General features: G+C 35.0%; 2 protein-coding genes across 3 annotated transcripts; one reads left to right on the top strand and one right to left on the bottom strand.

Annotated features, from left to right (window-relative positions):
• Positions 1-16,793: 16,793 nt before the first annotated feature.
• LOC149803375 (NHP2-like protein 1) lies at positions 16,794-31,775 on the bottom strand. The gene is made up of 5 exons (XM_089953093.1): positions 31,616-31,775; positions 28,125-28,242; positions 24,866-24,969; positions 23,916-23,949; positions 16,794-17,462 (listed from the first exon to the last, which is right to left on the bottom strand). The coding sequence occupies exons 1-5, from the start codon at positions 31,616-31,618 to the stop codon at positions 17,338-17,340; spliced, it is 384 nt and encodes a 127-aa protein (XP_089809219.1). The 5' UTR covers positions 31,619-31,775; the 3' UTR covers positions 16,794-17,337.
• Positions 31,776-35,635: 3,860 nt separating this feature from the next.
• LOC149803374 (meiotic recombination protein DMC1 homolog) lies at positions 35,636-114,527 on the top strand. 2 transcript variants are annotated; one of them, XM_089953090.1, is made up of 13 exons: positions 35,636-35,718; positions 40,716-40,793; positions 49,136-49,180; positions 49,711-49,761; positions 53,830-54,008; positions 56,676-56,770; positions 72,616-72,688; positions 78,941-79,032; positions 83,000-83,073; positions 89,677-89,791; positions 90,360-90,420; positions 111,999-112,115; positions 112,684-114,527. In XM_089953090.1, the coding sequence occupies exons 2-13, from the start codon at positions 40,737-40,739 to the stop codon at positions 112,751-112,753; spliced, it is 1,029 nt and encodes a 342-aa protein (XP_089809216.1). In that variant the 5' UTR covers positions 35,636-35,718; positions 40,716-40,736; the 3' UTR covers positions 112,754-114,527. The 2 variants fall into 2 exon arrangements, with proteins under 2 accessions (XP_089809216.1, XP_089809217.1); XM_089953091.1 differs by having other exon boundaries at positions 35,656-35,751.
• Positions 114,528-115,787: the final 1,260 nt, after the last annotated feature.

Genomic DNA, 115,787 nt, shown 5'->3' with positions numbered 1-115,787 from the left:
ATGTTTAGAAGTTCAGATATGAAATATATATTGTAACACCAACGTCTTCGTGACCCATGCTCTCTGGTCTAGCACTGGAGTGTAAATGAGCCTCTTATAAGGTTTGCTGACAGATAAACCATGAATGTGCATACAATTATTAAAAGAGGCTCCCATGAAACGCGAGTTGATATTTTAAGAAATATTTAGAAGTTCAGATATGAAATATATATTGTAACACCAACGTCTTCGTGACCCATGCTCTCTGGTCTAGCACTGGAGTGTAAATGAGCCTCTTATAAGGTTTGCTGACAGATAAACCATGAATGTGCATACAATTATTAAAAGAGGCTCCCATGAAACGCGAGTTGATATTTTAAGAAATGTTTAGAAGTTCAGATATGAAATATATATTGTAACACCAACGTCTTCGTGACCCATGCTCTCTGGTCTAGCACTGGAGTGTAAATGAGCCTCTTATAAGGTTTGCTGACAGATAAACCATGAATGTGCATACAATTATTAAAAGAGGCTCCCATGAAACGCGAGTTGATATTTTAAGAAATGTTTAGAAGTTCAGATATGAAATATATATTGTAACACCAACGTCTTCGTGACCCATGCTCTCTGGTCTAGCACTGGAGTGTAAATGAGCCTCTTATAAGGTTTGCTGACAGATAAACCATGAATGTGTAATCTCCTCGGAACAAATGTATTACATGAGGTTAAAAACATTGACTTAAAGAGAAGGGTCATGAGTGCACCATTAACATATGTGGTACTATTATGCAGTGATGACTTATGTCGGTGACACTCTCTTGAATCGCTAGAGAGCTAGTGGCTTTAGAATGTTGATGTGAAGGAAAGCTTCTTCAAAAGATCTCCTCAGGCTCTGTCTACTATATCGCCGACTGAATATGAGGTATTGGTGCAAAGGATTGAGTGAGATTCCATATTGTGAACTGAAACTCCTTTAAGAAACACCATCCAGTTTTTCACCATCTTAAATGGCAATGAAACTTGGATCTTAAGGGGACATGGAGCGGACAAAGGTTCTTGTGAGTTCTCCATTTTGTATGAAGCAATAAAGAATTGGAGGGCAGTACATGATGTTTCCTCATGGGAACTAAGACAGTTGACATGTTTAGAGACCCAAAGTGAAAGAAATTAAATGAAGCAGACAAAATTGGTTTCTCGTCCAGTGATTCTAGGAGCGTAGGTATTATAAGGAACACCGAATATTCTTTGACAGGTCAGACAATACATCCATACATAAATTAAATGCGGGTATGGGATAGTATCCGACTCCCCTGGTTGGGAATTACGTCCAGTTGACCCACCCTCTCCCAACATGAAACATCGACACATATACTCCAGGAAGACGCATTTGATGTTGTTGTGAAACAAATAGTCATTCAATAAATGTTGGTTTGGAACTACTAAGTGCCTTTAATATACTAAACGGAACTGTCCAAAATTAACAGATTTCACGTCATAGACAAAACTTCAGAATGTGGGCGGTGAAGATGTAGATGTAACGAAAAGTATTCTGGTCGTATATGGAGACAACCAGGTTGTTTTAATTAAAGACAATCATGATTGCAGCTATGATCCCCAACACTGTCTCAACCCGAACGAATGGATCATATCTTCTTCGCCCACTCTACTGAGTCTTTGAGTACGCTTCATCCCACAGAGATACTAGCTGACACTGGTGGAACAGAATAGGGTCCATCAAAACCATGGACGGTCATGGTAATAAAATTGGAGTTCCTTGATGTCGAAAGGACACGTGTATCATCGGGGTTGGCCAATCAAGAAGGTTTCATCTTTATCATGCTAACAGCTCTTTGTAAAAATGATAGGCAGAACTGGAGCTTAAACTGGCATTGATTCAGACTTTGATTATTTCAAATTAGTCGGGATTAATGCATCTTTGTTATTTATGCATTTTTATCCTTTCCGAATTGGAGAGTGTCTGACAACTGGAGAAATATTGCATATAATTTATATTTAACGAAATGGAACTTTATAATATTTTTTGAGACATATGCTATCTCTTTTCTTTTTTCTCAGGTGATTTAGTTCTTCCCAAATGCTTGGTTGATTCCCTTTACAAAGTTTGGCACTTAGATTTATATATCAGTTTCCTAAATTTTACTTCGTTTTGTATGGTTTAGTTCAATCCAATAAAATATAGATATGGCAATATCATGCCTTAAGAGAACTATAAAGAAATATCTAAATATAAAAGGTACCACATGACATTTGTATGTTGTTTTTTTAAATATGCTTTATCAAGGTATGATGTTTTCCAGAGTTATTCATCTTGCATAATTGTCTATTTAATGTAGTTTTAAATGAGTGAACAATAAAAGCCAAATTAAAAAGAAGTTATTGGTTTGTAAATTTCGATTCGCTGTCGCACAAAATACGACAATTTGTACGAGTCTATTGTTAATTGCACGTGTTCCTTATTATATGAAACAGTTAACATTAGAAAGCATCCCTATTTCCTATAACGTAATTAAAATGTTCTCACCGTACATTTAATGGTGTACACCGTGCATTTATATGTGGCTCTGGGCCATAGAGCGGAAGCGAGGTCTGTTCATTTCTATAACGTTGGCCCCGTGGACTTGCCCATTAGCTACAAGATTCATTCAAACTTTTGCCACTACTTTAAATTTGGTTGCACCACATAAATGTTTTCAGCAGGGACATGGACCCGTCGTCCCGAAAAGGCTCTTGAGGCATTAAAACTGAAGGAACAAACATCTTATGCTGACTTTCTCCAGGGTGTCTCCTTTTATATCTTGATGCCTTGTGCAAGCAATCGTCCATATTAAGCGATCATCAACATGTGTTTCTACACGCAATACAAGTTCCGGTTTAACTAATGAAGATACGTGGCCAGGCTGAAATGTATACGGCATCCTGTACGTACTCCCATTATATTCCACTAGTCTCAACTAGTACCTGTGTCGGATGAAGCTGACACAATAAATAAATAAATATCTTCCTGGAGATGATTGAGTGATGGAGTACAGGAGGAAAAGTATCATACAAATTTGGGAGATAGTTAACTTAGGTTGTGTTCTTACAATACTTTTGAAGCCTGAGATTGTAAGCTATGTTATGTAAACCAGTGGAGCTATATCAGACCTTAAAATGGTGATACTGGAATACTTTCTATACAGACATAGTTCTACAGGCCAAGATGATATGATCTTTCTTCATTTTCTTCCTTCAGTTAGAGTTAATCTTCTGAATGTAGATGTGATGAACCCAAAACCAGCTTTGATCAGATAGAAAAGGTGGTCTAAACTGTCGCAGAGCAAATATTAAAACTTAATTTTTCATGCCAGTATGTATTCGTATTAGAAAATAAGATACTCGTACAGAAGGTGTCTCACTATGCCATGGTATATGCCTACCATTTGATCAGGTCATTGTTCAAAATGCACCATTTTTACATCAATATTTAGCATAAAGGTGCACAGAGATTGATACAGAAAGTTTTCCAAATAACAACAACAATGCTTGTAGTCGATCAATGATAGGTTCAAGAAAATATTATCGCCTCAAAAATGTAAATCGTTGATGCAATATATATTCCTCCATTTAGTGATAGTGATTGTACTATTAGAATTGCGGATATTGACTAATACAAATATTCCTATATAGCCTCTGTGATGTGGAGCTGATGGTTTAAGGAAACGGAGCTATTACGGACGAAAGAGATAACTACTATATGAGTAGGAGCATGCTTTTATTTAGATTCACAAAGACAATTCACGTATATGTCATACAAACTTTCGTCAAGAAATATCTTAATTTGCCCACCATGTTCCTGGCTTTTGTCCTACTTTTATTATTAACACATATCCCTCCTTTATACTTTCTGTTCTACAAATGATTGTAGCAAATAATGCTTATAATAATAAAAATAATTCCACAGATTACTTGTTTTAGTGCAACGTCACGGTCCATTGAATTATATACGGTATTGGATCAATGTACCGACGTCCGACTTCAGAATGGCAAGGAACATAAATAATGGATTTTTGCTCCTTGTTCTCCAGATCACGCCTTTTGTTTTAAAACTGTTGCTTTGCACGATTCGGTCGTTACTGTATGTACCCCCTTAGATACACGATTTTGATAGAAACTGACAAGAAGATTATCAATTAAGGATAGAGGGCAATGGGATCCAAACCTGGTACAAAATGGAAGACAAGATTCCTCAGCATTTGATATTGTCAAAACTGCTACACTGTCCTATTGTCGTCTCATAATGAAGAACTTATAAAAAGTTGTAATACAAACTGAATACATTTCGCAAAACATCTCAATAGCCATCGTGCAGTTCACGATATATTACGAAAATTCGAGACATGTTCGCAAACATATAACACCTGCATAATACCGGGAAGTTAATTGTGGGTAGTTCTAAATTTCACCCAAATAAGCCAAATAACAAAAACAATTTTAACGACAGAGGAAACTCAGTGTAAAACCACTTTCTGGCATCGTTTCAAGCGACTGAAGAGTAAATGTTGTTTGAATTCAGGGTATAAGTATATGATACTACTCAAAAGGTTTTTTTAAAGAAACTTTGTCTTAGTCTCTACAATATGAGATACGAGGGGCTATAGTTTTGCATTGAAAACCAAATTACCTTTCAAGTTACCTAACAGTTTATCTCTCTTTATGCAAGGCATTAGTGTCTAAGTGACCCCTAACGTTTATGTCCATTTGCTGTGCTCATCTAATCCGATGTTGGAATAAACTACAGAGACTTCTGTCTAAGCAATCTGTTTGTTGTGACCATGAGCGTAAGCTTACGAAACAAAACCCGTGTGAATAATACCCGGATGTTCCACTGAAAGATGAAGAATCAAATTTGAACTCCGACAACGAATTACATAGCGGTATCTATCTTAGTACTAAATCTTAATATGTTTCTAAACCTAATAGTCGTATAGAATACATATGTAATTCATACGAAACTGCAAATGTAAGGGACACAATAAGGTAACAGACCTTGTCAGCATTTGTTTAATATAATGGCCATAAAGACATAGTTGAAATCGTCTATTTCACTGGAATAATACTTTCAAACAAATCACTAAATCAATCTACAGACACGTGGTTCCATATCTTAAATGATTATTGCAGGCTACCTGTATACATATACCGATTTTAGTGTATTGGTTTAATCGGTTAAGTATCGTTTAATTTGTTGCATTTGGTTCTGATTACAAATATCGGATTAACACAGCTTTGAGCAAATATTACGTTCCAAGAAAAAAGTAGCGTGGGTATTTTAATATGAAAGAAGCAAGCCATTAACCTAGATCTCTTAAGGAAACATGAAAGTACAAGACAAAGAAGCTTTTTTTGTAGTATGTGGGTCTTCTCGAGACGTTGTAATGTGACAGTGCAGACAACACTTGATTTGTGCATTTTCGCTTGGCATTGTGTAATATCTTAGCTAGATAATTCATCTGTTTGTACTGTTCGTGTTTTCAATTTAACAGGTGACAACCCTGCTCACCTCGGTATATACAAGTTACATCTTTGTAATCATATATTATAGTTCGTATAAAATGTTGTGTTACATCTAACCTCACCATAGGTTTCTAGCAAATGATGCTGGTGAGATGGTCAGAGCTGTGGTGGTGGGTGCGCAATCATCATACAACAGGAACAGTACCGAAATCAACCTAATCAATATTTACAATATCCTTTATTCCCATAGTCTAGACCTGTGTAGTTTTGGGTTTTCTCATGGAAAACTAATATTCTGCTTGCATAAATATTCAGATGCAAGGTCATTTATCATCTACCATTTTGGAAACAGCATTTACTGTATAAACGAAAGCTACAAAAGCTACAATGATGGCATGACATGACAATAACTACTCGTTCTGCACCATCTGCTAAACCGATGTACGTAAAGGATTGATATAAAAACCAGGAGACGGTAAGAAATTAATACGCTTCATCAGAATGCGTTCTCACCATGGCTAGAAAGACTGTACTGAGACAAGAAGAAACATTGGTGATGTCATTCACTGGATCTTGAATCAAGACATGCCATAAGACACATAAGGTTGTATCATGCTACACTACATTTAGGAAGTTGGAATAGAGCCAAACAACATTATGAAACAATGCAAATGGCTCCCATAGCGACTGTGCAAGAATTATGATTTAGATACCAGCCGGCAGTACTACCTTCACTCACCCTCAATCAATGACGAAGGTATGTGCTTCAACTGTTGAAATGGAATATCATACAATAATCAGTTACACATGATTGCTACAGAAAATCTTAAAAAACATTCATCAAAGGGGTGTGGTGAGCAATTCAAATTTTAGTAACAATGAAAGACAACCATGAGTAAATCAAGAAAGATTATTTGAATAATATGTCTGGAAACGCATCAAGCCAGTGACTACCAACATATTTTGTTTGCATGAAGGAAAGTCAACTACAGACCTCATAAAGCGTAGGAAGCAAATTAGAACATGAGAATGGATATTGGAGACATGACGGCTAAGATGAAACTATTTGTGCTCAATACAGAATAATGTTGATCATTATTAACTGTACGTGTTTTAACTTTGTATGGGCCTTGTCATCTTATCTTTCCATGAGTAATTGATCCACTTGGATCCACAGAGTCTTAAAATATACTGCCAGTATATGTGGAAATTTATAACATTTTTAAGTCAATATGTTTCTCACTTATTTTGCTAAAATTATTTTTATCATTTTTATCATTTTTGAAACGTTCATTTGTACTAATTTACACTTCCAAGTACTTAAAAATAGCCTCAAAACTACCACCAAATGGCGCTTTGAAGAATTTGTAAATCTTTAAAGAGTTTAGAAATCTCACCTGAATTCACGGACACCAATAAGAATTAGGTGGATCATATCTCCTGACATTAAAACGGAAATAGTGCATGGCTTTGAAAGGATTTCCTTTGTCTTTGTTAAGATGTTTGTCTTTGTTAAGATGTTCGCTTCATATTTAATTTCAATTTCACTTTAAAGAAGTAAATATGGTGTCTAACTTTGAAATGATGGATATATAGTTAGATACAGACGGCTCATCACCAGTTTCGCCTTACCCGCTCCTTACTTGCATTCCGGTGAATAACACGATATAATCTTCATGTGGGGATTCAGTTAATCTATTTTGTCATAAAACTCGGTATCATCCTGATTTTAGTTTCTGCGTATCCACCAAAGCGTCGGTGATACATTCGATTTCGTAATAATTGGTACGAAACAGTATGAGATGTTAATGTTTGGAGCGAGATGATGGAATAACCTGCGTACCAAAATAGTACAATATGACATTTCAAGGAGGGTAATTGTACCATTATTAAACTATTTCGGTGTTAACTATTTTTCACACTTGTGCATATTCAGCACTCTTAATATTTAGATCTTCACTTTACTTACATGATGAAGATTGATATGTGATTCATCTCATGGAGAGAAGGTCAACCGTATCAAAAGCATGCTATTGTATACTAATTTTTATACCTTGGTTCATCCAATTATTTTCCTTTAAACGTCTTTCTATAGTTTCGGCTACTAAAATCGATGACCTTTTCCTCCACGAATAAATATGTTCTTTTTTCATAATTTTCTTGATTCATTTGTTTAGTCACTTAATTTATTCAATTGTAGTTTTAAGTTTCTAAAATGTGGAATATATAAGATATAATCACACTGGCTAGAGGTTGTATATATTCAATAATTCTAAATGGCATTTAAGTATTTTACGTTGGCAGCACCAGCGTTCGTTTAGAAGGACCGGTACCGTAAATGTATCGAAAAGCAGTCCTAATCCCGCAAAAGGTTTGTTTGTGATGTCCAAGTTAGTGTTATATTTATGAGATTCATTTCTAAATTTCAATCGCAACCATCTGGAGCTCCTCCTCCCGAGCTCCTCGTTAAAGTTCACTTGCTTAAAAATGCAACACTTTTAATTTAATGTATAACTAAGACAAAATGTATAAGAGGTACATATTGATCATGGAGTATATCTCTATTTTAATTTTCTGTACCTCATAGGAAACATATTGCAACCACAACTATACGAGCTCGGGTACTGATCGTAATTTCAGTAATGATGCTGCTGAAGAAGAGACGAGTAATAGAGTTTAACACATATATAGAGTTTGATGGATAAAATCTTACTTTCAGTTCAAGATTTCACCGAGATGAGACAGAAAGTCTCAGTGACAATAAAGTGAAGAAACAAAGATTTTTATTGATTGTGAAAACAATTTATCCGATTTTGGAAAGCATTCAAAGTTGGGTCCTGGGCAGTAGTATTCTGTCATTTTTTAACTTATCAATAGTTTTTTTTCCAACCGGGGTTGAAATAAAAATATTCGCTATTGTGTGGACTTTGTTATTCTAATGTACCCTTGAAACGATCACTGACGATCCTGCTGTTTCTACTTGTAGTGCCAAACCGATATAGTTCACGGGGACGTGAAGCCAACAATTAAACTTAAATTACCATGAAATGTATTTCTCTACAATTAAAAAAGGAAAAGTCAATACTATCAGTTTTATAAATGTCTTTAAACATTTCTACAGAACCAGTTTCTGAAGGTATGTAGTCGATGAAGATGCTATACAGTTATCGTACATTTAGTTTCATTTAGACTTCAAAGTCCTATAAAACACGGAGATAATAAATGACATTAGATAATTTACACAATAATTTAAAGATCAAGCCATTTCCAGTGGAGTTGTAAATATTGATTCCACAATGGACATCATTAATGCAGCTTTTTGATTGCTGTCCTTTTTTATTTACGCCTTGTTGGCATTTCTGGAATGTGGTCTGTAAAATGTGGCCTCAAAATGACGTCGATTTAAAATGGAAAAGACATGTCCATTTTCACTCCTCAAGGATATGCAGTAATTCCGCACTATGAAACGCCTTAGCATAAGAAGTCGCCAAAATGACGCCAGTGAGGTAATGGAAGAAGTTTCAGTATTATCAGTAACAAGCACAAACTGCCTCAATATAAGACAAGCCCGCTTATAAGGTGGCCCGTTTCTATGGCCCCATGAACCTTGCAACAGAGTATTGTACTAGGAAATATGTTCTAGCATTCTAATAATGCATAGCACACACACATTATATACACTGTAACCAAACTTTGAAAATAAGTTTGAAAACAGTGATAGAATTGTTTCAAAGGGTTTAAAATAATACACGTCAACAGATGAAGTGGATATATTTGTTCAATCCCTAGCCAGTCTATTCGGTCAGTTTCAAATAGATTGCTTTAGCAATCTTTGTCTTGAGTACTTATGGGCATATTTGTTTGCGTTGTTTATATATCTGGTTGTAGAAGAGAGAGAGAGAGAGATTTGGAAAATGTGGGGTTTTGAACCGACTTTATTACAGTATGATTGAACATAACAGTGGAAAAGAATGGATTATCAAGACTTCTGAATTTTATATAATACTTGATTCACCGTTTAGCTTGAAAATCCTCAAACAAAACAGCATTCCAACACCATTTGGAATATGCATAAAATCATCAAACCTGCTGTTTAATGATAGTCAGTATGATAATACATGATCTTAGATATTTGTCCATCAACAATTGCACCAGTTTAATTTACTGAATCGCCAATACATGCAATACGATTGTTGTTCATATTTAGCTCACAAGTTATTGACGTATCTAGTTCCCTTATGTTATCTTCTTTTCCTGAGTATTTTAAAGTTACTGCTGTCATTTATTTTGCATCAACCCGCAGAAACAATTTGCCTGTCCCTGGGTTTATATATTGGATACAAGCTTCATGAGCTTTCCTACAGCAATCTGATTTGCCTCATATGTTCCAGGATATATATATATATATATATATATATATATATATATATATATATATATATATATATATATATATATATAATCATTAGCATATGATTAAATAACATTACATGCACTTTGTATTGTCACCAAAATTAAAATCCAAGTTTTTAGAACTCACATCTTCAACTACACTTCCTCTGACTGAACACTAAAATGAAATATAGTTTTCTTATAACATATATTTTCTTTATTCTTTTGATACTAAAACATTGTTTTTTATTTTAATAAAATTTTCTCTCATTTAACACTTGCTCAGAAACGTAGCCAATGCTTACTGTTTTTAAAGTCAGGACATCTTCATGTTTTTCCGATACTTGATGGATTGCATCAATTCTTTGAAAAAGAGACAAAGTAATTATGTTGATACTTTGCAAACCTCCTAAAGATTTTGGCAGTAAAGTACATGCTACGTATGAGACTATATCCAAATAAATAAAAGCAGACATTTCAAAATCATTGCGCCATCAGGGAAATATGAGAAATGTTAATGTTTGACGCAATTCGTGTAACTGTTTAATGAAACGAGGATAACGAGAAATGAACAAATCAGATTCGACAACTTTAAAGTATTACACAATTCCATTGGTGATGACACATCATCTAAAAATTGCGACATCAATAAAATTATAACATCATGTCAGAAATGCATGTACTTCTTTTAAGATGTTGATCACATTTATATGTAGAGTATATAATTGGTGTATCAAATAAAGTTCTCTATCTTTCCGATTTATGTTGCTACTAGAGCGCTCTGGATCAGATTGGACGATTTATTTTATCTGATACTGAATACAGTTTATGTTGTGTTCAGTTTGGTTACAGTGTATAGACATTAGGGTATCATTTTAAAATGGTTATTTCCAAGTTGTTCATTTATTATCACTTGTAGTTCCCTTTTTAGTCTCACATGTATATTGTTTGCCACAGAGATGGCAGGTAACTTTATAACAATAACATTAGTACAAAAGGCCTCTTAACTTCAAAGTATATCTAATGTTTGTAAATGTGCTTGTAAATATTTTATATTATTTGCCTTTAAGGTAACACTCTTAAAAATAGTCTGCCACTTTTTGGAGTTTTACAGATTTTGATAGTGGTTTCCTAGCTTCTTTATGTAAAGGGATCGAGTGGTTAGGTAGTAGCAAACGCTTGGCTTCTTGGCGTTCTCAAACTAGATTGTTCGATTTTCTTGTTTTATAATTTTCGCATATCTTGCAGAGGTGCTAGATATACAAAGGCTTGAAAGTTGATATATTTAACAGCAGGATAAGCTCTATCGACCTGTTCTAGTAAACAAAGATGGCAAGATTTTCTCTTCCTAAAGCTTTACACTTGCTGCTTTGTAGATTTGAAATAGATCTATTGCAGTTATGTAAACGTCTCAAATGTGTCAATTTCATGAACTATTGTGCCATCTTGTGTTCTCCAATCAGCTGTTCATATTTCTGAATTATGTTGGGGTTTTTTAAGTGTTCAAAACCAGGTAGTAGAAATGATCAGCAAGAAAATGGCGCTCTTTGAAACACATAAATCTCATCTTTTTATACATAAACAAAACTGAAAAAAGTTTGCTTGCTACCCTCTATTTAGTAAATCATGCCAAATGTGTAATGAAGTCATTTGAATGGCATATAGTATTTGAAATTAATGGAGACACCATTACAGTTGCTGAAGATGGGGATCGGTACACCCAGCAGTCTGTGAGAATTCTTAACATTTCCACATACAATAATACCTTACTTAGCTAAATGGGTATGATTTTTTTCATATGTGTGTGAGTAAGAGTGAGAGAGACTTAGTGAGAAACGAGGGGGGGGGGGGAACAGCAGCTATGGGGATGGTGGTGGAGGGACTTTTTTAATTCAGGTGCTAACAATATCAGACATTAGCTGCAATGAAGTGTAAGTTATGTTTTGGCTTCAAAGTGCCAGTCATGACAAATCAATTCCTTATGTCCAGTTTGCTCCATGGAAATTCAAAAACTTGAATCTATTTTCTGGAGAAGCATGTGACCACGTATAATTAAAACATTCAGACCTCTCTTTTTTTTCATTTTATAGAGTTATGATAAGGTGACTGCCCGTATTGTAACTTGAAGCCTAAATAAAATATACTTGCCAACTGGAGCAAATATGATCTTTGTTTACGATGAGAATTTCCTTCTCTTGCAACAGTAAAAATCAAAGCAGCTAAATTCAAAAGCAGAATTGGATGAATGTCAGGGTAGATCTCGAAACTATCTCAATTACAACTGTTTAGGTCAAACACTGGTCTGGCCATTTCAATGGGTTGTTGAGTCTGCTGGTGCTTTCCCCCACCCCAATGCATCTAATGTTCAAAGACACCTTTCTTTGGCAATTACCACAAGACGGCCATGCTTTAACAATACAATGTTTTTTTTTAAAACTATATAGTTTGATTACACCTTTGTAAATAGATGTTTAGACATTTCTTTCATTTATTTATTGAACTGGTTCTTTTGAACCTGGTCTGAAAGTTTCATTCGGAAAGCGGAGTAGGTGTAAGGGGACCAAAACTCAAATTCAAATGGGATATTAGTCCATCCTTAACATTTTGGAAAACAGATCAAAGCAAGAGGATGAAATACAATTGTAATAAATGAGTTCAGAATTGAATATATCAGAGCATAATAATATTTCTTCTGTAATTATCATTAACTGCCATTTTTGTCTTCATGGTTTAAAATATTGGGACATAATTTCATATGTGATCCTGCAATTGAAAACAACGCCAAAAAAAATAACACCATAAAATCTGAATTAATATTGTAATCATCCACTGTATAGCAACGTGCCCAGTCATTTAGTCTGTACATATGACTGATAGTTCACTCACTTCTTTAAAGCTTTGCTTATTTCGTATTATTTGGTAGTACTGCAAAATTTGGGCGTTTGGATGGAACATTAAAATCAGTAGACACATAGAACGAAGAAAAGCAGATGACGCATTCAGAAATGTCAACTTCTCTGATTTGGTTGTTGGCCATCATTCCTGAGGAAATTTTCAACTCCAATCAAAACACACAAAAAACGCTATTTCTGCCTCTCAGAATTGTTCGGCTTTATATTCTCATAAGCAGACATCTTTTTTTTGTAATGCATTCATCGATTAGGAAAACATCAGAGCCACGAAGTGTGTGTGTGTGTGATTTGAACTTTTAACAGAGCTTTAACAATTTTTCAGTCAGTAAATGGAAAGCAATCAATTCTATTGGCTGAATATTAATTACCTCCGGCATTTTCATTTCCTGGAATGTGATGGTTGCCTGGAATGCCAAAATTGTTTAAGGTGAAGGTAAGTATCTTCAACAAAAAGAAACCAACTAACTGCTTTTTTCAATATTAAAATATTTTATCCTTTTCATTAAATCAACACTTCAACTTAAACCAACTTTGGCATTCCTCAACTCACATTGCATTTCAACCAACTGAAATGTATACCAATGGAACTTAAACGCACATCCATTTGTTTGTGTTAGAATTTGAATCTATTAGGAAAGAAAAGACTCCAAAGTAAGCACAGCCTACTAAAGGAATTAGACATTAATTTGTGGGAAAGTGTTAACATGGACTGCCAAGTGTGCAAGATATTCCTGAAATTTTGGCCTCTCACTGCTGTCAGTCAACCAAAGAACACACTGCACGGACTTTTATCATTGTCTACTATTTACTCATCAGTCATAAATGTACTAGGTTTTTATTTGTTACATGTATGACTAATAGGTAAATAGTAAGCAACAATATCAGCCCCCATTTCATTTAGACAGCAAGACAAAGACAAAAATATCAGGATAGATGTATTACATGGTAGGACTATTTGATGCATTGCCAACAACACCAAAAGTGCCACTTACCAAATACTTGATGCATAACTATAAAGCACAATATATGAAAGACAAAGGAGTTAATGGGATTTCTGGTATACATTTTATTGGCATTCTAGTGGACATTAGATTTATATTATTCTTCATGGATGTGTTTTAATATAATAATGGTAGACATTTCCTTACATTTTGAGAGATGATTTCATTTTGTATTTTTATAAAGTTGCTAAACAAAGATGAATGAGGGTCAGTAAAAATCAAATTTCTAAAACGTGCTTTTGCATGAAGGAATTGTGTATCCCCAAATCAAAACAAAATACACCAGACTGCATCAAGTTCTACCCCCACCCCACCCCTTGCTTGATGTGCCATTGCACCTCTGCCACTCAGCCATGCTCTAATTTTATATTCTCAAAATGTTGGTATCTCCACTACAGATTTCCAGTTTCAGTGCACAGTTTGAAGTACATCTTCCCATTTGTACTACTTGTCCTTTATGTGGGTTTTTTTTCTTCCCCTGAATGTTTGGGTTCTTGCTGCTGCTGCTGCCACTTTCTGGTCAAGGGCTGGAGTTCTGATCTTTATATTACAGATAGTTTATGCTAACCTGCAACTATACATTGTGACTAACATTAATACACATAATTAAATGCTTCCTCTGCTATTTTTTCTTCATCCACTGACAACACACCATCACAATAATGTCTCAACTTTGCAGTAATTCACTTTTTCCATACTCTATTTCCTATGCTTTGAGATTTAACTGATACATTTCCACTTTAAACGGATTCAATTGGAAATTAATCATTTTAATCCCTTACATCCACTACTTTGCTTTTATTAAAAATGTTTCTAATCAGATCAATTTGTCTTGCATTTTACTGTAATAAACCTAGAGTATGTATTATGTACAAGAAAGATTTTCTGGTACACCAGTGGAATTTTGGGTAGCTTTGTGAGATTTATTTTTCCAGTTATATTGTTTTTCTTACAAAATAGTCAGACTATTCAACATGGAAACTGAAAGGAAACACGCCCTCTATGAAATTAAAAGCTTCCTTGCAAGTTAACTTAGGGCCTCGTAACATTTATTCCATTATAGAATATCTATTGCCTTGTTTTAATTTCCATTTAAATGTAATATATAGTTTTTTATGAATTGATGATGTAAATGGCAGTATATAACTTGGTGTGGAACAGAGTATGTATTTCACTAATCGACGACATTTCTGCTTATGAAATTTTAATTGGTCTCTACAAGGCACAAGGTCAGTTGAACTCCATGTTACCTAGAAAAGACAGGACTCAAATCTTATAATTTCCCATGGGTGAATTAAAATAACCAAAATGATTTTGTTACGAGTTCATTCACATTCAGAATTTGTGAATACATAGTTTATATGTACGATTAACAAAAGAAGAACCGTATGAGGTCTTTGTAACTTACCGAAACCCCATTTAAATTTTCACCTAGTTGAAAATTGATATCTTTTCTATTAACTTTTCAAAACTGCAGACAAAATTCTCTACACATGTGGAGTAGCAATCATTAGCAAGCAAAACTGATTAGACAATAATCATTTAATGTCACAACAGGGAAAAAAGAAAAAAACTTAAGTGTAATTTATTATAACTCCATCATTTAGTTATTATAACAGCCACTGCTGAGAGAGTAAACACCAATATTGCATGCTGTTCAGAGGTGACTCTTACCACCAACACCAACGACTTTGCGAATCATACGATGCTTATGGACAGTGATTTTCAGTTGGCTATGACTTCTACTCTGTATGAGCAATAATTTTCCTGAGAATGTACATGAATTTGGCACCAGCACTGAAGACTAGGGCTTTGTTACTTTTAAGCAGAGGACATCCGACAGCATGGGGTCTAATAGTTATGATCAAAACACCTTCCATGTTCCTGGGAGCACGATTAATTTGCAAAATACTTGATTCAAGAAAAAATGCAATGGAAGGTTTTAGTAAGAAACTAGAAGCCTACAAGCCAATAAGCCAAGAAAACATGAAAGTTTTATTTCTGCTGGCTAAATGAACTGTCGCACAAAAGATGTTTCTTCTCAGATTAACTATGCAAGTGACATGACAATCATTTCTTCTTTAGCTGGTAATAAGATTATTATTAAATATACATACATTTATGCATCCTGAACGTCCTCAAAATGTACGTTCTAAGTTAGTTCTGCAAATACGAATGACATGTCCTGCTAAACATGATAAACACCAAAACTGTTTCGAGTATATTTCCAGCTGAAATCTGCACTGAATTGATCCAATAATCCAGTCCATCATAATCAGAAATGCAAACTTGAGTTGAATCAACGTAAAAACAAAATCCATCCATTCCAGACCAAATGGAAAAGTTGCTGCAATGTGCATTCATTCACAATATGACAAATCTTTTTTCGAAATTACTTTCGAGCATCTGATAAGGTTCAAAGCTCACTGGGCAGTGCTATGTATGCAATAATAATACTCTTAATAATTGATAAATCTATTGTTGTGAATTTATTTTTGAATACAGCATACATTCAATTACTTTGTTTCTTGTAGTGTATTTTAATATAATCAAGTCTTAGGTAGAATAACAAACGAGTATATAATAAAAAGGTTACTGAATTTGTATGGGAAAACATGAACATGTTTTCTTGGAATACTGCACTCCCAAAAGGTCATGCTGTATTATTTGAAAAAACTATAAATCCTACATTCAGAGAAAATAATCCCCAGATGGATCATCAAAAGCAAATACTCACTGGTGTCCGCATTGGATGCAAAACTGTAATCTAACAAACATGTAAAGCTTCAATGACCACAATATACTACAGTCTGCCATTATTGGAAGAGCAAAGAAAACATAACAGACATGGCAAAAGTGGATCAAGGAGTCACTCTAAAGGGTTTTGCCAAATAAGCATTACAGCAAATTCACCTACCTGTACCAAGGAGGATTTCCTGTTATTATGTTTATTATTGTACCATAACCTATTCAAAAGCAAAAGAAAACGCATATCTTCTTTTGATAACTGATTTTATATCATATGTAATACATTTAAAACATCTACCATCATTAAATGTGAATAATTTTGATGATAATGGATAAAGACATAGGAGTACTAGTGCTTATCAACAAAATGGTATTTATTAAGAACTGAAATGACATATGAGCCTTTATTATATATTTTATTTTTATTATTATTTTATACAGCCAAAGATGTAGTCTAAGAGAAGCACAAAATTTTGCTTTCAATCAAATGTAATCAATTCATGTTTCTGCAGATATCATATCCATTCTCCTGCAAATCAGACACAAAATTAAATCTCACTTAATTTGATCAAAAACACAAATAGTGACTTGCAAGTTCAATTCATGAATACAGATAATGCTTTAACAATTCTGGTAAAAATAGGTTGGTTTTTTTACAGCTTGAAGTTACATTTCAGGTACATGTATTTCATTAACTAGACCCATATATACCAGACCCCAGAAAGGCCAACCCAACTGTCTCAGGACAAAGAGCATCTCTGAATCGACGGCTAGACTCTGGAGGCTGCTGTTTAAATAAGAAGTTTCTCGATAGCGCTTTGAACAGCCTGGATCTCTGGCTTCAGCATGGATCCCTCATTTACAGTGACAGAGCAGGCTATCACTGGCCGTGACACACCACAGGCCCGACCTAGAGCTGGAAGGAGAAAACAAGCATTATCTTTATTATCCTCAAGCTTTTTATACAGTGTGTGATCTGGATTTTTAACAGAGCTTTAAAAAAATTTCAATCATATCGCTATGACATCTGCAGTGCATTTTACAGAGATGTCTAGCACTGGGACATCATGCCTGACATGGTGCATCTTGTCCAACCCAGTCACATTATCCTGACACCAGGCTGACTAGTCCTAACACTAACCTCTTAATGCTAAGCCAGACCTGCCAACCCCGATGAGTCCGTCTCAGTAAGGCGTAACAAAATATCAAGTACTGCTACTGTAAAGCTGGAAAACATAATTAAAAGTTTGACACATCGATGATAAACATTATGTTCAACTGAAACGTTTGTAAAGTACGTGTAGACTTTATTTACCACTAGTTGAGCTGCACAAACTCTAGTTCCAAACCCTATGCATATCAATGGCTTGTTACTATCTCTTAAATTTACAGAAGTCTTGGAAATTCATTTCCATTTCACATGATCACGGCAATCATATCTCCCGCTATGAGACACACTCAAATTGGTATGTGATGTCCAATAAACATAATTGTGTCCTTTCCAGCTTTTATTCACAAGAATCTGAATACTCCTTTTTATTCTTCAACGTTGATTTTTTTAACACTTTTCTAAAGTTTTTTTCCCTTTAGTCTTACACATACATCGCTTTCTGGATGCCACTTTTACAAATTCTATAATCAAGAGTTTGATCATGCAGGCACTTTACATGAATAAATAGGTGCAGTTCAAAGCACCTGGGGTGCTGCTGTAAAGCTAGTCTGGTTCCCTGACTAATTTCACTAATTCTAAGATGAAACCCGGATCAAAATAAAACAGATAAACTAATTATCCAGATTTTTTGGCAACAATCATTTTTCCATAGTTTTTGCTAGTATGCAGTAAGACCATATTATAAGGTTAATTTTTGTGAAGACTTAAAGCAAAATAGTAAGACTTGGCAGGTTTGCTATACGCCCAGCAAGGCAGATGTAGTACCATTTTAATAAGTATATTTGATATTACTTGGCCAGAGTTCAAACCTGCAACATCCCACATCCAATGCGGATGCTCTAACCACTAGGCCACTGGAGCAGACCTTTTCCTAGAGACCACAGGCTTTTTAATGTATTGCTATCTTAGTGTCAGCAAGTGGTTTCAATTCTCTTTAGTAAATTATGAAACGCTTTCCTTCGATGAATCAATACAAGAGTGTGTGTGTGATTTGGATTTTAACGTAGCTTTAACAATTCTTTAGTCATATCGCTACGATATCTGCAGTGTAACAGGTTATAGTGATGTCTAGCACTGGAGCATCATGCTGCAGACATGTAGCATGATGTCCCACCCAGTTATATTATCCTGACACCAGGCCGACCAGTCCTAACACTAACTTCTTGATGCTGAGCGCCAAGTGAGGCAGCTGTTAGTATCATTTGTGTAAGTCTTAATCAATACAAAAGACATGCTGGTTTCACATATCATTAGAAAAAAAGTAAGTGCTTATTTTACTAATTTGATGCCTGTAATTTAATACAGTCCTATTGTTGCCAAGCAATCATACTATATGTGTAATCAAAGCAAGTCAGAAAGAAAATCTTTACTTTCTATTTATTATGATCTTAATGAACTAAACCCAAAGGTGATGACACTAGCAATAAGTGCATCATTAAAAAAAACTTTAGGCACTGCTGTAAGTACAGTGTATAGGAAATATGATGGTTACTGCAACATGTTCAGTCCAATTATCAATATTCCACTCTCATGATCAGATTTATTACAGAAAATATTTGATTTCATAATTTTTTGCCACAACTTAAATCTTCCACTAAAATGAATATTTCTGAAAAGAGTTGACTTTATCTACAGTAGTTGGGGGTAAAAACTCAGTTTTCTCCCAGAGCTGTTTATAGTAGCATCACTCTACACTACGATTTATGTCTATCAAGCTTTAGAACTCACACTTGTGCTGCTATACTTTACATGTCCCTCTATCCTTAAGTAGTATCATAACTGGGATTTTGCCTTTCATCCGCTCCTGTTCTTCCCTGTACAAGTTACATCCTCTATCTCCTATGACTGGTGCCCATTGCATCATGCAAGCTATGTGCAACCCGTAGATTATTAATCCAGGAATGTGAAGTTTTCAGTCAAGCCTAAATTATTGTAATTATACTGCACATCAGCTACTTTTTGATTTTTTCTAGACAGTGTCTACAGATTGGTATAGTATAATTCCCTATAGCAAGAAATTTGTACAGGCTCAATCCTGTCAACCATAACAAGACCATCTCAGTAAGTCAGTTGATTTTCTTCCATATCTTTGACCAGTTTTCATTAAGATGTAACAAAATATCATATACTGCTAATGTAGAGTTTAAAACATACATTTAAATGTTCAGTATTTGAAACATGCAGCAACAGTAAACACTAGGTTCACATGTTCAAATGAAATGTTTGTCAACTATTCTTCGGCCAGAGTTATCTTAACTGCAGTTGCACAAACTTCAATTTGTTTTCCATTTCACATTACACCAATATCTCCTGCCAGAAGACATACTCAAATTGACATGTCATGTCCAATAAGCATATTTGTGTCCCTTCCTGCTTTTATTCACAAGAATCTGAATAATCCCTTTATTCTTTTGTACTGATTACTAACACTTTTTAGGAGGCTAATTTTCCCTTTAGTCTTAAAAATGCATTGCTTGTAGGATGCCTTTTCCCTGTAAATCCCATAATCAACAGTTTGATAAGGTACACACTTTGCAACAACAACAAAATACTGTATGCAGTTTAAAGCATCTGAGGTACTACTGTATCGTTTGTTTTCCTAACTCCAATAAATCTAATATAAACCCTGATCCAAATCAAACACAGACATGCCAAGTTTTGCTTTTATTTCAAAAGTCCATATTTTAAGGGTCACCTTCATAAGATTTACAACAAAGTCATATGGGTTGGCAGGTCTTACTGGCTGAGCATAATTTTCTTTTTGCAAGGAATCTGACATAGAAAATTATAGCAGAGAATGTATTTTAAATTGAAGAACTGCCACTGCAAATAATTCTCAATTCTACTCTCGAAATATTTTGAAGCAATTTATGGAAATTTCTAAAAATGGTGTTACAATGTGACTGCATGTAAATCATGTATCAGAAATGCTTAAATTGCCATTTCCTCTGAATGCATCATACAGATTTATTAACGAGGCTCAAAAGAGGTAATATCTGTTTGTGGACACACTGCCATAACATGCTGATAAAGCAATTAACTTAAAAATGATTTTAAAGAGGAATGTGATAAACTCAGTCAAGCTTATATGCATAAAAGATAAAAGATGCATATAATATTATGAAGAAAAAAAGAAGTCACTAATGTAAAGTAAATCAACTAGAACAAGAAATGAATATGAAGTGTTACACAAATTAATTCTGATAATTTCAGTGATTACTTCAGCTGTAAAGAAGATCTCCTAGAGCAAATCAATATCTGGGTAATTATATAACAATGGAATCTAAACTCACCAATACTCAGTTTATATACACTGTGGTACAATGATGCAGAAAAGGAGCAATGGAAAACACAGGGGTGGGGTTGGGATTTTCAGAAGCTATTACTGTAAGCAACAAAGAGAAACCTACTGAGGACATATTTACCAAGATTCCAAGACTTCTGATGTTATTGCATACAAACATATAAAGTCTGGTTGTATTTGAATTGGCACAAAACTCAGTGATGGATCATTTGAGCTAATTTGGGCTGATGCACAGTTGGCATATTTTTTTTTTTACATTTGCAGATTAATTTTATATCTACGCTTTCAACATTTTACATTGATCCCAAAAGAAGTTGGTTTATTTGATTAAAACATTTTAACTATCATAAAATCACGTAATGGACTATGTGAAGTTCTCTCTCCGCCACATCTCAATATTAGTATACCATGTGATGCAGCGGAGGAGATAAAAGAGTGGTGACAGTTATCTGTGTTCAAAGAAATGAGGAAAGTTTGTGAAAGTCCAGCAAAGCAAGCCTATGTCAGCTGTACAAATATTTATACTCACTGGCATTAGGATGTAACGTTACCCACTTTGCTGATCATATGGATCTCTTCATAAATAGTATCACCATAGCTGCCAACCTTCCAGGCTCACAATTAGTGAAAATAGGGATAAAAAGTCGTGAATTTTGGACATGAATTCGTGAAAAATACCATGACAATAACTCCATCCACTCTGACTACTCCGACCGTCAATACTACACTATATCAAGTTCTCAAAATAAAAATAAAACACTACATATATGCAGAAATATTTATTTATCAAGACATGATACTATGGCAGACTTGAACTTCCTCAACTGCTTGATTGTAAATTTGTTTTCTAAACACTAAAAACAGTTCCGACTTCTTGCCTGCTGGTTGATCTTGGGGACTAAAATTGCTGGCAAATTTTCTGCAGCTAAGGAGACCCTAAAGTCTGTCTTATTTTTCCTCACTAAAGAAAATACTCTTTCGCTGTCACTGTTGCTGTGAGGAATGCACAGGAGCTGCAGCATTTTTGGTTCTTCCACATGAAAATTTGGAAGCGATTTTCGAGTCCAGGAACATATGTCAGAACAAATGTTTAGCATGGTCTCCAGCTGATAAAGGTAGATTGTGTTCGACACAAGAAAACTCACAAATAATGCTTAAGCATTGGTAGCCTGCGGGTCTTCCGCCAATGGTTTAAAATATTCCAGAGCTGAAATCTGCGAATTCTTAATTTTCCCAACTTCTATGTGTTTTTTGCAACCGACATTCTTCCTTACATCGTCTCTGCGATGGCACACTGAGTGCAAAAAGCATGAATGAATATCAATGTTTAATGGCAGAATGCACGGCCAATTTTTGATATATTCCAAATTAAGCTTCACTTTTTGAGTAATACATTTCTTTTTCCTTGGTGGTGAAGATGTTTTCAAAATCTTACATGCGATGCTGAATGGTAACTCGAATCAGTGTTTTGACGCATGCACGGATCAAATTTCCGGTTAGGCCCCAGTTTCTCTCAAAAGCACTTGTAAAACTGCTCTTATATATATATAGATTAAAATAGGCTAAAATGCTTGCGACCGGGCCAACTATACTAATCAGCTGTAGATCTACTAATATCGTGACCAGCGGTACCGGACCGTTTCGGCAACTGCTAATATCATGACTAGCGCTTAATGGGAAATCGGTTTTTTTATTAAAGATTTAAAATAATTGAGGATCGGAAAATTCGTGAATTTTTGTCTTACGGCGTGAATCCGTGAATCGCTGAAAAAGTCGTGAAATTCACACCAAATTCGTGAGGGTTGGCAGCTATGTATCACATACATAGGTAGAGATTGGCAGAAACATTGTGACTGCACAAAATATCTGTGACTGCTCAAACACCCAAAACCAAGACAGAAAAAACAAAACAGATACAGAAATAAACTAAATAATAGCTAGATTTAAACGACTGAAGTTCCAGATCTTGGTAGAGTACAAAAATTAAAACAAGATATTGGACTCTCAATTAAAGAATGATTTCCTGGACTCTCAATTAAAGAATGATTTCCTGTCTTATATGATTGCACTTTTCCAGATGCCTTCTGAGCTTTGATTTTTCCATGTGCAACTTCTTTTGTAGGTGCTTTTCTAAGCTCTTCCAACCACGATTACCGTTAATTCAGATCTTTTTTTGCAGAGGTCACAAAATGCCAGTCCTTTAGCGTTCAGTTTTCTTACAATCTAACCTACTAAATTTCTGTCTACTTTTCACTAGTCATTCCCATTTCAATACATTTTTTTAAAACCTTTATCTAAAGGTTTCATGTCATGCTCCATCTCAACAACTCATGATGCCATGTTTTGCAAGCATGCTTCCTCTTTCCATTGCCATCAGTTTCCATTACATGAGGATTCGATGGATGAATTTAAACCTTTGACCAATCAGAATACTCTTTACAAGAGTCAAGTGCTATCTAATATATGGAATGAATAATTTACAAGGGTCATTGCAGAATGAGACCAAACAGACCATTTTTTAAAAACCGGATCGGAGACAATATAAAAAACTGACTATATCAAGAAAATCTGATTCAAATCAGTAGAAAAGCAGAATTCCGCTTTAAAACCGAGAAAAGTCCTATCTGATAACTGAGATCCATATTTGCACTGGGTCAACCTGCTGTCTTAGATATTATATTATCCGTGGCTACCATACAGCTCACATAAATTTTCGGAACCATACATGTGGTGGTGGTAGAGAGTGCAGAGTATTAAGAAAAAACACTCCACCACACTCGCTTGTCTGGAAGGAGTTGCCACTGAGGAAACACTTTTTATTAAACTGAGTGAAAGCGAAATTGGAACCAGTTCATTTAAGATGTAAGAACTCTCAACCTTAAAATTGGCCTTACCTTGTTTGGATTTTACAAAAACATAAGGAACATTCTGAAAAGACAAAAGATAAAAGTATTAATTTTAAATGTGACTGTCAAACAAAGTCCATGTCTAATACAAAGAAGAAATTAGCTCATATTTAGAAGCTGCCACATTGGCAACGATGCTAAGCCTAATAGAAGACAGTGGTGTGCTTAAAGTTAGTTCTGGATGGTCTAATGGAGGTGAAGAAACAACCATGGAATACTGGTATTTCTATACTCATGTTGTGATATACCATATCAGTAAAATGGTATACTGCTACACCCTTAAGCAGAACTAGTGTCATTGTGCACACATTTTCTATCTTCTTTCAGTTGTAGTGACCTTGCCCTTTGATCTTTTGACAGACATTTAATTTTAAAGCAAGTCAAGCATAAGTTTGATTTTAATCTGTGATATTATTATATGGAAACCTTTTCTCTTCTTTCTGCCAATAACTATGAGCATGACATTTTGACTCCAAAACCTACAATACATCCATAAGAATGAAATCAACCGAGTTCTTCCTTACCCCAAATGATTGCTTTCCACAAAGATTGGTAACTGTAGATAGTGGAGAATGCTATTATTCTGCAGAAAGTATATTCTTTTATTCACACTGAGTATAGTGAGAACTCCATATGAAACTGATAGAAAGAACAGCTGAATATACCAAACCATAGTATAAATGCAGTATAACGCGTACTTTCAAAATTTGTAAAATAAGGTGTTTTAAAAAGAAGAAAAAAAGAAGAGATAACACTAAGCCGTACCCCATCTTCTTACATCCCATATCGGTATACACTGATATGATTTACTGAATTATACCAAGACTTGTGTTGTAACAAAGTGCATTATATTGAGGCAAAATTGTATATGTAAAAAAAATCAAAACTTACAAAATTGCAAAAACACTAATTTTCATTGTAGGTCTACAATTTCTTACCTTATCTTCACAAAGGAGTGGTAAGTGAAGCAGGATTTCCAATGGTTCTGCATCTGCAGCCATCACAATAAACTCAGCTATACCACGATTTAGGGTCTTGGTTGCTTGATGAAAAGAAGAAAAAACAGTAGACTATTTATTTTTTCATATAATATATGAATAACATTTGTTTAGGAAAAATGGAGATGTGAAGGTATGCAGTGTTATGGTCAACAGAAACACCCAATGGAAGGACTTTATGGTGTTCAGGACTAAGGTAATCATCTCCATCTTTAATGCCTGCTCCTGCAGAATGTGACAGTGGGTAAGGTGTCAAGATTGATGACAAAATGAAACTGTCTGCCTTGGACATCTTGAAAATCCAGTTGTAGAAAGATGAAGTCTGGTCTTTCTCCGCCCTCTTTACTGCCTCCTTCTGCAGAATGGATTGCACCTCTTACCTTAAATGAACCAGCTTTGATTAGGTAAAACAACTGGGGATGTATAAAAGGGAATGTTCCAAGAAATGAAAACGTAACCTTCCTGAAACCCTTTAGCTACTACAGCAGTATTACCACTCAAGTGACTGCCTTTTTTTGTTACATGCATGCCAGAGGTTTAAGTGTAATTTTTGTTATTATAAGTGGCAAAATGCATATTCTGGGCATAAAATGTGCAATCTCTATATAATAGATTACATGCCTGAAATACAGCATGTATGAACAAGGTACATTTTTTACTACTAACCTGGTTCTGCAGCTGGTCACAATTCTTGTCATAAAAGGCAAATTCCATATGGATTGGAACTCAAGACAAGTATAAAATATACTGAAAATTTATTTATATTCAGTACTCGTTAACTATTCTACATGTGTAAATTTCACTGGATAATCATGCACTGGCAGTCTGCAATGAGGTCAGGTACTCAGATTACTGTATTACATTATTCTAATATACTTTTAAAGTTTGCAAAGCAGTGGCAATTTCTCGTTTTTTTTCCCAAGCTGACATGTTTTGAGGTTTAAAAAGATCCACCTGCTCTTAACATTTTCTGTCATATAACATCCACAAATCGTACCATAAAGCATTTCACTTAACATCTGATGCCATTTACTTTAACAGTACAGACTAGTTCACAACTTCCCTAGCTTATCAATAAAATAAATCTATGACGCCAAGTCCACATCTGAAGAAACCTGTTATCTTGAAAATGGATCATACACAGTTGCTGTAAATAGTAATAAATGAAAGTACTTTCATGCTATCCTCACACAGCAGTCACCTTTATAAATTTATTTAAATCTCAAATTTATATCAGAGTAATTAAATAGATAATAATAAAAATGACAAAAACAACTTTTTATTGCTTTATTTTTTTATTTTTTAATGTACAAAAAGGGATAATTTTATATAAAGTCTAGCATAATATGCAATCTGGTGGGGAAAAAAGTGTAATGAACCAGCCAAAACATAATGGTTGGTATGTATGTTGCTAGCATGGTTCAGTTTTTTTCCTGTTCTTTATCATAGGTATTCGTAAAGGTTAATCCACAAAATTAAACTTACAACTATGCAAACTTTAACAGGCAAATCCATCAAAAGCAATTACCCACTAAATATTATTTATTTATAACTTTTACAATCATGAAAATAAATTAAACTAGAGTAGTGGCTTTTCCAGCACTGAAAGTTTTCAAGCAGCTCCCATTATGTCAGGCTACAGCACGGATGTCTGAAATTTCCTTGTTGGCTAAAACAGCATGTCTATTGTTCAGGTCATGATTATTTAGTTGTTGAGGAAATTGTAGCAAACTGTGCAAAGAGTCAGACTCAATAATGACTGATTCAATGTATACATAATTCTGGAGAAGTTGATATTTATTCCAACAATTAGTAAATCCATGACCAGAGCACATGTGATCGTTATCAGCCTCTTCTGTTATGCATCATTCATAATGGAATTTAAATTTGGCACCCTTGAATAACCATTCTGCTCTCTAAAGAATTCATTTGGGAATCTTCTACATTTTATCCTCCCTAGACTTTTAAAATAAATACAGCAGTGTTTTTACTGAAGATTTCTTCAATAATCATGGATCTAAATTGATGCCCAAGTTGATCAAAATCTTTAAGATATTTCTATTAGCTCATCCTTCACTGGCAATAAGCGCATGCACTCTGTTTAGTAAGCATGGGATACAATAAATCAGAGCCTGAAAATATTGGTGGTCTGAGCTTGAGAACCTGAAGTTTTCTGCCAATGGAAAAAAGAAATTAGGCTGTCAAAAGTCTGCTGGACATTGCCCTTTTGGTTTCATTTTATCACTGCAAATACATAAAACTATGGATGTTTGGTACAAACTTGTGAATCCTGGTTACTAACACTTAAAAATTATCTTGTTGGTTGGAAAAATAATGTTAACAAATTTAATATCACCCCAACGTTACATGTAGTGCATCTGACTGGTCAGTTATCTGAAGATCAACAACTTGCCCTGTCATAATACTTCAGTAGATTAAATAGTGTGTGTGTGTGTGTGATAAGAATTTTTAACGTAGCTTTAACAATTTTTCAGTCATATCACTACTAATTTGTCTGTCCTGTTATTTGAGTTGCAAGTCAATGAAAGCAATGCTCTGACAAGCAATATTTGGAAAGGAAATACAAAGTTATCTTCCATTGTTTTAAAGGAATATTGGATACTAGACCATTGATCCATTTGATGTCAAAATGATGCATTTAAAATTCAGGTTATTTGTCTCACAGGATTGGCTGAAAAGCATATTGTTAGTTATAATCTTCCACTCACAAGAAGCAGTGATAAAACATTTTGAGGTCAGAGCAGCACCATTTTCATTGAAGACCAACATCACACCATAACAAGTGCTCAGGTAAAATCAATTTGGCCTTCCATTTGGAAGGAATAGCTGTAACAGGACATCCAAGATGGTTTCCATGGCAGTAATTCTGGACGACAGAACAGCACCATTTTATTTTGGACCAACCAGACATCATAAGTCTTCTGGTGAAAAAATAAACTTGATATGCCATCCATTCAGGATGGCCACTGACTGCCCAACTGACGTCTTAACAATACCATTATTTTTTTTTTGTCATTTAGGACCAACTAGACCATGGAATGAACGTGTGTAAAATCTCATAGCAATCCCTCAAGTAGTTTAAAAGAAGAAATAATTTGTGATAATGGAAAGATAGACAATGGGACCCAAAAGCTCTTCTGATCTACGACCAACAGAATTAAATGCCATAAAAAATTACCTTCATTAGCTCCTTTTTTCAGTTGTTTGTATGATGATGCAGACTGCACAAGATCTAAAATCTTCTTTGTCAACTGCGGGTCAGCCAGTGGATAAGCTTTGGGATTCACTTCATCTGCCTAATATAAAAACATGCAAAATTAAGTTCAAGAACTAAATTACTTTCAAAACAGGACCACCAGATTGAATATTATGTCACACAACTATAAATAATATTATTCGTCAAAACTATGATCAATGAAAATGTCCCTAATGCCTATCGATGGCAACACTTTAATAAATATGTTTTGTCAAATGAAAATCATATTTTACTTCTATCTTTTATTTTTGTTTCAGTGTAATCATCATAAATGCAAAATACCCACTTGTACTGAAACAATTTTTTTTTATCAACCGTCACAGACACATCCATGATTGTGAGAACCAAATAAGTGCCTACAGTATTCTGATCTCCAACTTACAGATGTACATATTGCATTGTTACACTCAAAAGCAAACCTACTTTGAATTTTTGCGGTAATTACATCTTTTGTATCAAATCAAATAGGTGGAACAAAAGAAACATTAAAATGCATCCAAATCCTACCTCCATAAGAGCAAGAAGTCACAGTTGTGTCCCGATCAATTTATTTCAATTGATCAGTTGAATATTATAATTATTATTATTAAAATAATTGGATTTCAATATATTAGCCTACCCACTCACAATTTTGATCAAAGATTGTAAGACAACCAAGCAAATGAGTAGAAACTTTGTTTCATTATGCACTAGGGCATCATGACGCAGACATGTAGCATCATGTCCCACCCAGTCACATTATCCTGACACCAGGCCAACCAGTACTAATACTAACCTCTAGACGCACAGCACCAAGCGACGCAGCTGTTAGTACCATTTTGTATAGGTCTTTGGTATCACTCATGCAGGGTTCGATCCTGCGACCTCCCACATCCGAGGCTGATGATCTAACCACTAGGCCACCAAAGCAATCTATTTTATTTATATAAATTTATTATCAGCAGTAACTATTCAATGTCCTCTTTTCTTGACCCAATTTAGAACCTGTAACGTCCGTAGGATAAACAATTTTTGTCTGCGTATTTCATGCTCAACAGAAGTTTTCAATATAATAGACGGACATGCTCGAGATCCATCTCCAGTTCCTGAACAAGTCCATTTTCAGCAAAGGGGTGGGCACAACTACAGATGTAAATACATGCTTCCTATATGTACAATGTTGAATCAAGAAAAGGAAAAGAATGACAACAACAAATTTTCCTTTCACGGGGATTTAACAAGCAGTTTAATTTCCATGTTCATGTGAACAAAGAGATATATTTATAAAATCTTAACGTTAGGTAATTTATGGAATTATCCGGTAGTTACCGAACAGGATGAACTACGTCATTATGTTGTCTGATGGAAATAAACTAGCCCATAGTGTACGCAATATGATGCCATGTTATTCTGGAAAGTCCGTTAAGCATGAAAGGTGCAGGGAATGCCAGTATCTGTGCCATTCTGGCCACAGTCAAGTTAGAAATTATAAGTCAATGATTCAGATGACTTAGTTCTGTGCACTTTTTATCACATTAAACGTTTTCTTTATTGAAATCGGCAGGGGGTTACAAACAAACAGGTATGTATAGTCAGACTTAGTCCTACATGTAAGACATAGAACACGTTGATTTTGTTTAGGTGCTACATCTTACTATCCAAATAATGGCCTTGTATAGTATGTTCCAATGTCGTGGACATTGGAATGAGTAATCAAAGTTTCAGGAACATCTCACACACTTGGCAGCCTATAGCAACACTCTTCCACTAATTTATGTGTAATTAATATACTTACTGTGCTGTCTTTATCCTGGCAGAATGAAAATATGATACTAGCAAATGGATGCATTTTCACATTCCATTGACATACATTTGAAATTGTTGCAATGTGACAGTAGTTGAGATATGCTGAATTAAATTAAAGTAGGTACATGTTGGGGATAAATTTCTTGGAACGAAATGGACCATTGCTTACAGTTCCAATAGGCATAATATATTTTTATTTGTTTCGTTAAAGAATAATATTTCAACTTAACCCGATTTTGGCATTCCCGGCTTTCATTGCTTTCCAGACAACTGAAATGCGGGCCAACGAAACTTGAAAATAGGTTTTTCAAGTCCATTTCTTTTGTGAGAATTTGAATTTATTAGAGAAAAGACATCAAAGTAAATTCGGACTAAAACATTATTACTTTACTTTGTAGAAAAGGGTCGTTATTTTTGTTTTCAGTTGTTTGAAATATTCCTGAAAATTTGACTTTTGTAACGATGTTAGTCGACATCAAAACATGCTACACAGCGTCGTTAGTTAGACTGTAAGACCATGACGCCCACAACATAAATATCAGCGTCAGGTCTTACAGGTAGGATAGTCCTACCTGTAAGACCCGACGCTGATATTTATGTTGTGGGCGTCAGGGTCTTACAGCCTAACTAAAGGCGCTGTGTAGTGTGTTTTGATGTCGACTAACATCGTTACGAAAGTAAAATTTTCAGGAATATTTCACATAACTGACAACTAAAATAATGACGCTTTTCTACAAAGTAAAGTTATAATGTTTCAGTCAGACTTTACTTACTATGATGCCTTTTCTCTAATAAATTCAAATTCTCACAAACGAAATGGACCCGTTTTCAAGTTTCTTTGGCCTACTTTCCAGTTGGCTGTAAAGCGATGAAAGCCGAGAATGCCGAAATCGGATAAAGTTGAAACATTATTTTTTAACAAAACGAATAAAAATATATTATGTCTATTGGAACTGTAAGCAATGGTTCGTTTCATTCAAGAAATATATCCCAAACATCAACCTACTTGAACTTACATCGGCATACTTCGACTACCGTCGCATTGCAACAAATTCAAATGTATGTCAACGGAACGTGAAAATGCATCAATTTGCTAGTGTCATATTTTCATTCCACCAGGATAAAGACAGCACAGTAAGTATATTAATTACACATAAATTAGTGGAAAAATCTCGATATAGGCTGCCAAATGTGTGAGATGTTCCTGAAACTTTGATTACTCATTCCGATGTCAACGACATCGGAACACACTATACAAGGCCGTTATTTGGACAGTAAGACATAGCACCTCAACAAAATCAAAATGTGCTATGTCTTACATGTAGGACTAACAGGTAGGACAAAGTCATCTATAATTGAACAGCAGATTAGGTAGTCTACTAATTCTACTTGTCGACAGAGATACAAGTAATCCGAGCTAACTTTGTTACTCGGTATGATTTTTTTCCTTCATGTTTTTTCAATTTTTCAACATTAACCTGGATTCAGCCACCTGTGCTTTTTGAGCGCAAATCGACTCGTGTTCTGTTTGTTTTTTTTTTTTTCGAGTTCGAAAACAGGTAACCGCGTGGTATTCTCATTTTCAAACGATATATCTATTTAAAAAGATAAATGTATATGCTCCTCACCATTCTAAATTGTTGATTTTTTCTTACTGTTTCTTGAATTGTGCGACAACAAATATTTCGTCCTCTCTGCTTTAAAGCTTCACGGAGGACAAAACAATAACACGTGCACTTGTGCGCCTTGGAAGTGTGCTACAAGTACCAGTTCCGCACGGAATGATAGCCAGTCTGGTAGCATAACAATTTCCATTACACTTCTATTGATTACGATACAAAAATGGGAATGCAGTGGACAAGGTTAGGGTAGCAGGCTAAAGATAGAGTGACGGGTGATAGGTAAAATTGTTAACATTTTCAAATGCACGGTCGAGAAAATATTGGCATACCTCTATGTCACTTTCATGCACTGTGGTTGAAATTTCTTTGGATGTTGTAGTTGTGGAAATTGTACATAATCTGAACACACGCAAAACAAAATGACAGTTCCTAGACGCTCGAAAATCAGCTTAAATTAGTCTAAAGCACACTATCTTTAACAGTTGTTAAAATAAGGAAAATGCATTTTGCAAGACTAGACAATAACAGCTTCTGAAATTATTTTGACAATACCTAAGATACGCAATGGCTTTTTTAATCAGCCAGCAAAACAAGTGAGGAAAACAGGGGCAATTCATTTTCTTTAAAATAATCTACCATATGCAAAATGCGAAGCTATATAGTGTCACCTTGACTGCATGACACCTACAGATTTGCGATATACTGTAAAATATTACTGACCCAATACATATTAAATACTTAGTAAATTTGGTATTTTGTTTATTATTCCGTTGTTGTGTTTTTTTTTGTTTTTGTTTGTTTTTTTTTTTTTCATCTTTTAAGTGTTTTAAACTCTCAATATACGTATCTAAATATAATTTTCGGAGCTGGACGATGGGGTTCCGGCCCTTCCCCTGCTAGAAAAGAAAGTGTACACACACACACACACACACACACAGAGTAACTTTTCACTTGAATTTTGGACATCTTTTTGTTTTTTGCGCTCGTTTATTGGGTATTATCCACACTTTCAGTAAATAGGTACAAAGACTTTCACTTTGGTGCCCTTTCGAGGAAAGTCCATGCCTTTTTTAAATTTTGGAACCACCTACACCCACACCCAAAATGTAACCTATCAGGCCCTAACTTATTAGAATGTCTGAAGGAATCAACAGCGGCGGCGGGGGCAGGACCCAACATTTTCTAGCCTGTGTCGGGATTGGTGTGTGCAATTCAGATGAAGAAAATTCGTGACCCTCTGGTGAGGAGTGGGGTGACCCTCGTGTGTGGATGACGAGTGTGTGACTGTATTGATGTTTGGACGGGTCTGTATGGGTGTTGTAAAATATAATTATGTTTTTATATTACAAAAATAACATGATATTAATATGACACGTTACATATGGCTGGCAAAAATCAGTGTCCGTTACTTTTCATTGAAAACGCGTCAAAATGAAATTTATTGGATCCACACTGATGCGATTCGTAAAGGTGGTGGCCGAATTGCGGGTTGAATGTAAAGGCAAAATACGCGCTGTGTCGAGCATGAAGTTTGGTAATCTCAGACGACAAATTTGGTATGACACTAACAAACCATGTGTGAAAATTTAAAAGTTATATCCAATGAAACTTATCACACATTATGTATACAATGAAGATCACCAACGAGACTTTCCAGTGTTTTTAGCTGAAAGGCTCCGACGCGGTAACCAGAGATGAACTTTTCAAGCTGATGAAGGAATTAGAATACTTATAGTTAGAATATCTTGGAGACGTTTGCCTTCGTCCTTCCGCAACCTTACCTTCCATATAAGAGCTAAAGTAATGACTGGTTGGTTAGTATATGTGGGAACTGGTTAGTCAAATGCAGTCTTAGCAATATATTTTTCCCTTGTCGTCATAATGGATCATTTTGTTCAACAAAAGCATTTTTAGCGACAAGTGGAAATATAATGTTTATATGAACATGACCTTTTCCCTTCTCCCCATAAAGGTTCATTTCTTTCGTTTATTTATAAAAGTAAAATCATTAATGACAATGACATTAGTTTAGTGGTAATATAGGCCATAGGCTCGTAACACTCGCTTATATAACAGTGATGTAGTTACAAATATATTTAACACATTGAGGTCAGAAAAAAGAAGGGTGGGGTGGGGATATGAAAGTCAATGTTTATACAAAACTGAACATAAAAATTATCTTAAATTTATTATAGTATGTTATATGGGATTTATTGATAGAAGAATTCCAATCGTAAGTTAAATTGCCTGTTAGACGTTGTCTAATATCATAAAAAAAATACTCGTATGTCTCTAAATTTCGAAACCGATGCGACTTTACCAGGATCAACGCTCAACCATTTTTTCTCAACATAATATACCATTGTCTTGGATATTTTTTGTAACTCATTCTGATCAACTTAATCAAGACTTATTACATTAGCAATAATAAATTTAACAAAGAGGTAATCTGCCACATTCACCCCATGGTAAAAGAAAGCATTTATGGCTCGGATGTTTTAGAAATCTAATATAGATTATGTGCCATTTCAATTGTTTGTGAATATTCATATCTCCAAAGTTCAGCGGCATAATTTAATGCTGTTGTGATGATAACATCATATAGTTTTAATGCGCCTGTCGTAGAAAATTTGCCTAATTTATAATGAAGACTACACAATGTATGAAGAAACTTGTTTCTTCGAATTGTAAGTTCTTGCTTTACCCATGCCCAGTTAAGTTTATGAATGAAATTTACCCCCATGTATTTATACCCAGACAGGGTTTGGGTTTGTATGCCCTTATAAGACCTTTTTTCGTTACTGTTCAAAAACTCCTCTGTTTCTGAATACAATTTAAAAAAAAATTATAAGTTAACACACATTCCACTATTTTCAGAAATGTTCTCAGAAATAATATTTTTACTCTGTAAATATCCGACTTTATCAATACAATCTGGAATGTCATTAGGATACAACAGTCCAGTCATGTCAGATATTTCGTGAGTAATAAAGATTCCATTTAGACACTTTTGACGGAGGTCGGATACTAAATCATCTATAAATGATTCACCGGTCATATTGGCACCATACGTTCAATCTAATTACAGTCATGCACGAGGATTTAATAGTAACTAACCACAAGATTACAGAGAACAAAGCTTAAAGCCAAATATGAAAATGGTCGTAACCACTCAGAGCCTCAACTGAAAAAAGTCAGAAACCATTGCTAGTATAACAATACTACTACTACTACTACTACTACTACTACTACTGATAATAATAATAATAATAATAATAATAATAATAATTGCAAAATGTCTTTATAGCCTGCGATTTGTGCAGCCATTTGATGCAGTCGGTGTTTTACACTTAGTAGATATTAGTATGGTTTCTAGTCTGGTTCCCTGACCTCTCTCCACTTCGTATGCAGAGTGCAATAAAAGTGGCGCTCACCAGATAATATGTACTTTTGAGAGAGTGACGTATGTAAGGTGAAGTAGTTCACATGTAAAACATGCACAGTGGAGAGAATGTTGGCATATCTCTATGCTACATTAATGTAATGTGGATGATATTTCTTTTGGATATTGTACTTTTGGAAATTTTACATGATTTAAGTACACTGCTAACTAAAATGACTGCTCCCTTGTGTTAAAAACTCAGTCTGAATTAGTCTAAAGTGCACTATACATAGCAGCTATTAAAATAGGGAAAATGAACTTTGCCAGACTAGACAATACCAGCTTCTGAAAGTACAATGAATGAATTACCAAATATATAAAATGTAAAAAAAAGTTATCGGCTCTTTTGTATACAATTGACCTCTGAAGTTCAGGAAGTGAAAATGACCAAGTAGAGCTAGCACTTTTTGAAAGATGCACATTTGAAGTAAGGCCAAGCTGTATACTCTATAACCCATAGTACACCCATCAATCATACACCAAAATAAAGGGAATTAAAGGTTCTTTGCATTATACCTAAGATATACAAGGTCTTAGCGCCACCAAAGGAAGCATACGAAGCAGGAACCAGACTAAGAAGATATCCGAATGACAATTGTTAAAGCAGACGACGAGCGTACACACCATTAAATAGAAGATTTTTGTCCGTTTTTGGGCAGCTTAACCTGTATGCCACAAAAGGATTTTAATATTCAGACATGTGCAGATATGCGTTTATTCATTTTTTTTTTACAGTAGTTTCATTATAAAAGATTTAAAGTATGAAGTTAGAGACTTTCTGTTCATTCCATCCATGGCCATGGTGCAAGTGGCCGCACTCTTAATATTGAAAAAAGAAATAGCCTGAAAGGATAAAAAAAAATAATAATAATGAAGAAAGTACTTTCTATTACTGTTGTAACCGGTACTGACACTGGACCATGTCTGTCTAACTTTAAAAGTCTGAGGAATGATTTATTTTCATTGAGTCCACATTTTTGAAAATTATTCATGGAGTTTGCGCGAGTCACCTACGTTTATTTGATGCCGAAATTTTCTCGTATCATATATATGGATATAGAGATATATTTTGTGGCCATTCAGCTTTTAGAATAATTTACGTTTTCTGCGTTTCTGGTACATCTGAAGCCTTTATGTGAATTTTTACAAATCGCCCCATCACTTTTCCATGAATCAATATTCTTGAGTCATATTCGAGTTGAAATTATGTCACTGTTAAAACCATTTGAGCATAATCATTATCATATTCATGTACTTAAGTTAATCATGTAAAGATAGTGAGCAATAGCCTGTGTAACACAAAACTGGTTGTAATAATGTACAGCACAGAGTTATTATATAGTACATGTATGACAGGTAAATTGTAAGCAATGATAGGAGCCCCAGTGATGTACAGTGCATTTGATATTAACAGATCATCAACAGGAGCAGATTATTTTCACGGTGTTGCTGCTATACTTGCCAGTTTCATAATTTCATAATTGGGCAGGATAATTTTTGTTGCAGTCATTTACTGTAACAAATTGCCTAAATCATATAAAAAAAAGGAAAATTTCAAGGACCCTTCAATCTAATCATTGTCTGTAAATTGAAAGTATGTAGGAATAACAGGTCAAATTTAAAATTTAATCTCAGGTTCACGAATATGGTATTTTTAAGAAGGTCATAGCATCCAAAATCACAAATTAGCGAATAAAAAGTTAATCCTTTTCATAGTTTTTGCTCATAATAAGTGCAAACAACTTATTTCATTACCTGCAAAAATATTTTTTTTCTCTCCAAATAATGAACATTTTTTGTATAGTGTCTATAATGAATACAAATCAGGTATTGAAATGTTTTGTTGGGGTTATTTCCTCAATCAGTCACTAGTGAACATATCCAGACTGTTCTTGAGGAATAATTTACAAATGTATATGATATATCAGGATTCTCAATAGATTTCCAAACTGAAGAGTCAGTTGACCCTTGACTCCCAAATCTCAGGAGTCAAAATGAAAATTTCAAGAGTCAAAACGAAAATCTAGAGAGTCAATTCTTTTGGACAGTCAGGAGCTGTGATTTCTCGTAATTGGTTAAGATTTTTATTAGGTGCAGTCTATCTGTCTGACCTATTGAGTCTTTCTGTTGATGTTGGGGTGAGGCAGTGACCAGGGAGATACTAATTAAAACATTAAGTCATATTGTGATCTACTGTTTATATCCAAAATACACACTAGTTTTGTCCACCTCTCCAAATTCTACACTAATGTTTATCTACATTGTTTCTAACTATATTTATCCACTCAGAATATCTATCACTCCATTATGTCTATTAGGTAACCCTTCTTTTAACTCCCCATCTTGTATATCTCTGTCTGATTCTTATTTCTAACTACTTGTCTCTGCTGTCCCTTTTTCTTTCTTTGCCGTCCTGCTTTTCTTTCTGCTTTGACATGTCCTTCCTTTTTCCTATTCTCTAATCTACGCTATATCTTACATCTACCTATATACACATACCTTAATCCCACACCCTTTCCCCACATACAGAATATGATTGGCTAACCATTGCTAGATGAATGACAGCTCCCTTCGCCCAGATCATTCCATAACTAAATGGATCTGAAACAGCAGGAATATGACCCAGTTATCCAGATATGTCATTAGGCTGACCTGTTTACCCAGAGTTGTCAAAGCTTTTATGAACCCAAAAACTTTACTTGCTCTTGATGTGTTCTCACACCCAACTTGCATTAGTTTCTATGATCCTGACCTAGTTACCCAGATTTATCATTGCTTTCCTCATATCTGTTTCTGAAATTCCCATATTAACCCCTCCCCCAACATTATACTAGTTAGAAACCTGACATTGGTATTGCTATATATTTTACTTTTCCCCCACACTAAAATCCCTTTTGTCATAGTTTATATTAAATAAAATGGTCATTAATAATTGACTGTTTCATATCTAAAATAAGGCTCATTAGGTACAAATATGCATGAAAGTAAAGTTTAAATAGGCACTGTTAACCATGTATGTTTAGGCAAAGTGGTATTGAGCATTGTTGGTGTTAATCAATATTAATGTTTGATTCAGATCATAGACTTCATTATATATGTATTTTAACAATGATCTTGATACTTTACCTTGATATTTTACTTTACTGTCATCAGATGTTATTTTGAATCATACTTAATTTTACTAATATTAAAATTGATAATATAAAATAAATATTAAGTGAAACATACTGAAATATTCCATTTTGAAATGGCTGAATGAATTTTCATCCCCTGTTAATTAAGGTAAAAATGTTATCAACACCATATGTAGTAAAGCTCAGAAAGCAGCAATTAAGATGCCAGTTTGAAAATAACTGGTGGACATTGTAAATTTTCAAATCACAGAAAGTGTTGCTCTGTTATGTTCCTAGCAGCATGCAGACCCAAATTAGCTTTCTCTGGATTAATATTGAAACATCTTTGAATGATCCAAAGTGAAACAGTGCAATGTTATTTGGCAAACCTTAAGTGATCTGAGTAGTTTTTTTATGCTCTAAAATATATGCAATCATTACAACTACTATCTGTTGTTCATTATGCATTCAGATGCCAGAGAAGCCGATTACAACATTTTGTCAGGCTTGAAGCATTTATTTGATACACTTTCATAAAGAAAGAACATATAATTGATGTAATTTCAGCTTGGAAATGCGTATGACATAAAATAGAAGCATGGCTTAATGACTGACCTATTCAACCTAGGCCTGCCACCTAACTTGATCTCCATTTACATTATTATAAAAAAAGAGAAATTTCAGAGTTAAATCAGCAGCATCCTAATTCCTGAAAACTATCCTTAGGAGATTGGTGCACCTCTGAGCAAAAGCAGAAATGGGCAGAAGAAAGAGGGTTAAAATTTTCGAAATAAACAACTAACTGTATGAATTTCTGCCACTTACATTGTACTCATGATGACCTAGATGGTTGCCTTATTCCTATTGTGGAGGAGAGCAATATTTTAGTGCTTTCTTTTTTATGACCATAAATTAACTTTTCTCCCACATATCATATCTCGGGGACAAATGTTAAAAAGCCTTGGATTTGATAGGAGTCATGGCAAACACAGATTGGATAGCAGATTGGAGGGTCTTAGTTCAAATATAAAGGTCATTAGTGATCTTGAAATTTGACTTTATGCTTGCATACATAAGGATCATTGTATAAATCTTACCTGCAAATGCTTCATCCAACACACAATCAGGGACAGAGACACTGTTTGGGTGCATTCAGAATTTTCCTTTTAGAAAGCCTCTCTATTGAGGCAAATGTACTATCACTTTCTCATAGACAAATGAAATTGGTTCTTCATTATTCTACCAAACTATCTTCTAATCCACCTAACCCCCACATATGCTGAAAGTTTAAACCCAAATACTAAAACTTGTATGTTCAGAAACCAAAACTTCATTCCACCATAAAGCATTTAATTATTGTGAAATTCTGTATTCCCAGCTTACCACCGTGGTTGTCAAAACCTAAAATAATAGTTTACCTTTGCAAATTCAAGTCTTGAAAGACAGCACATCATCACCTTTTCCAGATTAAATTAAAAGAAATCAAACCATGCTATTGTAGTCATGTGCTTCTTTGTACAGACAGATAAAAATTTGGTTAGAGTACCGGATTTGCCATTGCAACTATCCTAATTTTTACTTCAGAAATTACAACCATACTAAAAGCTTTGATCTGCATTGAACCCTCTCAAAAAGAAACTATGAATACTGTACATTATCTTTTTGGATTCCCTTTCCACATTGAAACCCTTGCAGAGTCATAAACCTGAGAAACCTTTAATATTCCAGTTATTAAAGATACATAAGATTATAATACAATCTGGGGAAAATATTCAGGATTGATGGTTGCCTAGCTGTATTTGACATAAAAGGTAATGAAAAGGCAGATAAAGCAGCCTTAGCTGCCTTGCAGTTACCTATGTCTGAATGTAAATTCCATACACTGACTTCAAATATTGTATAAATCAACATATATGTCATACTTGGCAAAATATTGGGAATAAAAACTCCACAAACTTACAAACAACAAGCCCACTATTGGCAAAAGGAATCCATCATATAGAGATGAGGTGATGTTATGTTGATCATGCATTAGACATAGCTTTTGGAAAAAAATAGCATCTTAAATTTCGTTTTAAAATTTGTATAGCTCTGTGATGCCTCAAAAAGGGTTGAGATAAACAAAATGTTGTTTTTTTCAAAAATTACGTATTTATAACACACTGGTGTTTCTGATTTGCTATTCCTATTGTGAGACTAAAATTGAAATTTCACTTCTGACGTCTTTGCACTTATAAACTCTGTGCATTCTAGCAGTTTCAAAATGTTAAGCATTATAATATTAGCTTGTCAACATGTTATGCCATTTTCATGGTTTTTAATAGTCATTGTAGTTGGTTCCCTTTTCTTCTTTAGCTGGTTTATAGAAAATGTGTACCTTGCACTTTTGTCTTGCGTTGTAAAATGAGAGCTACAGGCCCAAATTAAGTATACATTAGTATATGCCAACAACGCAGGAAACTTGTCAGCCTATAGTTTAAGTTTCTGTTTTGTTCTTTTTTCTTTTGATCTACCCTATTCCATAATCCAAATCTTCTTTGTTTCACTCTAGTGGGACTAATCTAAATCAAGGATGATTGAGGCTGAAGATCAAGTAGTAGAAGAGGAAGTAACAAGAGAAGATGATGAGGTAGACTTTAACAAAACATTAGGATTTTGTGTAATCAGAATTTTCATATTGTAATGCTTTACAGTATGTATTGCAGTATGTTGTAAGATCTGAAGAAAGTGCAAAAATTATATTAAAAAGTGAGCATTAGATATTAAAGTTTCAGGTAACTTGAATTTCTTTTTTAATCTCTAGAGCAGCAATCCAAGACCTGAAAAGTGGACTGGAATTAATAGACCCCTGGAGAAATTGCACTCAAGACTCAAAAGATGTATAACTGGAGGCAAACATTTCCCTTGAAACAAAGTAGATTAGATTACTTTCTTGTATCTGATGATTTATATGAGTACAGTTGATGTGTATAGGACTGATCATTAAGCTTTTGTTATGAGTGTAGCTTTTTCAGAGTGTCCAAGGAGGAAATAATATTGGAAATTTAATGTTCATCTGTTGAGGGACATTAATTATATTGATTTGGTTAAAAACTGTATGCCTGACGCAGTAAATGAATATAACATAGAGGGAAATAAAGAGGAATCTATGTTTCTCTTTCCTGTAAAGATCAAATATTCTTTGAAATTTTGAAAATGAAAAGATTTGAAAATAAGATTATTCTGTTTGGAAAACAAAGGATATCAGAAACAGGAAAAATAAAGAAAATTGAACAAGGAATAATAAAAATTAAAAGGGAAATATCAGATAACATAAATAGGGAAATTTTGGAAAATCTAGAAGAAAAAAAGAAAGCAGAATTAGAGGAATCAGGGAGAAATGCATTGAAGTTGTTATATTATGATCCAAAGCTAGATGGTATGATTTGGAAGAAACAAGCACAAAATGTTTTTTTAAATCTTCAAAAAAGAAAAAGAAAATAATATCAATAAGGCAATAAAGGAACTTGTTTTAGATGATTGGACAAATACATGAAACCAAATAGACATCTTGAAAACCCGCAAAACCTTTTACCGAGTATGTGGAATTATACAGAGTACAATTTCTCAGTTTTGTTGTTAAGGATACTCAGGAACTCAAAATCGTTTTTTGATCACAATATTATACTTTGTCAAGAGGAAAAGAAATTATGTGATGGTCTACTTACAAGTAATGAATATGCTATGTCTGAACAATGGATGTAAAATGGGAAAAGTCCCAACTCATTTGGATTTACTAGAGAGTGTTCTATACATTCTTTTGGAAGGCTCTTGGGGCATTTCTTTGCTGATCAATAAATTATGGATATGCTATGGGAAAACTTTCAATGTTTCAGATTCAAAGAGTCCTCACATGTCTAACAAATGAAGGAAATAAAGAAGATATTTTAAAAGTTGTAGACCTATACCACTTCTAAATATGCTCAAAATATGCTTTGGGAGCTATAATGCAGCTATGATAAGAAAGTTCTTCCATTAAGAATCGGGGCCTAGAGTGGTTGAGTGGTCTAAAGCACTCTCCATTACGGATCACTGCCATCTCACCTCTGTCTGCGTGGGTTCGAGTCTCGTATTCGGCTAATGTGGGTATATGAGAAAGCTTGCCAATAGCTTCTCATGGGTCGGTAGTTCTTTCTGAGTTTTTCCCGGGTTCTTCCTCCATCATTAATACTGGCCGCCATGTATAGCCTATCGTGTGCTGAAAAATGACGTTAAACCCTACAACAACAACAACAACCATTAAGAATCATTGATACTCAAAACGGATTTATGAATGGTAGATTCACTGGAAAAAATACCAGGCTATTATATTACATCATGGTTCAACTTGAGAATGAAAATGGATATGGTTTATTATTGCCAATAGACTTTGAAAAAGCCTTCAACTCAGTTAAATGGAGCTTTATGGAAAAAGTTTTACAATCTTTTAACTTTGATGATTCTGGTTGTAATTGGTTTAGACTGTTTTTAATCATAGCTTTAAAAGTTGTGTTATAAACAATGGAAATATATCATAAGTATTTACACTTCCAAGAGGATGTCATCAGGGAGATCCTCTTGCACCTTATTTGTCCATTATTGGTGTAGAAATGTTTTAACTATAACTGTAAAGCAAAATGTGGCTGTATGGGGACTGATATTTGATGTCCGAATGAGTATAATTTGGTCAGTATGCTGTTGACATTTTCAGTATTCTTCTTGATAGATCTCAACATTCTGTTGAAGCAGCTATGAATATCTTACGGGGCTTTTCTCTCTTACCTGGACTTAAATGTAACATAACAAAAACATAGGCTGTTTGGATTGGAAACAAGAAATTTTCCAGGAACAGAATATGTTCTGATAAGGACCTAAACTGGTCTTCTAACTTTTCTCTTCTTGGCATCAGTTTATCTCCAGATTTACAACAATTGGTGGAAATTAATTATAGGAAGAAAGTAATGAAGACAAAAAGAAAGCTGGATTCAAAGACATCTTTCATTAGTAGGTAAAGTAATTGCTGTAAAATCTCTAGTTCTGCCTATATTCATACATCCTTTTTCAGCATTTTCAAATCCTTCAGCAAAAGTTGAAGCAGAAGAAAATTGTACCTTAAGTTTGTATTGGGTGGTAAAGAGAGAATTAAACTTGATATAATAGTATTCCTTGAGAATAAGTAAAGGTTAAATATGATACATTTATTCATTCATTAGGTACTTTATGATAAGATTGCTGGAAAATGAGGATGGAATGTGGCAGAACTTAGTAAAATCAACTACAGTAGTCCACCTCTTGAACAGCCCCCCTGACCAACGGCCACTCGCTCCTTGCAGCCAGAATCTGCTGGCACCAACGAGTTTGTGTTCAAAAGTACCCTTCGCGAAAGGCCACCCGGCTAATGCAACCAGCGGCCTGCATATTAGTGCAATAATATAAAATTTCCCCCCCACAAGCGGACGCATTTTATTTTAATATGTATCCAGAACCAGTATTTTATTCATAATGTGTGTTAAGTAATCCGATTGATGTTTCCCATTGTCAGGTTTTCGTTATTGAAAGAAGTGTTGACTAAAGTACATGTACCACTAAAGTTAATATTATATCATTTACGCCTTACGAGAAGCCACATTTATTCCATAAAGCCGAGAAAGACTCAAATTTTAATCCATACAAAAGGGTAAGTACATGTAATCCAATTAGCCTTACTGCTGTGTTACCATAAGATGTCTGGTTTAGTCATTGGTAATTGTTTACAATTATTGAACAGTAGTAGCAGCTGAGAAGTGACAGTAGTGATGTACAATACACAAGTCGGCACGAAAATGGTTTGATAGCCTTTATGGCTTCCCTTAATTGGTGGCTATTACTACTGACAAAATTTGTCAAAATTGCAAATCCTAACGGCTGCGAGGTCAAATCTGCGTAATATTAATGGTACATATCGAAGCCGTTTTGGCTTCTCTCACTTAGTGTAAAATAATGTATAAAAGCAATAGGGTACCAGATTGCGACTAATGAATCACATGACAAGATCACTTCCTTTATAAACACACTGCAATTTATTTAGATGCATAAAAAATTGTTTTATCAGTATTGTAGTTGGCAAGATGAATAACTTATTGCAAAAAGATCAACATGTCATCAAGGAAAAGAAAAATTCTCAGTTTAGAAAAGAAAGTGAAATTAATTCAACTGACCGAGAGGTGGGGGACGAGGATCCTTGCAGAAAACTAATGTCGGAAAGACTCAGATAACAATATTGTGAAAAATAAGGAAACAATTCTGCAGAAGTGGGAAGGTGAAATGGCTGGAGAAAGGAAGATTCTTTGAGCCAGGAGATGTCTGTATCCTGATTTGAATGACAAGAAAAAGCAAGAATTTTGTCAGTTGAATTGGGATATGACGACTTTACCGCAAGTAATGGATGGTTGCACAGATTTCAAGTGCGATACAATGTTAAGTGTTCTGTCCTTAGTGGAGAATCAGCTGATGTTATTAATGAAGATTGGAACAAAAGACTAAACGATATATGCATGGGATATGACAGCAAGGATATTTTTAATTCTGACGAGACTGGTTTGGTTTTTAGACTGTTACCAACAAAGTGACAGATGATGTGATTTGTAACATAACTATAAAGACAGTTAATGAAAATATAAAATGTTTTAGAATTAAATGTACTTGTGACTTTCCTCATATGTATTTACTATTTGCATTTGTCATCCCCCAGTAGAAAGGCCACCCACATTATAAGGCCACTTTTCTGCAGCAATAGGGGTGGCCTTATAAGAGGGGGACTACTGTATATTCAGAAAAATATAAAAGATATTTGGAATTAAAGAGGAGGAAATTATAATAATTTGCTAAGTTCATTAAAAACAATTTTTGGAAAGATGTAAATTTTTTGCATTATAAAATTGGAAAGATAGAATCGCAAAGTCCAAATGAGTATTTATTCCTGAGGTTTTTAAATTTTGTTCCACCGAGGATGTTCTGTCAGTGCAAATCCTGGAAGAAAGCTGGCATTGAAACTTCTAACAATTTAGTCAATCATGTTAATATAATACCATTTGAAATGATAAAACAAAACACTGAATGCAACAAGTTGTTGAATACTTCTTAATATCAGAATTCCAAAATCATGGGAAAATGCAATCTAAAACCATTTGGCTGTCAACAATATTGATAAACAGGAGGGTAAAATAATAAACTGGTAAAAACAAAATTAGTTTGTTTACAATGTTTTTTGGGGCTTTTTTTAGGCAAAGAGGGAACACAATGCTAAGCAAGAAACTTGGATGCAAGCATTAAATAAAAATATAAGTTGTGAGGAGTGTTGTGAGATTTATAGCCAGACAAAACTTTGTACTAAGGATACAAAGTGGATCTCTTTTAATTAATTTATAGAATTAGTGTCACTAATAATTTTTGGAAAACAATTAACATATTAAGTGATAACAAATGCATTTTTATAAGAGTGAGAACTAAAGTATCATACCTGCTTCATAAAAGTGATTCTTTTGTATTGAATCACCTTTGAATAGCACTTCAGCACTATCCTTGCTATAGATTGCTGATTAAAAGTTAAGTTCTAAGGTACATTTTTGTAAACATAATGTGGCATTTGATCATGGCTAATATACCCTTTCACTTGCAAGCTTCTATACAGTTCTTACAGAGCTTTCTTGGGTTCTTTTGATGTATCCTTGACCTTTAGATGCATCTCTTGGACCTCCATTATTATTTTTTTTGAGGGGGGAGAGTCAAACTATGCATCATGTTGAGTCATTAGAGAGTTCTGTACCCTCCATGTTTGAAATTGTGAATTCATTGGATGTTTCATTTGCCCCAGTAGTTTAGGAGACTTTGTTACCAAGAAAAGTAATTACATGAACACTAATAAACAATTGTCATATTTAGAAGTGAAGAAGGAGATTTACTTCTGTTCAGTTAAATTGATTTGCTTGAAACTAGTGATTTTATGCCCACAAATGAACTTTGCTTATTTTACCAGGACCCTAAATTTTTATTCCAGGGCCATTTAGTTCTCTTGTCTGAGGATTCATAGTGTATCAACATGTTTGCTTGACACGTAATTTGCTAAAATGGTACTACATGTATTATATAAACAAAAGAAGGCAACCCGACTGTGACAATTGGACACTGCAATCCATTGAACAGAGGAAAAACACTTGAGCTCTGGTGATAATTATCTCAAAATCCAAGTACTGTTTTAATTTTTTATCTAGCTTGATTTTTAAAAATATCATTACAATTGATACGGAATTTAAGAAATGTACCTGTTGTTATTTAGGATTGGACAGCAGAGACACAAATTTAAAATGCACTGTTACCTTTAGTATGATTTTTTTGGTGTTTGGTTGGTATTTTATTGCACAGCAAGGCAACATATAGTACCAAAGCAATTAAGTAAAGAGCTTTTCCTAAAGCCACGCAATGGTACATGCAGCTGACCAAGACTGATCTCGATGGATTGGATTTTAACTCTCACACTTTTGGTTGCGACTCCTGTGAGCATGCTAACGACTGAGCCACCACTCTTTCCCTTAATATGAGCATGAAGATCACTGAAGAGCTTCCTAAATGACTGGTATTTGAACAGTTATTAGTGATAATAATAATAATAATGAGGACTTTGTATAGAGCCTAATCCTTAGAAGTTCTAAGCGCTTTACAACATTAGACAACACCTATAAGATAAAAAACATATATAATGATATGATTACAAAAACAACCACCATGAAATTAGAAAACATAAATTAAACATGCTGAGAATATTTAAGGTAGGAAACATTATTAGGTCTTTAAGTTTGTTCTTGCAGTTGAAGTAAGTGAGTTTTGAGAGCACTCTTGAATGGGATCACTGTGTCTTTGTGTCTAAGTTCAGTGGGCAATTCATTCCACGTTGCTGGGCCCTGGTATGCAAAAGAACACTGTCCATATGACTTTGTTTTCATAGTGGGAATAATGAGTATACGATTGTCAGAAGAGGAGCATAAGTATCTTGCTGGTGTGTACACATGGGTGAGGTTGGATAGGTATGTTGGACTAGGGTCCGTCAGTGAAACGTAGCACAGAGAACAAATTTTGTGTTTCATTCTGGATCGAATGGATAGCCAGTGTAGGGTACAGAGCAGCTGGGGAAGTGTGCTCTGATCGTGGTACTCTAAGTATGATCCGAGCAGCTGTGTTTTGAACTTTTTGAAGTTTCTGGAGTAGATATTGAGATGAACCAGACAGAATTGAGTTACAATAGTCCAGTCTTGAAAGTACTAATGAACACACAAGTGTTTTAGTGGCATCAACTTGAAAGATATTTGCAAATGGAACTGATGCATCTCCGCTCAAGATATGCAACCTTGCATATGTTCATGACATATTGGTGCAGTGTGAGAGTACTGTCCAGAGTAACACCAAGGTTTGGTACTGATTTTGTAAATTTAATGTTGGTGCTGCTCATATTTATTGTTTGAGGTAAAGGATGTGAATGAGAAAGTCTTATCATCATTCATCTGCAGCTTGTTACATGTCATCCATGATTTCACATCAGAAATGTACCTCTCTACACCTTGGATGGTAGCATCAACTTCAGTTGGGTGGCTAGATCTGTATATTTGGGTGTCATCAGCGTACAATTGGTGAGACACTGGATGATGATCTATCACACTTGAGAGAGGCTGAGTGTATAGAATGAAGAGAACATGTCCAAGAACAGACCCCTGTGGAACACCACATCATAGATCAATTGGGCTGGAGTGTATTCCATTTGCAGACACAATTTGTGTCCTGTTGACCAAGTAGGATTTGAACCACAGTAAGGCTGTATCATGAATGCCAAATACATGCTGGAGACGGTGAAGTAATATATCATGGTCTGTTGTGTCAAATGCTGCAGACAAATCAAGGAGGGTGAGGTCTGTAATCTTTCTGCTATCCAAAGCAGAGAGAATGTCATTAACTACTTTTAGAAGAGTAGTTTCAGTACTGTGGCAAGGGCGATATGCAGATTGTACATTGCTAAAAAGACTGTTGAATTCAGATGAGATACAAGCTGGGATAGAACAACCTTTTCTAAGATTTTTTATATGAATGGGAGATTAGAAACTGGGCGGTAGTTCTTTAAATCGTTATGGTCTAGTGTTGGTTTCTTTAGCAGAGGCTTTACAATGACAGTTTTGAAAAATGATGGGAATTCCCCGGATGAGAGAGAGGTATTAATAAAATCAGTTAATGAAGGCAATACTGGCTCTAAGCACTCAAGCAGCAGTGATGTTGGAATTGGATCAAGTTCATGTGACTTTGGTGCACTCTTCATCAGGATTGTACATAAAAAATCCATAGAGACAGGTTCAAATGCTGCTAATGGTTGCCGCTTAAATTCTGTATCCAAACTGTATGGTGATGACGAGTCAATTGAAATTGTGGTGTCAAGCTTATCTCTAATGGTTTGTACTTTGTCACAGAAGAAATTTGCAAACATGTCCGGAAGGTCAACTGGAGAGAAGGTAGTTGGAAGTGGTGTGAGAATATGTATATTATAGAGATCTAATGGTTTGAACATGTAATAAATTCTTCCATCCTGTGTGCTTCCATGCAAAATAAGATTTATTCAGTCTGGATTGTAAAAGCATGGTACAAATTTAAATTGAAATGTATTGACAGATACTGAGGATGACACAGAATTTACCGGGAACTGAATGGTCACTACCAGTAAATTTCCATTGTGGTCCTATGACACTAAGCAGGCAATAAAATAGAAATGTGTAGCAGCTGAGTTGGGAATGTGACATAGGTGTTTGCAACACTGTTGGAAGGTGTAGATAACATTTTTCACATATTACTTTGTTCAGTAATGTACAGGACTGTCATAAATGACTGAGCAGTTTTTATAACCAGCAAAAATCTATATTTTCCCTTATTCTTTTTCTACAGGCATCAATATTCCAGGACATTGACCTACTTCAAAATCATGGAGTTGTATGTATTAAGTTTTGAAATTCACTTTCAAAATTTTTGAATTGTATGTTCCATTCAGACTGTTTATTGAACTGTAAATATTTTATTTTCCACTGAAAAATTGCAGCATAAAAAATTCTAATGCTTATTCATTATGAATGCTGTTTACCTGTTCATAATTACATTAGGATGAAAATTAAAATGATAGAAAACCATATAATGATCATGTTTATTTATGTACATATATATGCAAATTTATTTTTATCACATTATTTAAATGATTGTGTATTCTTATCAAATCTCCTGGTGGTTATAAAATAATCTTTTTGATACAAGTCTTTGTTCAGACTTTTTAAGACTAGCATCCAAAATTTCAGTGACCAGTAATTTTTTTAATTAAAAGTAAACTTTTTCAAGTATTTTTAAAAATTAAAAGTAAACTTTTTTAAGTATTCTTGAAAGCCAAAAAAAAAGCTTGCAAGTTATGCACAGTTACTCTTTATATGCAAGTATGAAAGTGAATTTATTGATAATGTTGTGCTTTATTTCAGAATGTTGCAGACATAAAAAAACTTAAACAATCTGGAATATGCACCATCAAGGTACTGTATAAAGTCCAAAAAATATTTATTTCATAAGTTTGTAAATATTCATCTAACTCTCTTATGAAAATGGTAAATGCAGTATTATGCATGCGCAAATGTACAATGTAATAATTATGCATGTTCTGTTGAACTCCAGCATGTACTGGTATAACTGTAGAAAAAAACCAAATGTGTGCATTTAGAAAAAGTATAATTGTAGAACAAAACCAAATATGCGTATTTAAAAAAAGTGTAATTCCAGATCGTGAATCATTTTGTGTAGATTTTTCATCATAGCCAGCTTTCATAATACTTAAAAGATGCGTGGAATAAATTCATAAATAAATAGGTATGTAATTAGACAGGCTGAAAGAAAGTATTTATTTTGGTCTTTTAAATTTTCTGACAGATTTTATTATAAGTGCCACAAAATCATATACACAACATGCATTGACCTAGATACTGGAATGCTCATAAATCAGCTATGTAGAAAATGTGTAATCTTTGCATAATTTATAATATTGATAGGATATATTTATAATCTAGTACTGAACCATACAAAATTGTATAGGTCAGATACAAAAGATAAATGTTTGAAGTTTTGGGAAACTCTCTCTGGTGTTTATTCTCTGATAAAAACCCTGAAGCTTGTGCATTTTAAATGTAATTTATACAACATTAAGGAATTTTTTGCCTTGATTTCATGTGTTTCTTATCCTTTCATTGTACTCTTCCTCAAGCAACTGTAGGAAACATTGGTTTTGTTTTCACTGTCTATCAATCTATTGATTGTCACAGTTTGTGATCAAGATGTATTTGGAACTATTGAATAAAGTACGACATTAGGTAATTTAATATGCATATATCTAAGGATGGTTCCCAAGTATCTTAGTAGGCTTCAGTGGTGTCATCGACTCAGTGTTCAAGGTAAGAGGACCGTACTTTGTGCCTGGAGAAGGATTTCATCTTGATTTGTATAATGTACATGCTGGATGGACAAGAATAGCATGCTGATCAGTCCCCCTTTCAGTGATATTTTGAAATATAGAAAAGGCAAAACCAAGACTAGTTAAAATACAGACAACTTACAAGTTTAGTTTAATTTTCTTTCCTTTGCTCAAACAGTTTAGCCATGCATGATCTTGTGCTAGAAAATTATATAGTCCTTTAATGGTTAAGATAAAGTGAATGTATAGCCCAACTAAAAATCTAAAAATGAAATTAAGAAGTAAAGATATTTATTTGATCCTAATAGCTCTGTCTGAACAAACAAACTATAGCATGGACTTAAAACCCTAATACATCATTTTTATGGAACAAATAAAAAAATCTGGCATAGTAGTAAAGCACTAATTCAAGAAGTGAAGAACTTATGTTAGTAAACAGTTTTGGAGCATTAGTACCCAAAAGATTATAATTGTGAGCTGTGGAAAATTGTACATACTAGTAACAACCATAAAGAACAGTTTCCCAAGTTGTTCAGGCTGGTTAAACTACTGTAGTGTCGTCAGTTTTCATGGGGGACCAATTTTCGTGATTTTCATTGGTGCCCCGAAGCATGAATTTAAATTCCCAACGAGAAATGAGCCACGTAACTAAGGATGACCCCACCCCATTTTCTTACGGTGTTTCATTCATATAAATTAACACAGCTACTAGTATTTGATAAATCAAGGTCAGTACTGTAATCTGATAAATGAATATTAGCTTTTAAATGTGTTTTATTTATTATTTTAACCTTTTGAAACAAAAATTATAAACAATTTTATGTTGTTTCAATGCACATGTTCGATAAGGTATCCGATAGCCGTAACTTTACACTCACTGCCTTAAATTGATATGTGAGGTAAGTAAGAAGAGAAGAAAATAAAGAAAGAGCATAAATTATTCAAACAATAGTAATACTGAAAATGAAAAAAAAAAATAATACAAAATAACGGTTTATGAAAATTAAATTTAATGCTTATTCAAATCGATCCTTCATTCAATTACAGCTGTTATTGATACATTTAAATCCTTTGAAACCACGTTTCATTTTATCCATGCATTTTTAATCCAAAAGAACTACATTCCTGTAAGATACTATAACTATTTCTTCAAACAATATATAATGAAACACTATGTATATACACTAATTACAGCAAAGTATTAAAGCTCACACTTTACATATTTTTGGACAGAGCCACTGTATCAACATCGTGTCAATTAAGTCTTATGGTATTCACAAATGCTTCTCAGGTAAATAATCCCCAAATTGCTGAATTAAACAAGTCCAGCTTTCTCAAAACCACTGATAATTAGGTCCGATCTTTCACTTATTGACCCATGAGCTGCAATTATCCATTCAGTGGTGGGAGTTCTAAGTTGAATTTTACCACTCTTATGCCTCTGTGTTAATGCCATGATTGTCAGCAAGTACTGATGGTGCAACTTGATAGACAATGGTTTAAGTAAGAGATTATTTATATGTACTTTAATAACCGATTGGCCCAGTATTGTTGGATGTATTGGCTTCCTTTGATGTTGAGCAAACATGGCAAAAGTGATTAATCTTGACAGGTGTTTTATTTGTGCTCATAGAGATGGCAGTATTGTTTTAGTGTTGTTGGCTGCGTCGGCTTCAACTGATTTTATTCACTTGGTCGAAAACAGGGTGTAAGTATTGAACTTGCCAGGTATTTAATTTGTGCTCATACAGGTGGTAGTATTGTTTTAAACATTAAAGTGACTGCCATTTGTGTCAGCATAGTTTTATTTTTTTGTATTCTTGCAAATTTTGACATGCAAAACCACGAATTTAAGTACCCACGAAAATGCCGTTTTTTTAAATACAAAACCACGAAAATTGAGCCCAGTGAAAATAAGTGATACTACAGTAATTATTTGAAATCCTTTCAGACACCAGACTGAAAATTGGTTCTCAGCACAGAACAATATTCATTTATTGATAAGGAACAAAAACAATCAACAGATTAATGTTGATACAACTAGAGGCAACATATCTTTTAAAGATCTTGATTTCAAGCTCCAAGTTTTAATTTGGTAAAATGTGTTATGATTTCATAGGTTTTTAGACAGAATTCAAACTCCAGATCTACATAGCAGACATTACAGAAAAACAGTGTTGTTAGTAAATAACATGTATGTGTAGATGTATGTGCACTCTCAGAAATAAAGGTACAATATGTGCTCTATTTTCTCTTTTAACCCCACAGTCAATGTGTATTTTGCAGTGAACATATCATAGTTTTAATATTCCTCAGTCCTGAAGAAAATAAGAACTTATTTACACCTGACCACTCCTTTGTAAGCAAAATAGATTTGCTTGTCTTGCTGATGGGAAGGCAATACAATATACATTTACCTACAGCTGCCATGAATCTAACAACTGATATTATTTACTGGATATCTGGCTGTCGAGTTAAATGACAATGAGACATTTTGCAAAGATGTTTGTGAAAATGTTTACTTTCTTCACATTTTTATTTCCTTATGAATAGTCTTATCCTCTTGGTAGCCTCAGTAATACAATAGTTTTCTCATGCAGACCAAAATCTAGGCCAATTTTAATGTGTATATGTGTATGGCTGTTATTTTTAAAAGTATTTTCTTTTGTTATAGTTGATTTGCATCTAGTAGCAAAATGTAACTGACCAAACTTTTGCATGAAATATCACTTTTGCAGATCATTTCTTGTAAAATTTCACCGAGATGCACATTACAAGTTGCACTTAGTCGAAATAAGCTGGTCCTTATGTTGCTTTAAACAAATGTTTTGCCCAAGATAGCAGGGTTATCGACTTAGCAGGTGTCAAAATAAGTGGAGAAAAATTAGCATAACAAAGAAGACATTTTTTGGGACCAGACCAAAACACTTGACATACAGGAGTTCTCAAAAAACTGAGGTTGAGATAAGTGTGTTTGACTGTATTTGGGGCTTGCATCTGAGACTGTCATTGTTCTGGCATCGGAAGTACTCGAGCTTTTAGGAAATGTCTGTGTTTTTGCTGTCTAAAACAAGTTAATTCTTCTTCTTCTCATTATTATTATTATTATTACTATTATTATTATTATTATTATTACCAGGGCATTCAAATGACAACAAAAAAGAAGTTGTGTTCAATAAAAGGCATTTCAGAAGCCAAGATGGAAAAGATAAAGGAAGCATGTGCAAAGCTTATTGATCCTGGATTTCTTACAGCCTTGGAATATGCGGACAAGAGGAAACAAGTATTCAGATTATCCACAGGCAGTCAAGAATTTGAGTAAGATGAAAATAAAGAGAACTCTTTTCAGTTTTTTTTCCTGCTATGAGCTGAATTACTCAGTATAGTTTGGTGGTAGGAAAGAGTTGGGAGTTGTGGTTTTGGGAGATTGGCATGTACTTTTCTGGTCCGCCAATTTTTGTCGATCTGATGGTTCTTCAAACCATGAATTAAAAGACCCATTGAGGAGTATATGTACTTTGGAAGCAATAAAACTACTTCCAAAGCCCAACAAAAGTAATTTTTTTAAAACATATGAAAATTGATAGCCACAATGAATGAATTCATAGTACAGTGGTTCCCCATTTGAAAACCCTTCCCCTTTTTACCAGCAAATATCATGAATATTTGCTGATTTCTAAATGCATCACATTGGCATTTGTTCCAACATCCCAGTAAAATAGCTTTAATTGCTACATAGAGGTAAGTAATCAGATTATTCTTACAGCTATATTCCTTAGATGTTAGGTTTTTTCACTTTGATGATTGCAGGTTATTATTATAACTGATAGTTTCCAAGATGATGAAAGCTAACCACTGAAAAGCATGGTATTTTGTTCAGCTCACTATATATGGAATCCAATTACCAGAAAGTCAAAAAAGTATGTTAGTCATTGTGACTTCTTTCTCATAGATTACAAAATGTATTTTGAAAGTTTATCAATCCAAACCAGTGGATCATGTGAGAAACTCAATTCCTTTGTAAAAAAACAGAGAATTTTATGTAAAAACTGCAAATTGACAATAAAGGAAAGGTCCAAAATGTCATCAGACATTCTCAGCTTAGAAGGAAAAATAAAATCATTTCGACTAATGGTCACTACTCCAGTGGAAAAATGGAGCCGACAAGTAGTGACAGTTACATCCAGATGTTTATACCCTGATTTTATTGTTAAGGTGATTTTCAACCACAATTGATGGTTATTCATATAAATTTAAGTAACACCGATAAAAGTTTTATCCATTATCTTGTGACTTTAAATGAAGATATTAAATAATTAAAAATGAGTTTCACCATCCCTACATAATATGTAATTATTACTCACGTTTGATTCCCTGAGAAAGGACCACTTATAAGGTTGCTTTCATGCTGCAGAATGGGTGGCCTTATAAAAGGGGGACTACTGTATTAAAGTTTTAAAATAGTATATAGACAACAGTTAAAGACCATACAATTGGCAGTGAATTAAAAGATATCTTTATATGGAGGTGTCCACAAAGTCAGGTTTAACTGTACATTAAGTTCAGTATTTTAAACATTCTCCTTACATCAGGAATAGATATTGCATAAATAAAGACATCAAAAGTCTAAATGAAACAAAAGCAACCACATATTTTTTAAGGTTGGCTGAGAATAGTGTTATGTATATCTGATTGAATTCATATTTATTTTAATTTAATTGTTTGTCAGTTGTAATTTTTTATTCTATTATATGCTATTATAATGTAAATTTATTCATTAGAGATGATACTTTTTTAGAAAATTGTTTGACCTTTACTGTTAGTTAATAAACACCAAGTGTTGATGTAAATTCTGACCTTGTTTCAAAACTTGTAGCTACCTTTGTAAACAAGTTCTGTTTTATTTTAAAATGATTGGTTGTTTCCAAGGTCATAATGGGACTACATGATTTAAGAAATAAACAATTTTTTAATTTTTTATTTCTTGGAGTAAAATGATTGGTTGTCGTCAGGGTCATTTTTGGTGTAAACACGATCACGTGACCTCCCTTTCGATTTTGCAATTCCGGTTTTTCTATTATGTGCATTTATTAGTTTTAATAAAGATGCTTTGAGAGAGATTTCTCAGTTTTGGGCTGTCAAGTTATTTTGTTGTAGGAAGATTTTTAAGTTATAATTTTCTTCAGGTCAGTTGGATTTCAATAGGATTAATTCTTTTTTCTCTGGAAATATTTTGAGGAGTGCTCACACAGAAATTTTGGAAAGACATTGCTTACAATTTAATTTGGATTTCCAACACCAGAGTACCATTATTTGTATTTCTACAAGGAACTGTAGATAAGCACATTACTGACTACAGCATACGTCATCGTCATCCTTCTTGGATTTTCCATCAAGATTAGAACTTGAAATTATTAGAACATTTATTACTAGGACTTTTGTGATTTAATTCATGGATTATTCTTAGATTATTTTTGGATTTGATTCTTGAAACCATAAGTTCTTCTTTTTTTTCTTCATTTTTACAGAATTTTTCCAGGAAAATAAATTATTTGTTAAATTTTAAAGAGCTTGTTGTTTTCACTTTTTCTGTGTTACTGTTTATTCGCGCCTAAACACATAACAATAGGGACAGGTTCATTGTTGTTCAGTTTTCATCCATTGAGGAGAAAATATTCATATAAGTTGATGATATGAATTTTTTATGATATTAAATTTTTTTATTTAGAGATGGGTACCAATTACATCGAAATTGAGACTTATTTATCACCAGTTTTAGACCTGGTGAAATCTACATGGCAGGGTCATATTGATTAAGCAAACTAAATACATGTATGAATATATTTTAATTTGAAAATATTTGTGCAGTAGATTCAGAATGTTTTAAGTGCTGAAGTTAGTTTATTTACATTTTCTAAAAATTATTTTGTTTACAAGGCTCATATTCTTGATTGTGACATTTTTTGTTTGTTTTCCATTTGATAGCAAGCTTCTGGCTGGAGGTGTTGAAAGTATGGCCATAACAGAAGCATTTGGAGAATTCCGCACAGGAAAGACACAGCTATCTCACACACTTTGCGGTAAAAATGAACACCAAACTGGAAACATTTTCATTTTATCTTCTTTTTATTTGCTGAATTCATATCAATTTAATAGTAGAGATCCCTTATGTATTTCTCTGACAATATGCTCATGCTCAAAAGTAAACCCTTCCCCCAGTTTGATGCACATGCTGCAGATATGATGGGGGTTCATCAGAATAAGCATTCCATACTTCTGTCCCAAAGAGAACAAAATATTTCTACAAACGTTATAAATATTATGTAATTTAATTCAGAGTCAGTAGTTTCTTTTCTAGATTTTTATTTCCACAGTAGCACAAAATCATTAAACAGTTTTAGTATAAAACATGTCATTGCTTTGTACAAGTTAATTACTGCTAAAAGTTCTGGACCATTTCAAATTGAAAGAGGTATTAAACAAATTGTTCGTCGATTCTAACAGTTACATCATCTAAGTTTGACTCAAAAGATTGTTACATATTTCCCTTCATATCTGCAATTGGGTCTAATTAATAACCAAAACTGCAAGAAGGTTTAATGGTTTTGAGCACACAACAGTTTCATGGCTATCATTCTTCCTGTGCCAGTCAAGTTGAAATCTTCATAATAGAAGAAATTAACTGATCCCTTTGTGTGTTGTCCCAAACTTGCTTTTAAAAAGTCATGAAAATAATCACACTCCAATGTTTTTAATTCAAAATAAGATCATGTACACATGTTTTGAGAGTATTTGAGAGTTAAAATTGAAAATAAAAATTCTCTAGGAAAATAGATTCCTATATCCACAACCACTCTTCAGGTGTGGATTTTACTACTACCTGTTGCCTTGGCTGCGGATGTTCGTGGGTTTGTTCCGCGGCTGAGTCATACCAAAGATTTATAAAAATGGTACTAACAGTTGCCTCGCTTGGTGCTCACAATTAAGAGGTTAGTGTTAAAACTGGTTGGCCTGGTATCAGGATAATGTGACTGGATGGGACATCATGCTTCATGTCTGCAGCATGATGCCCCAGTGCTATACATCATTATCAACTACCATGCTGCAGACATCGTAGCAGTATGACTGAAAAATTTTTAAAGCTACATTAAAACTCCAAATCACACACACACAAACACACACACACACACACACACACACACTACTACCTGTAATCGAGGATTAAATCTTAATCTTTATCGTGATTAGTTTGGTGATACATTATAATGGCATTGCAGTGTGCAGCATCAGCTGTTACACAAACAAAAACTGTATTTCTGAATATGTATTAACTCTTATCTCTCATTTTGCTTTCAGTATTTATGAACAGTTCATATAGGATTAAATTAGTTAGCATTAATGCAAATGCAAATATATATTTTATGGACCATTACTTTTGACCCACCAGTTAAGTCAGCTGCTTAGCTTGACATGTCCTGAGAAATAGGTACCCTGGGTATAATTCATCATTACAGACAAAAATATATTTGAATTTGTTTTTCCAGGCACTTTGTACAAGCCCTTAGCAAACAAACCTGGATAAATATCCAGTTTTTTCTGCAGTGAAATACAAGTTTACAGTTAAACTGCAGTGTTCATAGATGTTACTTCTCCAAGAATCAGAAAATTAGCTTTTGAAACCAGATACAAGGCAGTTTTTAAAATACTGTATAAAACTGGGGCCTGAATGAAGAAAAACACTAGTTATATTCCAGTAATTCAGCAGATTTTATTTACTGCTTTTAGAAATGCAGTTGTACTGAGAGTAAACTACCAGTTTCTTTCTCACAGCAGTTTTTTATAATCACACTCATATTTAAGTCCATTTATTTGAGCAGTAAAACTGAAAAATACAGTTTTCTTGTATCTTAAGAATTCAGGCACAAAATACCCCCCAAAAAACTATTTTTAATGAAATGCAATCTAAGGTCCTAATAGTCTAGGTCTAAGGTGAGTTAATGGTGCAAAGCAATATATAAACTGATTATGGTCTCTACTAGATTGATATTATTTAATAATGCAAAGCAATACGTAATTCATTTTAGTTTGCACTATATTAATAGTGCTGACACAAAAGCAATATATACACCTCTTCCTTGATATCTATGGCACGGTGGGGTCCAAAAACATAGACCGCACTATAAGCAAGGGCACAAGATACTGGGGACCTCCAAAATACGAGATGTGTTGCTATCCTCACTGGACGAAGCCACAGGAGAAGGGACTGGGTTGTTTCATGACTAAATACTCATTTTATTATCGCTTTGAGAAAAATTGTCAATAAAGTGCTTTTTTAATGAAGTTGATCATTATTCTGTACATGTTTCATTTATTTTCAAGGTGCCTAACATCAGAAAGATCATTAACAATATTCCAAATTGTTTCAACAACCTTTGCATGTACACAAAAATATTTGTGTATTACATCACTAAATTTTGTTGTGGTTCCCAGCTCATTAATTTATAGCAGAGTTTGAAGCAGGGAGTCTACAAAGGGAAGCTGACTACTTGTTGATACACCATGAAATAAAATTCCTTTTTAAAAAAAAAATATAGATATTTATTTTATATAACAATTGTCAGTGTCAAAACTCAATTTTTGTACTTTTCAGTTTAGCAGTGTGCTCTCTTGTATTCAAACATAAAATGCTGCAATCGACCGTAACAGCTATGTCTGCGAGCTTTTTGCAGAGAACTTAATTAAGTGCCAACCATGTTTTGATATCAGACTTACAGAAGTATATGTTGTATGTTTGCACTGAATTAAAAGCTGGCCTCCTTTGTATTATCATGTTAATTGCATCTTTTATATCAAAATAGGTGGTTGAATAAAAAAAAGTTAAAAGGTATTTAAATCCATAACATGTGTAAGATCTAGAGACCCCTGTTATAAATTGGTTAAACTCCATTTGATCAATCAAACACAGTTATAACTATTATTGTGTACGTAATATAATTGAAGGAGACAAACATGCAAAATTGAAATTCACGCAAACTTCATATATAATTTGCTATATGTAAAGTTCATTTTCTGAAAATTTGTACCTTTTCTTTTTGCTCGTTACGAAGAAATTTATGCAAAACCGATCATCTCTCCCGATCCATCTTGAATAGAACAACGCGCTTCCCTCCCCCTGTACAAATAGTGTGTGTGATGCCATTTGAGACACTGTGTACACACTGGCATTGTTGATAATAAATTATGGAGGACTCGCCCTGGGAGAACTCATCCCAGGTGTTAGGAGAAGTCGCCCCATGGTGGTCGGAGAAGTTGCCCCACTACGCCTGGAGAAGTCGCCCCAAGGATCATATATAGTAATTCTGAAATGTTGCCACGTGGTTGTTAAGGCTTTATTTATTGTTTTTCTTCAACTTAAATCTATAAAATGTGCAACTTTTCAACTTTTCCATTTGATCAACTCCACTTCTGTACTTAACGAAAAAGAAGTGGTATCTATCCTTTTTGCTCTGCTCTTCAAATCATTAAATGCATTTTAATTGGAAAAATAGAGTGGGTGTAAGCATGATGTGACATCTGCAGTTTTATACATGAAAGGGCTCCATCCTAATAACTAATGTCATCCTGAGACGACTTTATGGCATGGACCTCTATAACCCGAAATCGACTGAATTCTTGGTGACCATCAATAATCCAAAGGGTTATAGTATCATTTCTCTAACTGAACAGTTTAGTCTGATTTTTCATTGAGATTTGCTAACCATTGACGAATGAAACTTGAACTCGATTAAAAGCATCATTGACGCCTACTCAGGATATCCGGTCGCTATTGAGTTCAACATCGTGGCTAATGTACAGAATTCGGATGGTTTCTGAAAGCTATCATGTACTATGCCCATCATTTAGTTTATTTCTTCTTTTTTGTCAGTGTTCGTAATTTTATTATTTCTCAATAAAACAAACTATTTAAAGTTGAATGAGAAGCAAAAAAAAATATTTCACTACTAAATTGCCAATGCACAATAAACATGATTACGTTTTTTTATTATATATAACAATACCATGATCACATGTACTAATGGGATTTTTTTACTTTAAATGCATATTTGAACTGCACAACATACTTGGGACATAATGAGAAGATCAGCTTTAAAAACAAATTCAAATGTCACATTTAAATCCTGGACTAAACTAAATAACATTTCACATGATCCGAATCAGCTTGGAAGTTTGGAAAATCAGCCAGATATATGGGCTGAATCAGTCACCGATTTGTACCGAATCAGCCTGGTCCGAGTTTGAGAGTAATTACCACATTAATGAATAATGTTAGTATAATAGATTTATCAGTCAAGAAAGTTAATAGTAACATTTGTTTTAAAAAGTTGTATCGTGGTGTTCCGGTGTGTGTAGTTATAAGAAAACTAATGAGTTTATATGAACACACAGACTTTCAGTTATAAGTGATTTATTTTTCTATTATCGACATATGTTATTTCTTTGGTAGATAATTTCTTACTTTTCAAAGATGGAAAAAAAAAAAGAGTAAAATAATTGAGGATTGTTCCTGAACTGCTATTATTCACACATTTTAGAGCTGCGCATTGAACCATCTTGTTTCTACTTGACACTTCGCTGCACAAATGGAATACAACTCTTATACGTTAATCGTCTCAAATGATGTCACATCCTGTTTGTATGGAAGGGAGCTAGCAAATTTGGGGCAGGTTCTTTCCATTTGATCTCAGAATACAGGACAATATTTTGTATGAAATGTTTGTGCAAATACAATAGATGTAAAGAAAAAATAGTCGGGATAGATTATATACACAAACTACTAAATATACTATTTACAATAAAATTGTGCAGCTCGGGGTTTTTGTCCGCTTTAAAGTACTTAAATTAACCTGCTCATTCATAAATGTGATCAAAGATAGCAAGATGAATGCTTTGTCAAATAAAGAGCTTTATTTCAGATAGGATCATTGTGGAGAAGCGAGTTTCAGAGAATTCCTGAATCGGCACTTTGAGATACCCTCAAGGATAATGAGAAGTATCAGCAATAATTGCAGTGAAATCATGGCATCAATATGTTACTTATTGATTAATACAAAAATTTAGTTTTGACTTATTCAGTGGTTTCACTGAATAAATGTCTCTGGTTTTTGGAAAAAGGAATCTTGTTTCATGGTGTATAAACATTTAGTCTGGTCTGTGTTTCATTGATTCCCTGCTTCAGTACTCATAGCCATTAATGAAGCAGGAAACCAGACTAATCAACAACAACCAAAAGCAATGACTTAATACACAAATGTTCTCAAGTACATGTGAATGTTGTCATAATAATGTTAACAATCTTTCAAATGTAGGATAAGTGAAAATAAATGTACTTTATACAGAATAACAAACAACTTCTGAATCAATAGAAACAGCACTTTATTGACAAGTATTCTCAATGTGATTATAAAACGAGTTACCGGCCATTAAACAGTACATTTACACCCACCCTGTCCTGTCCTGTGGTTTGCTCAGTGTCCAGCAGGGATGGATCACTTATTTTGTTTAGGTCTCTTGGTAACTCGCACCCTCATTTACTGTATATACTTGCATATAAGCCAAATAATTTAGGAAAATATAAAGGCCTGGAAGAAAGGGGGGGGTCAGCTTATCCATGGGCCAATGTCTAAACTTGACAGTTTTTAGGTCTTTTTGTTGACTACTGTAATGGCTGTAAATCTTTGGACACAAAACAATAATTATTTCAGTGTTCTAAGACATAGGCATGTAAAAAAAAAAACTTTTGGTGACCTGACAGTTATTAATTGTCGCTTAAGTGCTTGCTTAAGCATAGTTTATATACAGCAATAGGTGACCCACTCACTACCATTCTTGCAAATAGTCTGCATTAATATGCATGAGATGTATTAATACATAACTTGCCAGCCAATCAAAACAGTCCCAGCTGTCACATGCAGCATCTTTTGTTTCAGCTGTTCTAGTTTGGAGCTGATAGCAACAGCATGCATATTTCAGTCGAAAAACCTGCCACCATCCCCACCTCAATTCCTACAGTGTTCAGTAGACACGAAAGTGTCTGCTGCTGCATGTTGCTTACTCCAAATAAGCAGTCCCCCTAGGGCATTCACTTCATTCCATTCTGTTTATTCACCCAAGAATCTATTGTCAGCACTATATGGTGTATTCAAACTAAACCATAGAGAGAAGTCCAAACAGTTGCCGCTGTCATCCCAACCTTCGTTGGACAGCCTAGTCTTTGCTGGGCTCCTTCAGTTTCCGCTGAAGAAACTTTACTCAAGGGTTATCCATAACATTCTGTCAGGGAGTTTCACAGACCAGCTGTGACCTCTGTACAACCACATTGTGCCATTCAGTATCCACTGAATCACTCACTGATAGAATGAACCAAAACAGTTTCATAAGTACAGTGTGACCCGCTATAGCACGCTCCGTTATAACGCAAATTCGGCTATAACTCGGTTGTGGCATGGCTCCCGATATTTCATATACATGTATTTTTCTTGTGCACCAAAAAAATAATCTTAACAAGTACAAAAAAAAATGTAAAAAGTTGCTTATCATTTTGGGGAAGAGATCGCGTATGAATAATACAAGACGATTGTGGCTTGGCTCCTGAAATTTTACATGCATTTTTCTCGTACACGGAAAAGTATTTTCTTCTTAAAAGTGAGAAGAAGAAAAAAAACCGCATAAAAAGTTTATTCTAGGATCACATAGGTCTTTGCCAATGTCGCTTGTTTTTCCTTATTCGCTGCAAAACATACCATGTGGCTTTTTATTTATTGGTGACATTGTTGGCTGTTTAAACTTTGATATATGACCATTGGTTTGGAGTGCAGAAATTCAGAGGCCCCATGAAAGGAAGCCACAAACTGGATATAAAATGCACTGAAATTGATCTGTTGTTACATAAACAAATTTTGTTGTCCATACTGACAAACCATCTAAACAGTGCATTGTTATATCTTAATCCGCTTATCTTGACATCTAGCATGAGTTCTATATGTTGTGAAATATCCGCTTTTTTGTTGTTGACATTTCTGGTAACAGAGATCAACCGGATGAGGCATTGTCTCGTAATCTATCTTTCATCAGATTTTTGGCCACTCACTAGTAATTAATATATTTACAAAGACTGACATTTGTATGTGAATGGTAAGTAAAATTGATCTTCTTTTCACTCAGAATTAAATCCTTCAGAACACTCACGTTCTCTGTAATAATCCCTTGTCATCATAATACCTGCGTCTCTATCGTCCGTTGACCCTTTGTTAATTTTCAGATTCATGCGTGGAAGGCAGCATCACGCTGCTACCACAAATGTATAAAAAAAAATACATCTTACTTATTGGTTTATTCAGTAGGCATGGAGGGACAGTAACTAGAAGAGTCTAAACGACGGCCAATTCCTTTTTAAAAATGTACCCAGATAAAATAGTTTGCTGAAATTTCAAAGGAAACAGATTACCTTTGAAGCACCGACTGTTATGAAAATGTACCCAGCAAATGGAAAAAATAACAGTCTCAATCATGCAATACAGTTATTTGATGTTGCCACCACAATAAGAGATGGGCATTTGTTTGGTTCTCCTAAGCTATCCTTTAGCAGTGACTTCAATAGCGCATGCACCCTTCATCATAGAAAGCCAACCACAATCTTTCAATAACAGCTAAAAACTTTTCTTCAAAGGAAGTCAGTACCAAACTTAAATAAAAGTGATGGAATCTGATGGATTTTTGCATTTTCCAATGTGACTGGAACATGTTAACTGTGCTGTGAAAGTTTCCTTTTTGTAGGCAGAAAGTTTATGCTTACGAACGCTACCAACGGCGGCTTAAAACTCAAACTAACTTCTACCGACTTGGAATGTACTTTAAAGTAAATGTGTTCGTTATTTGTTACGTGATTGTGCTATGTTTTTCCACTGAATTCAGACCAATATGACCTGTTACAAAATAACTGAATATTTTAAAGCTGTGTGTGTGCATATTTTCAATGGAATCACTTGTATTGTGGATTCAGTGTATATGATGAGGTTCGCAGGTGAGTAATAATAATAATAATAATGAGGACTTTGTATAGCGCCTAATCTTTAGAAGCTCTAAGCGCTTTACAACATTAGACAACACCTATAAGATAAGAAACATAAAAATATTATTACAAAAACAAACAAAATGAAATTAGAAAAACATTAAAAAATAAAAAACATGCTGAGAATATTTCAGGTAGGAAACATTATTAGGTCTTTAAGTTTGTTCTTGCAGTCGAAATAAGTGAGTTTTGAGAGCCCTCTTGAATGTGATCACTGTGTCTTTGTGTCTAAGTTCAGTGGGCAATTCATTCCACGCTGCTGGGCCTTGGTATGCAAAAGAACGCTGTCCATATGACTTTGTATTCATAGTGGAAATAATGAGTATACGATTGTCAGAAGAGGAGCGTAAGTATCTTGCTGGTGTGTACACATGGGTGAGGTTGAATAGGTATGTTGGACTAGAGTCCAACAGTGAAATGTAGCACAGAGAACAAATTTTGTGTTTGATTCTGGATCGAATAGATAGCCAGTGTAGGGTACAGAGCAGCGGGGAGGTGTGCTCTGATCGTGGTACTCTAAGTATGATCCGAGCAGCTGTGTTTTGAACTTTTTGAAGTTTCTGGAGTAGATATTGAGATGAACCAGATAGAATTGCGTTACAATAGTCCAGTCTTGAAAGTACTAATGAACACACAAGTGTTTAAGTGGCATCAACTGAAAGATATTTGCGAATTGAGCTGATGCGTCTCAGCTCAAGATAGGCAGCCTTGCATATGTTCATGACATGTTGGTGCAATGTGAAAGCATTGTCCAGAGTAACACCTAGGTTTCATACTGATTGTGTGAATTTAATGTTGGCATTGCTGATATTTATTGTTTGAGGTAAAGGATGTGAATGAGAAAGTCTTTGTGTTGTGATCAGAATGGCATCAGTTTTATCATCATTCATCTGCGTCTTGTTACAAGTCATCTATGATTTCACATCAGAAATGCACCTCTCTACACCTTGAATGGTAGCATCAACTTCAGTTGGGTGGCTAGATTTGTATATTTGGGTGTCATCAGCGTACAATTGGTGAGACACTGGATGATGATCTGTGACACTTGAGAGCAACTGAGTGTACAGAATGAAGAGAACAGGTCCAAGAACAGATCCCTGAGGAACACCACAACATAGATCAACTGGGCTGGAGTGTATTCCATTTGCAGATACAATTTGTGTCCTGTTGACCAAGTAGGACTTGAACCATAGTAAGGCTGTATCATGAATGCCAAATACATGCTGGAGACGGTGAAGTAATATATCATGGTCTGTTGTGTCAAATGCTGCAGACAAATCAAGGAGGGTGAGGACTGTAATCTTTCCGCTATCCAACGCAGAGAGAATGTCATTAACTACTTTTAGAAGAGTGGTTTCAGTACTGTGGCAAGGGCAATATGCAGATTGTACATAGCTAAAAAGACTATTTGAATTTAGTACATGGTGTTGATACTCTATTCATGCTATACATTAGACATTTATATATAAACAGGATTCACGTATATGTATCAATTCATGGGTCTCTAAATAAAGTAAACTATTATATTATGTCTTCTCTGTTTTCATTACAGGTGTATTTCTTATTTAATATACATCAATTTAAGATGGTAACTGTGCCAACAAAGCACGTATTTTACCGCCCGCATTTATTACACCCACACACACACTTTTTGGGGGAGTACATTTTCTTCAGCTAACTGACTTGGTTGCCTATAATGTGGTCAGGTTTTATGGCTCCCAACTACCATGTTATATCGGGGTCACATGGTAGCAGCAGACAGTCCCTCTAGGCAACACAAAATTAAATAAAGTAATTACAGACTAAATAATTTGTGTGCCAGTTGAGTTTACCTGGGAGACCAGGCTGAACTATAATGTACAGTGCAAAGTTTGCATAGCGTCACTTAAATCCTTATTTATTCCCCGGACATATTAGATGTAGATTTTGCTTTATTCGTTGTTTTGACCAAATTGCATTCTTCCAGATAACATTTCAGCTAGTCCTTAATAGCTGTTTCATTTATATTGAATCACATGCTCACGAGTTACTCATTTTCAATGATATAAGCAATCTTACAAATGGAGGTAATATTTTTAAAAAGATAAACAGGTTTAATTGTATAAGGCATATAACCAGCATAATTTACCTGTTCACGAAGAGTAGTAATAATAAAGGCTTAAATTCTCATATAGATCAACTAAGATCAACATCAGTCAATTTTAGTTTTGTGTTTTGGTTGAACAAAAATCATAACTTTACACACAATGTAAAGCTGATCAGCTGTGGTCGAACTGCAGAATAGCTAAAGATTAGTCTTAAATAAACAAGCAAGAAAGCTAAAACGACTAATTAAAAGTTAATCCTTATTGATGCAACTATTTTTTTTTAACGACTTAGGCCCTCCGTCGTAATTCAAGGAAACCATGTACTACACTATTGTGTGTTATGCAAGCACCAGCAATTGATTGGCAAATAAAGGATTCCCAATTTTGCTGAACTAAAGGTACCTAACTAGGCAGTCTCATGGGTATTTTCCCCATGATGTATATCCGACCTTATTTCTTTATTGCCAGCTCGTAAAGCATTTAGCATTGTTTACTATAAAACATGTATTCTGAATTAGTTTTTTGAGGACACATTTGCTGCATGGTATGTATTTTCATTCCTGCTTTTAGTTTAACGATGGTAATTAACATTGGTATATACAGTATAAAAATGCCAGGTGTTCACTTGTGTAGATTTTTTTTGTGGAATGGCGCTAAAGCCAATGGAGTTACAGCATTCGTAGTGATCATTCTTGGGATTGAAATTAGTTGTGGATGATTTTATTGTTTTTTTTTTCTTCTTTTTTTTCTGGTTTATTTTTTCATTGTTGTAGAGGTAAAAAAAATCATTAATTTACATGAATAATATTTAAACTTAACATTCTATTTAGTGAAGAAGCGAATTCTTTCTAGTAAAGTAATTATTTTGTCACAATAATAATTCACAGTTGATGCAACAGAACATGTAGGACTTTTCTTGTTTTGAAGAAATGAAAATCAAAGACATAATATAATAATTGGTAATTCTCTGCAAAAATCAGAAGATATGGAATCTGGAGGTAGGCATGGAGTGCCTCCAAAAGCATCAAGGAGTCAATACTTTGTGTTTTTGTAGAGTTTTAAATTATCACAGTTCCAGTAATTTACAGCTGAACTTTCACGCAGATTTTAAATTAGCACAGGGCAGACACTTCCTCTACCGCTGTAAAGGCATTATACAGTCATAAATGTACCGTACTTCATTGTTTCATTGTTTTTGAGTGTCGTCTCTTGCACAGCTTTGCACAGTGGTGGAATTGGGAAAAGCAAAAGGTATCCTGTTAGTATGGGGCATGGACTATTGTGAGAAATATTGCAAAATAGAGCCAAGCCGCATTTAGCTGATAAGGCCAAAGATTTCTCCATCACAGCTGCAACAAAACGCAATGATTCCCAAAGGGAAACAGCTATGCAAAATGATAGCCCATGAGTGGCACCAAAATCAAGGAGAAATCCAGCATCTACAGATAAGGGGACTATGCCATTACTGACAAGAGTTTGTCACGTGACTGTGAAATCTCGTGAGTCGGTGATAGAAAATGTGACATCTGCACAACAATGGTGGTGCCCAGATGATAGTCTTATTGAATGACAAGCGACACACAATCAAGTGATGTAGGACCGTCAGCTTGAAATATTGACAAATTTGTCAGCTATGGTAACAAGTCACAAGTTGACAGTCTTAGCAAAAAACCCATGGCTGATACGCCAGGATTTGATTGACCGGCATATAAATGTGTACGGACAGAAACAGTTCAGCATAACTAGGTAAGTGATCTTTCTAACACCAGTGTGATAAGTGAGGAAGATGTCGATGACTTCGAGCATGGCCTTCAAAACTTAGTATTATCACAACCAAATTTACCTTCAGAAATTGAAGGAAAGGACATCCTGAAAGAACTCTCCGACTTTTATGAAATGCACAAACGTTGTGGGCCACCCATTCAGGAGAGCTTGGCCAAAGTTGTGAATGCAGGATTCAGGGCCCAAATAGCACAGGATAAATTTAAGGACTTGAGCGAAAAACATTTAAGGCCACAAAATTGCCAAAATTAAAGTGTTCCTATAATAAATACCAAAGTTTGAGCAAATATGAACAAAGCTACAAAACAAATGGATGCCAAGCTCTAAATGTTCCAAGGAACTGTTGCTAAAGCTACTATTCCCTTCTCAGGCTCATGGATGAATTACTACGTAATAAATTAGACGGTACACCTGCAGATGTTAAATAAACTACTTGCAGAAGCTGTTGATGTATTGTGGGTGCTTTCTTCTGCATTTTGTCACATGTCTTATAAAAGGAAAGAACTGATCAAGCCAGATCTGTATTACAGTTATCGATCTCTCTGTGCACCCCAAAATAAGGTAACTGACCTTCTGTTTGAAGATGATCTGTCTACAAAAGTTATAAATATTGCAGATGCTCAACAGATGGGGAACAAAGTGTCTGGAATAAGCTTTTGGCTTCAAACACTGGAAGATACTCAGATTGTAAAGGTGCTCAAGCAGAACCCAAGTCTTTTTTATTCAAGATGGGGGTCAGGTCCCAGCCCTCTCAATGCCAACCATACCAACAGGGACCACAGAACCTCAAAAAGAAGAGACCTTACAACCCCCGTCAAGATTTTTGAACTGAGGCAGTGTTGCATTTTCCACAAAAACTGTAAGTAGCAGTTTTCCCATTCATCAGAGCACAGTTTCTTTCCCAGCCTTATATAATACGGCATACAATTTTGTTGCTGGTAAAGTTAGTCGGTGTACTAAAAAATGGCAGAAGGTAACCTCTGATGCATGGATTTTATCTAATCTGAAATGTTATAAACTCAAACTTGATAGCAGCCCAGTCCAGACTTGTATTCCAAAACAGAAAATTCTCTGACAAAGAATCCACTGTAATTACAAGTGAAATTGATAAACTGCTGAAAAAGTGAGTATTGGAGAGAATAAACTTTGCCTGTGTAAAGTACTTGTCTAACATGTTCGCTAGAGAAAAGCATGATGGGAGCATCCAAGTTATTCTTAACCTGCATGCTTTCAATGCACATGTGGTACATTACCATTTTAAAGTGGAGACATTAAAAACAGCACTGACCATGGTTGGCAAGATTCTTATTTTGCCTCTATGGACCTGAAAGATCATATTACTCTCTTCCAGTTGACTTTACTTTTCGCAAATGTTTATGCTTTCACTGGAAAGGACATTTTTATCAGTACACCTGGTTACCAAATGGACTGGCATCTGCACCACGAGTACACACTGAAATAATGAAGCCTGTTTTTTCTTCCTTGTGGAAGATGGGTTATCTCAATGTCGTCTATTTGGATGATAGTCTGCTTCAAAGTTCAACATACTTTGAGTGTCAAAACAATGTGTACCATACTGCTGCATTATTGGATGATTTAGGGTTTACAATACACCCAACTAAATCCATTTTGCAACCTACACAGACTGTCAGGATTGTGGGATTTCTCATTAATTCAGTAAATATGATGGTTAGATTTACTGAGGGAAAGACACAGGCATTGATTGAGTTCTGTGAAACAGTGTTGAAGTGGAAACATTTTGACTATTTGTGAATTATCACAATTAATAGGCACATGATTGCTAGTGAGTCAGGCTTAGAATATGCCCCACTCTACTACAGACCTTTGGAAAGGGAAAAAGACATATTACTGAAAATGCATAAGGGCAATTATGATACATCAATTTCTCTCTTTCCAGCAATGCTAAAGATACAATTAAATGTTGGATCCAAAATGTTAAATCAGTTTTAAGCCTATTTGCAGAGGTAACCCAGACATTATTATCAAAAGTGACAGTACTCTTATAGGATGAGGAGGGGTAAATGAGACGGACAATGTTAGAACTGGTGGTTGCTGGAGTTGTACCAAGAAAATGAGCCACATCAACGTTTTAGAGTTGCAGGCCTGCTTCCTGACATTAAAGTCTCTCTGTGGATACAAATATAACTTACACATTAGGATCTTCATAGACTTCAGATAATACTAATAAGGAGGAGATTACTAGATCAAATAGCGTGTGATATTTGGTTTTGGTGTATAGAAAGACAGATATGGTTGAGTGCTTGCCATCTTCCTGAGAAGAATAATGTAGGAGCAGATTACCTATATAGGAATTTCAATGATGATGTAGAGTGGATGTTAAACAAAACAATCTTTAATAAAATTTATGCAATATTTGGACAGTCTGATATTGATATGTTTGCCTCTTGATTGAATCATCAAATTCACAAATATGTGTTATATAGACCAGACCCACATATATGGGCCATTGATGCGTTTTCTATGATGTGGTCAGACCTAATTTTATATATGTTTCCACTTTTCATCCTGGTGGGACATGTTGTTCAGAAGATAGTAGATGACTGTGCAGAAGTGGTTCTTGTAGCACCATTGTGGACAACGCAGCCCTGGTTTCCCTGGCTTTTGCAACAAATTGTTCAGCAGTCATGCATTTTTCCACAGATTCGCTTCCTGTTGACCTTGCCTCAGCACAAATGACTTTTTCTGCATATCATGATAAAAGACTTGTGTATAGTTGAAACCTTACAGGAATATATCAGTAGAACTTCTTCTCTTTGGGGAAATGAGAAAAAATTGCTGATAACCACACAACCTCCTCGTAGAGCTGTTGCTAAAAGCACCATAGCTAGTTGGATCAAGACTGTTATATCAAATCCTAACTTTTAATACTCCCCAGTTGTACTTAGATTTTTGGCAAGCCTATATGGATTTGGTTGTTGGGATGGTGGAACAAAACGGATTTGAAATCTAAAACTTTTAATAGTTTCAGTATATTTCAGCATTCAGTTGTCTTTTTTATGTCATTATTAAATAGATTCATGCAAATACAAAAAGATTTAGCTGTGTCATTTAATTGAGACTTCTCAGTAGATTGGAATAAAACAAAGTGCTGAAATTCGCCTCATGTTTTTGGTCAAAGTCCTATTTACACTTCATCTACAGCATGCAGATTTTCAAAGTTCAGAATTACATCTCATCTACCATTTTCTAAGTTCCAAACTATGCCTTAGCTAGTGAATTGCAGTTTGCTTTGTTTCAGAATACACCTTTTCTTGCCAGTATGCCAGCATTGTTTTTGGAATATGCCTGTAATTTTCAAAACTCTTAGACAAAAGATGCCTCACAGTATTTCATATTAGTATTATGCTTCTGGATCTTGTATGCCTGTAGAAGTTGCTTTTTGCCTTTAAATTTAGTGTGTTATGCCTCTTACAGGTGCAAAATGCCCATACTTTTCGTATGGGTACAATGTTTGAACTAATTAAAATACTTAAGTACCAAAAGTGATATTGGAGAAAGCCATTTTTTAAACAACACCTTAAATTCGGTTGAACAAAACTGATCTATCAATTGTTTTGCCTGTATAAAACTCTGAAATGCACCCATTTTTGCCTACAGGATTCCTTGGGAGGATGTAAATCGGACAGACCTTGTGCATTTGGTCCTGCTACGATTTCTTGAACAGTGTAAATTTGTATGTTTCCTCAGAAAAGCATTTAGCCAAGGAAGTGATCATAGTGTAGGCATAAGTTATTTTGTCAGTTGAACTTTGAATTTAAATACATGTAACCAGTAATTAAATATATTTTTATAGTTTAGGTGACCATACCCACAAAAGATTTCTTTGCTTCTGTCATACGTAATAGGTTTAAAACGTACTTGTTATGCTTATATTTTTTTTAAACAGTGACAGCTCAGTTACCAGGAGCAAATGGATACACTGGCGGAAAAGTCATTTTCATTGATACAGAACACACATTGTATCCTTTTTATGTGTGTATTTATTTGTATTTAGTTCTTAAGTTTTATCAGAGGGAAATTCTCCAGTGATAACTGTTACAAACATATATGTACAAACATGTTAAGATTTTGTTTTCCAATACCAATTCTCCAGCAAAGCTTCAACATTTATGATGCTACAGATTGTCTTTTTTCACTGTCAAGACTTTATTCCCTTTCCTGTCATAAATTAGTATTTAATGAAAGGTTATGTGTTTTGTTTATAAAGGTCATTGCTTTTGGAACATCAGTCGTGTGTCAATTTGTGATGAAATATGGACCAGCTATGTCTTCATTCTATATCAGCCATTACTAACAATTATCGGTAGTGGATCAGAAGGTAATATGGTCAAGAGACTACATAATGCATATTTATTACAGGTCTAATTGTATATTTGCCTGTATACTAGGATACAACTAATTTCAGCAGTAGTTCTGCTTAAGGACTGTTTCATTTAAGCATTCATGGTACCCAGGGAAGGCAGTTTAAAAAAGTATATGCCAGGGTACTTTGATTTTCAGAGTTCATATTAAAATGATAAGAAATTTAAATTGCATCTATGGGTGAGCACCCCACTTTAAAAGTGCCTTCCCTGGGTCACGTGTATTTTTTAATGGAACAGCCCTAAGGTTAAAGTAAAACTCTAGGGGATATCTGTCCCATACCTACCAGAGTAATGTACATATAACCCAAACTTCTTGACATGTGTATAACTACTCCAACATCATTCCATCTGGGTTCAAATTTTCCAGATATTATTTACATGGGGTCAACATGTGCATACTATTCTGTTAAATGAATATACTATGTTTGGTCATCCTTGCTGTTCCACAACTTTTGATGAATTGCCTTGAAGCTTAGCAGACATTTTGAGGTAAACATTTTCATCTTATTCTGCTGTTTGATTCTGATGCATTTTTCCAAGATTATGTCCATTTTGAGAGGGGAGTTCAGTGTATATACTATACTTTATTGCACTGAAACTTTGCAGGGATTACTGACATTGGGTAAATATTTGCATTTGGTTCTGTCTTCATGCTGGTAAATTATTCCAGAGTTATGCTTTGTTTGGCATGAATTGTATTCACTATATATGATAATTGTTGCATTGGCAACTTGTCCCATGGCTTTTGATAAATTTTCCAGAAATTTGAAGATATTATTGACATCAGGTGAACATGTTGTGCCATCTCGCTGAGAGTGTTGATATGTTATGTTTATGCTCCTTTCCTTTTTATGTTTTTTAAATGTTATTGCTAGTGTTTGCCTTGGGAACTAAAAAGACATGGTAATTATCTTCCAAAAATGGGCGCTTTTAATGCACATCTCATAATCAAATGGATTGTTCTAATTTATTGTTAATTTTTAAAAGATCATTATACCCTCTATGGAAGCAAGGATATATACAAATCTTCAGCTCCATCCTTGTGTTTGGTACACAATGTCACTAATGAACCATTGCTGCAGTTTTTATGAATTTCCATGAAACTTGGCAGATATTATGGTCAGCAGCTTGAGATGCACTTTAAGCTATTGCCCTTTTTGTCTTGTAACTAAATGCAGTGTATAACAATAATGTTGATGCAACTAGGCCTACAGCTTTGTATTCATTATCAAGAAGCTTGGTAAACATTATGCTCATCAGCAGAAGATACTCATACTGAAAAATCACATAGCATTTACAATTGTTAATAGGTTTATTACCCTTTTTGTCCTGAATGTAAGACATAGCCCTAATGCAATGCATCTTGTCTTGCAGGTTTTTATTTATCACTTTGAAACTTTCTACAAATTATGATCTTTATCAAAACATGCACATACATCTTTGTGCTCATCTGGTTTTTGTTAGAGTTATATTGTTCATTTTGACTTGCAAGGTGTAATTTTGTGAATGCAACTGAATCTAGCAGTATTTTGTGGTTTACTGTGGAATTTAGCACATACTTTGTCCTTATCAGAAGATATCCATTGTGATTAAACATGGTACTCGCACTATCTTCAGAAAAGGTGTGCTTCTTTTACTATAGGTTCATTGCCATAATGTGATAGGGGCAAGAGGTGCAGAAGAGGTGGGGATATATTTTGTGTAAGCAAATTGTGCACCATTTTATTATTGCATCCTCAATAATCCATGAGCATTGGGGTTGATACATGACAACCACAGATGGGCAAGGGTAAGAGATTGTGAGTAGTCTCAAAATTGAATAAACGGTGTGGGTTTGTGTGCCAGCAACCTTTGTTGATATTTGAGAATCTTAATCTCAATTGTCCTATACAAATATTCACCTAATGGTTTTTAATAATTTATGTAGGTTATCACAGCTGAAGAAGTAGGTTAAGTTATTAAATTAATGAAAGACTTTTAACATAAGTCAAATTAGGATGCAGTACTCATAATTTCATGAGTCAGTAAACTTGGAGTTGCTCATTTAAGGTCAGAACACTTATTTCATTTATAAGCGAACATTAGCAAATAAATGCCTCACAGCTCAAATTACACATAAGAGCCAGAATGCATCAATATGCTGCACTGATGAATTACTCAAGATAGTGGTTTTAATTGTAACCATGTACTTTTTCATCAATACTTAATAGCAGTGATTGAGTACAACCCTATATTGTTTGTACTAATAAAGACAGTGACATATGGCAGTTGCATGGTCACAGAACATTACATCCAGCTTGGAATACAAAAAAAAAAGCAAGAAATATAGGCTTTAAAATTATTTTCTAAAAATATTACTATAAATTTGAGATAACAATCCATGGATTAGTCACAGGTAACAAATTTGAGTTGATTTTTTAAAGAAATGTGGCTGACCCGATACATGGCTATTACTATTATATCTGCATCTTTCATGTATTGTAATTTGCTCAGATGATTAATATAATAATGTGTTTGTGTCTTTGTGCCAAGAGACCTTGAAGCTCTCAAAATAAATAAAAATTAACCACTTAGTAAGTACTTAAATAGTTCCCTGTAGAAGTGCTGTGGGCATCACAATGGAAGTCAATTGACTTCTTTTCACATTTGAATAGAACAGGGCATATCATTGATTAAAATGAAGCTGTTTTAAAAAATAAATTATGGCCATCCTTTCAAACTTATTTAATTGGGCGTTTATTTACCAATTTTTTGTGTGCAGCTTTTTAACCTTAAACAAACAAGATACTATTGTTTGCATTTCCTAAAGCAAAAATGGGATCCATCTCTACCTCCACATTATAAGCAGGTTTGCAAGTTGTCAAGGTATATGCTGAAGAAAGGGAACATTGTTTTTGTTAAGTTTATTTGTTAAATTTAAGTTCTGCCATCTATCAGTACAAAAGGGGCCCCGAGTGGTCTAAAGCGCACTTCGTTACGGATCATTGCCATCTCACCTCTTTGTGCATGGGTTTGAGTCTCAGATTTGGCTAATGTGGATATGTGAGAAAGCTTGCCAATAGCTTCTTGTGGGTCGTTGGTTCTTTCTGGGGTTTTCCCGGGTTCTTCCTCCACCATTAATACTGGCCGCCATATATAGCCTATCGTGTGCTGAAAAATGGCGTTAAACCCTAAAATAACAACAACAACTACCAGTACAGAATATTTTAAAAAACATGCATTTGGAGTAAGGAAAAGTCCTATTGATTTTTGGAGTCAAAAGGTCAAATATCAATTTATATTCCTTTAGGGGTCTAAAGGTCAAGGTCATTATATCTCAAGAAATATAGGTTTTCCACAATAATTTTTATTCTGCAGTAAGTTCCATGACTACACTTAGATTTTGGGGTCTGCATGTCATTTTCATGGTAAGTCTGATAAAAAAAATTTGGGTTTGTGCTCAGTAGGTTTATATTTCTTCAGATTTATCTATGCCTACATAGAGGGCTATTTGATGTGGGATGGGCTTATAATGTACTGTTTTTCTTCTTGTAACTTAGAGACTCTTCATTAAAAAAAAATTACTGTTGTTGACTTGTAAAGTTCTAAACTCATATGTTCCACCCAAAAAAAATTGATGAGTAAAAGCTCTGATAGTCTTTTCTTGATATTCACTTTTTTGGAGTATAGGTGATGTATAAGTGAAAAGAAGGTCAGACTTAATGGACATGTGCCCAGAAATAGGCTGGTTTCAAAACTTTAAGCTTTTTGTTGAGAAGATCAAATTTGGGGTATATTTTGCAATAAATGTTTCTGAATTTTCCAGAAATGCAAAAAAAGTGAGATGAAAGCTTTAATTTGTCATTTCATTTTCTAAGTTTTTTTCTAACCGAGTGCAGTTGAGTACCTCCACAATTTTTACTCTGCAGAATGTTATAATAAAACATTTTTAAATTTTCAGATTTTCCACACTGTACTATATGTTCATAATACAGTAGCTTGAAAGTGGATTAAGTGAATCACCAATATGTCTGAGGTATCATATCTTATACTAAACATGTTAAACTAAACAGTAATTATGTCTGTCTTCATATAATGTGCATTGTTGTACTCTCCTTAAGAGGACCTCAAGGGAGGATAGTCCTTGACTAAATAATGAGTCACCCTCTATAAATAAAGCATAATTATTATTATTATTATTATTATTATTATTATTATTATTATTTACTTTAGCTCCATTATATCTTAAAAATCTTAAAATACTAAGATTTGTATCATTATGTGCCATTAAAATCACCAGTTGTAGGGCCAGGTGCATATACTTTACTTTTTCCATTTTGTCACAATTTTATTTCCTTTAGAAATGCCAAATAATGGGGAAGGGGGCAGTTGTTGCAGTTTGAAGTAAAGCATCTGTAGATCAATAGCATAGTTAAACTGGGAAAATAGTGGTTGAGACAATAATTGCAAGATGTTTAATTGTCTTGCTGCTGTTTGACAAATCTTTGATGAGTAGTTGCTAAAATTTCATTGAGAGTCAGTATCTACTTCAGGGTTTTTCACTTATTCTGTACAGGGTATTTCATCATCTATATTGGAGACATTGGACAAATATTGCATATTTCTGCCAAGAACAATGGCTTGGAATTTTGTGCAGTTTGCTTGCATACCATTGGCTGCAGACCAGTCAGGATCATGATCTCATTTTATAGAACAGATATTAAATTAAATTTATTAAATTATGGATGTATGATATGGTGTTTTCATCATCATAATTTAGCAGTGTTTGTTTACTAAAGTAGAAAATGTAATTTATAAAGATATTAAATATGAAAGGCCACAATAAAGAAACATTTGGTACTCCTTTGTGTTCTTTATCCCAGTTACTATTTGAGGATCCCAGTTTAATGCATTGTTTTCAGTTATACAAGTAGTTTTCACCTAATTTGATTTAGTTCTGATCACTGTTATTGGCTTTCATCTTTCCAAAAATGAAGACTGTCAGAGGCCTTTGACAGGTCCATTAGTACTGCAAGCACATTGGTGCTATCATCCAGTGTGCTCCTCCAGTCTTCCACCTGAATTTCATTAGTGTGGTTTTTACATCCACAGTCATTTCTACAAGCATAAAGAAGTTATGAAAAATGCTATCAAAATGCAGTTGGAGCCAATTAGATATAATCCATTTTTGAAAGTGCAAGGTTAATATGTGCTGATTGGTCTGTAGTTGCCAGGTTATCCATGCATATAGGACCAGATTTTTTTGAAGATTGGGGTTATCTGTGCTTTTTTAAGACAATTTGAAATTTCCCTTGGTCTTGCAGTTCAAATATTAAAGATTATGCCAATATCTGGGCATAAAACTGGTGAGCATAATTTGAAGATTTTAGGAGGCATGTTGTCGATACCTTGATTTCTTTATATCAAGGCCTTTTGTGTCTAGGATTTCTGTATTGTATATGTCTTTTTCTTTAATTTTTATCTCCCTATCATCGCAAGAGTATCAAACCAATGATTTGTGCCAATAAATAAAATGGAAAAAGAAATGAAACTAAAAATGAAATTTCTGGACTAATATACACTAGAAACTACCCACAGTAGTGGTTATCATTTTAATTATTTTGTATTCAGACATTGTGAAATCATCCAGCAAAACCAAACTTGTAAGATACTGTTGGAGGAGACCAGTACCTGTAGTGTAAGACCAACTTTGTTGTTCATGGATCAATTTTATTATCACCTGTTGAAAGATCACCTGTTTGGAGCAACCAAACTTTTCTGGCAGAAGAAATGGTGTGTCAAGGTAGGTTTGTTGTGTTACTTTTAGAAACATGCAATGATGAAATGATTCTCCTTAACTTAAACAAGTCGACCTGATAGATTAAAGGATATTGCTGACAGATTTAACCTTGATCAGAATGCAGTGTTGGACAATGTGCTATATGCAAGAGCATACACAAGTAAGTTCCATCAAAGTTTTATTAACAAAAGTCATTTTTCAGTTTATATAGATATATTTTTTATCTTGGACATTTTTAACCATGTAGTCGCTTCACATTCTTAATTCAAAATACACCTCTTATTTTTGAAGTTGCTGGAGTAAATGACAAAAATTTGTACTTCATGTATTTGAAAGTTCTTTAATTCTATGATACTCCTATTGTATGGATGAACCTCAGAGGACTTTTCTCATTCAGTTACAGTCACACCGGTATATTTCAACCATTCAAAGCATGGTCTTGATATGATTTCTGTGGGTAGGTGATCTGCCATACATCTAAACTAACCATTGGTGTATGATCAGTTCAAACTTATTTTAATGAAATTATGTTTTCAAGTAGTTTTTCTCTTAGGTGGGAATTAAAACATTTTGTTTTCAATTTAGGTTTCAGCAATTTATACTGTAAAATTCATCTTGTATGTGAAAAAGATGCGTTCCTTTCCATCCTGTAGACATTTCACCCATTAGATTTAATTACTGTAATTATCTGATTATAAGCCTGTGCTTAATTATTATTCCACCCAACCCCCATTTTTTGACAACTTTTGCCACATCACTGCAAACGATACCTCATTCAGACAATAAGCCCACACTTACCTTATTTTGGATAAATATATTCAACGAAATCCTTGGTCATGTTATGGGCGAAATATGAGATTGGTATTATACCTTAGTTTGGATAAATTTATCAAGCTAAACCTTGGTCCTGTCATGAGAGAAATATTAGATTTGTATTGCAAACTTCACACTCTTTCAGTGATTTTTCAAAATCAATTTTGGGCTCTTGTAGCTGATCTTTGACTTTCTTATCAGTAATCTTTTTTTCAATCTCATAAATGTAACTACTCCAACAATGGATTAACTCAGCTGATAACATGGAGACCATTATTTGTGTGCAAGCCATTGTCACTTAATTTAAACATTGACTCATCTTGTCATGTGGGGGCCCCGAGTGGCCGAGTGGTCTAAAGCGCTCTCCGTTACGGATCACTGCCATCTCACCTCTGTCTGCATGGGTTTGAATGTAGGATTCGGCCAATGTGGGTATGTGAGAAAGCTTGCCAGTAACTTCTCGTGGGTCGGTGGTTCTTCCCAGGGTTTTCCTGGGTTCTTCCTCCACCATTAATACTGGCCGCCATGCATAGCCTATCGTGTGCTGAAAAATGGCGTTAAACCCAACAACAACAACAAATCTTGTCATGTGGTTAGGGCAGATATAAGTTAAAAAGTGATTACTATTCATCAGATACACAATTTTTAATTTTTTTCAACCTTTGACATCTAAAATTGGATTTCTGAATATCAAGATTGTTTTCTAGTTTCACTTATGAACAAAAAACTTCAGTTCAAAATACATATAGATGATAAAATATATTTTACATAATATTACTTATTGTGTTGGTTGAATATTTTTAGATATATATATATATATATATATATATATATATATATATATATATATATATATATATATATATATATATATATATATATTGTCAGTTGTATAACTTAAATATTTATAGATTTTATAGAAGTCTATAAATCAATAAATGATCTAGTTATCATTCCAAACTTCACCTGCCCCCTCTTTTATATTTTATTTCCAATTAAAGTTATTTTGTTATGCTTTACTTTCCATGCCATTTTATTATATTGTTATATTATTAGGACTCGAGGTATTAAGCTATGTAACAGAAAAAAGCACAGCCATCAGGTATAGTAAAATCAACAAATACTTTATTTCTCTAAGTTACAAAGTGATAATTTAAAAGACAGTATTTGGGAATTGAATCCCAAATAAAATGTTCTGTCACAAGTCCAAAAGCATAGATTGTTCCTGATGGATTCCAGTAGTTTTGAATATCCTGATGTATCACAGTGATATAATCCAGAATGACTTTGAATGAGTTCTCAATAATCCCAAAATAGTGTTGTAGTCTAGCATTGCATTGGACACTTTGTAATTCCAGTGAATAATTTAGATAAATGATTCCTCTCAATTTATAATTAAACATATCTAAAAACTCTGATCATAGAGTCTCATAAACTGATATTAAAACAGGAATGAAGACTTTGTTTACAAAACCTCTATTTATATATAGACTGTCACCTATTCCATGATGCAACAGAATGTTCTGGAAATCTGATAATTTCTATTGGAAACATTCACTAATTTGTAAACAAGGTCAGGCCTAGAACTTAAATTTTAATAAACAACTTGATTACCACTTAAAATCATGACAAAATCATGTAGACAATAACATGATAATATTCAGTTAGGCAAAATCTGTACCCTCAATCACAGACAAAGGTCAAACACACAATGTATTTTAAATATACATAACAATATAGTGGAGAGAAACGTGTAAGCTCTTATGAACTTGTTTCAGTTCCATTTGCAACTGTTATACTTTATGACAATAAAAAATGTTTACGCTATCTAGACTTTGAACTTCAATTTAACAAAAAATGTTTACACATGGATATTTATTTAAAAACTCTAGCTAAGGCTATAACATAAAATTCAGTTGCATTAATTTTGTGCAAAAATACAATAACATGGTACATTCTTTAGCCTTTCTTTACATACATAATGAAGCTCAAGTGCTTGAAATTTTGGGCTCCGACCGCCACACAATATAAATATCCCCATGAAATATCAGTACTGAAATACACAATGAGGAAGAATGATTGACTATTGAGCCAGGAGATAACATTAATTGGCAGTAACAAAATTAATTATTGTTCATGAAATTTGACGCATTACAATATCACCCCATCTCTCTCTCTCTCTCTCTCTCTATATATATATATATGTGTGTGTGTGTGTGTGTGTGTGTGTAGTATTCATATTCATATGCACACAAATGTAGAAAATACATGTAATTATTAGTTTTAAAAATTTTAGAAACAGAAAAAAAAAAAGCAGAGGTGGGACTTAAATTTCACACAAAATATTTTACTGAAACCAGGAATGCATCTCTGCTCCTCAGCAGTTCATTTGAAAGTGATGCTAATTACAACTCAGGTAACTGTACGCAGTTGCAAGCCCTGAAAAATGATTAGCCAATGAAACCCATGTTACCGCTACGGGGCAATTAAATTGGCCCTTCCGGGCTCAGCTCATTGTCACACCAGAGTAAGGTAAAAAGTAGACACCTCATTATACCCCCATAAATGTACTTATGCAGACATAAGTAGTTTTATGGTTAGGTATTTGTTTGTAGACAGAGGGACAGCAAGACTGAGAACAGATAATTTAATCACGAACGACACTGCAAGGTGAGCATTTGTTAGAGTTCAGCATCAGGGAAGAAATAATAACATATTCCATGAATCTTGCTGCAGGCCACACTTAGTGACTTCACTATAGATTATATATAGAAATAAAACATAATTCAAGTCAAAAGGTAAACAAATGTATATCAGAGTTATTACTATAATGGCATAGCTTCTCTATGCACACTTTATACATTCTTTGGCCATACTTTACATACATAATGAAGCTCAAGTGCTTGAAATTTTGGGCTCTGACCGCCAACCACACAAAGGGCCCGACACATCTAGCACTGTCTGTGTAGCCCAAAATAAAAAAAAAATGGGGGGTGGGGTAATACTAGCAGCAATCAAGCGAAGCAAACAAACATGGAAGGAAAGGAAAGCATATTAAGATAAGAATTCTTTATTTCAGACAAACTAGTCCAAAAGAAAGTTGATGGCATAAAAGGCATAATTTGCAGGTTACAGTTCTCATTGTAATTATCTCAGTGGGAACCATAGAGCAATAACCACCATTTACATAGTGGGATAACCTTATAATGAAACACATTATTCACTGAATGTTACTACCATTTAATGCAAATGTTTTATAATTATTGGCCAAATAGTGAGAGAGTGCTGTATTTGTTCACCTGCCTCTTTCACAGGTGAGCATCAGTATGAACTTCTTGACTATGTAGCAGCCAAATTTTATGAAGAAGCTGGTGTTTTCAAACTTCTGGTAAGTTTTGTATTTTATAATTCTCTTCACCTTGGTCTGCAGTGGCATATATTGTTAGTTAATTGATGGAGTCTCAGCTTAATGTGTGGCACTAATATCCATTTTACAGGCTGACCAAAGCTTTGGGTATTTCTACAATATAGAGATTTTTGTAATAATTTGGTAATATACTTTGAGGATTGTAATAAAATTTTACACACACATTCTTCCACAGGTCTGAGAAGTCCAACATGAAAAAACTTTTCATCATGTCCTTATTGATCAGACACCCTAAATTTTGTTTTTGAATGATTTTTTACTTTGCACCCAAATTTTTGAGATGGTCCTGGTCAATAATTTTATAACTCTGATTTTCAAACACATAATAAGAAAAGTTAACAATTGAAAATTGCATAATTTCCATAGTAGAAGCCCTTTTATTTGTTTCTACTTAAAAGATTAGATAAAATGCTTAATTCTGTTACTAATAGATTTGAAGACACCCTGCTCAGTCATAATTTGCTTCTGATTTTAAAGAACCATGCATTAACTTTTGGTGGGAATTCAATGATAGAGTGTAATTTCTGTCAATTATGGTTATCATCTAGGATGAAAGTTGTCTATAGCGGATAAAATGACTTTTTCTAACTTTCACCCTCCTCCTTACGGGGGAAAAATGACACAAAAGTTGACATTTACTGAGGGTGACTATTTCACCTGAATCCATTGCATGGATATTGGTTCAAGAGAAAGGTAGTGTTATTTTTTAAACCTTAAGATTTACTGAAAAACATTTTCTTTCTTTTTCTATCATAAAATCATATCCAAAGTTTCATATTTGAAAACTGTGAACATTGACAATGTTCTCTATTGAAGATTGAACACTTGCATTGAAAAACTGACAACATATTTTTACATGTGTACTTGGTATCTGGAAGAAATATTTTTATAAATCATGAATTTTTAAGTTCAGTATTAAATACATGTTTTGTGGGACTGATAGACAAAAAGAGCGTGACTTGTCATTCTCTGTATGTTGAAGCAAATATTTCTCAATGATTAATGTCACCCGCTGATAAAGAACACAAAGACTATACAGTGCTTTTTCCTCGGTCATATCATGAGTGGTTAACAGAACCTCAAGTCTGTCTGCTCAGAGTTGATATAGGATATATACTTTGTCTATCTTGCTTTTTCCCCTTTTTAAATTTTCTTCATTTATTGATACTTTCAAAAGACGTAAGTTTTAGCTGGTCATTCTTGGGGACAACAGACTGTTCTTTTAGGAGGTGTCATTAGCAAAGGTTTTACCAGCGGGGCCTTAGGAAGAGCTTTGTCCACAGTAGTTTAATGTACGTTAAATGTATCCAAACTGCACACTAGGTCAATGTCAACTGACTGCCAATAAAATGTTTCTGATGCCTTGTATATTCTTAACTCTTGTGTAATTAACTTTCTAAAAGAGTATCAAGAATCTAGTGAAATTGACAATCTTTCCAGGAGCCAAGTGTTTCCTACTTTCCCTATATTTTTTATCAGACTTATTTATTTTTTTCCCAACTTGTGCCAGCATGGCCCTACTATCTATACTTATTAGGTAATTTTATGTTAAAAATTGATTACACACTGCATAAATGGCTTTGGTGAGATGAATTTTGGTGTGGTTTCAGATGTGGAGTTGGGTGATAATAAGACAAAGGCAACATGTTCTAAAGTAGGGTTCATACGGTCTTTGAAGGTCTTCGATAATTTGGGAACAATGAGGTAACATTTTCAAGGCCTTGAAAGTTTGGGAAAAGTCTTTGAATTTATCATTCAGAATTCTGTATGAACCCTGTAAAGAGTTAGTTTGTGAGTAAGAGCAATATAAAGATAAGCAAAGTAAAGTTTAGTAGACGTAAAGGAGGGCTTGTACCTCAGCCAGGGTAGATTATTCTGTTTGCAGGTAAGGGATTGGCACATGGGGGCCCAACACCATTAGCCAGTTGGGGCCGGAAATCTGTATTGAAATAAAGCATCACTTTTCAAAGCCACTGGATATCATAGTGACAAGAGATCAGTTTTACACTAAATGACAATAACAAGCTTCTGTTCTAAAAGAAATCTGTGGCATTGAAATAAAGTAATTGTGTATAATGTTATTAGTTATCAAGTAGAGTGCCAGTCAACTCAAGTAAACTTTGTTCCAGGCATGCCATTGGCAAGTCATATCCACTGCAATAATTTTTTTATGTTAATGCTAATTACAGTGCTTTAAAGATACCCACAGTGCACACACTGATTGATTGAACTTCCAGGATGGACCAATAACAGCATATAGAACAAATGATTGCATTGGAATTATGTTTTTGCACTGGAATTATACAAGCTATTATTGAATTGTTTATATTTGTAATCGTTTTTCATTTTGGTAGGTGATTTTCTCAATGAAAATTGCAGCCAGATATGTTAAGTGAACAAATGTTAAGTCGATAGTAATTATAAATCTGAAGTTTATGTTGAGGGAGTCTTGTGTGCAACCGGTCATTGCTATAGGTTCAGATCTAGTCTCATACCATTAAGCTTATCAAATGTGTATTCTGTCTCAATGTTTAATAAATTATTAGTTCCTGAAATAAATGAAAAAACTATTTCCACACATCAAGCCAGAGAATGTAATAGACTATGGCCACACATCAAGCCAGAGAATGTAATAGACTATGGTCTTGGTTCCTCATACACATATGTGTGGTAGTAACAGTAGATTTTGGTGTCTGAAAACATATGGTATCTGGTCTTAACTGAAAATGAGCCAGTCTGATATCTAGTATATCTGAAACAGCAGACATTGTTAAAATCTTGTTATGACTGTTTTTCCTGCATAGTTGGTCAGGTCATATCAATATGGGTTTTTCACACTAACAAAAAATATCTTATGATGTCAGGTTGGTTCTAGATGAAAATCTTATATCTGGTATGGCCATTGCAGCCACCTTAAGAATCTTATAGTTGCTTCACAGTCCTCCTAAAAGGAAAGCATATTAACATTGGGTTTTTACCAGAATACTTCACATTGGTATCTAGTTAGTCCTAAATGAAAATAATGCTGATCAGACTTCCAATATGGCCACTGTGGTAGCCATATTGAAATTCTTGTTATCACTACTCCTTATGAATACATTAATTATGAATGTGTTTTCAGTTGAATCTCCCATAAAATATCAAGTTAGTTTTAAATGAAAATGGTGCTGATCTTGGATCCTCTATGACCACCATGACAGTACTGTATTTACTCTATATGTTCAGACACCATAAATTAATTTTAAAAGTAATTTTTTGTGTGCACTATTTGTTCTGGGACACATCTTTTTTTTTTGAGTTGTAAGTTGTGGGACACATTTTAAATCATTCGAAAATTACATGTTAAAAAATATAAAACTGTGTACTTGAGATAAAACTCTTGAATCCACAAGCAGCAGCATCTCATCAACACAACCCTTCTCCTGCACATGTATGGTCCATTCTTTCAGTGCATGAATATTGTTTTTAGCTTTCTCATACTGTGAAAAACTGTTAGAGGCAACACACATCACCTGAAGTGAAAACTGTAAGAACTAAAGTCTGATTTTTTCAAATCTGCACCAGTCATGCTAATTCTCCTACTTTTGACCCTCATCTTATTGTCAGTCCATCCAGGAATGCAGTCAAAGCTCACTAGAATTTCATCTGTTAATGATTATATCATATTGTTGGCGAAATCATGGCCTTTATAAATTCATCACGTGATTTTATTTTCTCCATATATTCTGGGCAACGCTGGGTCATCAACGTCCATGCAGGAAGCACTATAACGTGTCACTTTAAAATTGTTGTTCAGTTGTTTGAATTTATTTTCAAAATTCCCGTGATTACCGGTGAAAAGGAACCAAAGTTTGCTTTAATATCTTGACCATCTTTGTATATTGAAAAAAAAACAATCGGCACACTTAAAAGAATCCACAGTTGCTTTGCAATAAAATAACCTTTGTATTGATATCCAAAGTCAGCTTCTGAGGGCTTGCTTTGTAATAAAATAACATTTGTCTTTGATGTCATGTCAGTAAGTTCAAAGAAGGAGTTTACTGCTCAGTGCCAGTTGTGTTTATTCACCACCCGGGCTTCTTTGCGCTTGGCATATGTAGTAATAATACAAAGGAGCATTGATGTCTGCAGATAAATAGTACTGATACTTTTGTAACCCATGCTGGCGAGAAGATTGTCACTTACACTCAAGTCAGTGTGTTTTCAAATAATTTTTATTTGCGAGATACTGTCATACAGTAGACCTGGATATAATTCAGTCTTGATTATTTTGCACCTAACACCGTGTCATGTGTGAATGACAGTTGTCTTCAAGATATCAGTTCCCGCTTGTTGGTGATTTTATTGGATCCAGTTTTCAGTTGGATAACATATTCAAACCTTTGAGCACAACCAAACACAATTTGTTTCTCAATGTTCGTGTCAATGAACAACATGGTGTGTGTTATTGGACATATGTGATACACACTACAGTATGTAAGCCTACGCTACATATAAGGATTTTGTGGATATATTTTATTCTTAAATGCTCATGTCGAAAAAAGGAATAAATGATAACAGTACAAGGTTAGTTCTTTTCTTTTTCAAATAGGCATTTTGTTTATCTATTTTATTGCAACATGCAGTGGGGGGGTAGCACAAATGCAATATGAATTTGTTTTGTTTCTTAAGTCTTAGGACATATGACCTGGGTGAAAAAATGTTTCACCACAAGTTCTGAGACATTAATTTTTTTTTCCATTTTATCGTGTCCCAATATAGATGGTAAATAAGGTAATCTTGAAAATCTTGTTATTGCTACTCCAAAATGGATGATCATATCAACATGAGGTTTTCACTAGAAAACTTTCCAAGATCATGTATAGTTGGTCCTAAATGAAAATGGTGCTGATATTGAAACAGTTGAAAGTCTCATTATTATTCAAGAATATTACAGATATTTACGACTTCAACAGTTACAAAGAAAAGAATGGTCTTATCTTGGATTCCTGGAAATTTTTATTGGCCAGAAGAGTGTTAGTACCTTTGAGGGTCTCGTGTTTCTAAAATATTTCAGGTTCAGTGTGAAAATATTGCATCCTTCTCATGAATGCGTAATGGTTGTTGTTGTTGTAGGGTTTAACGCCATTTTTCAGCACGCGATAGGCTATACATGGCGGCCAGTATTAATGGTGGAGGAAGAACCCAGGAAAACCCCAGAAAGAACCACCGACCCACGAGAAGCTACTGGCAAGCTTTCTCACATACCCACATTAGCCGAATCCGAGACTCAAACCCACGCAGACAGAGGTGAGATGGCAGTGATCCGTAACGGAGAGCGCTTTAGACCACTCGACCACTCGGGGCCCCCGACTGCGTAATGGAAAAAAACATGAAAATAATAACTGATACATTAATCTTGCCTGATAAATATAACAATTTCTTCCTGCCCCTTTAAATATGGTTTATCTTAACTGCTGGCAACAGTTAGGAATTTTGTTTTACAAAACCTGTATGATTACCTGACAAAAAAGGACCAGAATATGCTTTTATTACATGTATTTAATCAGACCTGTATGGTTCTTTTCATTTTATGTTTCAGTTTATACATTATTTTGAAGAGACACAGAGGTTTAAAAATTTGATCCATTTGCATTTCTAACATGTGATGCTTTCCATGTAACTCCTATACAGGAGTAATGTTAGATCCTCTTTGGTAGCATTACGCCTGTCTTTACCATTTAGTACAAAATGTTTGACACTCTAAATTGAGTTTGCTTGATACATTAAGACGGACACAAATGTTTCTACATTTGGTATGGCACTAACTCAATAGAGTCAAAGGTAGGGCACTATACTCCAGCAGATGACACTGCAAAACAATTCTCAATGGAGAAAGTAAGAATAGATTTAGAACATCACATGTTGCCATATGCTGTCATATAATAATTTGACTGATGGCATTAGTATCAGCTGGAACAGATTTTATTTCAGTAGTCAAGGATAGCATTCAGTTGTCAAGGGAAAATGCATTATAAGTGTTCTAAAAGAGATCTCATTAGTCAGCCAGTTAGAACTCAGCAATTTTGTATGTGATGTACTACATTTTTTATTATCTCCCTATAAAGTTCCTATATTCATCCCACTCTTTTGAGACCAAACGCCTTATACAATTCTGCAGATTTGTATATTATTGTTGTTAGACCTGAAAATATCTAGAATGAATATTGTGAATATAATTTTTTTTATATTTTTATCATGTACCAATTCTCATGTATTTTGTGATTGCAACAACCTACACATTTGAAAACACAGCAGTGATTGTCCCATGGAAACAATAGGGTTTTGTACCCAGTGTACAAAATAAAGGGCCAAAGGAACGATCTTTAGCCAAATCATGAAAATGAATGCCCACAAAATTTAATTTATTCACAGTACAATAGACCCAGATGTGATGGTACATGATTGTACATCTTGCAGATTCTTTCAGGTATTTCAGCTGAGGTCTTCTAAGTTGCAAACTTATAATTCATTATATATCTAAAGTCATGAATTTTCTGAATTTATTTTTGTTGTAAATTGCAGATAGTTGATTCTATCATGGCTTTATTCCGTGTTGACTTCAGTGGAAGAGGTGAACTAGCTGACAGACAGCAGAAACTGGCACAGATGTTGTCAAAACTGCAGAAAATTGCTGAAGGTTTATAAATGTTTAAATACAAACAAAACTAAATTTATTTTAAAAAATTCTGATACAAGTTTAAATAAAATTAAACACTCTTATAGCATTCTGTATGATGGTTATTTGTCATTTTGCCTGTTTTCATGTATATAGAAGCATTTAATAGAAAGCCGTAATTAGAGGCGATTTGGGTGGACAGTTTGCATTGATTTAATTAGTTATACCTTATGCTACAAGATTTACTTGCCCAAAATTCAGTTCTACTTCCAAATGATTTGTACACCAACAATATGTCCTTTGTTTTTGTTCACATTGATAGGTATAGAATATGTTCAGTACATAACATTGTGATTGGGTTTTTTCAGTTAGCGTAAAATGCCTTCTTTATGCTAGCTTTTCAAGAAAATGAGGTTTTGGCAGGATAAATTATTTTCCTATAGTAGTTTTATCATAGTTCAATATTCTCTACTTCACAGTGTCAGTACTTTTCAAGAATTAATGACTTCTCCATTTATTTTTCTAAACTGTGTTATTAGGATTCATGTATCATATATAAGTTTGACAGTTGTATATATTTTATTCACAGAATATAATGTAGCTGTGTTTGTAACCAACCAAATAACAGCAGATCCAGGGGCAACAATGTCGTAAGTACCATGCTATAGTACAAGTCACACAGGTCATGTAGGCATTCAGGTATTTCATTAATGGGTGTAATTTTTTAGAATTTGATTCTACATTCCTTTAAGTGGCAAGTATTCACTTCATTTGGATTCTTATACATTCACATTCCTTTGGAAGGTCATTATTTAGATGCCCTGAAAAGTGGATATGGCAAAATCAGTGTTATGGTACGTAGACATTTGTGGACAAAATGAAGTTAAAGGTGTGACCCAGTACAATCTGGATTGAATGTCGCACGCTGTGATGTCACAATGAAAGCTATGCATATTGATAAACAAATTCATACTACCCTATATTGTGATGATTCCACTCGATGTGCTCTTTTCATGACCAAAGTTCAGTACAAGGCCGCCATTGTAAAAGATCATAGATATCAATAATTTTCATCTGGAACTTTGTTGATGTGTTATGTGCAGACCTTTTAATAATCAGGATTAAATAGACTTTGGTTAAGAAAATTGGTGTTAAATTTTGAAAGAACAATTTATATTTAATTTAAAATGAGTAAATGCACATACATGACCCATGTGACCCGTATTATAGGCTTATCTGAATTGATTTGATTAATCAAATTTTATTACATTTTGCTGTCAGATGCAGGTAGTATGATCAGTAAGTACAGCCTTGTTAATATTCAGCTACATAAATTATGGAGATGTGAAGTCAGATAAGAGTGGGGATCATAATCAGACCCTTACATTACTAATTGGAATCAGTGTTTTCCTGATTGTTTGGTTCAGTAAAAAGATTGTTTTAATATTGTTATAAATGCCCATAAGTTTTCTTTAAATTATTCTGATTTAATTTTTAACAATTTAAGTAGGACTAGAAGTCTCCTAAATGGTTAGGGAAAGGTTGATCTTATTTCCCTGCCCGTTAGTAATTAAAGGAAAATATAGATATTTTGTCTGATAAAATGTTTTAATAAGACAACAAAAGAAATGATTAAGAAAATTTTAAAGTGCAAAGGACCAACTTCCAACTGTTATTAATCATTAGTATTAATAGGGGGATGTTTAGAGTCAATGGAAATCCCAGTCAGAAAAGTTGTGGGCATGTTTAGCATCATGATTTTTCAGACCCCCCATGGCACATTTAGCATCAAGTGAAATTTAACATGGGGAATATTGGGCCTTTATAACATCAAGGGAAAGTGGGTTTGTTGTATAGGGATAATAGGAATGAAACTGGTGAGGTGACATCACGGTACTAGAGATTGGTAACAATGTAGCAAGAAGCTGTCCTGAATATGCGCTACTCTAGGGAGAGATATAGACAAAGACACACAAACACACATATATGGCAAAGAGAATAAATATATTTTCGAGGCATGTGAATGGCCCTGAAAAGAGCCTTTGGGTTTCTTCTTCTTGTTTGTCTTCTATTCTCTTCTCTTTCTCCACCAACTTCTCATTTTTTTCTCCTGCTTTCTTCTTTTATTTCTTCTCTTTCTCCTTCTCCTGTTTCCCCTCATCCTCCTCTTTTTTCTTTTTTTCATTCCAGGCTCTTGTCCTTATTGTGTCTTCTCCATCCTCCTTCTCCTTTACTTTTTTCAACAGCTCTCTCAATCTTTCCTTCATCTTCTTCACACTGTTTGTCTTCATCTTAGCCCTGTGAATAGTATAGACACCATACTCCATTTTCATAATGAAATTCTCCACTATTCCAAGGTCATCTATTTCCTCTTGCAATATCTTCATGATGTCGATCTGTTATGAAACCATCGTGGTTTATTCCATGTAGAATGGTGCAAATGATGAACTATGAAGTTTATATACCTCAAGCATGGACATGAAGGAAAACATCCCTTACACTTCACATATTATCTACTTTTTATAATGCACACAGAGGGGAAGAAAAAACTATTATATACTATCCACAAACCCCGAATCTACTATCCACACATGGGAAGAGGAAAAGAACAAATCCCAGATCTACTATCCACACACGGGAGGAGGAAAAAACAAATCCCAAATCTACTATCCACACATGGGAAGTGGAAAAAACAAACCTAAATCTGCTATCTACACAAACTCGTACAAACACAACATGTACTATTTTTAAGAATCAAATCCAAAAATAATCCAAGAATAATCCACGAATTAAATTTTAGAAGTCCTGGTAATGAAACGTTCTAATAAATTCAAGTTCGAGTCCCAACGAAAAATCCAAAATGGAGGGCAATGACATATTCTGTAGTCAGTATAGAGCTGATGTGTACAGTCCTTTGTGAACTACAGAAAACAATATTCTGAGTGTTTGAATTCTGAATATAATTTAAATAAATGTCTTTGTCCAAGAATTCTGTACGAGCACTCAAATATTTCCAGGAAAAAGAATTAGTCTGTTAGAATCCAAATAATTTGAATAAAAATTAACATATAACTCCAAACTGCCACAACAGACACTTTCCAGTGTAAAGAAAAAAGCCCAGCTCAGAAATATCTCTATAGACATCGGTATAAAACCTGACTACTGCGCAATATCAGAAAACCCAGAATTGTGAAATAGAGGTTGTTTACATATAAAATCACATACTCCCAGTATGACCTTGATAAAAACCCATTATTTTACTCTGAGAATAAAATAAAAATAAATAGTTGTTTACTTGTCTCAGTGATTTCTGAATCAAGTCGGGAACTACGTCAGAAACAGAAACAGTGTTTCTATTGTTAGGTATTTATGAAAAGATACAGGTCAAAAATTAAATTCCTAATAAACAAAATTACATTACATTGACAAGTTATGAAATTAAAAATAAAACCCAAATCTACTATCCACACAACATGTGCGGATGTATACAAACACACGCTGTACTATCCACACAGATGGGGAGGGAAAAAAGACCACACACTCTGCTATCCACACAAACTTACGCAAATGCATACAAACACAATATCTACTATGCATACAAACGTACATGAACACATACAAACACACACACACACACTATCAGATCAGTAAAGGAGTGAGTGTTTATTATCACACTATTCCACACTCACGCAAATTGGCTACTTGAATAGTCACTTTTCTAGAGATTTGGTTAGCCCTGAGAAGGGCTGCTTTTTGTTGAACTCCAAATGCACCTTTCTTAATGGTGGCATCTCCCTGGTCTTGCACCACAGACACATCGCTGGCTTCAGTCCTGCTCCCAATTGATGCATGTGGTTGGGAGCACAGAGGGAGGTTAATTTGCTTCACTATCCCACTCCTCCGTTTGAGGCATAGTGAACACTTGTTGTTGTTCCCTCTGTCTTCTTGGCCACACTCAGGGATGAATTGGTCTCCTTGTCTCCTATGGAGGCTATACTGGTTGTTGTGGCTCTGGTTGATGCTGCTGTGGTGTTGCTGCTAATGGTTGTGGAGGTGTCCTCACCTCATGCTTCACCTGACATAGTGGTCTCAGTATGAGATGAGGCAGAATTCCTCGCTTCTTTTCTTTCTCCTCTTCTTGTTTTCTCCTCTTCCCCCTTCTCTATCCTGCCACTTTCGGCTATGGCCTCCATAGCCAGCTCATTTAAATGCGCCTGGCATACTCAAGATACATTTGGAGTTCCAACAATTTTGCATTTCTATTATTCATAGTTTATGTTGACTAGTCAGCGATGGGTAGCCAGACTGACAAATGCTTCCTTTTATATTTGTGAAGCCCAGACATGAAGGAAAACATCCCCTGACAATAAAACTTACATTGCCCGTATCATCAATCAAACAACATGGAACACGCGGACCTAAACGAAACACTCACTTTTTACCTACAGACACTAACTACAAACACAAGCACATACAGACTATATGATAAGCTAGGGAAAAGAAGTGCTTATAGGTACACTTCTTTTTTTGACATAAAACAAAGAAACAAAGTGCTTATAGACACACTTCTGTTTTTTTTACACATGGACAAACACAAATACACACATTTTTGGCAGTTGAACTAGTATGTCTTTTCTAGATGGTTTGGGGTAGCCCTGAAAAGGACTGTTTTTTGTGGATGAGGATTATGACAATCTTTTATCGTTTAAGATTGTGTCCCCATCAGGCAGCAGGCTTTCCCACAAGATAGGGCCTGCTTTTTCGGAAAGAGAAGGAGAACTCTTTTGTGTCCACACGGCGGTCAACAAATCCTCTGTCTGGCTCCTCCTGTTGCTGCTGCTGTTCTCTCTGCTTTTGAAGTCTGTATTTCTCCATCCATTCTACTTGTTCTTTCTTGATTTCCTCTCTGAAGACCTCTTCTATCAGGTCTTCAGTCACTTTCAATATTCTGACATTCTCTATACCTTCAGCCTTCTGTATCAGGCTTTGCCTGACATGTAAATTCATGTAAGCTTTGTTCAGCTTGGCTAGTCTTGAACACATCTTCATAGGTGGATGAGTCAACAATGGATGGTCAGACTGGAGATTGCTCTGCTTTAACTGGTTCAAGTGTGGACGCAATTGAAAACATCCTAGGATTTTGTTAGGTCAGATAGTTGAATTTAGGGTGAGGGATAGGGAGAAGTCAGAGAGCATGTATATTGATAAAAATTGAAAACAAATGACAGACATTTTTTCAAAACACAGTATTTTTATTCAAATAACTAACAATCAACAATTAACCATAAAACATTTTTTCCAAACAAATAAATTATTTTTGACAAGGTTGACAACTTTGTGAAGTGAAGTGAGATTTCCACAAATGGAAGTCATTTGGCTATTGATGTACACTATGTTTCCTAGCTAAAGACAAAAGGTAGCCATAATGGTCACAAAACCATCAATCTACTTTGTCATCGTTTCTAGATGAGTGATGATCAAAATAAGTCACTAAATGTTCTAAAGAATATCCAAGACTGCGTTGATGAAGAAAATGCACACAATATTGTCCACACACCATGGAATCTGTGCCTTGTAATTTCACTTTATTGAATCGTGTCATCTGGGTATTTCTTCTCATAAAGTCAGTGATGTCATCTTCCAAAGGTGGCAATCCATATAAATCAAAATACTCCACACAACCTTCTTTAGGGAAGTAGACGGCTACTCAGTGGGTTCCTGGGAGATGACTGTTGTCCATGTTGATGACATAAGTTTGATGGTCTTGAGGTTTGCATTGAGGAAATTCATCTTTAGGACACACCACAGGATTCCAAGAAGCAGTGTACGAACTTTGGTTTGTAAGGTAAAAAAGTTCCCAGGTATCCATTTTTTGTTTTGTTCTTATTTTTTTTCACAGGTAATGATAAGTCATCAGTTCAATCCAGACTTTTTGCTTGAAAATCTCAGACAAGTAACTGTTTCTTTGTTTCGTCTCTGCACTCTGAGCCAAGAGAGCTTTGATGTGATGGATCTCTAGAGGAGAGGATTATGATCATGGAAGTCTTTATACCACTGATGCAACACAGCTTCTTCCGAGATGAGACAACAAAGATTCATCCAGATATTCATCCAGTTTTTCTTCTTGACTCATCATCAGACATTTATTGTGTTGAATTTGACTGGGATGATGATTTTATATCCACAGCAATCATTCTTGATCAGTTCCATAATTTCTTCTGCCAGGTGTTTGGGAAAACAGGAGACTAAATGTTGTTCTTGTTCTGGCCATCTGGATCTCATCACTATGTTCTCTTCATCTTTGCCTTGGGGTTCTATTTCCATGGTAACCTCCCATTCTATTTCCATAGATTCTTTACCATTCAAAATGGGATTACAGTCTTCCATAGCTTCTAATAGTCTAGAATGACATCTCTCAAACTGCTGATTTCTGTGGTATTATCAAATTCAGCATACAAAATGACATTCACCATCTCAGTTGGAGGTTCAGCAAACTGAAGTTCCACACAAATCTGGCCAGATTTTTTAGGGTAGAAATGTCCTTCATCGCTGCCTTGGTCTGGAGTGAAATCAAAAGCCCACAAAGCATACTCTCGTGCATAATACCATGACTTGTCTTGGTCCCTAACTGTCCGGTGGCTTCGTACAGGGACAAGTACAATCTCAAGTAATTCTTCTTCTTAAAATCAGGTTCAAAAAGTCTGGTACACAGAGTCTTGCCATCTTGACTTTGATCTATTTTACATGGCAGTGCTGTAAGTTGAAAGGATTTTTTCAGAAGGCTCCATTGAAGGCTTCATTCTTGACCGTACCAATGATTAAATATTTGGGTAACTGTCCTTGGAACAGACGATCTTTGATTATGGAATGATGGTGAGTGGAAATAATAATGTTTTCACTTCCATGCATCATATCGGATACTTGGCAGTCATTCTGCTCAAAGTGTAACTGATGTTGTTTCTCACTTGAGGTAACACTTCCACATGACGCAGGTAGAGTCTGGCTTCCTTGATTTTGGTTTTGTAATCAGGACCATCAAATGGAAAGCGGTACTGCTACAATTCAGTCTCAGGCAGAATTCCATTTCTTCAGCAAAAACTTCCCTTGCAACCACATCTCTAAATGCAAGCGATCCATCAGTTCTAAAATTTTGTAGGGTCCTATGATTTTTTTTTATCGCTCTTCAAATCCATCATTGTCTTTTGATAATGTGTCAAACTTGTCTGCGTCATCAGGTTCTAGATGTATCTAGATGTGTGCTCTTGGAATCTATTCCATATGTCAAGAGATTTTCCAGGTAGGCATGGTACGGGTAAGTATCTATGCTGCTGCTGACTAGTTTGTTATTCAAGTACATATCCACTGAGCTGAACAAGGAGTGCATGGAATTGTTGACAGGAGCTACTTTCTCGCTGTCATCTATAGCACCTCCATCCTTGTCTAAAATTTTGACTTTCAATTACAAGTAACTGCTGTTCACATCAATGTAATCTTTGGGATGTCCTTTAATTTCAAACTCGATGGTAGCTGCATCCAAAACAAAGAGGAGACAGGGTCTAATTCAACCCATTGGGATTCTTGCATTGTCATCATAGTGGGTGGCATGACAAATAGATCTAGTTACGACTTGGAACTGTACTCTTGGACCATTTTCTTTCTTTCTTTCTCTGTGTTTTTTAATAATCAAAGACGTTAAAGTCTCAGACAGTTCTCCATTTCTTAGTTTTTCTAGCTTTATGAGTGTCCTCTGAAGGGGTGTCTTCATTGTCTCTTTCTGCATTGTCCTGGCTGTGGCATCAGGGAAGCAGGAATAGCTGACTTGACAGTGTCTAGAGCATTTATAGGAGTTTCGTGTTGACCCAAAATGTCTTTGCTTGTTTGAAGCAAGACATTTTTACCTGCTCTTAAGAACGCTTCTTTAGGGTTTTGTTTTTGACATTTTGAGAAATTCTTTGCCTTGCATCAACGCAGCATCTTTCAAGGCATGCAATCCATGGGCCACCATTGGTTCAAAACAGGAGCCACTGAATGAAAGGCTGGTTTTAACATATCTTCTAAGCTATGTCCTTGCTGTCGATCGACGCCTTGGTACACAGGACACATGACTTACGAGTCATTAGAGAATCTTTTTCAAAAATGGAGTGGAATAACAAACCCATTGATTAACTCTTTCACTTCGACTGATGTGTATATCCGCTGCATAAATGTGCCTAGCCTCACCAGTGACTGATAAATCCGCTTGTAAACAGAGCAGTATTACTCCCAGTGACTGATATATCCACTTGCCTTTTATGCTTCCTATACCCTAGTGACGGATAGATCTGCTCTGTATGTTCATGTTACAATTGGTCTTATTGTTCAATATATGGAAGTAAAAGGACATTTAACCAATCAAAATAGAGTTGAACAAATGATTGTTCTTACTAAATGGGGGGGGTTTTCTTCAGATTTGGACCACATGTTTGTTAATACATGCATTTGTAGTTGACAGTAGAAACAATGGCATTTGCTTACGATAGTGATTCAGATTCCGAACTTTCAGGTTTTTCTGAGGATGAATTTGACCACATTGACTTAAGAAGCATTGGTAGTGACATTGATTGATCTTCTTTGTCAAGTCTGTCAGAAATTGAGACAGAATTCGATGATGAAGATGGCGACGTGTGGACAAGAGAGCCCCGTGCTCTGAAAGTCACTGAGTTTACGGAAACCGTCGGTCCAACTTTCATTTTGGATGAGGGGAAAAAAGAAATTGATTTTAAGAAATTTTTCTTTAAATTTTTTTCCCTGGCATTTATCAAAAGCATTGTTGCACAAACGAATGGATATGCAGCAATATGTATTGAAGAAAAGCCCGATTCACTCTGGCAACCCACGACAATGAATGAAATGCTGGTCTTTCTAGGAATATATTTGATTATGTCAATCCTGGCACTTCCAGAATATAACCTAACTTGGCGATCAGCATGGCCTTTCCAGATAATAAGTATTCCCACAATTATGACCAGAGTATGTTTTGAAAAGTTGTCAAAGTATTTTCATGTAAATGACACCAGGCAGAATCCTCCAAGACTCGAGCCCAGACATGACAAGTTGTGTCACGTAAGACCAGTTCTGGATGAAACTGCCAAAACATGTCTCGAAAATTACACTGGTCGTAAAGAGCAGAGTGTGGATGGAGGGATGATAGCATATGAAGGTAGATTATCCTTCAAGCAGTATTTGCCTGCGAAGCCAACCAAGTTTGGAATAAAAGTTAGGGAATGGGCAGACCCACACAATGGTTATGTGCACGAGTTTCGGGTGTATACAGGAAGAGAAGAGGGCCAGGCTGGACGCGCAAAAGAAGAGGGCCTTGGTGCACGTGTGGTAACTGATCTGATGGCGAAATTACATGGGAAATCGCATGTAGTTTACATGGACAATTTTTTCTCCAGTCCATCACTCTTTGAATCACTCAGGAAAGAAAAATGTATTGCCTCAGTACAGTGCGAGTGAATAGAAAAGGAATGGAAGAGGAAATAAAATCTGCCAAATTAAAGAACAGAGGCGACAGTGTCCTGATGACAAAAGGAAGCCTATGTGCTATAGCTTGGAAGGACAACAAAATTGTCCATTATTTCTCAACAAGTTGCAATCCAAGCGAGAGCAAGATGGTGCATAGGAGACAAAAAAAATGGAACCTTCCAGGAAGTGTCAGCTCCAATTGTCTCAGAACTCTATAACAAATGCATGTTTGGGGTTGACCTGCCAGACCAGAAAAGGATGCAGTACTCTACCTGCTGCAAAGCTACCAAATGGTGGAAATATCTGTTTTGGTTCTGCTTTGATGTTGCTTTAGTAAATGCATTAATAACTATGCAGGAGTCGCCCAACCACAAACTTGTCACCAAAAAGAATAAAGAAATCCGACAGAGACAACTTGATTTTAGAATTGCACTTGCGCAGAAGATGATAGGGACATTTTGAGGATCAAGAAAGAGAAAGGTCGTATTTGCAATTGATAACTGTGGAAATGCACATTGGCCCATACAAGCAGAGAAACCAGGGCGATGCAAAATGTGTACCAAAGAAAAAAGGCGGCATGAGGTGTCCATCATGTGCAAACAGTGTGATATCCGTCTGTGCATACAACATAACTGTTTCTCTAGATACCATGAGGAACTACTTAAGAAATATTAGAATACAGTGACTAGGCAACATTTTTAGTAATTACATGTATATATTTGATAAATAACTTTGTATAAAAACTCACATATAAATTTTAGTGTTTACAAACAGTGTTTTATGTTATATTCCTGGATTTTATATCATTCATGTGGATGTCAGCAGGATAAAATAATTAAACAGATATAAGGTAGTTATAGCTTTTATATATGCATGGTTTTAGTCTATAAATCAGCTTCTTATGCAGAAAATAACTAACACAGTTAGCCCATATCCCCACATCATCAGCTAAAAAAGTTATGATTTGGCTGCAGCAGCATTAGGCTCTGGTAGTCAGCCCACAAATCAGCTGCAATAGTGACCCCAGCAGCTAGACATATCAGTGAGCCACTACAGTAGCACTAGAAGTTAAAGAGTTAATGATTTGAATGATGCTGTGACTGAAATCTTTAGTTATTCGAAAAGAAAATGTAGACAAAACTTGATGAGCGCAGAATCACAAAAAAACATCTTTGTTCAGCAGACAAAGAACATGGCTGTATTGCTATGAATGAAACAATTGTATTTGTGTTTTGAGGTTATTAAAATCAACTACACTGTTCATCTATTTTGTCTGTGTTCACTGCTTCATGAGTAAATTAGCTGATGTATATTTTTCAAATAATACGCCTCTTGCATAACACTCTTTGTTTGAAATGTGTAAACGATGCCCATAGTCAAGGTCTGATTTATGCCAGTGTTTTACCCTTGTAATTTTTTGCTTTATGCCTGTAATATACGCCTGTACTTTGGTATGGTTTATATCTGTAATATACGCCAGTACTTTGATATGTTTTATGCCTGTGATTTACGCCTGTAATACACCTTATTACATTGGTTTATTTTTGAATACAGGCATACTAATTTAAATTATTCACCTCTGTATATCACTAAAGTACGCTAGTAATATGCCAGAGATATTCTAGTGTTACACTTTTCTCATCTTCTCATAAACCAAAGAGAACCCATATTTTAAGTGCAGAATATGCCTTTAGCATGCCTTTGATACATGCGTATGATTTTGTACAAAAAGTATGGGTGTATTACGCCTGTACAGGAGAAGTATAAGAGGCACCAGATATGCAGCTTTAATATAGACGATCAACAGCTTACGAGGTATAAACTCCCGGACTGCAACTTTATAAATTTTTTATTTGTAGATTTCAATTTTTGGATAGCTCCCTGGCATAATATCTTGGGGTTTTGGGGGGAGTATATAAATTCTTAACATATTTGTAATCGGGAGATCTTCCTCTATCACATGACAAATCTAAAAAAATTTTGATATATTTCTCTCATCCAGTAGAAATATTCCATCCATCAAATGGCTGAGCCTAACTCAATGAAACGCAAGCTTGAAGACACTGACCGAGGTCATAGCAAGTTTCAGGCTGATTGGATTAGTCTTCCCTGGCAATGTAGATGTATCCAAGTTAGGATCTTCACATGCTTTTCGTAAAATACACAGTAAAGACATTAAAGTGGTGGTGTCTAACATATATGAACTGGAGGAACACTTCAGGACAAAACTGCATGAAAGAAATTTTGAAATGAAGAAGAGTCAAAAGCTTCTTTGCTTAGCCAAAGCAGGAAGATGATAGTGTTATAAGTAAAAAGAATGAAATAAAGTTTCAGAAATGTAAATAATTATGTAAATATATGTCATAATAATTTGTGTATAGCATTTGTTGTTTTAAAACTGTTGATCTTATATAACATATGAATATTATTTTTTCGTGTAAGTTTTGTTTGGTCTTTGTACAGTTTTTATTGGTATGGCTTACAGGTTTTCATTTCAAAGGGTTGACACCTATGTAATACAAATATGAAATACAGGCATCTTTTTGTCTAGGAGTTTTGAAAATTCCAAAACAATACTGGCAAGAAAAGGTGTATTTTGAAACTTAGCAAACTTCAATTCACTAGTTAAGGCATAGTTTGGAACTTAGAAAATTGCAGTATGGTAGATGAGAAGTAATTTTGAACTTTGAAAATCTGCATGCTGTGGATGAAGTGTAAATAGGACTCTAACAAGAAACATCTTTATTTTATTCCAGTGTACTGAGAAGTCTCAAATGAATGACATTGCTAAATCTTTTTGTATATGCATGAATGTATTTAATAATGACATACAAAGACAATTGAATGCTGAAATGTATTGAAGCTATTAAATGTTTGAGTATCGAATCCTAAAATCATGTTCACCCTAATTTTAAATGGTAGTTCATTTATAACAAGGAATATTGGCCAGATTGACATTTCCCACTTTTGAACACATGCGTACTGTCCATCAGTGTTGAGTATGAAGGATACATTATCTTGTTTACTTAAAGGTCCAGCATTTTCAACAAATTTTTTATACAAATTTTCGTTATAGATATCTCCAATTTTACCACTCGCAGAATGTCTTTCAAACCTATGTTTAAGGGATTCAAAAAAGCCCCCTTGTGAAAAAAACCTCTTTAGCTGATCAATCACTGGCATTTCTAAAAAGTATGGAATTTTAATTTTCTCAAAGCTTTGAGCAGAAATCATTAGGACATTGGAGTTTTGTATTATCACTGAGACCACCTTGGCAAAAAGGGCAGTAATAGTGATATTTCATTGGGTTTTTCAAATTTCTGAAGAAGATTTTAAAACTCATTTATTGATTCTTCAGGAATGGCATCTGTGAAACACAGGTTTTCGTCTTCAGTACTGTCTATATCCTCAGTAAATAAATCTTCAAAACAATGATTTTCATCATCTGGGCTTAATGTCAAATCACAGTCTTTTTCTTCCTCAGTCTCTTGGTCTGTCTGTCCACATTGTTGCTTGAATTCCTGGCAGCAAGCATTTTCATAATTAAAAATTTTTCCTCTTCCTCATGAATTTCATCTTCAGCACACATACCTTGTACTGACTCACAACAGCTTGAATCATTTGGCATCTAATATAAGTTTTTAAAAATAGTTTTATTTGAAGCTGACAAAGAATTTGATTCCTGTAAAATTGTTTTAATTAGTGGTGTACCCAGTTTGAAGTAGTCTAGATTGCTTCATAGTAATTAATTTAAAAACCAAATGAAAGTTGTTCTGTTGTGATTGAAATCATGCATGTCCAAAAATAAACAAACATCCATGAAAAGATCAATTTACAAGACAGCCTTTCCAGCAACTCTATTTTTTTTTATTTTCCTTTCCTACCTGTTTATCATACTCTCTATTTGTTCCTACTTTTTTAATGAAGTGCTTGTTGTAAATAGATAAAGCATCCAGATATGTTTCACTGTGACTTTCCATTTGGTGAATGGAATATTTTGTCCCACATCTCCTTTTATAGCAATGTTGACAGTGTCAAAATAAGACTTGCTGATGGGCAAATGGTGACTATGTACAAATTCTTGGCAGAATCCACTTTGAAAGTTATGACATGCAGTAATGGAATGGAGGTGTGTCTCACCACGTTGTACTCCACCACATCGGAGTACACAAAGATCAAATTGAGTCCTTGGTTCAGTTCTGCTGGGGAATGAACCACTTTGCAAAACTTGGGTTGTCATAAACAATTGCTAATTTGCTTTTTTCCTCTACTTTCTTCCTCATCTCCATGTGCCCACCCAAAATCTCAAACAATTCACGACAAAATGTAATACCTATCACTTTGTCCTCCTGAAATTTCATCAGTAGGAGATGAGCTACTTTATGGTACTCGATTGTGACACTTGTTTTTTAATTTGTCCAAGGCTTTGCCAAATGCTGCCTTGAATCTGACAGCAACTGCATCCACCAAATGTTGGCTGCTAAAATAATAAGATATAGGTGTGACGTGAAACATCAGTACCCATTGCAGCATCTGTATGTTAAATTGTTTTTTTTATCAAGTATTGTTGAAATTACTCATTAAAGATTTCGACCTCAAAACTGTTTTGATTTTCAACAATATTTTTGATTTGTGTAGGGTGAATGATTTCAACTAAAGCCACTTCCCAATAGGCTTCGTAATCCAAATGGATGGCCAGAGGTAATTTGGCCATGAAACAGCATATGGTGTTGTTGGGAAACACCTCCATGGAACTGTCACTGGGTAATGTTAAGTAAAATTGGTTGTTGTTTTTCATAATTCCAGGAGGCTCTGAGTGGCTGAGTGGTCTAAATCGCTCACTGTTCCGGATCACTGCCATCTCACCTCTGTTTGCGTGGGTTCGAGTCCAAGGCTCGGCTAGCATGGGTACGTGAGAAAGCCTGCCAGTAGCTTCGCGTGGGTCGGTGGTTCTTCCCTGGGATTTCCAGGGTTCCTCCTCCACCAGTTATACTGGCCGCCATGTATAGCCTATCTTGTGCTGAAAAATGGCGTTAAACCCTAGAACAACAAAAACAACAACATCATAATTCCAGAGTTCTGCTGTCCAAGGGGCACAAGACTCCTGTTCTTCCTGTTAGAGGAATATTTCACGGAAGGATTGGGAAGAAGGTAACCAATACATTCTAGGTACATGTTCTCCACATCACACTCACAAGAGTTGCTTTTGTAGATCTTGCAGAGAAGAACTCAGTGAAGGAGCGGTCACTGCGTTGGTAGTGGTTGAGGCTGTGTTGAAGGGCATAAGGGTCACTTCTTTTTATAATCGATGACTTGCAAAGCGTTGATCCAAGAGTCAAAACTGGGAGGATATCCTTTCCAATGCTCTTTGACAAGGCATTTTCCCACTTTTCGTGTTCTTTGTTCAAGAATGCTTCTGATGTCTTACACTTTGTCTTCTTTTTTGGTCACACGTTGTAACTCGGGCAAGTAAAACGTTCCTTTTAACACTTCCCCGTTCATGTATTTCAATTTATAGATGACAGGATGATGGCATCACACTCATCCAGTGACACAAAACAATTCAGTGGTCCAGTTGGGTAAGTAACCTTTGTCAAAAGTGCATTTGGTTTTGCCAATGTTCACCCAGTCTCCTGCTGCCAACACTCAACTTTTCTTGGGGACAGCCACCGTCAAGGATGTACCAAACAGGTGCTCAAAAACTGTCACATCATTGTTGGGAGTCATGTCTTGGGGGGCACATCAGATGCTTCGATAGTAAGATTGGTTGTACACTTAAACCAAGTGTGGTAAGACTTTGATGTACTTGAGAATGTGTTGATACGTAAAATATTTCCACATGTGTTCTTTCAAGGTGCACTGAAACGTTCCACAATGCTGGCTTTGCTCAGAAATTTGGTGTCTTTGTTGGCTTGCCATCAAAGAGGGTGACAACCGTTATGTTTCAACACCATTTTCTTAGGGCTCGCATCATTTCGCTGCTTGATTTGGAAGTCAGTGGCATGACCAGGCAAAACAAATATTTATGGCCACGATTGTAGGAAGATAAATTAGAGACATTGGCTAAATTGGTTTGCCATTGATAATCGATGCCCTCCACTCAGGTGCAACTTGTGGAAATTTTAGTTGAATGGGTGTGTGGCTTGTTATTGTAACCATCATTGCACTTGAGGTAAATAGACTTTTCAGACGGGTTTTGGCAGCACGAAACAATTTCTGAACTCCTCCATAACCTGCAGGATGGGCTGGATCATAGTAAATGCTGGTTAACACCTTCTCCATTTTTTAATAAGTCACCCACTCTTCACTGATGCTACTTTGGATGGGGGAAATGGTAGTTTGGAAACAGCTTTACATGTCTGATGTGCCACAGGAGTAGAAGTCGAGGGTAGTGATGGTGGTGGGGTGGTAATGGGATGGCTTTGGTCTTTTCTTTTTTCACATCTGGCTTCCCTTCTTTCTTTTTGACTTCTGTCAAAGGAGGAGCGGACGTCATCGTTTTAACACAAGTTTTAAGTTCTTCTCATTGGGGAGTGGGGAAAGGGTTCAACAAGGACTCTGCAATCTTACTAGGAATGGGAGCTGCTGGTGTTGTTTGAAAGACTTTGCGTACCTCTTCTTTCTCAGGCATTCATGGGGCTGCATCTGTCTTGACCACTGGCGGTAGTGGTGGCGGTGTTGAACTTTTCTTTAGAGTCTTAAACTCTTTCTGAGTTCGCAGAGCTGTTTCGTCTAAAGCTTTCAGGTGAAAGAGTAGCAGTCGTTGCAATAATTGACTGTACTTTTGTGATTTTTCTGTTTAGGACAAATCATTGTGATCTATCAACGATTGCAGTTTGTGTTGTAACTGGGACATCATAGACAAATGAGGATTGGAAGGCAAATGTGGGGTCCGTTGTTCTTGCCAGCGATGGTATTCCATCCATTGTTCGTAAGGCACTAAAGCCAGTTTTCATCCTTCCATTCCATTTCAATGGTCACATCTGAGTCTGAGATCTTTGTACTCTAGAGGTCTCTTTTATCTTCCTGGAAGCATGGGTAAAACACTTACTAGGAGCCCCAACATGGGTCCTACTAGTCCTTTGACAAGAGTTCCTTAATGTGGGTAAAAATCCTCTTTTTCTTTTGATGGATGGGTATTTTCTTTTGAACCATTTGGTGAAGAATGTATCGATGTTTGGCTAAGCATTTTTTTCTGCTATTTAGACAAAGATATCTTGCATTTCAAGACATTCAAACAACATTCGTACATGGTGTCTTTGGAGCTGTTTGAATGAGTTGTTTTCGCATGTGTGGAGAAGCTTTGGACAGAATGGACAGCATGTCCCCATGTTTGACTAAACGAGGAGGCAGTCCTTTCCTTTTCTTTCCTTTGGGGAATGAAGAAGGGTGTTTTCTGGGGGTTGACATCTTTCTTGGCTCCGGGGCACACACCAAAAATACTGACGTTGATGACTTGACACACACCCTTTTATCTTTTTTGAGACTATTGCTTTGTCAAAAAGGTGACAATGTGTTTTCCAAAATCACCAAAGAATCCTCCCCTTTGGTTGCTCCTCTTTTTCTTTGGATGACTGTGTCTTTTCTGGGGGTGATGATGCTTGGCTAAGCACTTTTTCGGATGATAAGACTGTCTTTTTCTTTTTCCTTTTCCTTTTTAGACAGGAGAATGATGATAGTGACGGTGTGCACTTCTTTGATGACACAGCTTTGGGGTGATCAGGAGCACATAAAAATACACTGAAGAGTTCCTAAACACGCATCCTTTTATCTTTCTTTGTTAAAAGTTTTTGTTCAATTTGATTAACCATATGTTCTATGTCAAAAAATCCTCCCCTTTGCTGGCTGCTCCTTTTCTTTGGACAATAGGGTCTTTTCTGGGGATGACATTGATGCTTGGCTAAGCGTTTTTGTTTTGGATGATGGGACTGTCCTTTTCTTTTTCCTTTTCCTTTTTGGACAGGAGAATGAGGATGGTGACACTGAAGAGTTCCTAACACATGTCCTTTTATCTTTTTTTGTTAAAAGATTTTGTTCAAGGTTTTGTTTAAATTGATTAACCATATGTTCAATGCCAAAAAATCCTTTTTTCAAAGGATATATCCCTCCGTGCTCCATGAACAGTTCTCAAAATTTTCCACAACGCCTTAAAATGTCCACATCGGAACAACAATACTTTAACATTTCTTCCCAAAAAGTCGAAGGGGTCTGAGGCCTGAGTCTGGTACTAAGCATAGAAAGCTTCCCCTTGTTCAGTACGCATGTTGCTGGGGTCGTAGTAGTGAGCCTCAGGCAAATGGGGTAGAATGTCATGTTGATTGGCTTGGTATTGAAAAAGTGTGGAAAATAACCTTTGGCTATTTCTGTCATTCCAAACCTTTTAGGCATTCGACTCAAAGGCATGGCCAAGTAACTCATCAAATCTTTAAATTGCACTTGTCCCACTTGCATGGATTTGATTTTGGCTCTGTTCAAAGACACTTTAGGATGTTTGGTACTTTGTTTGTTCTCTATATCTGAGAAGAAATTTACCATTGTATCCCATGAAATTGTGAGCCATCACCGTGGCATGACGATGGCAATCTTCGTAACATTTAATGTCCTCTTGGCTCCACATCTAGTTGATGGGGTCTAAAATCAGCCAACGTGTTCAGTCCCCAAAAGATTTGTTCACATCTTCCAGGAATGACTAAAGATAGGTTCTTGGATGAACTGCTCGCATGCGTGATGAGCTACACAGAAATTAGGAATGTGAATGCCAGTCTCCTGCATGCATTCAGAATTGAAAAAGATGAAATTGCCTTTCTTATGGTCATATTCCTGCTCCTGTTTGGAGTGGTATTTTTTAATGTAGCATTCGTGTTCTAAGTCCACAATTTGGCAACAAATGTGACATCATTTCTTTCCTCAACAAACATATAACTTGGCACTATTGGTCTGTATGCCTTGTTCACAAGTAGGGCACAATCTCAGCAGTTGACAAGCACTTTTCTTCTGTGAACCTTGCGTCTTTAGATGTTGGTAATAGGCAGGACTGACAAAAGTGACAAAAGTGCACTGACAAGCAGGGCTATGCATTCGTTCTTGTCCTTCGTCCAGACAGGGTTGAGAGGCCAAACATCCCTCACATTTCGATCCACAATGCATGTGCTGCTCTTGATTGTTTTAACCATAGTCACATTTTTCACAATAATAACTGTATCCCAGGAATGAGGTGATACTGGTGATGGCATTGAAGTGTTCATCATGATAAAAGACATGAATGTATTTTCTGTCTTTGAAATCTTTGCCTCGAAACAACAGAGGTCCACGCACTTTTAAAGGGTGCACTTTCAAGGTGTAGCATGGAGCCAAGGGTGTCTTGCAATTTTTGCATTTCAGGAATGCCACAGGATGTGTCTTTGGATAGCCCTGCTTGCTGTAACAGGAGTTCTGCTACTCTTTGTTGTTTGGCTTGGTCCGATTGTTGAATAGTTTCATTCTTGCCGGCATATGTTCGTCCTACAATGAAGACACTGGCTAAACACATCTGGTCTTGAGTGTTGTTAACTTGGATGAGACTCTTTTTGGCTCTGTGATGGTCATCCATCAATAACACATTTTTTCATTCTATCCCTTGGGGAAGAGAAACTTGGGTCATAAACAGTGTCAATTTTCCATCGGTGATGTGAAACTTGTCATTGGATTGTTGCAGGTGTTGAATCTTGTCAATGACTTTGGAAGGTGTCAGTTCTGTTGGCTGCTAAACTCAATCCAAACAGGAGACTTCAAACTGTCGTGAATGGAAAGTCTCAAGCAATTGCCTTCTTTGGCTTCACATGCAATGCTGTTTCAGTGTGGTTAACAAAGAATCCCACATCTTGGTGATGAACCCCTCTGCTTTCTTACCGGTACTTCAGACTTGAAATCTTTAAACTTACTGTGTAAGCCGTAGTTCTAAATTTTCTAGAGGAGTTAATGGTGGACTTTTGTTGGGTGTAGACTCTCTGGGTCTGGATTCTGGCTCACTCATGTCATCTTCAAAATCACTGGCATGAATTTGAGCCAAGACTTCGGCTACTGTGCAAGGCGATAAATCACATTTCTGCCTCTTACTTTCTTCTCCTTTCATCATGAAATGATGCAATCATTTCATCTTGACTACTAAAAGTCAGATGACTACATTTTAAATGCCATGGTCCCCTATATCCATGTCAGACCAGTGTCTTCACTATATAAAGAGTCAGTGTCGTCCCTTCCAGTATTCATTGCACTCTCAAACCAACCAGAATGATGGAAGAGCCCACACAGATCAAACTTCTGATTAGAGCTTTGCGAGGTGTTATACGAAAGTTTTCTTCAGACATGACAACGGACTATTCCCCCTCCTCTCAAGATAAAAGTAAAGATGCTTGCTATATCTGTAAGAAGAAGGGCATTGGGCTACAGAGTGTCCAGACTGTCAAAAAAGCAAGACCGGTGTCAGAAGAGATAAAAGTCAAGATACCTGTTATCATTGTCAAGAGGAAGGACAATGGTCTTCAGGATGCCCTAAAAGACAACAGGAGCAAGAGGACAAGAAGGGTTCAGAACAGGAAGAAGAGGTACCTTCCCAAAATGAAGAACCCAGACATGTCCAGAAAGAAAAGAAAAAAAGAAGAAAAGAAGACGATAAAGTGAGGAAAAAGGAGGAAAAACCTGTGAAAGTGAAGAAATTCAAAAAACAGAGTAAATAAAACATTCAAAGAAGTCTATGAACTTTTAAAAGTGTTGTGTTGTGAATTGGATTATAAACTTTGTACCAGAATAGATCAGACAGAAAACATAAGTGTCTCTTGATTTTATAATCATAATAGGAACCTACACTCACGCACTCACTCACACATGTACATCATGGCAAAGAAAGGGATTTTGAGTTTTAATCGATTTTCGCAAAATGAATGCTATCTCTTTTCAAGAGAGGTGAGTGGCCCTGAAAAGGACAGAGAAGCAATCAGCTTTCACTGCCGTAAGCCTATGCCATGGCCAAGGCCTGCTTCTGGACTAGCATGTGTTGATGATGATTTGGTAAAAATCATTAGGCTGGTATCTAAGGTGTAGTAACAAGGTTGGGCAGTTTGGCTCTGGAAGGTCTTTTTCTCCTGGGTCGTAATAAAGAAGTCTGATACATTTGTTTCAGACTCTTTAACTCTCCCAAAATGTCCAAGAGTACTGTCACTGTTTGACTTTCACTGTCATCCTCCTCTAGACTTTGTTTCTTCTCTGCTGCTGCTTCTTATTCCTGTAGTTTCCTTCTTCTTGCCTCTACTTCTGGCTGTTTCTGTTGAAGGAGGAAAACATGTTCTGCTTCTTTCTGCTGCTGTAAAACTTTCTCCAATTCTTCTTTCTGTCTTTGTTTAAAATCCTCAATGTGTGGTAAAGAAGGAGAAGGTGGTGAAGGTGCTGGTACCCGAACAAATTCTTGTGAATAGAGAAAATCCACTAAATGCCAATTAAAAGCGGTCTCTTCTGGAAGTAAGACTGTGTTGACTTTGGTAGCCACTAATATGCCATCACTTCTTGTCTCCACAGCCAGTCACCCCAATTCATTGTCTTCTTAGTTTCTGTCATGTTTGAAAACTTTGTTGCATTGATTCACTGCACACAGACACTAGCGCATCTATATAGGAAATGTGACAGCACAGACAGCTCTCTTTGGAAGACAGACTCTGCACTGTGACTGAATTTTATAATGTGTATTGGGATTGGTGAAAAACTCAATCAGTTTCAATCTTCTCTTCCACTATAAATAAAAATAATAGCAGTTCACTACATTCCCTTCACCTCTTCTCATCACAAGATGTGGACTAACGTTGAATCATCTACCCTTTTATCGTCGATGCTGTTCCGTACAGACTTACCTATGTATGTCAGATCATCATAGACAATCATCCAGATCACCGATATGAGCATTTGGAAAAGAAAAATCTATGTAGAGAGACAAGGCTGTCTGAAGAGAGTCCTCATCTACGATCCAAAAGTCAGAAGAAGTTTGAGGAAGAGAATAAAACCCATGCGATGCCCTCAGTATTAACAGAATGATGTTAACAAAACAAAAATAAATGCCCTTTTCAAAGCCACTCATGTGCCTTGAAAAGATATTTATTCTCTTTGCCATATATGTGTGTTTGTGTGTCATTGTCTATATCTCCTGTATTTGTCACTCCCTAGAATAGTGTGTATTCAGATCAGCCCCTTACTACATTGTTACCAATCTTCACTACCTTGATGTTACCTCACCTGTTCCATTCCTATTATCCCTATACAACCCCCCTTTCCCTTGATGCTACAGGCCCAATATTCCCCATGCTAAATTTCCCTTGATGCTAATTGTGCCCAGGGGGGCCTGAAAAATCTTGACACTAAACGTGCCAATGACGATTTTGACTATTACTACTATCATTCAACAGATACCAGTAAGGCACGTATATACTTTGTCTATGTCCAGGCATGAAAAGAATATCACCAGTTATTATGGTAAATGAAAAAATACTCTTTGATAATAAAATAAATTGAATTCTTGAACAATAACTTTTAGTTGGTAATATGATTTTAATTTTATTTAAGCATAGTGGGCTGTTAAATTCTAATGGATGCTAATGGAAGAATCTTGTAGTTGAGTTGTTTTGGGAGGAATTTCAGAAATTATTCTAAAGTTAAGGTCTATATCAGATACTTATTATGTCTATGAATCTCTCATTAGATTTGCTCCTGATCCAAAAAAACCTATTGGTGGAAATATCATTGCTCATGCATCAACAACAAGACTCAGTCTTCGCAAAGGCAGAGGGGACACAAGAATAGTAAAAATTTATGACAGGTAGAATCTGTTATGTAATTTTCAACAATTTCAGTAAGATGTAGGTGCTTGACTGTTTACTAGGAAAGTGTAAATCAGCATCTAAACAGGAAAGCTAGAATATGAAGAAAAAATATGTTACACAAATGCATGCTCATTATATAAACTGTTTTCAATTTTATATAATCAAGAGGTATGTTTTTAACAAAGTGTTGGACCCTATTATAATCCTAGAGATTCACAAAAGTAAATGTACTGTAGTGGCTTCATCAGCCTATATTGCTTTTCATTCTTGTACCATTTAAAGTTTGACCTTTTTGGATTAAGGTTATTTGAAGCCCTCCAGAATATCACTGGATATACTAAAATGATTGAATCTGTTTTCAAGTGTTCATGAAGCTTTGGCAAAAGTTTACTGACCTAAGGGAACAAGAAAATCCTTAAAATTTCATGCATGTACCAGTAAATTTATTGCAGATAATTAGTTGCTCCTTGTTTTGATTAAGATTGATGATTTTATTTTCTGCCTTTATTGAATATTTAAAAATACTCTCTGTGCATTTAATATTATATTTTTCTTTCTTAACAGCCCTGATCTTCCTGAGAGTGAAGCAACATTTGCAATCACACTTGGTGGCATAGCTGATGCCAAAGAATAGTCATGCTGGCCTAATTACAATTCAATAGTTTCAATGTATTATGAAAAACAAGGAAACCTACATGTAACAAGTTAAATTATTGTCCCTACAAATTACCTATTAATGGAACAAACAACGGTACATTTATGTTTCATTGATCATGTATAAATCTCACACCTCAAATAATTGCCATTTCCTTACAATCTGAAGATTATTAAAGCACAGTAACCAAAGAACAGTTTTTAGCTCAAGTGGTCATAGACCAGAGGAGTTTAAGGAATGTGTTCTTCTCCATCGTCTCTCATCAGTGATCTTTCTGACCAGTAGTGCAAGTTTGTTATCACTTCTCCTCCTAAACAACTTAGAGGATTATTGACATGTAACTTTATACTCACTTTCATCGCATGGTAAGGTTGGTTCTAAATTACCGGTACATTGGTGCCACTTGGACATCCAGGATGGCCACCACAGAGGCCATCATAACAATAATGTAATCCATACTACTTCTGGATGGATGATCATGTTTAACATATGGTTTCCACTAAAAGACCTATTATAATATCCAGTTGATCCAAAAAGATATGGCGCCAATCTTAAGTATGGTACGGTTAGTATGACAGCCATCTTGTAATTATTGTTATTGATACTCCTCCTAATCAGAAAGTCATATCAACATGGGTTTTGCAGAAGACTTCTTATACTGTGTAGTTGGTCTCAAATAGACATCCACTAAGACTGACACAGCAGCCGTTTTGAAAATCTTGTTATTTTTACTCCCCTTGAATGGAAAATCATATCAAGATGAGGTTTTCACTGACAAATTTCATGTGATATCTACTTGATCCTAAATGAAAAATGCAGATGTGACATCCATTATATGTCATGGCAGCCATCTCGAAAATCATCTTATCACTACTCTTTCAATAAATGATTTGTACAGGAAGACTTGTGATGTCTGGTTTGTCCCAAATGAAAATTGTGCTGATCTGACCTAAAGCATGTCCACCACAGAAGCATTCTTAAAAATCTTATCACTGCTCAATTTATGGTCAAGTTGACATTAGGCTTTCACAGAAAGAATTTTTATGATATCTAGTTGGTCATAACTGAAAATGGTTCCAGCATAAAACTCATTATGGTCACCCAGCCATCTTAAAATTCTTATCCCAATTCATCCTAAAAAGAAAATCTTACTGACTTCTTATGGTATCTAGTTTTGCCTATATAAAAATGATGCTAATCTGACATCTTATATGACCATTATTGTGGCAATCTTGAATATGCTGTTATCACTTCTGAGTGGATGGTCACATTCACATGGAGTTTTCACCAAAAGACTATAATGATGTCTTATTGGCTACCAAATAGAAAATGTGTCAGTCTTGAATCCCGTTTGTCTACCACAGTGGCTAATTTGAAAATCATGTTATTTTGCTCAGAAATATCAGATGTTTTTAACATTTCGCAGTTAAAAAGAAATTGTATTTTCTTGAATTTCTGGAAAGTCATTTTGGTCAGTAGAGGATCATTTCCTTCAATGAATTTTTATTTAATTATTTAACACAAGTTCTCTTTTAAGTTGCAAATTCATATATCAAAACTATTTGCATTATCTACAATTATATTGATGCTTAGTTAGATGGCTTTAGAAAATGAATCTCCAGTATGCATGTTAGATGCATGTTTCTGTGACAACTACTATTTTACTGCAAAACCTTTGTTTCTGTAAAGAAGCATTTTGTTGAGTTTTAATATTTTTATTTATTTTATTGTTTTGTTGATGAATATTTTTTATTGCAATAAAGACTTGTTTCATCAATGCAAATATATATTTTTGTCCATTGCTAAGAAACTGTTTCATTGTACCAGTAAGTAAAAGAAGCTTTCATACTTAAAAAGAATTCAGAACAGTTAGAACAAAATCCAGCACAAAATATGTTTAGAAAATCAAGATTTAGTTCCAAATAGATCTTTGTAATTTCTAAATTTTTAACTCAACCTTGATCATACTTAAAATTATTATTTATGTGAATTAAAGGAATGTATATTTTAAGTTCGGTATCAGCAATGACTATGAACTTGATGTCAGATAACGAAAATAAATTTTAGTCCCACTAAATCAATTCTTTTTAGCAGAAATAAAGCAAAATATGTCCAGAGGACATAAGAGTTATAACAACTTTAGTATGAATGAGGATAACATGGTTTAAGATGCAAACTTGATTGAGAAGGGGCCATAACTTGTCGTAATTTTGATCAAACATATCAGTGAAAATTGACCTTGATTTGGATATTGATGTTAAGTCCAATATCATTTGGCCCAAATACAAAAAGAATAGATAGATATGGGAACAGTATGTGTGTGCCTCCCATGATAGGGGGCATTATTCTTGAGACAAATGGCCAATCCCAAGTTTTAGCATATGCATAAGTTCTTGGTGCCTCAAACAAGATTAGAGGTCTTGGGATGTCTCTTCTGTCTCAGAAATCAGTTCATGCCAATATCTGGGCCTTTAAAAGTATGTCATGTTTTGTTGTGCAGTTGATGTAAGATGTTATTTTCAAGCACATTGTAACAAGGATTTATTACTGAATTGAAATAATATGCAGAATGTTGTAAACAACATGTTTTTTTTTTATAGTTCAGTAAACAGTAATTGATATTACCTTTTTCATATAGAAGTATTAAATTTCTTGTTTTATCTGACATCAGTTTTATATTTCAAAATTGTGATATGTGTTAGTTTACATAAGAATAAGTTGTTTTCTCTCTTTTCTGAAACAGTAAATGAACAGCTAACATATGGAGATGTAGTGACCCATTGGTTTGCATACTAGACTCACAATCTGATTGATGTGAGTACCAATTCTTATGATTATGTTGTTGTTACATGTTTAGGCTCGAATAAACAGTAACACAGAAAGAGTGAAAACAACAAGCTTTTTAAAATTTAACAAATAATTTATTTCCCTGGAAAAATTCTGTAAAAATAAAAAAAAGGAGAAGAACTTACGATTTCAAGAATCAAATAAATAAAATAATCTAAGAATAATC

This window comes from Sinohyriopsis cumingii, chromosome 3 (assembly GCF_028554795.1).
Source record: "Sinohyriopsis cumingii isolate HCF-2022 chromosome 3, ASM2855479v2, whole genome shotgun sequence".
Taxonomy (NCBI): Eukaryota; Metazoa; Mollusca; class Bivalvia; order Unionida; family Unionidae; genus Sinohyriopsis; species Sinohyriopsis cumingii.
Note: the sequence above shows the minus strand (reverse complement) of the source record. Positions and strands in the feature narration are given on the sequence as shown.

What these genes read in the sequence shown, in the direction of transcription:
- LOC149803375 (XM_089953093.1), bottom strand. An exon ending in CACTCCTTTGTGAAGATAAG is followed by an intron (nt 23,950 to 24,865) that starts GTAAGAAATTGT and finishes TTGTCTTTTCAG; the next exon opens with AATGTTCCTTATGTTTTTGT. An exon ending in TTTTGTAAAATCCAAACAAG is followed by an intron (nt 17,463 to 23,915) that starts GTAAGGCCAATT and finishes TTCTCCTTCCAG; the next exon opens with CTCTAGGTCGGGCCTGTGGT.
- LOC149803374 (XM_089953090.1), top strand. Translation starts at nt 40,737, where the DNA reads ATGATTGAGGCTGAAGATCAAGTAGTAGAAGAGGAAGTAACAAGAGAA. An exon ending in ATATGCAAGAGCATACACAA is followed by an intron (nt 79,033 to 82,999) that starts GTAAGTTCCATC and finishes CCTCTTTCACAG; the next exon opens with GTGAGCATCAGTATGAACTT. An exon ending in ATAGTAAAAATTTATGACAG is followed by an intron (nt 112,116 to 112,683) that starts GTAGAATCTGTT and finishes CTTTCTTAACAG; the next exon opens with CCCTGATCTTCCTGAGAGTG.